General features: G+C 45.5%; 3 protein-coding genes across 3 annotated transcripts; 1 reads left to right on the top strand and 2 right to left on the bottom strand.

Annotated features, from left to right (window-relative positions):
• Positions 1–2,134: 2,134 nt before the first annotated feature.
• TMEM186 (transmembrane protein 186) lies at positions 2,135–5,485 on the bottom strand. The gene is made up of 2 exons (XM_068246834.1): positions 5,329–5,485; positions 2,135–2,924 (listed from the first exon to the last, which is right to left on the bottom strand). Exon 2 carries the CDS (start codon positions 2,911–2,913, stop codon positions 2,191–2,193), a length of 723 nt encoding a protein of 240 aa, XP_068102935.1. The 5' UTR covers positions 2,914–2,924; positions 5,329–5,485; the 3' UTR covers positions 2,135–2,190.
• Positions 5,486–5,564: 79 nt separating this feature from the next.
• Positions 5,565–40,267, top strand: PMM2 (phosphomannomutase 2). The gene is made up of 8 exons (XM_068244654.1): positions 5,565–5,724; positions 12,137–12,248; positions 14,158–14,234; positions 18,213–18,304; positions 20,744–20,843; positions 27,549–27,624; positions 35,295–35,410; positions 40,150–40,267. The coding sequence occupies exons 1-8, from the start codon at positions 5,659–5,661 to the stop codon at positions 40,252–40,254; spliced, it is 744 nt and encodes a 247-aa protein (XP_068100755.1). The 5' UTR covers positions 5,565–5,658; the 3' UTR covers positions 40,255–40,267.
• Positions 40,268–49,767: 9,500 nt separating this feature from the next.
• On the bottom strand, positions 49,768–115,639 carry CARHSP1 (calcium regulated heat stable protein 1). The gene is made up of 4 exons (XM_068244655.1): positions 115,351–115,639; positions 65,091–65,294; positions 53,952–54,074; positions 49,768–51,063 (listed from the first exon to the last, which is right to left on the bottom strand). Exons 2-4 carry the CDS (start codon positions 65,279–65,281, stop codon positions 50,901–50,903), a joined length of 477 nt encoding a protein of 158 aa, XP_068100756.1. The 5' UTR covers positions 65,282–65,294; positions 115,351–115,639; the 3' UTR covers positions 49,768–50,900.
• Between the last annotated feature and the right edge of the window lie 28,540 nt (positions 115,640–144,179).

Genomic DNA, 144,179 nt, shown 5'->3' on the forward strand with positions numbered 1-144,179 from the left:
AAAATCAATTTCGGCTAACTTGTGACAAAAATGAAAATCTATGAACTTATCATGCTCCTAACGGAATACCTTGGGGTGTCTTCTTTCTAAAATGGGGTCACTTGTGGGCTTCCTAAACTGCCCTGGCATTTTAGGGGCCCTAAACCGTGAGGAGTAGTCTGGAAACCAAATGCCTCAAAATGACCTGTGAAATCCTAAAGGGCCCCTTAGTGCACCTAGGCTGCAAAAAAGTGTCACACATGTGGTATCGCCGTACTTAGGAGAAGTAGTATAATGTGTTTTGGGGTGTATTTTTACACATATCCATGCTAGGTGGGAGAAATATCTCTGTAAACGGACAATTGTGTGTAAAAAAATTCAAAAAAATGGTCATTTACAGAGATATTTCTCCCACCCAGCATGAGTATGTGTAAAAATACACCACAAAACACATTATACTACTTCTCCGGATTACGGCGGAAGATGTACTGAACTAAAGTCATGTGACGTCTGACGTCACATGACTTCAGCCCCGATCCTCCACATACCGGAAGATATGAGGAGCTGTGCAGACCGGCTGGGGCGCTCGCTGGAACGAGGCTCGGTATGTATCTAGTAGGCAGCGGCTGCATCAGTGGGGTATTAGAGGGGGATCGTGGGGGGGGGGGGGGGGGAGAAACTATGCCATACATTCCTAATGCGGCAGATAGTGTACAGGATCCCCTGCAGCTAGCTAACTTATAATGTGGGGCTCCTGTACCTAGCTATCGTATACTGGGGGGCACCTATCTACCCTATACTGGGGGCACCTATCTAGCCTATACTGGGGGGCACCTATCTAGCCTATACTGGGGGCACCCATCTACCCTAAACTGGGGGGCACCTATCTACCCTATACTGGGGGACACCTATCTACCCTACACTGGGGGGGCACATAACCAGCCGATCCTTGGGGGCACCTAACTAGCCGATCCTGGGGGACACCTGCAGCTACCTAACCTATCCCGGGGGTCACCTGCACCTATCTAGCATATACTTTGGGACACCTGCATTTACCGAGCCTATCCTGGGGGACCTGCACCTACCTAGCCTATCCTAGGGGATACCTGTACCTACCTAGCCTATACTGATCGACACCTGTACCTACGTAGCCTATAGTGGGGACACCTTACCTACCTAGCCTATACTGGGGGCACCTAGCCCTGGCTACTTACCTACAATACTACAATAATCTGTGGGGGATTCCGAAGACAGATGGGCACCACGCGGTGGGCGACTTAGGACAGGTAGTGTATAAATGCACACACAGGAGTACATTTTTACATGGGGGGGGGGCAGCGACAAGGCAACGGGCGTGGCCGATTCCCGAGCGATTTCATGTTGAAATTTATCGGGAATCAACCTGCGAAGCATGGGCAGCTGACCAATCTCTCTCTACTCAGATTTCATTAGATAAAGGTCTGTCTCTTGGTCGAATCTGCCCATCATCTATATTGTATTAGTGCAGGATGAGCAGCTGCAGCTTGGAAGTATAAATGATCAGAGATTTTGGGGAGTAATTTTGAAATTTAGTTTAGATTTTGTGTTTCAGGGCCCGTTTCCACTCTCGCGGAAACGGCCGCGAATCCGCAGAGTTTCCCCGCAGGCAAATCGCGCGGGGAAACTCTGCCATAGGGGACAACGGCGCCGCCGGCCGAATCGCTTGCAGTAGCGATTCGGCCGGAAACCCCCACAGAATTCGCGGCGGAGGCTGCGATTCCCATAGCCGTGCATGGCACGGCTGATGGGAATCGCCTGCGATCCCGCCCACCCGCTCAGTGCCGGCGTGCGTCTACGAGACGCACGCCGCACTAGTGGAAACGAGCCCTCAAGCTTTTATTGGCCTCAAAATGTACACTAGACCATTGCTTGGCACATTTTGTTAAGTTACAGGAAAAAAAGGTTATGAAAATTAATTGGATCACTTTTTGCTCAGAAATCCAGCAGAAACTGAACCCCAGGGAGGTTGAACATTTCTGATTGGCTGGATCCAGAGATTCACTGGGAATTTGTTGGAGAGGCGAAATGGTAAGGGCTATGCAAATAACCACTCTCCTGAAGTTTATAAAACAACTCTAAAATAAGCCAAAAAAAATAATCGATAGTAGAAGGGATCTACAAAACAATATCAATTTATTCACACTTCTGGACGGTAAAACTAGCAGAGACTCACTACAGTTCTCCAAATATCTGTCTAAATTTTTCTTTATCCAGAATCTGAGCAAACCGTAGCGTAAAATATAGTACATGTGGACTACTGTATGTTTGAAGCTGAAGGATGATTTCCCTTTTAGAGTCACCAGTTTCTGATAGCTTTTTCACATCCTCAATCGGCAAATAAATGTCTTTTCTGCCACCCCAAAAGGTCAAGTGGGCAACTTTCAGAGTTGTTGCTTCTTGGTTGATGTAGATCATCCCTATAAATCTGCGGAGATAATAGGAGAGGCTGTACAGCATGCCACCGGCAAAGGCGGCAATGCCAGTGCAATAAACAACAGACACAAGCGTGACTTGCTCCTGCAAGTACGAGTAATAAATAGGTGGAAGGAGTACAACAGTTAATGCGGTCTGTAGGATCTTCAGCCTGGAAACAAACCTACAGAACCTGATGGCAGGGAACTTGTAGATCAGATGATAATCGTTAGGTGCATCGTTCTTGTCAGGATGTGCATCGTTCTTCATGTCAGGAGAAGATGAATAGAACATGTATGCGCTTTGTACTTGTGGGATCTCATATTTACAAAACAAATGGGAAGAAGCGGCTTGTGTCCTCCGGGAATACTTGTCGCTTTGAATGAAGCTTGCTCTGCTATGGAGTCTTGCGCTCCACGTCCGTGTAGATAACTGTCGACTGATAGGTCTGACCAATACAGACAAAGCTAAAATATGGGACATGTTTATGGTTCCTATTGGAAGAAAACAAAATATTATACAAATAAGCCTGTCTTCAAGAAATTTTCCTATAGCATTAGAAGTCAAACAAAACTTAAAGCAAACCCGAGCTAAAGCTTGGGTGAAAAATCCCATACTTACCGAAGGCTCTTAAGGGCATGCATGTAATTTAGGTGCCAGGAAATGTGGGTGTAGGGTAAAGCTGAAAAACAGCTCACCCTGCTATTGCAATAGTCCTGGCGGCATTATTTACTATTCCCCCTCCAGGCCGCCACGGACTCAAGGGTAAGATGCAATTTGGCTTCCAGCTATTTCTGGATGTAATTCATATCACGGCCTACAGTGGGGCATGGTGTGCCCAAATTTCCTGTGCTGTTTTTGCCTGTCTCGTCCAGAGGCTTCTCATGCTATCTTCCGATGTTTGCCGGGACCCTCCAGAACATCAGGGCCGCGCTCCTCTTATGGCACGACACACAGCAATGCATCACACGTGCATCAAAACACTCCCCGAAAACCTTCAATCAACTGAAAAATTTGATCAGGTTCATTGAATTGAAAATTTTAAAAAATTGTAATGTGTGGGGCCACGTTTAGAGTACACTGACCAGATAAGGGCACACAGGAACAACCAATCATTACACTCACCATGTATGGTGGCACGGAAACAGCCAATCATTAAGCCCTATCTACACCATACAATTTTTTGTCCAATTCGATTAATTCCAACATGTCCGATCGGGATTCAATTTGCCATTGCATTGCATAGGCCCATAGGGGGGCACAGGGGTGCATATTATTTCAGCGCGGTGAGAGCCGAATGACGGTGCGGCGAGAGCCGATAAACTCTGAGGCGGCATTAAATACTATTCTCCCTCCGAGTTGTCGCAACTCAGAGGGAGATGTAATTCGGGGTCTGGCAGCCGCCAGAGCCCCGAATTACCACTACGCGCCCCGCGCAGCATAGCATTGCTGCTATGGGGCACCCAGTTTCGGCGCTCGGCTCTGAAAGCCGCGCGCCGAAATCAGCTGATCCAGGACACAGTAAAAGACAATGGCTGTTCCTGTGTGTGTGTGTGTCCCCTCGGTGGTCAGTGTACTAAGTGACCCTGAACTTTGCCGAGATTATAATGAGGCTCAGGATGCTATTGCGGACAGGAACGCGTAGGAGAAGCGTGGCCAGGCCTGTCAGCAAAGTGAAAGTAGCTGGCGGTAAGGGACAGGAGGATCCGATCGTGACTGCGAGGGCATGGGACAGCTGCAGGGGGCTGGTAGAAGCCCCAGATTAAACTGTTTTTTTTTTGTAGGTTTAAAGAGAACCAGAGATCAGTGTTGCCAACTCATCCCTTTAATTACTGACACATCTAAGTTATACAGGTTCTGGGGTTATTTTCACATAATCAGTGCCTTAACTGCATCTATCTAGCCACAAAACCTGTATAATTCATATGTGTCAGTAATTAAAGGGATGAGTTGGCAACACTGCCAGAGATGTTCGGGGGTAAAGCTCTTATACATACCTGGGGCTTTCTCCAGCCCCATAAGCCTGGATCGCTCCCACGCCGCCGTCCTCCGCTGCCTGTATCCGCTGATACCGGGTCCTGTACTTTCAGCCAGTCGGCGGAAGCACGCGGCCAATTTTACGCATCACAGGGGCTCCCTCCATATCCTTACGCGTGCGGCTCCACACTACGCAGCCGCATGCGTAAGGGTATGGAGGGAGCCCCTGTGTATGCGGAAAAATGGTCGCGTCCGCCGGAAGTGACGGGACCCGGTACTGGCGACAGAGGAAGCGGAGGAAGGCGGCGTGGGAGCGATCCAGGCTTATGGGGCTGGAGGAAGCCCCAGGTATGTATAAAAGCTTTTTCATTTTTTGTACTCTGTTCGTCTCTGGTTCCCTTTACATGTCTCTTTAAAGGGCAACTGAAGTGAGAGGGATATGAAGGCTGCCATATTTATTTCCTTTTAAGCAATACCAGTTGCCTGTCTGTCTTTTTGATCCTCTGCCTCTAATACCTTTAGCCATAGACCCTGAACAAGCATGCAGCAGATCAGCTGTTTGACTTTATTCTCAGATCTGACACGATTATCTGCATGCTCCTTTCAAGTGTGATTCAGTCACTACTACAGCCAAATATAACAGGAGCACTGCCAGGCAACTGGTATTGTTTAAACGGAAAAAAATATGGCAGCCTCCATTTACCTCACTTCAGTTGCCCTGTAAGTGTCCCTCTTTCTGATCTGAAAAGGTTGGAAGGTATGACAGTAGGTGGAGTAGTAACTTTTCTTTGCAAAACAAATGTTTGCCTAATAGAAGTTCTGGTTCACTATGAGCGTGCTGGGCATGTAGAGAATCACGTGTCCTCTGTACAAATGTAATCCAGCAATCACATGCAACGCCACTGCTGTAACATGGCCTACCTGCAAAATTGCTCACCAGCCACAATGCCCCTCCTAGCGTGCGGAGCGTATTAACTCAGATTTGCGCAGCAGTTTCTAAGCGAGAACGGTCTGACAGTCAAAGGCACTTTTGGTGCGTCCATGGACGCACAGTACGTTCGGTTCTCCCATAGGTCACGCGTACGCCTGCGTTCCAATACGGATAACGTGATACGTGCGCTCCTGCGTTCCATTACAGGTCACGTGACACACTCAGATCATGTGACAGGGAAGTAGTGATGTGGCCGATAGAAGAGTGGAGGTCGGAAGTTTCATTCATCATCAGGAAGCAGGCGTGCGTGCAGAGTAGTCATGGCGGAGCAGGGGACCGTGTTGTGTCTGTTTGACGTGGATGGCACACTGACAGCTGCAAGGCAGGTACTTGTATTCCTCTCAGCTTGCTGTTCAGGAGTGCTCTGTCTATACTGCTTGTCTGTGTAATGACTAACCAGCTTTCTGCACTTCCAAGTGGAGAGTTGTTTTTTGGGGGGTAACCTATATGGCCTCTCAAACCAGGGTGTGATGGTTGTTCTGTGAGAAAGGAAATGGTCTTTAAGATTAAGCTGTTAAAGAACCACTCCAGCGATAAAAGTAAGCAGTTAGTTTCCTGGCAAAACCGATAGGTTTTGGACTAGTCCATCTCCTCATAGGGGATTCTTTGGGTTTTCTTTGTTTCTCATAAGTATTTCCTGAACTACAGTTGCTAAGTGACAAGATAGTGTGCAAGTGAGTAGGTAGGCTAGCACGTATCTCTCTATTTTGATAGTTAAACTGCTGTTCAGGAAATGCCTTTAAAAACAAAGAAAACCCAGAGAATCCCCTGTGAGGAGATGGACTAGTCCAAAACCTGTCGATTCTGTCAGATTTTAACTGCCTACTTTTTTTGTGATAGTGATCCTTTAAGTTAATACGATCCAAATGCTTGTATGCCTGCTTATGGAATGCAACCGAGTCTGTGACTTGGTTTAAAGTGGAACTCTGTCTAAATGTTTAGGGTGTTAAATTCAAGGCTGTGGCATAAATTGTGCCTCCCGGCCTCACATGACTGCTCCCACTTGGCAATGTCGCTATCTCCAGTCATGTTTGTGACAGGAATAATGGGCACTAGCCTAGTTACAGTGAGCCAGTGGGAGCAGCTTAGAAAGAAATGAAAAAAATGAATTATTATTTAGGATTCATATAGCACCAACATCTTCTGCAGAGCTGTACAGAGTAATTAGTCTTGTCATTTAATTGTCCCTCAGAGGGGCTGACAATCTAATCTCTACCATAATCCTATCTATGTATGTATCGTAGTCTAGGACCAATTCAGGGGTAAGCCAATTAACTCATCTGTATGGTTTTGGGTTGTGGGAGGAACCTGGAGTGCCCAGAGTAAACCCACGCAGACACCGGGAGAACATACAAACTCTGTGTAGATAGTGCCCTGGCTTGGATTTGAACCATGGACCCAGCACTGCATTGCTATCCACTATGCCACCGTGCATGGCAAAATTTCTGACTCCAGTGCATGTCTTATTCTATAGACTGTTGAATGCATGGGCACCAGTATGGTTGAGGTGACCCAGCTGAAAACCTCATAGGGAACAGTTCTCCAATCACAGCACTCTCTACTACTTGAAATGTTCTAATTGGCTAAAAATGATATCGCATGATATTGAGAGTTGCTGTGCCCTAAGTTTTATTACTATTTGTGTTCTTGGTGTGCACATTTCTTCTTGTGACCTCTCTTGTTGCTAGACAAGCACGCTGTGAGCTCAACTCCCAGTATCTCTGTGTGTAATGCATTCTCTAAATGCACTCAGTAGCCAGATTATTAGAGATGCCGTACCGTAGTATTTGTTGTAGGTAAGGGAAGCCTGTCGGCACCTACTCTGCGAATAGAGCTTTTTAATTTTTGCAATGTTTGTAGGGCCTGTGTTGTCATAGGTCTGTGCATGTGGTGGTGGGGTAGCGTTGCCTTAGCCATGTGCACTTGTGGGGAGGACGGTCCTTTGTTCATCTTTGGTATGCAGAGAGGTCCATTAAAGGGGAACTGAAGAGAGGTATATGGAGGCTGCCATGTTTGTTTCCTTTTAAGCAATACCAGTTGCCTGGCAGCCCTGCTGATCCTCTGCCTCTAATACTATTAGCCATAGCCCCTATACAAGCATGCAGCAGATCAGGTGTTTCAGACTTTAAAGTCAGATCTGACAAGACTAGCTTCATGCTTCAGTGTTCTCCCCAGAAATTTTTTTCCAGCCGGGTGGCATGAAATAGTAGCCGGGTGGCATGAAATAGTAGCCGGGTGGCATGAGAAAGTAGCTGGGTGGGTGAGATGAGAGAATGCAGGGCCAGGGCTTCTGTGAGCAATTATGCTTACAGAATAGGAGGAGGTGAGCGAATGACAGCCGGGTGCTCATCAAAACTAGCTGGGTGAAGCACCCGGCTAAAAGATCCTGGGGAGAACACTGTGCTTGTTTCTGGTGTTATTCAGATATTACTGCAGAGAAATAGACCAGCAGGGCTGCCAGGCAACTGGTATTGATAAAAAGGAAATAAATATGGCAGCCTCTATACCTCTTACTTAATTTCCCCTTTTAAAGGAGAACTGTAGTGAGAGGGATATGGAGGCTGCCATATTTATTTCCTTTTATACCAGTTGCCTGGCAGCCCTGATGGTCTATTTGCCTAAAGAAGTGTCTGAATCACACCAGAAACCAGCATGCAGCTAATCTTGTCATATCTGTCTAAATTTGTCAGAAACACCTGATCTGCTGCATGCTTGTTCAGGGCCTATGGCTGAAAGTATTAGAGGCAGAGGATTAGCTGAATAGCCAGGCAACTGGTATTGCTTAAAGGAAATAAATATGGCAGCCTCCATATACCTCTCACTACAGTTCTCCTTTAAAGCCGATATCGCTTCCATTTAGGAGTGGGCGTTGCGGAAGTGATGTGTGATGTCCTTCATCTTGGGGGCGTCTGGTTGAAGCTGGAATGTTTATTCACAAAGTGAAAGTAAAAACACATTACCTCTTGTGTACTGTTCACAGTACACAGGGTTAAAGTGTGGTGACATCTAGGGGGCAAAAACTATAAAAGTACATTTACAAACATAAGCTATATATAATAAATTATTAAACTAACCTTTTCACACCTCTCCCCCATAGTTACCACCATAAAGCACAAAAAAAAACAAAGTGACAGCATTTAAAAAACAAAACCCAAACCATATAGTTAGCTTAGGGACTCAGCTTTTTTTTTAAAAAAAAAATGTATGTCAGGGGGGTATATTACTGTTATTTTTGCAAATAAGGACTTGTGATTATTGATATAGTATACAGAAACACAAAATGGAAAAATACACCTTTTATTGCAAATTAAAATATTGTCAGCAAACATTGTGCTAGTGGTATAATTTTAAATGTTATAATAAAATGTATGGGTTTTATTTACGGTAGAACATTTTTATTTAACAGAGATTTTTATTGGTTTTTAAAGGCCAATGGCCAACTAACAAGTAACCCAGAGTGCATTCGGGTATAAAATGGTTACAGCCTTTACATCATAGTATATCATGACATTGCAGGATCTTGCCAAATATAGATAATAGCCCATCAGCTAGGTATGTAAGTTAGTAAAGTGATATACCGGTAGTTGAAGTGAACCTCCGGACTAAAAATCAACTCAGCAGCACTGAAAAGGCTTGGTGTTTCTTTAACAGTTTCACAGCATCAGAACATTGTTTCTCTTATACAAGCCTCATTTTTAGCTGCACAGAAGAAAACTACCCGGGCATTTTTCCCCTGATGCTGTGCAAAGCATGATGGGATTTCTGATGTTGTTGTTCTCGTTCCGCAGTTTTGGTGGAATTTTTTTTTTTTTTTTTTTTTTTTACATTTTTAATTTGACATTTCAAGCCTAGTGTGTGTAGCTGGGAGGGGTTATCAGGACACAGGACAGTTGGAACTGTGTCTCATGCTCACTGTCACCTCCTTTCAACCAAAAAGATGGCTGCCCCCATGCCAAAATGGCAGCCCCCATGAATCACAAACATTTGCCTGTTCTTTTAAAACAGGGTGGGTAAACTAATATATTACCTATCTATTCTAATTAACATAACTAATGTAACTTAATAACAGTATGTTTCTTAAGGCTGAAGTTCCCCTTTGAGTTTACCAGGGATTTCCAGTCAGTCAATGTAGGTAATACTTGTAGTTTCCATTTTAATAAAAAAACATTCCCTTCCATAGAAGAGTAATATTCTGATCGCTTTTTATATTTATTACAACTGAAATCAGATAAAATTCCCAATAAACATTGATAGGCTGAAAGAACCCTTCTATCTGTCATTTATCACATGTAGATTGAACGTTTCCCTTCTGTGAATATTATAAAAAAAAAAAAAATGTGGCAAATGGTCCCTGCATCTTATGTCGAATACAGGATGTCCCCGATTTCCGAACGCCTGCCGATACGAACCACCACAATGTCTCACACTCCCTGTACTTTCTCCCGTGTAGCCTGCTCTGCCCCCTATGTAAGTAGAAGCGGCTGTGCGGGTTACATCATCAATGGCTCCAGCGGGAAACACAGACCTTTATTCTCCTGCGCGGCTCTCCCAAGTGACTGCTTCTGCTGATGACTTGATCAGCAGAAGCCGTCACTAGGCGGAGCAGTGAAGGAGACGAGAGGACGGTGTTCACCTCTAGAGCCATTGATGAGGTGAGACACACTGCCGCTTCTCCTACTTACACACGGGGACACAGGAGGCAAAACAGGGGGACTGAGGTGGCCACACTGGGAAGCGGGGACGCAGGAGGACACAATTAGAGAACATGATGCTCCCGGACCACGGACGCACCAGGTTTAGTATATAATTCCCTCCCCCCCCCCCCCCCCCCCCCTGGTTTTTGCCCTCTAAACCTGAATGCATCCTATATTGTACTTATAAAATAATTCTAAGCAAAAAATACCACCTCCCAAAAATGGATTTGTGCTTTCTCAGTTTTCAGGTCAGACCCTTCTTACTTGCTGAGGTGGCTGCTACCTTGCACAGAACTTAAGAGATCATCCTGCCCTCCTTATCTGTAAATCTGCAAAATGATAAAGAGAGAAGGTTAATGAGACTAGATGTAAGGAGGCCAGTACCAACTTACCAAGACAAAGCAATGGAGGAAATCTAGCCATCTGTTTGTATCTTTTGGAGGAGCTAGGAAGGGTGCTCAGGCCTCAAGATATCCAGATGGATAAGAGAATTGCTTGCCTGGGCATATAGTAATTTACAAATGGAACTTCCTTCACACATAAAGGCTCACTCACTTGTTTTGTTTTGTTTGTTTTTTTTAACTTGTAGAAAAATGCCCACCTTGGGTTCACAAAAAAAAAATAAAGTCTACCTGATTCGGGGGACTAGCTGGATCAGGTAGCTTCAATTACCGCCGCTCCTATGGCCAGAAATCCTCTGCTTTCACTTTGCGTGACCCCTGGGTCATGCAGGGAGAGGTGGGGAAGGTGTTAGGATTGCCCCCAGCCGGCATTTTGAAGTACTGCTTCTACTGCAAGGGGTAAACCTGATTCCCGCCCCCCCAGCGCATGGGGGGGGGGGGGGGGGGGGGGGCAGAGAGCAGTGCATAAGGGATAGGGGGACACAGAGGGATGTCATGACCCAGGGAACACGCCTCCTTGTCCCATCTTCCCCCATGCTGCGCCGCCTCGGGTACACTTTAAAGAACTGCAGGTTGAAGGTGGAACACAGCATTTTATATAAGTGATTCATTTAATCTTGTCAGGTGTTTCTGATTTTTGGGGTGGGGACCAGCACAATTTCAGCAGGAGCCGTCCTGGAGGACTCACCAGAACACTGCTACCAGTAAGCAGCCGTCACTTTCTTGGTTCCACAATTCTGCCTCCTTCAAAGTCATTTAACTAATTTGTTATGATACCAAGCATGCCATTATACGCAACTTATTGCAGTTGTGCCACGCTGCCACTATCGGTACCATCTATGTTAGAGTGGGGGGATGTCTGCAATAATTAGCCATACAGTGTACTACTAAGGAGAGTCTGTGGGGAACTAGTGACCCTTCCACAGTCTCCAGTTCCAGTCTGTAATGGATTTGTGTTATGTATTAATTTCAGGGACAAGAAATGGGTTGTACCAAGTCTCTGGGGGATTGAGAACAGTTGGAGCATGCCTCCTCACCTCAGACAGTAATAAATGTGAGGGTGTGGGGAGGAGACTTATTACCATTTTTTTCGTGTAAGTAAAAAGAAAAAAAATGGACTAAGATTGCAGACCATTATTAAAGAGGAACTACTGTATAGTGAAAGTAACACGATAATCTTTAGTTCTGCCAGGTGATCAGTACTGAATGTTTCTGAGAGTTCTGTGCACAGAGGGAGATATTGCTTTCTTGGCAGTTGGAAAAAGACGTTATTTCCCACAATGCAATGAGGTACACAGACAGCAAACTGTCAGGACCAAGGTCATGACATCACACTGTGGGAGGGGCTTCACCTTAATATCAGCCATACAGACAGCACCCCCCACCCAAAAGATCTGTTTGAGAAAAGGTAAAGATTTCTAGTGGGAAAGGGGGTATCGGCTACTGAGGGAATAAGGTTCAATCCTTGGTTTGTCCCAATGTAAAGCTGAACCATTGCAAAGTTAGCTGTTACATATGTAGCAACAGATTTGTGCAGATTTTTTACAATGCAGTCAGAAAAGAGCCACATACATTTCAGTTTTGTGTTAATTTTTATTAAGTAGCTATAATGTTCCATAACTTCCTTTTGTGTTTCTTTTCAGAAAGTCACTAGTGACATGGCAGAGTTTCTGCAGCGCTTGAGAAAACAAGTGAAGCTTGGAGTTGTTGGTGGTTCTGACTTTGAGAAAATCAAAGAACAGCTAGGAGATGATGGTAAGAAGAGGGAGAATTTGTTTTATGCATCTCAAGCAGTGGATCAATCTCGTTACTGCACAGCAGGGGTCCCCAAGCTTTTTCAGTCAATGGCCGGGTCAACATATTTCAGACTGCTTGGTGGCCGGAACATAGATAAAATGCTGTTGAAAAACATTACATTGAGGCTACTTACACACTAAGACGTTGCGTTAGGTGCAACGTTAAGGTCGCATAATGTGCACCTAACGCAACGCATGGTGGTGGTGGCAGAGGACGTTGGCAAAGAGCCGCGTTAAGCGGCTCTTTGATGCGTACTATAGTACGCATGCGCTGGTGGAGACCACGTGAGTGGAACACTCCGCATCACGTGGTCCCGCCAGTAACGTCAGCACAGTGCAGTGAATATTAATTAACCATGTGGCTAATCACTGCACCTGTGCAAGCAGGCTAACGCGGCAAAGCCGCTCTAACGCTATAGCATGCTGCACTCTAGATTGACGTGCAGCGTTACAATGTAACGCAACGTGGGCACTGTGAACAGCCCAATGCAGTTACATTGCTGTGCGTTGGGGGAGTGTTACAGGCTGCACTAACGTGCGCCTGTAACGTCTTACTGTGAAAGCAGCCTGAATCTAGGTATGGATGTACCCCAATCAAGCCCCGAGGAGACCTCCCAGCAGCAGCCATTCAGTCATGCGGCGCCCGAAGAACATCTTTGTGCACCAGACAGTGAAGCATATCCTGACGAGATGTCACCTGATGCAGAATTGGAAGCCAGCAAATTACTGCTTGTTGGCTTCTACAGTATATGGATGGGTGGGGCCAGCACTGTTATTCTATATGTGGGCTGCCGATATTTAAAGGTGCAGTTAGCCACATTTATAAGTTATACCTTTTGTGTTTGGGGGACAGTGAAAAAGCCTTGGGGGGCCACATTTGGCCCTCAGGCCATAGTTTGAGGACCACTGCTGTACAGCATAGATACTTTACTGAATGTTATTGCTAAACCTGTTTACTGAGCACAAGAGGAAGAATGCCTGACTCACTGCTTGTAGCAGAAAAGTGTGCTAACCATACTGTGCATACACAGCATGGGTTAATACTACCTCATGCACGTAGCACATGATCCTGTAAGTGCCACGTGATGAGTTTGTAGCGTGGCCATGATACACCACTAGTGCAGACCTTGCTATGACTCGTAGGGGGGGGGGGGGGGGGGATAGTAATTAACACTTGCCCGTTGAGTGCCAATATATGTTGGGGAGGGGGATTGCTGAGAACAATTTATATCAACCTTCGTGACACTGAACAATAAGAAATGGAATCTGATAAGGTACTAGTATGTTATGATTGAGACACAATAAATACAGTATCTAAATTAAATGGATACATCCTTGTTTCAACACACTCTCTCACTCTCACACTCACTCACTCACTCACTCACTCACTCACTCACTCACTCACTCACTCACTCTCTCACTCCCTCCTATACAAATAGTCAGGGTTGAAGTGTAAAAGCATGACTTGCATTTTGTGGCTCAGCAAACAGAAGGCCGGTTACATGTGAGGCTGAATCTCGTGGACATATATGAAGGAGCCCTGACTTGTTTAAGAATGTAATGTTAATGCCTACAAAGCAAGAGAAACGGCAAGCATATGACCAAATAATGATCTATATCACTCAGGATAACACATGGCAGGTGTAACTACAAAGTTGAGTATAAAAACAAAACAAAACTGCCACCTTTCAGTGTAGACTGTAAAAGGCATATGTGGTAAAAACAAAACGAAAGTATTTCCCATCCTCTCTGCAACACTTTTGCCCTTTTTTAGGTAGCATCTTGTGTGTCAGCACTCTCCATCCTCATCATCCCTTCTCATCAACCTTGTTTTTAAACTTTTTTTTTTTTTATTTATTTTTTTTCAGTGGTTGAAAAGTTTGATTACGTGTTTGCGGAAAATGGTCTCGTGGCATACAAGAATGGACAGTTTCTATGCAAAGAGGTCAGTGCTTTCATCCAGATGGTTTTTTGTTTTTTTTATATATTATTCAAGGTATATGAACTAAAATCTAATAAAAATATAGTCAGTAGCCTTAATAGTTATGCCTATGCTAACATTTTTAAGATTCTTTATCATCACATTAATAAGAAAATGCATAAATACACTAGTTTTATAAAATACAAAGAGCTGTGTAACAATGAGAGAGATATCAACAAAAGCAAATGTGTAATACATGCATATAATGGTTCTTTGATGGTAAATTCCAACTAGTTTCCACACAATGGGAGTATTTTCCTCCAACAACTAAGCTTATACATTAACTCTAATTAAATATTCATGTGTACATTCCTCTATACACAGAGCGAACAGACCCCAACCATTCTCCATATGCCAACTGCTAGTTCTAGTTTGGTCTGCTCTACTTCCATATCCATTAACCTCCTACTCCCATATAACCATGTAACATGTAGATTATATATTATCTGAGTTTGCTGGGCCATTCAAAAGAAAAGGGTAAAAACGAAAAAATAAATAAAAGGAAATAGATGGGGAAAGTAAAAGGGTGTAGATGAAGAAAGTGAAAAAGAAGAAATGGGTGGGAGAGATAGGAGGAGGAGGAGGGGATCTTCTCCAGGATCAGTGATGGCCAGAGATGCTGGAGGTGGGGGGAGAGAGGGTAATAAAGGGAGAAGACTGAGAAAGGGAATCAGCCAAGGACCATCTGTGGCCATTTATCCACCTGCATAAGCAGGTGGACCCTTCTCAAAGCCCAGGGCATTGCTACTTAACCACTTAAAGTGATCCTTAAGTAAAAAAAAAAAAGACTTTTACTCACCCGGGGCTTCCAATAGCCCCCTACAGCTGTCCGGTGCCCTCGCCGTGTCCCTCCGATCCTCGTGAACCTTTCGCCATCAGGAGCCGACAGGCTGGGAACGCGAGTGATTCTTCGCGTTCCCAGCCACAATTGCGCCCTCTATGCTGCTATATGCTTCATGCTACATGCTATAGCAGCACTCTGCTCCTAACGGCGAAACCGGAAGTGGCTGCCGGTGGGGACACGAGGATCGGAGGGACACGGCGAGGGCACCGGACAGCTGCAGGGGGCTATTGGAAGCCCCAGGTGAGTAAAAGTCGTTTTTTTTTTTTTTTTTTTTTTCCATTCAGACCACTGCAGCTTTAACGGTTTATTGCTCGGTCATACAACCTACCACCTAAATGAATTTTACCTCCTTTTCTTGTCCCTAATGTAGCTTTCTTTTGGTGCTATTTTTTCACTTTCTGTGATAACATTTGTCAAAGTAAAATTTCTGTATACATTTTTGTCCAAATTATGCTGTCTTTGATTAAAAAAAAAAAAAAAAAAAAAAAAAATACCCATTCAGTGTATATTTATTGGTTTGGGTAAAAGTTATAGCGTTTACAAAGTATGGTGCAAAAAGTGAATTTTCCCATTTTGAAGCATCTCCGACTTTTCTGACCACCTGTCAGGTTTCATGAGGTGCTAGAATTCCAGGATAGTATAAATACCCCCCAAATGACCTTATTTTGGAAAGAAGACATCCCAAAGCATTCACTGAGAGGCATGGTGAGTTCATAGATTTTATTTTTTTGTCACAAGTTAGCGGAAAATGACACTTTGTGACCAAAAAAAAAAAATCCATTTCTGCTAACTTGTGATAAAAAAAAAAATTAAATCTGCCACGGACTCACCATGCCCCTCTCTGAATACTTTGGGATGTCTACTTTCCAAAATGGGGTCATTTGTGGGGTGTGTATACTGTCCTGGCATTTTGTGGGGTGCTAAATTGTAAGCACCCCTGTAAAGCCTAAAGGTGCTCATAGGACTTTGGGCCCCTTAGCGCACCTAGGCTGCAATAAAGTGTCACACATGTGGTATCGCCGTCCTCAGGAGAAATAGTATAATGTGTTTTGGGGTGTATTTTTACACATGCCCATGCTGGGTGGGAGAAAGATCTCTGTAAATGAGTTTTGTTTTTGTTTTTTTACACAAACTCATTTACAGAGATATTTCTCCCACCCAGCATGGGTATGTGTAAAAATACACCCCAAAACACATTATACTATTTCTCCTGAGTACGGCAATACCACATGTGACTTTTTTTTTTTTTTTTTTTTTTTTTTTTTGCAACCTAGGTGCGCTAAGGGGCCCAACGTCCTATTCACAGGTCATTTTGAGGCACTTGGTATCAAGACTACTCCTCACGGTTTAGGGCCCCTAAAATGCCAGGGCAGTATAGGAACCCCACAAGTGACCCCATTTTAGAAAGCAGACACCCCAAGGTATTCCGCTAGGTGAATGGGGAGTTCATAGAAGATTTTATTTTTTGTCCGTGCAAGCAATGCACTGGCGAGTTGATCAGAGCGGGTCTGGGGAGCTATTTGAGGGTGTGGCGGGTGATTGGGTGCCTGCAAGGGGCAGATTAGGGTCTGATCTGATGGGTAGCAGTGACAGGTGGTGACGGGGTGTTTTGATGGCTGATTAGAGGGGAGAGCAGATGTAAACAATGCACTTTCAGAGGTGATTTGGGGGTGGGTCTGTGGGCAATCTGAGGGTGTAGTCCAATCACAGCAGCGCGTCCAGGAATCACAAATTACTGCCTGCTTCTTCAACCTAGGTTTAAGAGAGAAAGTTGCATAGCGTGTATCCTTTAGCACTAGTACACCCTGTGTTAACACACACACTGTGCAAAGGGAGTTCAAACACCGCATGCAGGTAGGGGGTCAGACTCCCCCCCCCCCCCCCCCCCCGTTTTCCCCTGCTCACCAAAAAGACACTTTAAACCAGGCACATCAAATGAGCAGCAGCAGTAGATTCTAAAAAACATGAACAGAACCGCCTCACATGGCATAAAATCTTCTTTAATAATGGTCTAAAACCGCTAAGATACATGCGTACCAGAGATAAAGGTAAAAAAGGCGTATCTCACAAAGACGTAGGCCGCCCTCCAGGCTTCCCCGCCGCAACGCCAACTGTGTCCGTCCGTGATGTGGTTGAAAGGAGCGTGCGTATCCAGATGCTCCGCCCTACGCGTTTCGTCACTCAAAGGGGCGTGACTCGTCAGGGGACGAGTCACGCCCCTTTGAGTGACGAAACGCGTAGGGCGGAGCATCTGGATACGCACGCTCCTTTCAACCACATCACGGACGGACACAGTTGGCGTTGCGGCGGGGAAGCCTGGAGGGCGGCCTACGTCTTTGTGAGATACGCCTTTTTTACCTTTATCTCTGGTACGCATGTATCTTAGCGGTTTTAGACCATTATTAAAGAAGATTTTATGCCATGTGAGGCGGTTCTGTTCATGTTTTTTAGAATCTACTGCTGCTGCTCATTTGATGTGCCTGGTTTAAAGTGTCTTTTTGGTGAGCAGGGGAAAACGGGGGGGAGTCTGACCCCCTACCTGCATGCGGTGTTTGAACTCCCTTTGCACAGTGTGTGTGTTAACACAGGGTGTACTAGTGCTAAAGGATACACGCTATGCAACTTTCTCTCTTAAACCTAGGTTGAAGAAGCAGGCAGTAATTTGTGATTCCTGGACGCGCTGCTGTGATTGGACTACTACTGTGAAGGGGACTTTGTGTTTTCACTTCTTGACAGTGAGCTGCAAGCCGGGCAATTGTATAGGGTGGTGAGCGCTGTATCTGATTGCAATACAATCTGAGGGTGTAGGCGGGTGATCAGGTGCCCACAAGGGGCAGGTTAGGATCTGAGCTGATGGGTGGCAGTGACAGGGGTTGATTGACAGGTGAGATGCAGAGAGCCAGCTACTGCTGCCACTTGTGCTTGAGAAGAAGCAGGAACAGTGAGGTAAAGCTGAGAGTTTACCATTTGCCTACCACATCTCTTCCCTCCAGCTAGGTGTAGGTGCAACATGTGATTTATTTTTTTTATTTATTTATTTTGCCTGGACTTTTACTTTTCTCTTAAATATAACAAATGTAACACTGCTGTTTTTGCAGAGCATCCAGGCACACTTGGGGGAGGACTTGCTACAAGACATTATCAACTACTGCCTAGAATACATTGCCAAGCTGAGGCTGCCAAAGAAAAGGTGTGCAGATACTATACTTTTTTTTTTTTTTTTTTTTATAACAGACTTTGGATACTGGTGAAAATCTAGGACTTTGGCTATAAATGGGAAGACTTATTGCATTTAAATCTTCACTGCTGAATCACAATATAATGCTGAGCAGAATGTAAGTGGACCTTTAGGCATAAAAACCCAACAACTTGATTTGAAGTTTGTGTTCAGCTCCTGACTGGTAGTATTCCTGCAAAAAGGCTCTCCATTATCTTCCTCCAGCACAGATCAGGCAGATTGTCCGCAATGTGACCCTACATAGATTGTGGCCGCTGTCTTTGCTTCCAGTTTCTGGCATATTTTCTCTAATGCACAATGAATTGGTTAGAACTCAGAAGTAAAGTCTGCAGTTCTGATCTTCAAATAGGATATTTGTATGCAGACAAAGAGTCGGGGTGAGAAGTGTTGGGAAAAAGCACTGGCCGAACTTGTGGGACCCAGTGCAGAAGACTGAGGTCAACGGGGTGGGAGCGATCCGTGCGGATGGGGCTGAAAGAAGCCCCAGGTATGTATAAAACTTTCAAGACTCGTCATCTCTGGTAGGTTACTAGTGCAAAATAAAATGATCAGGCACAATTTTTTTAAGGCTGGTTTAAAACACTGAGTTGACTACAGGCTTGACATGGCCTATTTATGATGTGCAGGCGTGATGCTGATCTATGGGCATACGACTAGGTGAAAGGTGAGGATTATCACTTATACACTCCTGGTGCTTACTGTGCTGGAACTTGCCTAAACCTACTGTAACTACAATTACTCCAGTAATCATCCTTCAGGGAATTGAATGCACTGTTTCCAGTTATTAGAATTTTACACTAAGCTATGAAATTTGATGCACAAATTACTGTATGACTGCCCCCCGTCCTTCTGTCTGATCACCCTCTTAACATACACCCTTTTTTAGATCAAGTCACAGGAATACATTTCCAGCTTGACCTGAGTGTTATAAATCCTTGGCATTATTTAGTTGTGAATAGGGCTTTGTGAACAGCCTGGGGAATTGGAGAGAGCTCAGAACACGCCTACCTTTTTGTTTTAGCTGAATTGTGCTGGATTCTGGTGAGATCATGAAATGTTATTTAGTGACCACAAACTGTATTTAGATCAGAGAGCATAGTTGACAAAACAGTTTGCTTTTTATGGAGTGGAAGGGAAACGGAAAGGTAGAAAAAAAACTGAGACACTGTCTCTTCATTTTAAGCAAAGCGGGAGTAGAATTCTGAATAAATAAAACACTTCTAGGATAAAGGGACAGCATTTAAGTTTGCATGTCAGAGATGCAGCTTAATGCCCTACACGGTAATGCAAAGCAGCAGACATCGCCTCATTTCACCTTCACTGTTAAGGATCTGTCATCACCAGACTTTGCAGATCAGTAGGCCAAACTTGGCATGTGGAAATGTGCCTACTTGTGCTGCATGTAAATGAAGGCTCCAGAATTTAGGTGTAGCAAATAAACAAAGGGTACCCTTGTGAATTATAGGTTCATATTGAAGCTCCATTCACCATTGAAGCTGTACTGAATATTTAGATTTTTCTTAAAGGGAACTGATTATGCAAGATCCCTTTTACAGCCCTCCCACCGTTCTTTAACAGAGGGGTGTAGCTGCCACTTTTCTTATTGCAAGGTTAGCAGAGAAAATTATTTTAGGACCTGAGCACACTTGCATGTGTCTGTGCATTTTTCAGCAAAATGTATCGTCTGTAACATTGAGTTGCTGAAAAATGCACAGAAGCAGGCATGTTCCCATTATTTAAAGTGTGTGTGTGTGTGTGTATACAGTGCCAAACCTAATAATAGCCAGGCTGTTTTACTTGATTTATTTTGTTGCCTGAAAGAGTTATTTTCTAGGCAAGGAAGTGACAGCTTCTGTCTTGTCTGTCTTGTTGGAAAATATAGTAAACATCACTGATAAGCAGATTACAGCCATAAAAGTTTTCCTGGCCAAATACAACTCCTAGAGCAGGGAGAGATAAAACACATGAACTGTTGACCTTCTTCTAACTCTGGGACACTTAATAGGCTGCCACTAAATGGATACCGTAAAATATTAAACCTCCTTTGTAAATGTTTAAATATAAAAGAAACCCATGGGATACTTAGTCATTTTTAGGAGTAGGAGGATAAACATAATTGTTTCTCATCAGATTTTTCACCACAGGTTCACTTTAAAATAGATGGAATCACACTGCATTGCACACAAAAAGTAAATGCATGCAGCCATGTGTTGCGAGTCCACATGGAACATAACGAGCTGTGTACAGGGGCCATAGGACCTAATGTAGTAACAGCCTATAAGGATAGACTTCTAGTTTCTTGGAAATGTGCAAGCGTTCAGGTTCTCATGTCTGCATATCACATGCCAGCAGCTTTGCTTTAAAAATGTTTTCCTTTTCTTACCATTTCAGGGGCACCTTTATTGAGTTTAGAAATGGGATGCTTAATGTCTCTCCCATTGGAAGAAATTGTACCCAGGAAGAACGGATTGAATTCTATGAACTGGATAAAGTAAGTGAAGTTTTCTGTCATAGTTACATTGCTTAATACCAGCTATTATACAGTATGAAAACATTTTTAAATCCTCTTGTATGAATTGACAAAACTATAGTTTTATCTACCTGGGGCTTCTTCGAGCCCTCCATTGTCTTTCAGGTCCATCAATGTCCCCTGGGTCTCCTCTGCTGTGTCGGTGACTGGAGCTCCAGTTGCAGCTACTGCACATGTGTGGTACAAATTATTTTGAGAGCTGTGCATGTGCAGAATGCTCCCGGCAACAAGTGCGCTCCAGGCAGAGTGCGCATGCACAGGACACCACGGGACATGATGACTGTGGGGGTTGGTTGGGCTGGGTGAGGGCTCAGGTAAGTAAATAAAAGTTTTTGTTGTTTTTTTTGGGGGGGGGGGTTCGGGAGAGGCAAAGAGATCTGCGCGGCCCATCAGTACAAAAGGTATATTGTCTTGCTTAATTGCTTCATTCACACCTAATGTATCAAAAATATGTTTGTTAGGAGTGCAAACGAAACTAAAGATGGGAGAACTTTTCACGGGTGAAGCTGACATAATAAAATTATAACAGATCAAGATGTCAGAAGAAAGATCTATAGACAAAAAACACATTATTATTTTCTTTCACCTTTTCTAAATAGGCAGGTATTAAAAAAATGACCCTCTTTACTTTTCCTGGGGGTCCCCTTATTGTTAAAGGAGGATCTCAGGAGTAAAAGGAGGCCTCAGATTTCACCATAAATTGTCATTTTTCTGTACTAATAATCTGAATTGGGCCCCAGGGAGAGCAGAAATAGCAGGGGAACACCTGGCAGAGTGGCAGTAATTTTATGTTTAATAGATTTCTTGTGGGTGGTTAATCTACTACCAGCCAGCTGCTCTGCTGCACCGGCCAGGTGTTGGGAAGCACTCTGTACTTGCAGTTTGAAGGCGCCCATCTCACAAAGCCACATTAAGGCCTGGTGCACACCGAGCGTTTTTTAAGCGTTTTGCAAACTGCTTCCGCCTGTGAAAACGCTTGGCTAATGTATCTTAACCTCCTTAGCGATCTGGACGAGCTCAGCTCGTCCATTACCGCCGGAGGGTGCCGCTCAGGCCCTGCTGGGCCGATTTGTTTAAAGTTATTATTATTTTTATTATTTATTAGATTTATATAGCGCCAACATATTACGCAGCGCTGTACAATAAATAGGCTTACAGACAATAACAGGGTTGACAGAACAATACAGGTAACGGACCAAAGATACAACAATACAGGTAATAGCAATAAGATACACAACACAATGCAGATAATAGTACAATGCCAGATCATAAACTGGAATGGTAGTGGTAAAAAATTACCAGTTCCAAATTCTGGGTAAAGTGCATACAGTCAAGTATGATACACAAGGGAAGAGGGCCCTGCCAAAGGCTTACAATCTAGAGGGAGGGGCTGGTGACACAAAAGGAGGGGGTGCATCAAGAAGTTATTGGCAGAAAGGATTAGGGTAGTGTCGAGTTGATGTAGGCCTCCTTGAAGAAGTGAGTTTTGAGTGCTTTTTTGAAGGTGGGAGCGAGCCTGATGGGCAGCGGGAGAGAGTTCCACAGGATAGGGGCAGCTCTAGTGAAGTCCTGCAGTCTGGCATGGGAGTGCGAGATGCGTGGGGTGGTTAAGAGGAGGTCGTTGGAGGAGCGAAGTGGGCGGCCAGGTGTATATCTGCTGACCAGGTCAGAGATGTAGGTTGGGCAGGACTGGTGTAAGGATTTGTATGCCAAACATAGGATCTTGAAGTTGATTCTGAAGTGAATTGGAAGCCAATGAAGGGATTTGCGTAGGGGAGTTGTGGAGACAGAGCGGTGGGAGGAGTAGATGAGTCTGGCTGCTGCGTTCATGATGGATTTTAGGGGGGCGATGCGGTTTTGAGGAAGGCCTGACAAGAGGGAGTTGCAGTAGTCCAGGCGGGAGATGAGGGCATGGACAAGGAGTTTGGTAGTGTCTGGGGTCAGGAAAGGCCGGATCTTGGAGATGTTGCGTAAGTGGAAATAGCAGGCTCTAGCTACGGTTTGGATGTGGGAGGTGAAGGAGAGGGCCGAGTCTAGGGTGACACCCAGGCAGCGGGCTTGTGTGGTTGGATGAATGATTGTGCCATTGACAGTGACATAGAGGTCAGTGGGGGGTGAAGCAGCACGGGGCGGGAAGATTAGGAGCTCAGTCTTATCCAGGTTTAATTTTAGGAACCTGGCACACATCCATGATGAAATAGCTGAGAGACCAGAGGATACCTTCTCCATGGTGGTGGTGGAGAGGTCAGTGGTATGGAGGTAAATCTGGGTGTCATCTGCATATAGGTGATAGTTGAAACCCAGAGAGGAGATGAGTTTTCCTATGGAGGCGGTGTAAATGGAGAACAGCAGGGGACCAAGAACAGAGCCTTGGGGGACCCCAACTGAAAGTGGGAAGGAGGTTGAGGAGGAACCATTGAAGGAGGTCTTGAAGGAGCGATTTGAGAGGTAGGAGGAAAACCATGCTAGGGCACGGTCTTGGATACCCACAGATTGCAGTGACTGGAGTAGCAGGGAGTGATCAACAGTGTCGAATGCTGATGAGAGGTCTAGGAGGAGAAGGATAGTGTATTTTCCTTCGGCCTTGGCAAGCGTGAGGTCATTGACGACCTTGGTGAGGGCAGTCTCGGTGGAGTGACCTGGCCGAAATCCTGATTGTAGGGGATCAAATAGGGAGTTGGAGTCAAGGTAATGGGTCATGCGTTGGTGGACTAAACGCTCTAGGAGTTTAGATGCAAAAGGGAGTAAGGAGATAGGACGGTAGCTGGATGGAAGTGAGGGGTCTAGTGAGGGTTTTTTAAGTAGGGGAAGTACAGTGGCCTGTTTGAAGTCAGAGGGGAAGGTACCCGTAGAGAGGGAGAGGTTAAACAGAGTGGTGAGGACAGGAGCCAGAACAGGGAAGTGAGGACGGAGGCATTTGGATGGCACAGGGTCTAGGGGGCTGGAGGTGGCAGGAGAAGTGGCTAGGAGACGGCTGACTTGGTCCTCTGTGATAGGAGTAAAGGCAGTGAGTGGAGGGTGGGGTGGGGAATAGGTATTGGTGGGGGAGGAAGAGGTGGTGGAGTGGAGGCATGAGATTTCCCGTCGGATGCTGGCCATTTTGTCGGTAAAGTGGGTGGACAGATCAGTGGCTGAGAGGGCGGAGGTGGGGGGAGGAGTGGTGGGGTTAAGGAGGGAGTTGAAGAGGCGCCGAGGGTTGGAGGCTTGGGATCCGATCAAGGCAGCAAAGTATTTTTGTTTAGCATCAGTTAATGCGGTATAGAACAGCTGCAGGTTGGCCTTGTACGCCAAGAAGTCGGAGTTGCTGCGGGATTTCCTCCATTTGCGTTCGTAGCTGCGTGTCTGTTTTTGGAGGTTGCGAGTGTGTGCATTGTGCCAGGGCTGGGGGTTGATGGGACGGCTGGGGCGGAATGTGGGGGGTGCAGCAATGTCTAGGGCTGCTGAAAGGGCCTGGTTGTATTTGGCCACAGCTTGGTTTGGGCAGGTAACGTTAGGGAGGGTGGATGAGAGGGAGTGGAGGGGGTTGGCTAGTGCAGTTGGGTCTAGGTTATGCAAAGCTCTCTGCCAACGACCTGAGGGTGGAGGAGGGTTGGGGGAGGATGATGGGGAGATGGAGAAAGTGAGAAGGTGATGGTCGGAGAGGGGGAAGGGTGTGATGTCCAGGTTGGGGAGGGTGGCTGATTTTGAGAGAATCAGGTCGAGAGTGTGGCCAGCGCGGTGGGTGGGGGAATTGGTGTGTTGGGAGAGGCCAAGGGAAGTAGTGAGGGAGAGCAGTTGAGAGGCTTCAGGGGAGTAAGGACTGTCCATGGGTATGTTGAAGTCCCCAAGTATGATTGTGGGGAGGTCAGAGGAGAGGATGTGTGGGAGCCAAGAGGCCAGGTTGTCCAGGAATTGTTTAATGGAGGTGGATGGGGGGCGGTAAAGGACTGCGATGACTGCTGGAAGGGGATGGTAGAGGCGGATAACATGTGTCTCAAAGGATGTAAAGTTTAAAGAAGGAGGTGGCGTGAGGACACGGAAAGTGCAGGACGGGGAGAGGAGCAGACCCACCCCTCCCCCAGACCTGTTTTCTGGTCTGGGGGTGTGACTGAGGTGAAGTCCCCCATAGGAGAGGGCCGCTGCTGCAGCAGAGTCAGAGGGGGTGAGCCATGTCTCTGTGAGGGCAAGGAGGGTGAGGGAGTTGGAGAGGAAAAGGTCATGGATTTCAGTGAGTTTGTTGCGGACTGATCTAGCATTCCAGAGGGCGCAGGAGAGAGGGGTGGTGTGCTTGTGAGAGGTCTGGATGGGAATGAGGGAGGAGAGGGAGTGAGTGTGGGTGCGGGAAGGAACTGTGAGGGGGGTGGAGACATGTTTAGAGTGGGGTGTGCATGGAGTCAGTGATGGAGTGGTATGGGAGTTGCGTGGGGTTGGAGGGTAAAATGGGAGGGTAGAGTTACATAAGGTGACCTTATTGAGGACTAGGTGGTGAAGGAGCAGGTGGAGGAAGAGCATATTGTGATATGTAGATAGTGGAGGAAGAGGTGTGCAGAAAGGTGGAGGAGTCATGGAGTTTGAGAGTAGGGAGAGATGGTTTGTGTAGGCCGAGATGTTTGGCAGTGTTTAAAGTTGTAAATAATGCAAATACCTTAGTGACTGCTTAATGCTGCTGGATTGCTGGTGAATTATGGTAAATTCAATTAGTAAGATCCTTAAAGCGATCCTTAAAATGCGAGCCGACAATCGTCAAAGCCGATTACACAGCATCCTTATGAACATCCACACAGCCCTAATGTTTGAATAAGATTGGTCTAGAGACCATTAGCCTCCACTACAATCAGCTGTGAGCTGGACAGGAAGTTGACCAGCATGGGGGTGGACTATGCAAATACTTAGAGCTGGGTGGATAAAGAGGTGTGAATCAAGCAGACAGTAAGATAACAATAGCTGGGGGGGGGGGGGGGGGGGATACAGGTAAATGCAAGCAATTTAGATATTAGAGTAAGGGCAGATCAGAAAAAATAATAAAAAGGAGCACACGCAGCCGGCACTTTGCCAGCCGCGTGTGCTACCTGATCGCTGCCGCAGTGCGGCGATCCGGCACGTGCAGCGGCGAAAGAGGGTCCCCTTAGCCGCCCGAGCCCAGCGCAGCCGGAACAAACAGTTCCGGCCAGCGCTAAGGGCTGGATCGGAGGCGGCAGACGAAAGCGAAACAAGGAAGGCTGCTCATTGCGGCCTTCCTTGTTACTTCTGATCGCTGGAGCCGCCCTGGCGATCTTAATAGAACACCAGGGAGGTTAATGGGATGGTGCACACCATCGGTTTGAGGTTTTTAGCAAATGTGTGTCCTGCAGCAATTTTGCGGTTTGCAGAAGCATTTCTGCCTCAATGTAAAGTATAGGAAAAGCTCAAACCGCTCTGAAAAAACGGTAGATCAGATCGGTTTTCCAGGTGTTTTTGCTACAGAAGCTGTTCAGTAACAGCTTTACTGTAACAATATATGAAATAGGCTACACAAAAACGCTCCACAAAACGCTAGGCATGTTTAGAAAACCTATTTATACATGCCTAGAATTAGCTCTGAAATTCTGCTTCAAAAACCTCTAGCGTCTTGCGGATCTGCTAGAGGTTTTTGGTGTGCACTCGGCCTTAGACACAATGTGAGCAGTTTTCTGCTTCTGTATAACTGCACCAAATGTCAAATGCTTACACACGAGGGGTGCAAATGATGAAAGCACTAAAAATGGTGCTTTGGTCCACTCAGTGGACCAATGAGAATTCTCCAGGTGTGAGGCTCAGCAGTATGTGCAAGGGCTCCCATTGGTATTGCGACGCTTGTCCTCAGTGGCAAGAGAAGCGGCGACTGCGCGTGAAAGTGACAGAAGCAGGTGAAGAATGCAAGAAGTATATGGCAAACGGCCTTCTGAGAATACACTGTCTGTTCCATTAGGCTTTCATTGATTCCAACAGCTTCTGCGGTGACCGAAATTGTTGTGTACCACACTGTCCAGCGGTCCACTCATCAGAACTGAAGCAAAGGATCTGTTGGCAACGGACATATCTAAATGGATCCTATGCTGTTGATGTGTTGGCTTTCAATTCAATTAATGGTCCATTTTCACTGTCAGTGTTAGCCCAGCCTAAGGCCAGTTTCAGACTGCAAATAGGCGGTAGCGGTGCAGGCCAGGGGCCTTTGGAGATTACCTCATTAGTACGTTATATTCCCTGTCAGGCAGCTGGCGAAGCAGGAAGTGATGCCCACTTCCTGTGGCCGAAGCGATCGCGTACGTGGAAACATAGAGCTAAAATATGTTTTTGCACATGTGCGACACGTAAAACTTGTGGTGGGCGTTTTAACAAACCCGCGTCGCCATAGACTTACATGACTTCCAGTGAGCCACAGGGTAACGCGGGTTTGACCTCGCATCGAAAACGCGGCAAAAGCATTTCCATCACGCTGCACCGCCTCAGTATGAAAGGCCCCATAGACTAACATTGCCTTGTGGTGGGGTGCAGTAAAAATGCTGCACCGCCCCAGTGTGAAAGGGCCCTAAAGGTAGAGTGAAAGCAGTTCACTTACTTGGGAACGTTGTGCTTCCTGTAATCTCTGGTAACCTATCATATTTACAATTTTTTGCATGTGTTAATATAATTGCTAACACTGCTGTATTTTAAATTTCTTCATTACAGAAGGAGCATTATAGAGACAAGTTTGTGGCTGAGTTACGGAAAGCATTTGAAGGAAAGGACCTGACATTTTCAATAGGTAAGCTATCAAACAAACCTTTTCTAAAATGTTTGAGGAGCAATTTCGATAGTTAGCAAAGTCATACATATCAGTGTAATATCATTGTGTATCTGGTATCATGATCCAAACTGGTCATCACAGAAGTTCCTATTAAACAAGTCTGGATGTCATGCACAAAAAAATGCCCTGTTTTCACCATCTGCCCCTTCAGAGTGCCCTGAAGCCGCGTACATTCAAAAAATGGCGCAGGGTGAAGCCAAAAGACAGCTCACCATGCTGTATCCAAACTCCTGCCCGCGTTAAACACTATTCCCAACTTGGTAGACACGTATTTTGGGTGCCGTTTGTTGCAGGTGGCAGAATTACCTCCTGTTTTTGCTAATGTGAGCTCCAGCTATTACCAGCATTACAGCCTATAGCGGGGCCAAAATTAGCTGTCTCGCACTAAAGGTCTTCTGAAATGTAATTGTAGTTACATCCCTGGGAAAAACCTATATGGCCCACTGAGGTCTTACAGTGCAGAGGTTGGTGCCTAAGCAGCCTATTAGCAGTCCAAGGATTGCCAAATTGACAGTGTGATCACTGACAGGTTTGGAGGCTCGCTGATATGCCGGTCATTGAAGCAAAATGGTTACATATTTCTATGTAAAATGTAGTTTGGTTTAAAGTGTACTTAAACTGAAAGAAAAAATGTCATTTACTTGGGGCTTCTAACGCTCTCCTTGAAGCCGTCCCCACCTCCCCTTGCAGCCGCCCTGTGTCTGCGCCATCATTAAATGATTCTCCGCAGCACGGCCCTGGTCTGTGCGCCTCCTGATCACACTGCTGTGCATGGGAGCGCTCTGCACATGCACAGTATGAAAAAAACTCTACTGTGCCTAAGCAGAACCCTCCCGGCAATGGGAGCGTAGTTAAGGACATGCGCTTGCTCAGTGACCCATCGACTCACCAGTCGGCTAGCTGGTAGATAGTTGCTGCTGGAGTCCGGAGGAACACTTAGTGACAGGGTGGGCACAGGGAGGCTGCAGGAGGCTGGTAGACGCCCTAGGTAAGTTAGTCTATTTATTTTTATTTATTTCTACGGTTAAGGTTTCCTAATCTGTCCTGAATGCTAATGGAAGATGGCTATATAGCACAGCGTCCTACAGTTGGATCCTATCAAATACTAAAACATAATCTTCAGTAGATTAACATTTTGGACAACATAGAAAATAAGCTAAGATACCAGTAAGTATAGTACCAGTATATACCGTACACACAAACTAGGCCAGAACACAGGGATATCAGTGAACACTCAATTTACAGGCCGTTTGTAACGATCGGTGTCAGCACACAGAGAGAATCTGATTATTGGTGATCTGCAGTATCACCAAGAATACAGATTATACCTGATTATTGATGATCTGCAGAATCACCAATAATCCAAGTATAACTAACCTCTGGACACCTTTATAGTGAGTGTTTGGTGCAACAGTAATGACTTTGAGTAAGACCACCCGAGGAGCAGGTGGTCTTTGGCAGTATGGGCGGGACTGCCTTTTGGCAGGAACAGAGACCTTCCAGTAGCCTAAGAACTCCAAAGGGGTGGAGTTTCAGGGTAAGGTAGGCTGAACCTGTGAGTGACACCTGAGGGTGATAGTCACTACCAGGTCTGGAGACTATCTCTAACGAGAGAGATAGCTCTCGAGGTCGGGCAAGCCAGGTCGGCAACACACAGACAGATAAGGTACAAAGACAGAAGACTGATTCGGTATCCTAAGCGAGCAGGGTTTGGCAACAGGTAATCAGATATGCGAGGTACCGAATCAGAAAGCAGAGGGAAAGTCAGAAATGCAATAGGTCATAACAGATATCAAACAATGCCTAGTCTTGGGTGTGAGGTCCGTGGTCTCTACACCCTGGAACTAGTCTGAAGTATAACAGAATGATAACACAAGTTCCCTAGTCTTGGGTGTGAGGTCCGTGGTCTCTACACCCTGGAACTGGTCTAAGCAATAACACAGATAATAATACAGTGAACTGGCTAAGTTTTTAGATTCCCAGGTCCACCTGGTTCCACCACACTGAAGGATCTGACTAAGGTCTGAGTGCTAACACATAGGTATTCGCAATGGCAGACAACCAGCAACTGACAAGCAACCTGAATATATAGTTGCAGGACTCTGCCGCCCCGCCCGAGCCACTCAGCCAATCAGGAGTCCAGCAGGAATCAGCTGATCGTCCTGATCAGCTGATGCATCTCCTGCTGGTATAAAAGGTCTGACTTCTGGCGCGCGTGCAGCTCCTCAACCTGTGTGAACTAACAGAACCAGCCACACCAGACGCACGCTGCTGCGAACAAACCGCAGCGCTAAACGCGGAATCAGCCGCCTTGCCGCCAGTACACGCGACGGCTTTTCCGTGTTTTCTCAGTGTTACACCAGGATAAACCATGTACTCTGCTGCACCAGTCTGGTCATTTGTCTAATGCATGATGCATATGCTGATGAGTCTAGAGTACCATCAGTCCTTGTATCCATTATCTGTGCTGTAGAGCTGGAATACTCTGCACTGTGTGCAGTATATGAAATCTGGCAGCATTGTTCTTCCTAATGGCACCCATACATGGTACAATTTTTTTTTTTAATTTTGTTTTTTCAATTACAGTAGATAATTTTTGTTTGATAAATCTGTTAGATCGAGTATAAAGGGTTTTTCCAACCTGTCCTTTTTTTTTTTTTTTTTTCCCCCTTGACTGAAAAAAACATTATTTTTGACTTTCATTTGATTGTTTTGGGAAAATTGAACATTTTTATAGTACAGTGTATGGGCACCATAAGGCATTTTCTCCCCACTCTAGCCCTGCACCTCTAAGATCTGATAAGTATTTTGCTGTTGGCATGAAGTGCAGAGACAGAGCTTTATATTGCCAGAGTTGGAAGGCTAATCCGGAAAGGACTAGAGTAGAGCAGTTATTTAGCATGTGTTATGTATAATGTATTACCAGGTCAAGGAGTCTGCTGATGGCAAAAGAAGAATTGCTAAAAGCATTACACTGAAAAATGTAACCCCTTTATGATGTGGGATCCTTTAGATTTATGGTAAATGAATAGGGACAATTCGTTACCGAAAAGAAACTTTCCCTATTGATCAGCATTATTGACTGGTGGTGGTTATATGGACACGTGCCACATTAATGTACAATCCCTATCTTGGTAACGATACGGCAAAGTCCTCAATATGCATTGAGACAGATGATGGCACGGGAGCACCCAGGAACATTTAGTGGCTTCAGTAAATGGACTTAACCAGCATGGGGGAAGTTCAGTGGGGACATTACGGTTTACTATGCAGTGACAAGAAGAGGTTAAACTGCTTAAAATCTTTTAAAGGTACTACTTGCCAAGTTGCTGTCTTGCGATAAATGCATACTCTGCATCCCAAAGGACCACTGGCTGCAGGAATATATGGGATTCATTGACTCGCTAAGTAATAAAGACTGACTGGTCCAAAGCTTGTACCTAGAAAACACATTTAACAAGACAATTCTATTAGAGAGGTGTGTGTGTGTGTGTGTGTGTGTGTACAATATGAATGTATACATTATTTAGTCAGGGTTTGTCAATCTCCTCACCCTGATTTAAATTCTAGAATGGTATCACAGATGACCACTTTAGACCTGTCAGGTGTAGCTCTGCGGAATGTTTGTTTACTGATCATACCAAAGCCAGTGAAAATAATGTCTGCTCTTCCAGAATGCACTGGAAGGAGAATTCTGCATAGCTTAACAGTCTATACTTGAGGTTCTTTCACACTAAGAGCTGATCCTTGCATTTTGATGGATCGTGCCTCCTAGGATGCAGTTAGTGGGTTAACATGAAAGTCTATGGGCTTTCATGTTGCCTTTCACATTAGACAAAGCGTTCCAGAGCGTCACGTCGTAACTCATCTGGGAGCTTTCAGTCGTCCAGTGCCAGTGTTTTCTCGTCGGGTGAATGAGAACTAGTGCTGCTGATCAGCGTTGAACCACAACTTCCTGATGTTCCGCTGTAGGACATAACGCGTGCATGAAATCTGGTTCATGCATGTGTGATGTCATGTAAAAGAGGCCTAAGCATCACTTGATCCGCCAATTGCATTTGCGCTTTTTATGAATAAATACATTGATTCTAGATGTAAACAAAGCCTACTCTCCTCTGCCTGATTCTTTATGCATTGCCCACCCTCCTCCCAGTCTTCAGGCACTCCCACCCAGCTCTGCACTAGAAAGTGCATTGTCTCAGCATGAGAAATATTGGCCAATCAGACAGGAACAGAGGTGTGTGAGGGGAAAACAGGAGGGAAAAAGGCTTCAGCCAATCAGGCTGCATAGAGGAAAGTAAAGACGCAAAAAAGACAACCCAGCATGACCTGCAACTTCCTTAGGGCTGCAATGTACCAAATAAGAGTTAGGTAAACTGGGGAATTTATCAACAAGAAAAGTAATAGTGATTTTTAACTTTTGGATTGCCTGGTTAGCATCCTTATTTGTTTACCAGATAAAATAAAGAATTGATGTTATACCAGACAGTTACACTTTAAAGAGGAACTCCAGTGAAAACAATATATTAAAAAAAAAAAAAAAAAAAAAAAAAGCTTCATTTTTTTTTTACAATAATTATGTATAAATGATTTAGTCAGTGTTTGCCCATTGTAAAAGCTTTTAAATCCCTGATTTACATTCTGACATTTATCACATGGTGACATTTTACTGCTGGCAGGTGATGTAGCTGCTCCTTGCTTTTTTTTGGTAGTTGGAAACAGCTGTAAACAGCTCTTTCCCACAATGCAACAGGGTTCACAGACCGGAAACTGCCAGGACCATGGTCCTCACAGTTTCTTGTGGGAGGGGGTTCACCACAAGCTGTCGTACAGCGCCCCCTGATGATCCGTTTGGGAAAAGGAATAGATTTCTCATGTAAAAGGGGGTATCAGCTACTGATTGGGATGAAGTTCAATTCTTGGTCACGGTTTCTCTTTAAAGCGGTATCGTCACCATAAAAATCAACTTTCAACAGCAACTGGTCTGAATGTATTAAGTGATAAAGATGCTAATCCTGCATTCGAAACTTTCAAAACTTTTTCTGCTGTTATGATTTGGAGTTATCACATACTTAAGGAACACTGGCCCTTTAGTAGTCATGCCAAAGAATTGCATGCTGGGGGTTCTTTTTATCTATAATCTATTCCTCTTCCCTTTTATTTCCCTGCCAGCTTCTTATCTGAAACCTAATCCCCTACTCACTTGTGTTTACAAGCAAGGCTGAGGCGACTCAGCGATTGGAGGAGACAAGAAAAAAAGTGAAGGGCAGAAATGACATCACAAGTTAGCCTTAACTGTGGGCAAAAGACATGGCCCCCACCAGGAACAGAATTCTCGTAATTTACTATATAACATTCACTGAAATCAAAACGTGGACAGTATAATACATGTGTTATGTAAGTAGGTCAAGTATTTATGTACTTATGTGTTTTCCCTGGCATAGTATGGCTGATCCTACTGCTTTAAGTAGTGATACATGTTCTCTTACTGACCTAGCCTACTGAGTGAATATTTAGTGTCGCTATACTGGTGTCACTCTTAAGCTCTCTCCTCATGAGACTGCTCCCTGGGCCTAAAGTACTGAGGCACCTGCAGAGACATGCAAGCACCTCCACCGGGCATGTCATATAAGGTATCCAGCATCTGGGACTGGACACATTAAGAATTATTTGCTTAGGATATACTACCTGGGTCACTCAGGATGGTCTTCTGGTGTAGATCTGAGCCTAGGGCTCTACTGTTGCAAGTAAAAGTGTGCTAATCACTTACCTACCATGTTGCTGTCACAAGTGCCAAATTAATAACATTTCACCAGCTCAGCCATGCTTCTTTAAAGAGGCACTCCAAATAATGTAATAAAAAAATGCTTAATTTTTACAATAATTATGTATAAATGATTTAGTCAGTGTTTGCCCATTGTAAATCTTTTAAATCCCTAATTTACATTCTGACATTCATTACATGGTGCCATTTTTACTGTTGGCAGGTGATGTAGCTGCTGCTTGCTTTTTTGGCAATTGGAAACAATGCAGCAAGGTTCACAGACAGGAAACTGCCAAGAGTACATACTCAGAATTTCTTTGTGGGAGGGGTTTCACCACAATATCAGTCATACAGCGCCCCCTGATGGACTGTTTGTGAAAAGGGATTAGAATGTGAGCTCCTTGAGGGACAGTTAGTGACAAGATATATATATATATACTGTACAGCGCTGCGTAATATGTCGGCGCTATATAAATACTTAATAATAATAATAATAATTTCTCATGTAAAAGGGGGTATCAGCTACTGATTGGGATAAAGTTCAATTCTTGGTCTGAGTTTCTCTTTAATGCTGGCTCGATGCCGGCACGTCCCTGCTAATCCGTGCGGGCGCGTGGATCGATTCCCGCTCGTCCCCGTGGGAACTTCCTTATCAACCGCTCGTTTCTTCCATTTTTCGCCCACGGGGATCAAGCGCAGAATCGATCCGGCGCGGTAATCGGACAGGTTGGATATTACCAATCGAGCCATTAGCGAGTCGATTGATGAGAACAATCTAGCCATCTATGCCCAGCATAAGACCCAGGTAAGAGATGCACTTTTTTACGATGGACCATGTTTCAAAATCCAGAGATGCTTGGAGATATCTGAAGTGTGTAAAATAGGCGGTGCCAGAATATGTGTGCAAAAGATGGCTAGTAGTAGAATAGCTGTATATTACCAATATTCTACTATGAATCACTGGGTAATTCTGATAGAATATCAGTAATCTTCACTGCTATTTATACTGTTGCCTAACATTTATTCTCACATCCCTAACTGCCCCCCCACCGCGATCCCCAACCGAACCCCTGCAGCAAACCGCACCTATATAACCACCTCCTTTGCTGCTGTATACATCCTCACACTATTTAACGGGTGCTGGCAGCCTAATCCTGAAACATAAGAGACCCCGAAATTACCCCTTGGTTGCCGCGATAGCCGTAATTGACATTGCGATATATGCGGCGTGCATTTTAACATAGTACCGCTGGTGCCCACATTCACTGCTTCGATCTGGAGATGCCTTTAATAAATGGTAGTACTTTCTGTTAGAGCTCTGTGTAGTAGAACCTGATCTTCTTTTAGTAGTAGCTGCCCCTCTCAATGAGAATTCTGTTGTGCAGAAGACTTATGGGAATTTAATACAGTTTTTTTTTTTTTTTTTTTTTTTTTTAAATAATGTGAAGTCGTTTTTCTCTACCTGTACTAAGGGTTGAAAATCTGACCCTCCCATGATGCTTTGTGGAATCTGTTAATGAGAAATATAAGCAGGTTATACTTGTCTCACACAAACCATATATAGAACGCTTACGTTTTTCGTTTACTTTGTAATCAGTAGATACAGTTTCAGTGCCTTTTTTATATTTGCCTGGAATTCAGGTTTTGTTTTTTTTTGAGTGTCAAGCAACTGCTGAAAGCTGATTGGGTTTCATTGCTCTATCACAGTCATTGGTGTTTGCCTTATGTCACAAATACAAGAGTTAAATTCGATTTAAACTAGCAACTTGCATTCACATTGTATCATTTGTGGGTTAAAGGAGTGCAAAAGAATTCCCTATTTTACATTGTATTTGTGCTCTTAAATGTATTATGTCATCAACAGGTGGTCAGATCAGCTTTGACGTGTTCCCAACTGGATGGGACAAGACATACTGCTTACAAATCCTTGAAAAGGAAGGATTATCCAAAATCTACTTCTTTGGGGACAAAACCATGCCTGTGAGTTTTCACCATCGTTTTTTCAAATGCTGAACTTTGTGCTTCATGTGTGACTTTTCTCATGTCTGTCTTCTTAACATGATCATTTTATATTTTTAGCCTAACCTTAAAGGATACATGACCTTATGAATCCGCCTCAAACTGCTCCCCGATTACTAATGAATTTATTTGTATTACATTCCTCATTTTGCACCAATCTAGAGAAGTTTATAAATTCCCTGGCAACCTGTTTACAGACATTTCATCTAACAGCAGCATTTCACGGTATACACCAGTCTAGCTATATTACTGACCCTGCACTCTGCAGGTCTGACAGCTGTCCCATGCCTCTCTGCGCCACATCAACCCCTCACTAATACCAATGTGTGTGACAGCATTATTTTTTTTCTGTGGTGTGTACTGTAAAAATGCAACCACCGTGCTTGTATGTAACGTTCATTCTTCCTGCGAACAGATGGGAACAAAGATGCATATTCAGAGACCAATAATCAGATATTTGCAGATCAGAGGTGTGAGTAAAGCAGCCACACAGTAATGTCAACAAGTTTAAGTTTCCATTTCATATACGGTAATTTATTGTACTTACTGTATATATTTGAAATGATTTTAAGCATCACTGTACTGAGAAAGATATGAAAGCTGACATTTATTTTCTTAATTTTGTGTGTGTGTGTGTGTGTGTGTGTGTGTGTATATAATATTTGTCAACGTGTGACCATTTTTCCCTTTTGTCTGTATAGTCTATTACTACTATATTGAGAGTTGTTTCTTAAAGGAACATTATCAAACCAAGTGTTCTAAAATGACAATGTACAAATAATGTCTAAGTAGCTGTGTAAACATTTTCCTACTTTTTCATGTTAATTATCAGAGGTAAAGGCTGTAATTCATTGTCTGTAGATTTTGGAATGTTTCATTTGCAGAGGTGAATCTCTGTTTCAATTTTACACCGTTTTTTGCATGTCAGACTGCAGAAAAGCTGTGGAGTCAGTTTTCACACACTATTACAATTGTTTATCTCTGCAGACAGTTCAGTCAGAGACACGGGCAGCTGCTAAGAGGTTTCTCACACACAGGGTTAACAGATGTAGTGTGAGGGAATCCCCCCTCCCCTCATGGTTCACTCAGCCAGCAGTTTTGGCGACAGTAAAGTGTTAAAGGAAGTTGATAACCGTAAACAAAGAGATAAGCATTCAAATGTATACACCAGTACTTAGCTGCACTTCCCAAACAATTCCTATCTCAATTGAAAAAAACATGTTAATCGATAGTGTTCCTTTAAGGGAACAAAATATTTTAGATGTATTAGCATTAGATTGCAACTTGCTTAAAGAGGAACTATTGCAAAAATCTTAAAATTTAAAACACCTACAAATTAGAAGTACTTTTCTTCCTGAGTAAAATGAGCCATAAATTACCTTTCTCCTATGTTGCTGTCACTTACAGTAGGTAGTAGAAATTTGACATTACCGACAGGTTGTGGGCTAGTCCATCTCTCCATAGGAGATTCTCAGCAGGGCCTTTATTCTTTATAAATACATACCCTGAAAAATCTTTATACAAATATGCTGGACAGCCTCCCTGCTCGCTGCACACTATTTTGGCAGTTGGACGGAGCAACTGCCATTCACTAACTGCTTTTAAAAATAAAGAAAACCCTGAGACCCCCCCCCCCCCCCCCCCCCCCCCTATGAGAAGATGGACTAGTCCAAAATCTGTTGGTAATGTCAGATTTCTACTACCTACTGTAAGTGACAGCAACATAGGAGAAAAGTAATTTTTGGCTCATTTTACTCAGGAAGAAATGTACTTCTTATTTATGTGTTTTTAATTTTTAAGATTTTCACGACCGTTCCTCTTTAAAGAGTAGCCAAGCCGAAGTTCGGGTGCACAACATCAGATACTTATCTAAAGAGAGGGAAGCCTAAGGATCCTATTGAGGCTTCCCTCGCTATTACATTGTCCCTCGTCACTGAGCGCGGCACCCTAAATTAGCGACTATGCATCATCGCTAATCCCAACGGGCCCGGCGCAAGCTCTTCCCGCGCAATAGCCAACCCAGCCCACCTGCGTTGTAAGCCAGAGCCATGAGCTCCATGGTATTGCGCATGCGAGCTCACGCGGCCCTGCATCAGAAGAGCTGCACGGCCTCGATGTGCAGGGGGGCCACGCTCAACAACGGGGGGGGGGGGTGGTTTGATCAGCGAGGAACGTCTCAGTAGGATCCTGAGGCTTCCCTCTCAGGGTATGTATGCAATTTTGATCCCAAGCTTTGGCTCGGGATCACTTTAAAAGTGAGGAGGTCAAAATATGAATGTATGTATTGAATGAATATGCTGGGCTGTAGGTAAAATAGAGAGATGTGTGCCAAGCTAGATCAGGGCCTAAATATAAATGTTAGTGTGGCAGATGTGTTTTGTGGGGTGATGGGGGTTAGGGGGTTGTTTGAATACATATGAGGTGAAAGGTTAGTTGGCTTCTAGAGGAGTGCAACCTGAAGATCTACTATTGACTTTAAGAATTGCACTCTCAAAAAGTGATTCCATATTGTCTACTATAAGTCAGATTTATGTTCTCCATATCTTGTACAATTATCTAATTTTAGAAAGCTTTGTATGTTCAATCTTCGATCTATTTATAGACATGTACATGTGCAGGAGGTGCCCAATAAAGCAAAAATGTATTAATAAAGGGTAAGGAAATCTTGAAGGTAAAAATGTTTAAAATTTTATTTGTTCAGTGAGACAACGCGTTTCACGCCTACAGCTGCTTCCTCAGGTCAAATATGTGCCTTCAAAATAAAATGGGAGTTGACGTTCAGAAAAAGACCTCAAGTACCATATAATAGAATAATACAGTATAATGGTATAGACAAGGCTAAATAGCATAAAATCATAATCCATATAACATCTATTTAGTCTTTTGTCTATACCGTTTAATATCTTTTTATGGTACATGATGTCTGTTTTTGAGCGCCTCCTCCTGTTTTGTTTTTAAGGCACAATTTGACTTTAGGAAGCAGCTTACACCGTTAAACCGTTTGTCTTAGTGCACAAATACAATTTGAAACCTTTTTTTACCTTACTCCATGTGAGCCTCTTTTTAAGGTAGGACCACTATTTCCTTACCCTTTGATACATTTTTGTTTATTGGGTGCCTTCTGCACGTGTACCTGTCTATCTTCTGCACCCTACATTGATGGGGTACTAACCCTCACAACTTGGTTGTGGACTGAACTTTTTTGGAGTAGCGACCGAGACCGCCTCCTTCTGAAAGGCTGGGTGGGAACGGTACTTCCCCACATGCCCACACATGTCCTGTAGTAACCCATATTTGTGAGTATACTTCTATCACCACACAATTTTACCCGTTACCAAGCGATATTACGCCCGAGTGGGCTCCTGGTGTCTGTGTACTTTTGTCTTCACTTCACATCTTCATCTATTTATGTATCTTATGATCTTGTTAACATAAGGTCCAGATAAATCCTTGCATTGTCAGCTTGCATAACATGCTATTGCCAGTGGTTAAAAGGAACCCGAGGTGTGAGACCCATGGAAGCTGCCATATTTATTTCCTTTTAAACCATACCAGTTGCCTGACAGCCTTGTTGATCTTTCTGGTCAGTAGGGTCTATATCACACACCTGAAACAAGCATGCAGGTAGTCTAGTCAGACTTTAGTCAGGACCTGATATGAAAGCTTGTTCAGGGTCTATGGCTTAAAGTATTAGAGGCAGAGGGTCAGCGGGACAGCCAGGCAATGTGCATTATTTAAAAGGAAATGGATGTTAGCCTCAATATCCCACTCACCTCGGGGTCCCTTTTAAGTCCTGGCTGTTGCAGAGTAGCATTACTCAACATGCTATGAGTTCCCACGCTCCCAAGAAATAATGGTGGAAAACCTTGAGCCTTTGAGAATGTTTTCTGTAGCGTTGTAAACACTCTGGTGGGCTTCTGAGGAACATTGTGAGAAGCAGTGAGCTCTTGCCCATGCAGTCCTTTCCGGAGGTCTTGGCATAACTAAGGTTTACTGTGTGTTGTGACTGGCTGTGTGTGAAAGAATGTCAGCAGCCTTGGAAAACCTGTCGTCGTACTAGAACATTTCTGTATTTTACTGCGACTTTCAATGCTTCAAGCAAATGATTTGCAGAGATGTCTTGGCTAAGAACTATCAGAGTTCTCCACATACTCTAACCAACTTATGGCCAGCAGGAGGCAACACAGGATCATAAACATTGCTCTTGCATGTCGTAATAATGCATGAATATGTATGATGATCTGCATTACAAACTAAACAACTCAATCAGTGTAAAATGGTATTTTTTAAATTTATTTGTCCAGAGAAAATAAGTAGAAATGAAAAAAATAAAATGCACAGCACACAGGTTTCGGTTTTCTGGTACAGACTGGGCTCGTTTGATGCTGGATAGATGGGCTTTCTGGTTGCTTGTCTACTACTGTTTTTTAGTTTTGCAAACTCCTAGTGTGTAGGGGGGGGGGGGGGGGGGGGGGATGGGTTTGATATTGACCATGAAATATGTAGTGTGGACTGTAAGTTAATAATTCTGTGGATGTCTTTAATGAGCAGGCCCTCCCATTGTATAGTGTAGGTTGTATACCTGAGACTGCATGAGTTAATAGTCGAGGAGGAGCTTATAGAGCTCAACCATCCTCGGTGTAAAACATTATTTGTGCTATAAATAACATTTAGTATCAATTTCTGTCTTTTGTCTACAGGGTGGAAACGACTATGAAATCTACTCTGACTCCAGAACAATTGGTCATACAGTGACATCTCCCGAGGACACAAGGAAAATCTGTGAAGATCTATTTTTCAAATAGACTCTGTTCCTTACAGGAAGGCTGATGGCAATTACTACTTGACTTAGGCATTTTTTGCAGTAGCTTTCTGATGTTTTTATAGGCTGGCAATGAGTAAATGAAAGGGTAGTGGGTTCATAGAACGACTTATTTATGCAGAACAAATCTGCATTTTAGCGTAGGTAAGAACCACTTTCATGTTTGGTAAATTCCATAGAAGGGCACAGATTTTTGCCTTTCATGCAGTGAGGCTGACTTATGAATGTTGGTGTCAGTGCTTTGTCTACTGTAAATGGGAAGTCTACACAAATCTGATATGTTGGTCTTGTATAGGTGCTGGCTTGCCGAAGAGCACACAGTCTCCACTGTCCCCTGACTATCAGATTCAAAGTGATCCAGCAAACCTGGATTTCCGGGAACTAGGGATGACTGTAGTAACAGATGACTGAACTCCAATGGCAAAACAAGGCCTAAAGCTATGTACACACTTGAAAGATCACAGACCAATTTTACCCCCTTCCTTGTAGTATGAGAGCATACCTACACAATCTATTCTATTGAGCTGAACTCCCCATCAGATAAAATCTTTGCAAGATGCTGCACACATGCAAAAGATCAGTTCCTGCAATATTCATAGTCTATGATATATGCAGATCTTATACACACCTTGTTTTATGCTGGGTACACATGTTAAGTTTTTCCGCTCCATTTTCCCACCTGATAGTTTTTTTTTTGTTTGTTTGTTTTTTCTGCTCTGTTCTCTTATCTTTCCTCGTTTTTCTTATCTATTTCCATTCACTTCTATGAGAAATCGAGCGCAGAATCGATTGGAAGGAATATCGGACATGATCCATCTATCGAGCGGAAAATTGTTCTGTATGTACCAAGCATAACAGACATTTATCTGCAGATCTGACAATTAACTGCAGATCTGAAGATTTATCCTGGTGGATCTCATCTGCAGATACTGAATGTCAAAGTGTGTATGAGATCTGCAGATATCATAGACTATGAATGCATTTTGCAGGCACTGATCTTTTGCATGTGTACAACATCTTTGTGTACATCATTTTACAAAGATCTCTATCTGATGGGGGAGTTCAGCTCCATAGAATGGACTGTGTAGGAATGTTCTCATACTACATGGAAGGTGGTAAAATTGGTCTAAGATCTTTCATTAACCTCCTTGGTAGCCGCGCAGGAGGTTTTCTCTGGCCCTGCTGGGCCGATTTGTCAAATTTTCTTTTTGTTTTGTTTTGTTTGCTGAACGCAGCTAGCACTTTGCTAGCTGCGTCAGCACACCGATCGCCGCCGCCCCGAGCTCGATCGCTATCCGTCGCGCCGTGCGCCCCCCCCCTCCAGACCCCGTGCGCTGCCTGGCCAATCAGTGCCAGGCAGCGCTGAGGGTTGGCCCGGGACTCCCAATGACGTCCCGGCGTCGGTGACGTCATTCCGCCCCCATGGCGACGGGGGAAGCCCTCCCTGGGCTCGCTACATGTTATAATAATAAAGAAAAAAAAACTGCTGCGCTCCCTCCTGGCGGATTTTTTTCATACCGCCAGGAGGGTTAATCTTTCAAGTGTGTACACAGCTTTACTGCGGCATCTTTATGGTACCAAAGACTATTCATTGCTATTTAATTTATGAGGACGGGTGAGAAAACACTTGTAGAGTACTGCCCCAAACGCTGCAGAGACCTGACTTGTTCATTCATTCCCATAGCACCCCCTTCATCCTCTTAAAGGGACTCCGAGCAGTGCAGAAACTATGGAAAGATGCATACCATTTTGAAGCGCTCTTTCCAACGATCTATAAACCGCCGCCCTACGCCTTTTAGTTTTAGCTATCGAAATCGTGGCTGCCACGATTTCGATCGCAAAAATATCAAACTAAAGGGCGTAGGGCGGCGGTTTACATGTCGTTGGAAAGAGAGCTTCAAAATGGTATGCATCTTTCCATAGTTGCTTGTATTACACAGGACGACTTCCCCAAAGTCGGCAGTTCCATTCAGCTGCTGACTTTGGGGAAAAGTCGACCTGTGTAATACAAGCAACTATGGAAAGATGCATACCATTTTGAAGCTTTTTTCCTCTTTCCAACGACACAAACTGCCGCCCTACGCCTTTTTAGTTTTTGATATTTTTGCGATCAAAATTGCGGCGGCTGCAATTTTGATTGCAAAAATAGCGAAAACTAAAAGGTGTAGGGCGGCGACTTATATATCGCTGGAAAGAGAGCTTCAAAATGAATGCATCTTTCCATAGTTTCTGCACTACTCGGAGTCCTTTTAATGCAAATCGGTGCAGTGGTGGTGCTGTTAATTTACCATCATCATCCTCCTCTGCAGCAGCTGTCCACTCTATTTCCCTCTGCCCTGGTCTCCTGCAAGACAAGGATAAAGGCAGACTGAGAAAGGCAGCTGTAGCATTGGAGGATGGATTTGGCATAATGCTGGAGGAGGGAAGGCTCCTTTCACACTGAAGCATAATCTCATCACGTTTCAGAAAAGTCACATAGCACATTAACATTGCAGCGTGACCATATTGTGAGGCATGCAGTACAATGAAAGTATGTGCTACTGCCAATGTAAACGCATTGCATCTACTCATTATCCTGGCGGAACCGGTCATATTGCCCTGTGATCAATATCTATCCTTGCATGTGCATTGCAGTAATTTTGTCCATTGCAACATGTGAAATGACCCTAAGCTACCAGCACCACTGCTCACTTGCTGTGCTTCCTTGTATGGGGTGGAGGGAGGACATCAAGCGAGTCCTCTTGGGGGGAGTGATCCTAAGGAGGAGAATAATTGCTACATATGTATATAAGGGAGAGGTGATGGCACATGGGTGGTTATCCATCAATATTGCTACATCACATCTCTTTTCAGAGGAAACTTTAGCTTAATAAACAGGCCTTCAAGTAGGTGATTTAGCCTACCAGGCCTCCTCTATAACCACAATATCAATTTTGGGTGAGTACATACCTTAAATAAATATTGTAATGATTTATTCCTCAAATTGTTGATTCATTATATGTATGGTACTGTTAGCAAAAGTTCAACCAAATCAATTATTTAATATGATGATCATGTCAGCATCGGGCTATGGTACTTTCTCTGTTTCCAGATTTACATGGAATTCTGTATGGTATGCTTCCTTCACTTGTCTGCAATCATTATTCCTGTTCCACAATAGGTCATACAAGTATCAGTACAAACTGTTATTATTAACAAAGATTCCATTGCAGTAGGTCAGCTTTGGTTCTACAATGTGTATATATTACATATAAAGGAAATCAGTGTGATTAGATGAGATGTTGCAATAAAATGCTTTCATACTTTGTAATTCAGGTCTTGTTCAGCCTGTCTTGCGATGGGTAATGATAGGTGGTTTCCTATAGCATCCTCTTCATTTCATGGTCACAGTGAACAGCTAATATGATTTCTTGGTGATGATGGTTGCAGCACAGCAGGTCTGCTATCAGTTTTTATGAATCACAGCCACCCTGCTGTTCTGCATCCTTCAGTGATTCCTCTTGTAATTTATAAAATGCATAATTCATGTGGGTTTTGGCTTCAGTTCCTTTCATCTGCAGGAAAGAAAATCCAGATGGGTTTTGTAAAGTTGATCTTAAATGACACCAATGATACTGCTGTGTTGGCGGCATCGAATAGGTGAAATGTGTAAGAATACTTGTGTTTCTGGAATACACACCCTGGCCCACTGTCTGTGTGTTTTGCTTGGCGTACCATGGCAAACCTGTCTGTGAGTGTGGCAGAGCTCTTGCTGTTTGGTCTTGCTAGTCACACCTCTCCTCCAGTTGCAGTGATCTGTGAAGTGGCAACACATGCCAATTTTTATAGATTAGTTCATTTTGTTAATTGGAAGCCATCTGAAGTGTCAGTTTTCATCATTCTACACAGCCAATTTTCAGAACATTTTTGAAAATGGATGCATGTTCTGTGGTATCCAGTAAGTTGTGAAGACCTGGAACCAATAGTATTTTTTGTAAATGGTCAAAAACTCTCCCCTGCTGGAAAATAAGCTATACCAAATACAAATCTCCTGCTTTTTAAATGGTAGTTACAGCAAAGTCCCCATTATCTGGAAGTCCCGACTTAGTGGCCTGCGTGAGGGGATAACTGGGACAGGATTTGGAATGATTTATAGGGCACAAAATACTTACCGAGTCTCCATCTTCTAACCTTCCTGTAGTGCCTAGTGGCTTTCTAGCATCTGTGCACAGCTCCAGGGATGTCACGTCACCTGACACTAGTCAGGTAACACACCGGGAGATGTACACTTAGGATGCTGGAAAGCTTCTAGGAGCTGCAGAATGGGAAGAAGACACCACCTGGAGGCTCAGTAAGGGCTTGTTCACACCTAGGGCATTTTGCTGTTTGTCTTTTAGCGCCTGTGATTTTTTTGAAGATGCCCTGAAATCGTTAGGGAAATTAATTCTTATGGGACAGTTTATATCATTGCGTTTCATCCAATTTCTGCTCAGCAAAGTGCTGCATGTACCATTTTTGGGGCAATTTTGCTACAATGGAAGGTATAGGAAAAAAAACGCTCAAATTGCTTTTTTCATTGACTGCGTTGGCGTTTAAGAATACATCATAAATACATTGTATTTCTTTCCTTGCGTCAAGTGAAAAAAACAAATCACTCTGCAAAAGCGCTTAACACAAAATCGCAGCACGCAGTGGAGTGTCGGGAGGTGGAAAAAAAACCACAATTTTTTTTTAAATCGCTGATGTCAGCGATTTTGATTTTAGATGTGAACAAAGCCTCAGTATGTTGTGCTGCACAGGTAGGGATTTGGTTTGTGCTTTTTTGGCTGGTTGGTCGAGCAACTGGCAAGCACATGTATCGGGCTATCCCCACCGGTTCTGGATACTTTGCTGTATTTGAAAGTAGATTGTGTTTAAGTAAATTTGACCACTTGTTGACCAGTGGATTTTTCTATGATCTGTGCTGCGTGGGCTCTCCAGCCTGCAGCACAGATCGAGATAGAGCCAGGGCGATCAGACTTACCCCCTTTTTTCCCCACTAGGGGATGTTCTCTTGGGGGGGGGGGGGGGGGTCTGATCGCCGCCGGCTTGCTGCGCTTTGTGGGGGGCTCTTCAAAGCCCCCCCTCCGCAGCGTTCTCGGTGCTCCGTCCCTCTCCCTTCCCCTCTGAGCTGCGCAGGACGGATATCCGTCCTGCGCATTGTAGTATAGGTTTCAGCCTATCATATGCCGGCGATGCCCAGCCAATCAGAGGCTGGGGCTTGCAGATCTGCCTTACGGCACTGCTGCGCAGTAGCGCCGTATAATGTACACAGCGGGGATTTCTTCCCCGCGTGTTTACATTGTGCCGGCGAGCCGCGATCGGCGGCTCTCCGGCTGTTCACGGAGATACCCTCCGTGAACTGACATGGAAAGGCCGCTCGATCAAGCGGCCGTTTCCATGGTAACCCGCAGACGACCAGTTTACGTCAAGAGGTTAAAGTGGTTTACAAAAAAAAAAAAATTAGATACTTTAAATACTAACCTGGTGTCTTCATTTCTTTCTACCATCTGTAGCTCTGCCCCCAAAGGAAGAGGTTACTTTGCAATCGCCCTAAGAATCATTGCACACAGGCCTGGAACACACTCGGAATTGCCACAGCGCTAACAGTGGTTTAGAAGAATAAGGCAACAAAAAAACAGGAATTGGATTTTTGTAAAAAAAAAAAATAAATAAATAAAATTATGTGCATATGAAGTTTTGAGCTTTTTCTTTTATCTACCTTACTTAGTGAGGGAGAGTATATGTGAGATAGAAAACTGAGAATTATGTTAAATGGGTTTCGTCCCCCCCCCAAAAAAAACAAAAACAAAAAAAACAAACAAAAAAAAACACATACTTGGGCTAATGACAGTTCAGAAACAGGTGGGAGAGGAAGGAATATTCCCACTCAGACTGTTCCCTGCTGAAAGGTCTTGGGCCTCTTTACAGATAGGAGGCTGAACTGTGGGTTTCCAGCTGCAATTTCATGGATTACTCTTGTATGATCTCCTAATTCTCCCACTGTTCCAGGACAGGGTCCCTCTATACCTAGATGACACATTTATCAAATAGGTTTCTTCTGGTGCATCGGGACTGAGTGTGTTACTGCGTTCTGCATGTGCCCCTCAGAGAGACATACCTGTGCATAGAGATAAACACCAAGACGAATGACTTTATTCTACTGGGCATGTGCAGTCCACACACGCTTGTCCAAGGCAGGGAGCATGGCCAGAAGATGAACAGACACTAAGCTGGAATGGTGGGCTCTACAAAAGTCCCAGAAAACTTCTGAACAAGTTTCTACTCTTTCCCCCCTCAAGGTTTGCTTTATCATTAAAGGACAACTGCAGAGAGAAGAATATGGAGGTTGTCATATTTATTTCCTTTTTTTTTTTTTTTTAACATTACCAGTTGCTTGGCAGCCCTGCTGATCTATTTTGCTGCAGTGGTGTCTGATTAACTCCAGAAACAAGCATGCAGCTAATCTTGTCAGATCTGACATTGTCAGAAACACTTCATCTAATGCATGCTTGTACAGGGGCTATGGCTAAAAGTATTAAATGCAGTGCATCAGCAGGACAGCCAGGCCACTTGTATTGGTTAAAAGGCAATACATATGGTAGCCTCCATCTCCTGTGCTTCAGTTGTCTTTTAAATGCATGCTCAGCACAAGAAATTGAAACTCTATAGAGGTGGTCAGTGAGGTGGAAATTGAAGCTTGCACGCAGCTTGGAAATGTGCAAGCCAAAATCAGCGTGAAAGCTTTTTCATTTTAAGCTGTGTACAATTTACATGCATGGTATTATTAGCACCCTATTGACCATCTGTTCATTAGTATATAATGAAGCTTAATTCCAGGCACATAAAAAAAACCCCACCATTTTGCCCACAGTTAGACTGCAGCCGAACTTACTAAACAAGAAGCCTCCTACTGAGTTGTTATACAAGACCACAGGATTGACTCAGTATGCACACCATCCCCACAAATAAGCAATATCCTAACTTTTGGGATAGGTTCACAGTTGGCGTTACATTCCCTGTAACAGTAGGAATGCAACGGATGAGGGAAGTGCTGCAAATTAAAGCGTAGCAGAGAATGTACACTAGCCCTTATACTTAGCTGGGGCCTTCTCCAGTCCCAAGAGCACCATGGCTTCCCTCGCCATCTGCTGTAGCCCCTCAGTGCAGGCTCTATGACTGACTCCCAGTAATCTGGTCAGTTGCTGCCAGTCGTTGGTTTCTGTGTATGCTCAGCCACGCGCTCCCTGGAGCATTCTGCACTTACTGCAGGCACAGAACACTCCAGGGGACGAGCACGATAAGGGGTGCACGTGCGGCTGAGCTGCAACTACCCAGATTACCGGAAGTCATAACGGCAGAACAGAGAGGCCGAAGAGGATGGATAGAGAGGACATGGTGCAAAGCCCCAGGTAAGTATAAATAAGAACCACTTACCTATGTCAGGTTTCCTTTAACATGTATGTATTGTGTTACAATGCTGCCCTCTGTTATATTGCAACCCACCCACTGCACTGTTAATGTTATACTGCAACGCACCAGCCACACAGAACATCGCATTGCGATGTGGAAAGCCATGTTACAAAATGGCCATTATACACACTCTGCAATGCACCACTGTGAATGTAGCCTCGCAGAGTATTGCAATTTTCCCTGTAATTGTATGGGTCTTTACCAAACCAATTTGTAGATTAATAGTTTAGGCACAATTTTGGGAAGATGACAATTTTCAAAAAGCATGTATTGAATGGCAGTTGTTCCATCCAACTGCCAAAATGGTGTATGGTGAGCAGGGAGGCTGGCCAGCATCTTTATAAAGACACTCCTTGAAAAGGATAAAGAAGGCAATTCTGAGAATCCCTTATAATGAAATGTACTAGCACAAAACTTTTCAGTAATGTCAGATTTCTCCAATGTTGCTGTCACTGTAAGTAGTAGAGAAGTAAACTATGGCAAATTTTACTCAGGAAGAAACTTACTTATTTGTATGCTTACACATACATTTTCAGATTTTCGCAACAGTTGTCCTTTAAGGCTCTTTTCCACTTTGGGCTAAAGTCAATGAGAGGGCACAAATTTGCATATTAAGGACCATTGCAGAAATAAAGCAGCATGCACTGGATTTGGGGAAATATAAAATTGCCTCAGTGGATAGATACTTTCCCACTGAAATGTTGAGTTGGGCAATATGATCGCATCACACATTGACATTAGCAGTGTGGTGAAATCTGTCATAATAATGCGCGACATGCTGCGTGTTATTGGATGACAAGCACATTTACAGTGGTGATGTATACTTTACGTTCCACATGTAATGTGACTTTCTCTCCACTGCAGTCTTATTAGAAAATATGCAATGCAACATCCCAGTGTGAAACCAGCCAGAAACAGGAACTGTGATTTTCATTATCTGGGTGGTGTCCTTGTGAGAGCTTTTCTAAGCACTTTGTAATTTTAAAAGCTCTTGCTAATGTTATCCTATATAGTGAGTGTTCACACTGGCGCAATGTGATTTTGTATAAATCCCCCATAGAATTGCATTAGCAAGAGCTTTTAAAAAACTTTTGTAGTGTGAATCAGCCCTTAGAAACACACAACTGTTCAATGTACTGCAAAAGGCATGTGAAAAAAATGCATACTGTAATATTGGTGGATCATTTCTTTGACATGTTTGCACTTTCTGTAAGATCCATTAGAAGAGCCTGGACAGTTTCTCTAACCAGGGGTTGACTGGAACCATCCGAATTACAGGACTGGCAGCTGCATGGTTTGCTTTTTTTATTTTTTTAGGTAATATGTTTAACATATCCTTTATTTCATTTGTATATTTAGTGCATGTAGCTGTGCCTTACATATATACACCGTATTTTTCGGCACATAGGTTTCGGGTAAAAGCCAGGGAAAGAAAAAAATATATATACTAAACCCGGTTTGTTCATATTCCAGGAGCAACTTACAGCTATTCTCCCCCAATTATTGTGTCCCCTGTCTCCTATTTGCCCTCCACTTCCTTTCCCCCCACCCCAACCATGTATATAACTACAACTCAACTCATCCAGTGGCGATCACAAATCTCTTCTTTCCATCTTTGCGCCAGCTTCTGCTGATTGAGTCATCAGCAACAGCCGGCACTTGAGGCACAGTGAAGGAGAGGTCTCTGATCGCCACTGATTAGGTGACCCAAGCTGTTGTTTCTCATATAGTTATACACGGGGAGAGTGGGCGAAACTGGGGGGAGGGGGACAGATAATGCAAGGAGTCCCTGACATCACAATGGGTTAGCGGTTCGTATCAGCGAGCATTCATAAGTCAGGGACTTCCTGTATTCGGCATATAAGCAGCACAGACCTTTTCTCCCCAGTTTTGGGGGTGAAAGTGCGTCTTATATGCCAAAAAATATGGTAATGATTTGTATGGTAAAGCCTATACAACATAATCTACAACACAGCTTTTATTTTCAACAACAACAACAAACGAATTGTGAATAAGGCATTTTATTGATATACTCTTCATTTACATAAAATCCTTTCACTTTTCATTGGAGATAAAGCATGGTTTATAGCTATGCCTAGCAGATGTCCTGTAGAATGTGAAACCAGAACCATATTATTATGATAGTAAACTCAAGTCATTTGCAAAGATACACACAGATCATTAGAAGTAGCATTATGTGCCAGCGCAGGGCTTTGATGACCATGTGCCTGACCCCACTGCCACAGAACTGTAGGTGAATTAGAAAACGTTATTCTACATTGTCAGTGCAGACTCTTAGGGCAAGCTACTGTGCTACATAAGCCCCGGTCTTTGTGAAGGCACAGTATCAGCAGTGTTAAGGAATGATAAGATTCAGGGTAAGACCTGGTTCACATTGGACCAAAAAAATGGTTAGTTTAGTGGACCATAACAGACCGGACCCTACCGAAGGTGAATGGATCCTTAGTTAATTAATAGACTCAGTTTACATTACTCCGTTCTGCCAAACAGACCACAAGTTTAGCTCTGCAGGGATTTTTCCAGATCGACGGATGTGTAGCAATGACCGCGCAGCACGGTGGCTAACAGATGGAAAGCCGATGCCTTTAAAATCTGATCTGTTCCATGAGTCAGTTTTTACAAGGATCAGTTTTCCATCCACGCCAGTGGGAATAATACAGTAGCAGCTGCTTATTGTTATGGTGCCTACTAATGAGATCATTTGTTTTTTGTACAATTGTATCAAATCTATGTAGTGGAAGAGTAAACTGAGTGAATATATTGTGAATGGATATCTTCAGGAGCGAGTCAGTGATAAAATGTTCTGATATCCAAAAGAACTTAATTGGACCCTAAAAACACATGTAATAACATGCATGTAATTTTTCATAGCATGAGCATTGCTATGTAACATACAGATTATCACACACATTATCCAGAAACACTGTAGAAAGTGTACGTGGATAATGTTGTCTGTTCCAACGCAGAGATGTGATTGTGTCCGTACAATTGTATGGGCAGTATGTTCACACTCTAATGCATTTAAACATAACTGCATTTGTGAGGATAAACAATGTTAGCAAAAACGTAAAGAAAACCCAAAAGCACAATAGAAGATGAGGATGGTGGTGTGAGTAGTTAAGAATTAATGATATGCCCAGACCACGTCTCATGTTTTGATCCTGGAGCTAAATGGGTGATCACAACTTCTACAGCTTGTATTTTCTCATTTTTAGGAGGAATGGTGCAAAGTTTGTACGTTACTTCATCTCCTTCTACAGGGACATATTCTCCTTCAATACTGTTGCAAGAAAAGAGAAAAAAAGTTAGACATTAATAAATTCTTGACAAACTTCTACAAAACTTGCTGTACATGTGGGGGACCCCTTTCCTTTACAGAGGCCTGCATTGGCACCTGGTTGTAATAGCCAGGACAAGATTTATAAACCGTGCCTATATCAGCACTACATGCGACTGGGAGTCATGAGTATACAGTTGCATCCAACTATGTTGTGCTTTGTCGGCTGATGGACTTGCCATTCTGCTTTAGCATTCTCTTCCTCTATGCATATGGAACTTTGCTGTTTCTGCCTTTGCTTTGCTATAAGCTGGCGCTACCAGGCAGCCTATTTAAGAGTTGGGGTACCCCATTATATTGTAGTTTAAGTCTGTGGTCTTCATCAATGTTCACCAACCCTGTCCTCAAGGCCCACCAACAGTGCAGGTTTTGTGGAAATTCAGAGGTAGTTAATCAGCTCTGCTGAGACACTAATTACCTCACCTGTGCATGTTTGTGGTTTTCTGCAAAACATGTACTGTTGGTGAGCCTTGAGGACAGGGTTGGCTGTGTTGATTTTTAAGTGACAACAGCGCTGTTGCTTTTAAAGAGACACTGAAGTCTCTTTTTTTACCTTAATTTCTTATCCAGTCCAGCGCTGCGTAGTATGTTGGCGCTTTATAAATACAATAAATACATCCAATCCGATTCAGCATTAAATCCTAAGCAGATTTGCCACTTCCCCACAGCAAAAGGAGTGATTTATGGCTTAGAAATAGCCCTGCAAAGTTCCAGTTCTCGCATCAGTCTCCTTCCTGTAAGAGGCAGAGCTGTGTGCAGTAACTCTGCCTCCTCTACAGTCAATCTCCACCTCTCCCCGCCCCTCTATCTTCTTTCACTAAATTCACTATTTCTAAGCCATAAATCACTAGTTTTTCAGCGGGGATGCTGCGAATCTGCTTAGGATTTAATGCTGGATCGGACTGGATAAGAAGTTAAGGTAAAAAAAAAAAATTCAGTGTCTCTAAGCTTCACTGTGTTTAACCACTTCTCTAGCACAGGGGTTTTCCCCTAAAAACCACAGCAATTTTAACATTTTAGGGAGGCAAGGGTTAATGGGGGTAAAATTTATTTAAAAAAAAACCTAACTGATGCTGATCACTCACTAATGCTGTATTAGTTATCTGAGATCCTCTCACGAGTGATCTCAGTAACTGTAACAGCATAGTGACTAATTCAGTGTTTACACACATTCTGAATGAATGAGCACTGCCATTGGCTTTGGCAGTGCTCATTCAAACTTGTAAGCACTTTGATTGGCTGACCAGCGGGTGCCGATCGCGACCGCAAATCCGCGTGCACGCGAACGCTCACAGCGGGAAAACAAACAGGAGATGCCTATCTACGCCCCTGTGCCCCAGGTGAATTTTAAAGGGGCGTAGATAAGCGTGGCAAGGGTTGCTAAGTGGTTAATACACAATAATGCATCTGATATTTTTTGTCAAAAAATGTCTACTTCTAATTTGTACCCTACTCTTGCCTTAAACCTTTTTTGTTAGTCCTTTAGACTTTAGGCTCAGGGCAGGTACCCTATTGGGTTTAGTAACTTGGAGAGTCCTGTCCTATTTTTCCCTCCCTTAGATGCAAGGGTGGGATAGGTATCAAAAAGGGGTTAACATTTGTGGGAGAAGTAGGGGTTAGGTTATTGAAAAGGTTTGACATTGGACGGAGATTAGAGTAAGGCATCAGGATGGACCCAACACAGGGGAGGTGTTAGGAGGATGGCATGGGGGGGGGGGGGTGCCTTTGGTATATTAAGAAGGGGTTCATGTTGATGGAAGGAGCTACAAGGTTTGGATTTAGTAATGGTTTGACTTTAGGCTGCTTTCACATTAGGATGTTACAGGCGTACGTTAGAGCAGCCTGTAACGCAGCCCAACTGACAGCAATGATAAATGAATGGGCTGTTCACAGTGCCCACGTTGCGTTGGAGTATAACACAGCGCAGTAAATGAAAGTGCAGCGTGCTGTGCTTTATACTCATATGTGGCTGCGTTCGGATGTTTGCACATGCTCAGTACTATTTTTGTTTTTTTTAAATTTCGTTTTCGTACGATAGTATGCGTCAAAAAGTATGCATCACGTACCCATGAAGAGACGCATAACGCGGCTCTATATAACGTCCAACTTCAAAGCTAACATGCATTGCGTTAGGGGCACGTTATGCGACCTTAACGTCGCATCTAACGTAACATCTTGGTGTGAAAGAGCCCTTAGATTTTGGATCAAACCTGCGGCAGGAAATTAAGAAAGATTCCTTCACTTTAAAAATAAAACCTTATTTGGTAATAATTGAATACACAATGATATCATCTAAGCATGAAGAATACATTTATTGAATATAACAGAACAGATTTATAATATGTGAGATCAAAAGGCTTTATGATCTGATGCATTTATGATATATACTCAGAGAAATCTGCACCAGCCCATAGGAAAGTGCCTGTGGAGGGAAGTGGAGTCTCCTTCAGTATATACTCATGCAATTATTGCATTGTTATGACCAATAAAACACAAATAATGCTCACCACTAAATAAATAATAAAGATCCACAACCGGACATGTGAAATGGAGTTACACATCAGTAGCATGTGATTTATAGTGAGGTCATTCTAACGTGAGGCAAGCTTTCCTGGCCTGCCTCTCCTTCCATAAACCGTAATTCCATAGCCATTATGGAACAGGAAGAGCCAGGAAATTAGATTTCCCATAATACCCTTGGGACAGGGAAGATAAACCATGATCTTACAATGGTCAAAACATCGTATTTCATCATTGTGGATACAGCTTAGTGCTGTGGTGCATTTGGATAATGCATGTCGCAGCTGCTTTAGCAATGTCACAGCACTTACTCAGAGATATGCAGGAAAATATCAGGTCCTCCATCTTCAGGTATAATGAAGCCATGTCCCTTAGAGCGTGAGAAGCATTTACAGACTCCTTTGTAGACAGGTCCTTCAGATGCCCTCACCGTACTGTGCACAGAAAGAAGCAGCATACATGTTAGAGGTAAATAGAACACACCACAGTCTGATACCTTCTTAATGGTTTCCTCCATTTATCTGAAGGCTTATTTACTGCTTTAATAAATTGCTATTTATTACAAGTGCCTCCTAAAGCAATTATAACCTCAGTAAGTTGTGTGAATACCATCCCCAGTGCATGAAGCTACGAACTGTCATATATGACGTCAATTTGCATAAAGAGGGACAGGTTACAACCAGGGCTGTGCAGACAGAACAATTATCGAGTAGTTGGAGTCCTTTAACCTCCTGGGTGGTATGCCCGACACTGTTGGGCAAGAAAATTTTGATAAAAGCGGTATGCCGACACAGTGTCGGGCATGTCCCTCAGGAGGATTTCCGCTGCATTCCCCAGGCTATAGCTGCCCAAGAACAGGTGCCCCAACCCCCTTGCAATCCCCGGTGCTGTCATTTACTTAACGTAACTGTAGCCAGCACCGATCCCATCACCTCTGCCACACAGCTCCAGTCCTGTATGTCGGGAGCATCGGTACTCGGCGACGTGAAATCCGAACGTCAATGATGTCATGACCAAGCCCCAATGCTCCCGACATACAAAACAGGAGCTGTGCGGAGGTGGTGATCGGACTAGAGGTGATGCAATCGGCGCTGGCTAGAGGCATGTGAGTTACTGACAGCACCTTGGGCGCCTGTACTGGCGCAGCTGTCGCTGGCTACACTGGAGGCATCTATACCTGGCTAGCTATACTGGGGCACCTATACCTGAATAGCTGTACTTGTATACTGGGGACACCTATACCTGGCTACTTATACTGGGGACACCTATACCTGGCTACTTATACTGGAGGCACCTATACCTGGATATCTATTGCGGGCACCTATACCTGGATACCTATACAGGTGCCCCAGGTGCTGTGTCAGTAAGTCGCATGCCTCTAGCCAGCACCGATCACATCCCCTCCGCCAAACAGCTGCAGTCCTGTATGTCAGGAGCATCGGTACTTGGAGACATGACATTGCAACGTCGATTATGTCATGACAAAGCCCCAATGCTCCCAACATACAAGACAGCAGCTGTGCGGAGGTGGTGATCGGACCAGAGGTGATGCAATTGGCGCTGGCTAGAGGCATTAGAGTTACTGACACAGCACCTAGTGCGCCTGTACTGGGGCAGCTATAGCTGGCTATACTGGAGGCACCTATACCTGGCTACCTATACAGCGGACACCTATACCTGGCTATCTATACAGCGGACACCTATACCTGGCTATCTATACAGCGGACACCTATACCTGGCTAGCTATGCAGCAGGTACCTATACTTTCCTAGCTATACAGCAGACACATATGTGGCTATCTATGCAGTGGGCACCTATCCCGGGCTAGCTATACTGGAGGCACCTATACCTGGATATCTAATATTGCGGGCACCTATACCTCGATACCTATACTGGGGTGCTAAATACCACATCGCAAATAACATTCTGAATATGGATGGGCATCACACGGTGGACGACACAGGACAGGTAATGTATAAATGCACACATGGGCATACATTTATACACTGAAATCGATCAGGAATTGGCCTGTATGGGCAGCAGACAGATCTCTCTGTCTAATCAGATTAGATCAGAGAGATTTGTCTTTGTAGAATCTGCCCATCATGATGTATGGCTACCTTTACGGTTGTATTAGTTCAGGTTGAGCAACTGCATCTTGGAAATATAAATAATCAGATTTTGGGGAGTTATTTTGAAATTTAGTTTAGATTTTGTGTGTCAAGCTTTTATTAAACTCAAAATGTACACTAGACCATTGCTTGGCACATTTTGGTAAGTTACAGAAAAAATGGTTATGAAAATTAACTGCATCACTTAGGGCTGGTTCACACGGACGGCAGGTGGCATTGGGGCGGCCGGAAGCTGCGTCGTCCTGTGACGTCTCGTTCAGGCAGGGCTGTGGAGTCGGTCCAAAAATCCACCGACTCCGACTCCTCAGTTTAGGATTCCACCAACTCCGACGCCTCTAATTTGCATATTACAATTTTGTTGATTAAAAGTATGTAACATGAAATTTGTCTCTTAACTGCCAACGCTTAGGAATTTTACAAGACAACTGAAATGAGAAGGATATGTAGACTACTATATTTATTCCCTTTAGACTAAAACTAGTCCTTGGTAAGAGTACTTGTAAAAGGTACAAACCGGAACAAAGAACATCTATCTGGCCCTAGGCAATGTAAGTGTGGGTACATGTAAGAATGATGTGCAGGTACTCTGCAGGGGAATGAGGAGATTGTAAACAGACAACACCTCTGTGTTCAATGTGCACAGCATTCTCAGTGGATTCCCTGCAGCTCTGTGGGGAGTGCATATGTAGAGTATAGTACTACTGTGTAACAAAGTAAACCTGAGACAGATGAAATTAAAGTTTTATACATACCTGGGGCTTCCTCCAGCCACCTTCAGGATAATCAGTCCCTCGTTGTCCTCCTCCACCACCTGGATCTTCTGCTATGAGTCCAGGTACTTGAGCCAGTCGGGCGTAGTGCGCATGCACACACTCCGCCGCCAGGAGCATACTACATCTGTGCAGCACTATTGCGCAGGTGCAGAATGTTCCTGGCTGTGGGAGCGGCATGCGGCCGAACAGCGCTGACTGGCTGAATTACCAGGACTCATAGCAGAAGATTAGGGTGGTAGAGGACAGCGAGGGACTGATTAGCCTAAAGGGGGCTGGAGGAAGCCCCAGGTATGTATAAAACTTTACTTTTCATCCGTCTCAGTTAGCCTTTAATTTGTAGTCACCAAACCAAGTTTTAACAACATATCAAATTATTTGATTTCATCAGCAAAGGGAGTGCATACATTTGCATAAATCAGCATCAATGCAGAATTATTTCCATCTCGTTGACCATCTCTTAGTGACACAGCTACACATCAGGCTTTATTCTTACAGCATAGATGTTATTTAGTATATATAAGAGATTCCTGTGTACACATCATATATACAGTCACAATCAGATATGTTTATCTGACCTTAAAAATACGGGGACTGCTTTATTGAAGCAGCACAAGTAACTAATTTTGATTGGTTTATTTCATTTTTGTGGACTAAGCACAGCTATTACTGTATATATATTGTATATATACATTATTTTTAATGACTATTATCTGAGAAATTGAACATTTTATCATATTTTCTATTTTAATTACAGTTACAAATTCATTAGGAGTCTGAGCATTTTTTCCCAACTCCAGGCACCCAAAATCGCCCGACTCCACGACTCCGATTCCACAGCCCTGCGTTCAGGGGTGACGGTACGGCAATTGTCAGCTTCCCGTCATGATCGGCGTTTCTTGTCCCATGAAGCCGCGGCGGCTAGGCGACCCTGGACGTCGCATGCGGCTTCTAGGGCCGGTGGAAACAACGCGTTAAATCTGGATAGGAACGCCGCATTTGCACAAGCGACAGTATTCGCGCGATGCTAAACACTCCCATTCACTTGACAGTAAATGCCGCCAAGCATCCGTGTGAAAATTAACTGGATGCACAGAAATCCAGCAGAAACTGAATGCCAGGAAAGTTAAAATGTACCAACTCCATCCACTCCTAATACATTTAAACTGTAATAAAATTAAAGATACAGTGTTTTGTTTCTCATATAATAAAACAACGTGTATATACTGTATAGTTCAAACTAAAATATAAATAAAAAGGTATCCCCTGAGGACGGTAAGAGCCAAAACTAGTCGGGACGAGAGTGGGCAGCGTGATTGCAGCAGTGTGTGGGTCCAAAGTACCACTGGTGAGGGAAGCCAATACAGCTGAATGAGGTCCTAGATGGAATAGGACCCTCTCTAGGTGAGTGACCCCATATGTTTATTTATGTCTACTATTTTTATTAAAGATTTGTGGATATTACATTGAGAGGATCCCTCCCCTTTTTTCTGTTTATGCACGTGAGTGCAAACACAGGTGAATTACACCACAGCAAAGGGGAGTGTGGACCCACAGGAGAGTTACTGAAGAGGGCTACCTTGGTTTACACAGCGCTACAATATAAACTACATATGCTCTGGGAAAAAGGAATTGTTCCTATTGTGGCAGCAGTGTGACAGAACATATAATCTATGTACTGGATATGCCTCTGATTTGCAATATAAACCCATCAATAAACAGTTACATGTGCTGCTGCAATAAAGTAGTCACCAAATGTGGATTCCAGGCTTTACTTAGGTAGAGAGAGGAAAGTAAGATTCATTTATTTTATTGGACACTTAAAGGATGACTCGTTTTGCAGGCCCTACACGCTTCTTCAGGTAAAAATACAGTGTCTGTAACTTAACACCTCAGACTTGGAGCACCGGATTGTGACTGTAAAACTGATGTGTATGTCACGATTGATAGTTAAATAGATTTTGGGCAGAAACATGGCTTGTGGGTAGTTAAATAGAGGTTATCCCAAAATCACTTGAACATTTCCCTTTACTTCCAGTTACTGATGAAACTGCGTGTCTACTAGCAGCACAGGCAAAAATAAATAAATAAATTTGTTTTTTAATTAGTGCTGGGAATAAGGGTTTTCTTTTTTTTTTTGGGAGGGGGGGGGGGGTAAATAATGGGGAGAAATAGTTACCCTGCAAGTGACATGCTCTGCTCAGTGGCAGTTGCATGCTTACCCTCTGGAGAAAAAGGGGACAGGGGTCTGTGATAAAGTTCACAGACTACACAGAGAAATATGTTACACAAGGTTTCAGATGAACTTGGTGGAACATAACATACAGTTAAGAAAAATGCATTCCCTTTAATAACAGCTGCTTGTAAGAATGATATGTGGTTCCAGAGATAAAGATTGCTGAATAGCTATGCAGTATTTCAGCACTTCTTGTCTTGTAATGGTCAGGCTTAACCAGGGCAGGATTTGTACTTTTTACCGCCCAAGGCCCACTACCTTCAGCCGCCCCATGACAATCAGCGGAATTAGGATCTGATAGGTCAGGATATTAGGGTTAGGCATTTACAAAAAAAAAAAGTGGTTAGTGGAGATTAAAGGCTAGGCCTTTTGGCAATTTATGTGTCCTTGAGATGGTACACTGGGCTTTATTTATATTTACCGGGGGCTTCCTACAGCCCCATGAGCACTGTGTCCTCTTGCGGTATGCTTCCCGGTAATCCGGCTGGAAGTGCTCTTCTGCGCATGCGCAGTTCGTCCAGACGTGCACCCCTCATTGCGCTACTGTGTCCAAGAGCGTTTTGTGCCTGCGCAGCAGTATTGCACAGGACGCTCCCGGGGACAAGAGCGTGGCAGAGGGTGCCCACATCGCAGGGGATTACCGGGAGTCATAGTGCCAGAACAGAGGGGGCAAAGAGGCCAGGGAGGGAGGCCACAGGGCTCATGGGGCTGGAGGAAGTCCCAGGTGAGTATATATAAAGTCCAGTGTACCATCTCAGGTTAGAGAGTCTGATCATAAGATTATGGTGATTAAATTGACTCAGGATAGCGACTATGCATTCTGTACAGTGCCGCAGAAGGTATAAGTGCTAGATAAATACATAATAGTATGGTAGGACAATACACTATAGGTAGCCATACACTGGTCGATTTGCCATCAGATTCAACCAGCAGATAGATCCCTCTCTGAGAGGGATCGTATGGCTGCCTTACTGCAAACAGATTGTGAACAGATTTCAGCCTGAAACCGTTCACAATCTGTGGTGGTGGTGCTGCCGCCGCTCCCCCCCCCCCCGCATACATTACTTGCCCCGCCGGCGCGACTCCCCAGGTCTCTGCTGTCTTCTCAGCTCTGGTCTGGTCTCCGGCATGCTTCACTTCTTCCTGCCCGGCAGGAAGTATTAAACAGTAGAGGGCCCTCTACTGTTTAAACTTCCTGCCGGGCAGGAAGAAGTGAAGCATGCCGGAGACCAGACCAGAGCGGAGAAGACCGCGGAGACCTGGGGACTGGAGTGGCGCCGGCGGAGCAGGTAATGTATACCCGCTGTATTGTGTATTGCGTCGGTCGTCGGGCATTCGAACGCCGCTATCGACGCACTTCCGACCCGCCGGCTATCGAGAAAAATCTTCCGCACGCACGGATCGACGGGAACGATCGATTTCGAACGGAAAACGATCGTTCTGTCAGCGGTGTGCGCGACGATTTCACAGCCGATTCGATCACTGTGATAGAATCAGCCGTATATTGGCGGGAAAATCGTTAGGTGTATGGGCCCCTTATGACTATGGTAGGGATTAGATTGTGAGCCCCTCTGAGGACAGACAGTGACATGACTATGTACTCCGTAAAGTGCTGCAGAAGATGTCAGTGCTATATAAATACATAATAATAATATGGTAGGACAAAAGACTATGACTATGGTAGGGTTAGATTGTGGGCTGCCCAGAGCACAGTCAGTGACATGACCATGTTCTCTGTACAGTGCTGCTGAAGGTATCAGCGCTGGATAAATACAGAATGATAGGACATTAGACTATGGTTATGGTAGGATTAGAGTGTGAGCTCCTGACAGTCAGTGGCATGACTCTGTAAAGTGCTGCAGAAGATGTCAGTGCTATATAAATACATAATAATAATATGGTAGTGCATTAGATTGTGACTATAGTAAGAATAACAAAAAGGAACACTGCATATATGAATAGCCTTGTTCCTGTGACATGGAAAGGACTGTGGGAGGAGGAGAACAGCTGCCTGATTAACAACATGAAAAGAGAGAGGAGGCTGTATGGAGATAAGAGTGAGAGAAGCCAGCTAACACAGGACAGTAGGGGAGTGTCAGGCAGCCCTGTTAAAGCAGCTTTAGAAGTCACAAAGTGACAGGCTCCGGGGGAGAGGAGGAAGGAGACAGCTGGTCACTCAGGACTCCACAGCAGCTTAGGACGAAGTGTTTAAAATGCCTGCAGTTCTGCACACACACTTCTCCCTCCTTGCCCCTCACAGCGCTGACACCAGTTGCCTACCCGTCTGCTGACTTCCTCCTCCTGGGCTCAAATCTCCCAGCTTGTCTCTTCTCAGCCCCGCCCCATAGTGTGACAGAGCGGAAAGAAGGGAAGGGGAATGGCGCTCTGCTCTGTGCTATGCACGCAGGGGAGACTGGGGACAGCGCAGATTACGGAAAACAGCTGTTGTGCTGCCGGTGTGTGACACCCGCCCCAGCTCTCCTGTCGGCAGGTTTCCGCCCCAGGAACCAGCCTAGGTTGGCCTGTGCGGAAATCCGGCCATGGGCTTAACCCTACCCCTTCCAAAGCTTAAACCTCTATTTTTGAATAGTTCTATTGAAACACAAACGTACTATAAGAGATTGGATCATGCAATTTAACCACTTGAGGACCCAGCCTTTACCCCCCCCCCCCCTTAAGGACCAGCGTGTTTTTTTGTGATCTGTGCTGGGTGGGCTCTGCAGCCCCCAGCACAGATCAGGTGGCATGCTGAGCGATCAGATGTGCAGGGGGGGTCTGATCGCTCTGGTGGGCAGGCATGTTGCGGGGGGGGGCACCTCAAAGCCCCCCTCCGCGGCAAAATTCCCCCCTCCCTCTCCCCACTTGTTATCTGCGCTGCACAGGACGCTATCCGTCCTGTGCAGCCTGTGACAGGATGTCCCCTGTCACATGGCGGCGATCCCCAGCCGCTGATTGGCCGGGGATCGCCGATCTGCCTTACGGCGCCGTTCAATGCAAACAAAGGAGACATACGTCTCCTGCATTTACATTTAGTCTGCGAGACGCGATCAGCGGCTCGCAGGCTATTCACGGAGACCCGCTCCGTGATCTAACAGGAAACGGCCGCTCCCGCGAGCGGCCTTTCCTGATTAATTAGGGAGGCACCTGGCGACGCAAATCTGCGTCGCTGGTCCTCCAGCTACCACTTTGCCGCCGCACGGTATGAGTGTGCGGTCGGCAAGTGGTTAAAATGATTTATATTTAGCTTGTATGGAATGAATTGGTACACAAACATACATGGTCGGACAAAGGCGAGAGAGGCTTCAGCCTCAGGGCGCAGTGTAAGAGGGGGTGCACGACTCACTCAGCTATGATTCCCCTATTGTGTTTGAAGCAGAGAGAAATAAGAAAAGGGGATACATGGCCGTGACTGCAAGCCAGATAACTAGAGATTAAGGGGTTGGGGGCCCTGGGGCGCTTCTTGGTCTAATAGCAATCAGTGTGTGACAGCTGGGGTGGGAGGGATGGAGGGGCGCACTTTGGTGTCTCAGCCTTGGGTGCTGGAGGACCTTGTCCTGGCTCTGCACACGCACACACACACTGTATTGTGTGGCCAGTCTCCCCAATATCAAAGAAATACAAAACAAAAATATTGGGGTCTGCAGTGCACCAATACCACTCAGGAGGAAGGTCTGAATTGTAGCAATACCATTACAGCTAGCTATACATAGGTAGTGCAACCACATAATTTGGTTCAGCTGAGGCAGGCAGCTAAAGGGCAGTAATGATCATGCAATTACTGCTTGGATGATACAGCTGCATATTAAATGTGCTCTGTTGTGGGGTAAAATCCAGTGACTTGTAAATAAAAACTGTTGTAGTTGCCATCTGGTTGTCGACTACTTCCAGTTTGGCACCATACACCGCCAACCCAGACGCATAACAACACTCGGGTATCCCACTGGAGTGGTAAGCAGGTGAAACACTGCTTCAGCCATCTGCGTGAAAGCATAACAAGGTTTTTAAGCACTAAATTTAATAAATGCTACAAAAAAAGTATAATGTTCCTCCTTGCACCAATATCACTTACACGTTTTGCATTAAATCAACAAATACCACTAAAGAGAGAATGAAGCTCTGCATTGCACCAATACCACTAAAGAGAATGAAGCTCTGCATGCACCAATATCACTAAAGAGAATGACGTTCTGCATTGCACCAATACCACTAAAGAGAATGAAGCTCTGCATGCACCAATATCACTAAAGAGAATGACGTTCTGCATTACACCAATATCACTAAAGAGAATGAAGCTCTGCATTGCACCAATGCCACTAAAGAGAATGAAGCTCTGCATGCACCAATATCACTAAAGAGAATGACGTTCTGCATTGCACCAATATCACTAAAGAGAATGAAGTTCTGCATTGCATCAATACCACTATAGAGAATGACGCTCCGCATTGCAACAATACCACTATAGAGAATGACGCTCCGCATTGCACCAATATCACTAAAGAGAATGAAGCTCTGCATTACACCAATGCCACTAAAGAGAATGAAGCTCCGCATTACACCAATATCACTAAAGAGAATGAAGTTCTGCATGCACCAATATCACTAAAGAGAATGAAGTTCTGCATGCACCAATATCACTAAAGAGAATGAAGCTCTGCATTACACCAATACCACTAAAGAGAATGAAGCTCTGCATTACACCAATATCACTAAAGAGAATGAAGTTCTGCATTACACCAATATCACTAAAGAGAATGAAGCTCTGCATTACACCAATACCACTAAAGAGAATGAAGCTCTGCATTACACCAATATCACTAAAGAGAATGAAGCTCCGCATTGCACCAATATCACTAAAGAGAATGAAGCTCTGCATTACACCAATACCACTAAAGAGAATGAAGCTCTGCATTACACCAATATCACTAAAGAGAATGAAGTTCTGCATGCACCAATATCACTAAAGAGAATGAAGTTCTGCATTGCACCAATACCACTAAAGAGAATGAAGCTCTGCATTACACCAATACCACTAAAGAGAATGAAGCTCTGCATTACACCAATACCACTAAAGAGAATGAAGTTCTGCATTGCACCAATACCACTAAAGAGAATGAAGCTCTGCATTACACCAATACCACTAAAGAGAATGAAGCTCTGCATTACACCAATACCACTAAAGAGAATGAAGTTCTGCATGCACCAATACCACTAAAGAGAATGAAGCTCTGCATTGCACCGATATCACTAAAGAGAATGAAGCTCTGCATTACACCAATATCACTAAAGAGAATGAAGTTCTGCATTACACCAATATCACTAAAGAGAATGAAGTTCTGCATTGCACCAATATCACTAAAGAGAATGAAGTTCTGCATGCACCAATACCACTAAAGAGAATGAAGTTCTGCATTGCACCAATACTACTAAAGAGAATGAAGTTCTGCATTACAGCAATATCACTAAAGAGAATGAAGTTCTGCATTGCACCAATATCACTAAAGAGAATGAAGCTCTGCATGCACCAATACCACTAAAGAGAATGAAGTTCTGCATTGCACCAATACCACTAAAGAGAATGAAGTCCTGCATGCACCAATACCACTCAGGAGCATAAAGGTCTACAACAGTTTTACCGATTTCAAACAAAACAGAAGGATGCCAAGGATAAATCGTGATGGGGCAAAACTTGGTACATTGAAGACTGCAGACACCCAGTTGCCAGTGTGGGTAACAAACTAGGCCCACTAATTATGATGTGTGAGGTTTTGCCTATAGTGTAATAAAAGATTTGTAGCAGTGGCTCTGCCTGTAGCTCTCCTGTGACTTATGTCTGGTACACACGAACAAGACATGTCAACCAGTGGTGATCAAGCAACATTGCAAGGCAGAGGCTGTTCAGACGCATCGTTAGCCTGCAGGCTAGCAATGTGTTTTGTTGCTCTGTGAAGGGGGGAGGGGAGATTTGACAACAACGGAGTGGTGTGGGAGGTACATCACATGGCAGCCATGTTGAGTGGGGAGGACAAAGCTCTTGGCTGAAGCAATCCACCGGGCTGATCACTGGCCAAGGCGTCAGGTGGCATTGGGGGCCGCTGTATACACACTAGATTCTCATTATCGGCTTCTAAGGTTGAGTTTCATCTAGCATGTGTACAAGACTTTAGTGAATCAGTTCCATACTTGTGTCAGTAGCAGTTAGGAATCATAATGATTCATAATGTCCTGCTATAATTGTGTTGATAATTTATTATACTAATAATGTGCTTCAACACCATGCTATAAAACCAAAAGAAATGTAATGTTATTACTCACGCAGAGAAGGTTCTTGTACGTCTAGTTGGGACGGGGCTGGGAATAAAGTGTCCTCTCATGGGAGATGGAGAACGATCTCTAGTTCGGCGAGAGTCTGGTAAATGGAGGCTCTTGGGAGGTGGGAAACATTCAGAAGGAGCTGGAGTGTCACTGGATGAGGCGGTGACAGGTGAGCTTGAATCAGATGACATTTCTTCTGCTTATCTGAAACACACAGAAAACAATACAGATACTATGAGCCTTTTACAAATGTCATGTAGAAAGGTTACCAATGTTATGGAGCCAACAAGCACCACCCAAATACAGCAAGCCTAATGTAAAATATATTGAACATAAACAATGATGTCACATGCCTATTTTCTGCACTAAATACAAATGATGCAAACAATGTATATGTCAATCTGTATTTATTTTTGAATGGAAAGAATCACCTCAGTGTCAGTAGTGAGACAACAGGAAGCAAGAGAAAACCCTCATAATGACCAGCACAGGTAGCAATACAAACCATGACTGACTGGCGGACAAGAAAAAAAAAAAAACTAGACAGCACAAACTGCCACTATCTATAACCACACTCACTAATAATGTGATAGGCTAAAAGGTTGTTTTTTTTATATAGATATATATGCACAGAGGGAGATTCTGCTTGATTGGGGTGGGAAAAAAATTAGGTGTGTGTGTGTGTGCGTGTGTTTTTTATTGTATTTATGAAGTGCTAACATATTACGCAGCGTGTACACACAGAGTGAGAGAGAGTGTTTATTTGTTAACACACAAATCTTTTTGCAGTTTTATGTGTTTCAAATGAACTTTCCACTCAAACTTTAGCCAGATCTGACATTTTAATCCTCGTACATAGATGATTCATATGCAATTGGACAATTTGACCACTTCCAAGTAGTATGAGGGATTATCTACACAATATATTCATGATATTCAAAATCTGTTGGCCCTCTTAAACTACATGGAAGTGGTAAATTTGGTCCGTTATTAGCCAATCAATATTGGATGTGTGTATGTACCCTTAAATGTGCTTGATTATGCTTCTTTGCAGCCATGAAGACAACTGAATTGTTGGACATGAGGTTTTCAAATTGGCGTTTCCATCAGTGTGTAAATCTCAGTTAAAGTAGGCATACACTTATGGATTGCCACCCTTTGGAAATTTTCCATTCAGTCTGATTGAGAATTTTCAATCTGCATTTTATGATATATTTACAGGATATTCAGTATGCTAAATGTATGCTCACAGCCCATGTTACATGTGACCACACCCAGTTACACCTTTTTTCAATAACTAGATGAGCCAGCTAACTCCTCTTTCAGATAGACCACTGAACTGCACGCTTGCTGAGCAGTTCAACGTCCCATCTGATGTTCACTAGTGCAATTTGGGTGCAATTTAAATGCAGCCAGAGGGCAGCAGTTACAACTTGACACGCTGTGGCGTTACCTTACAGCAGAGGAACATGTCATGTCTAAGCATGGCTGCAGCCATGCTCAGATGTGACTCCATCATGGGGGGGGGGGGGGGGGGCCCTGTCTAGCACCATAACCTAGTGCTAGCAAGCACCTGTCCTGTGCAGGGGAGCAGCTGACGGGCAGTGAATTCTCCACCTGTCAGCTGCCTGTCTCAGAGAGGACTAAGAGAGAGAGCAAAGGATAGGAGGTAAGCAAATAAAGTCTGCTGTCGTTTTTGCAATGCACATAGTTGTATAGGAGGAAATGGCTTTATTTTTGAATGACAACAGAATTACACTTTAAGATGTACTCATTTAAAAAACAGAGCATGTAGAAATCTAGTTGCATAAGCCTGGAATGCCATTATTCAGCTTGGGTCATATTCCTGTATTTTCTCTTCATTTTCTGAGCTACATTATCCTACAAACAAAGGTTGTCATGGTAACATTTGGAAAATAGCAAAACTAAATGCGGTACGTGTTCAAAAGACCATTTGAGATTCGTATCACTCTGACTGACTTGATAATTAAATCTATAGGTCTCATTTTACTCATCTTTGATACATGAAGAGCTAGAAAAACAGAGTGTCATTTTGAAAAGGAACACTATAGAAGAAGTAGCTTGTCATTTTGAAGTGTGATCGAACAAACTCAACTTATTAATTAACTGCTTCAGGAATAACATACACCTACTTGACATCCCACTTGCTCAGTGACTGTACTCCAGAGCCTCCAATATTTGCACACAACCAGATTGCTGCAGGCACCCAAACACCGCAAGATGTAGGAGCACAGTGCTGCCTGAGGATATATGGAGAAGGCTAATGTCAAGGCAGTTTATTTGGGCGCCCTCATAGACCACATAAAAGTGCCCCAAATGAGTATTTGCCTCAGTAGTGGGAAGCCTCTGGATAATCCAGAGGCTTTCATCTTACACTTCACTTCCATTGATCCAGGGCTCTGTCCAGCAAACCACTTGGCCTCGCCCCAGTTTGTGAACCAGCACGGCCACACTGCGCAGGACACTTTGCACCTGCACAGTAGCACCGAGCCGATCAACCTCTGTTTTTTTTCCGCCAAGCCCAAGTGGGCTCCATGCTACTGCGAAGGTGCATTCCACTGTACAGCCACACTTGTTCACGGATGGTAACACCACTGTGAACTTCCTTCCAGAGTATCCGGTGCTGGATAGGTGGTCTTGACCAGGGCATGGGGATCCTGTTCACATGTATGTGGCCAGCGTGTGTCTCTCTAAACAGAAGCCCAAATAGGGATCCATTCAGGTGATCCAGGGTGCCTCAATTGCAGCTGGACAGGAAATGCCAAAATAACGGTTCCATTATTAGTAATCATCTACCAAAATTAAGGGGGGGGGGATCAAACCTTTCACCTCTCCCAAAGATCCCTTTACATTTTGGAGTATGTCTTGGACTGAATTCAGGAGATTCTATTCCGGCCCACTGGAGAAGGTGTCAAAGATAGTAAACAGCATAGCTCTGAGTTTATTTTATGTGTTTAAGTATTTATATAGCGCCGACATATTACACAGCGCTGTACAGAGTATATTGTCTTGTCACTAACTGTCCCTCAGAGTCACAATCCCATCCCTACCATAAGTCATCTATCTATCTATCTATCTACTGTGTGCGTTTTACCAAAAGTAGGACATCCCCTTAAAGACCTATCACATATTTCGAGCATGCTCGAAATATAAGCCCTACCTTTAAAATAAGCCCTGGTGGCTTTGAAAGTCCCGTCCGTCTGCCCCCCCCCCCCCCCCCTTTTCCCCACTGCCACTTTACCTCCTCATGACCGCATCCTACAGAAAGATGCATCCCCGCTCTCCACTGCCCGACATACCGGTAATTCAAGCCGCAGATCAGTGGTGAACTTCTGATTCCCTCACCGCTGCTCTATCCTCTGCTGGCCCCGTCTTCCATTGCCCGCCGGCATAATTCAAACCGCTGATCAGTGGTAAACTGTGATGAAAGCAGCTAGTTACACTGTAACAGCGCTTCTGTGTACAGGAAGTGACATCTCTGTTTACTTCCTGTACACGGAAGCGCTGTTACAGTGCAACTAGCTGCCTTCACCGCAGTTTACCGGTGATCTGTGGTTTGAATCATACCAGCGTGCAATGGAAAACGGGGCCAGCAGAGGATAAGCAGCGCTGGGGGAATCAGAAGTTTACCGCTGATCTGCAGTTTTAATTACCGGTATGTCGGGCAGTGTAAAACAGGGATGCGTTTTTATGGAGGAGGGGGTCATCAGGAGGTAAAGTGGCGGTGGGGAAAAGGGGATCTTAGTGCCCTAAAATAAGACCTAGCACATCTTTTGAAGGACAAACTAATATAAGACAGTGTCTTATTTTCAGTGAAACACAGTATGTATGTATGTGTGTATGTATGTATGTATGTATATATAGTGTAGTGCATGTATCATAGTCTAGGGCCAATATTTTTTTTGAGGAAGCCAGTTAACTAATCTGTATGTTTTTGGGATGTGGGAGAAAACCACACAGACCAATGATGTTGTGAAAAAAAACACACAGACACATAGAGAACAAACAAACTCCTTGCAGATGTTGACCTGGCTGGGATTCGAACCAGGGACCTAGTACTGCAAGGCCAGAGTGCTAACCACTACACCACAGTGCTGCACAGCCTCTTCCATTCCTGACAGTGATAGAATGTCAGCTCTAGTCCAATTATGTTGTGAAACGCTGTGATGGAATGTACTCAACTTCATCTTCAAAAATGGTTTCTGAGTGTTTTGAACAGATACCAGGACTTTCTGGAGACTTAAAAGTCTTATACACATGCTAGAAAAACTTGTTAGAGACGATCGTTCAGTAAGGTCTTCGCAAGAACCTAGCAAGTGTATGGATGCCTAATGGCACAGTTAAGCGATACGGCATGCCAAAGGGAGGAAACGTCTGGCATCTGGATTTGTAGTCACATTAGATTCTCAGGCAATATGGGCACAAACAGCCATCTCAGTCTGGTTCCATCTAGCATAAGTACGAGGCTTTTGTGCGATTTTAGTAAATACATTGTAAAGAGCTTTAACAACTGATGTGCAGCACAGGTGGAGGAAAGTTTACATTAAGGCATTTTAGCTGAAAGCTTTTTCATACTGCACTGCTGCATGCATTTCTTGTGCATTCTGAGCCCAATACATAAAAAGTGCAGAAGGGATTGCCTCTCACCTCAATAATACACTCGCCACAAGTGAAATTGTAACACCATGCAGAAATGTGCATAGCCATATACAAATCACAACACCAATAGAAGAGAGAGCCATGTATAAATGATTATGTTTTTGTATGCATCGGGTCAAATAACACTCCGTTTTAGGCAGGGCTGTGGAGTCGGAGTTGGAGTCGAGGAGTCGGAGTAATTTTAGGCACCTGGAGTCAGAGTCGTTGATTTCATAAACTGAGGAATCAGAGTCGGGAGTCGGATGATTTTTGTACAAAATCCACAGCACTGGTAATTATTAGACTAAGGAGTCGGAGTCGAGGAGTCGGAGCCGGAGTTGGAGTCGTGGTTTCATAAACTGAGGAGTCGGAGTTGGAGTCGGAAGATTTTTGTACCAACTCCACAGCCCTGGTTTTAGGTGATAAAGACCTGCAGACAGATCATACCATAAATGCCATCAGTGTTGAACTTTTAAAAAAGTAAAGAATGCCTCAAAGATGTCAGTAAGCTGTAAAAAGCTGGGGGAAGAGACTATCCTGTAGCTGCTTGACCTGAATTTGTCAATGCATGCAATTGCCGCATGTGCTGTGCACAACACGAGTACCATCCTGTTATGTGTGACACAATGGATGCAGGAACATCAGAGAACACCTCGAAGTGGAATGAACATTCTCATGACAGAGTGCACACACCATCAGATTCCCAAAACAGCTTGTCCAGACCAATTTGCAATGACAAGAGACATCAGAAACAGCCTGCAACCATCTACAGTAGTACCTGTGTGCAACCAAACCATTTGCAACAAGCTGCATGAAGTGCAGCTGCACACACAGCAGCCAGTAAAGAGGATGTCATTGAGCCCTTGACACAGGACTATATGTAACTGCTAATTTCGCTGAGAGCTGCGATGACTATTTAGGGGTCGCCATAGGCGGAATTACGGCTATAGCGGCGCTCAGTGACGTATTGTCGGTGCTCATCTTAGAAGCGCGGCAATAACGACCACCATGGGGGCTCTTTAAGATCCTTGACGACTTTGTGAAAAGTACCACGATCACTTGACTTCCCATTCGTGTCCGTTGTGCATCATTGCATGTACCCGCCCTTCATATTTCATGGAACGCCCTTCATCTTTCTCCGTCGGGTGGCGAGTATTTAGCTTTAGAAACACAATGGCCTCAATTCACTAAGGGCAGTTTGGTAAAATACTGCATTCGGTATTTTACACTTGTTTTCCCAAATTCACTAAGATTTCCCGCATGCGGTAGAAGTTCTGTAATATACAGAAAAAAACATGCTTCAATTCACTAAGCCTTGTTTGGTAGTCTCACCAACTATGGAGCAGGCAGCAGCAAGCTATCAGTCTTCTCTTACAAGTCTGTGCATTAGCTGTTCTATTTTCTGTCCAGTGCATCCCTGGCATCCCTTTAGATGTGCAGCTCTTCTGTATATCAGTATACAGATAAGCACATCTAAAAGGGATACAGAAAAGCCTTTTTAACCTCTTGAACGTTACGTCGCTCAGGAGGTTTTGCTAGTTTGTGTCCCCAGCTTAATTTATTTGATCAAATGGCTGCAAAACCTTTAGCTAGCATTAGGCTAGCTAGTACAGGTGTCCAGCACCCCCCGATCGCCCCCGCTTATACATTACCCAGCCTGGCTCCAGCGACAGGCGCAGTCTCCTCGCACAGCTCCGGTCTTCACTATGGGGAGAATCACACATGACGTCATGCGCAGACCCGATCTTCCGCATAAAGAAACCGGAGCTGTGCGGGGAGGCTGCGCCAATCGCTGGAGCCAGGCTGAGTAATTATTAACTGGCTGAATCGGGGGATTGCGGGCGATCGGAGGGTGCCGGCTACCTATACTAGCTAGCCTAGTGCTAGCTAAAGGTTTTGCAGCCATTTGATCAAATAAATTAAGCGTGGGGGACTCCTGAGGCCAGAGAGCGGTATGATGGACACAGTGGCTGGCATACAGCTAGAGAGGTTAAAGGTCTCTTTGTCCTGCTCCGCCATTCTGAAGTCCCGCCCACCAGAGTATCCGATCAAACGAGGTGAGAAGCAGAGCTGTGTGGCTCTCCCTATTGGGGGTCTACCACATCTGTCAACATTTACCGCATGGAGATTGTGAGTTACCGGCTGGAAAGAGTTGGAGATAAATATTGAACCCTTTTACTTGATTTACCGAATGCTTTATACTTTGTGAGTTGCAATTTCTTGAGGTATTTACCACACAAGTCGGTAATTTACCTCACTAGTCGCTAATTTTACTTTTCAGTGCGGTAATAGGTTTAGTGAATTGGCATTTGGCAAGGTGATCTGTAAAACCAGCTGTCTTCTGCATTACTAAATGTGGTAATGCTTAGTGAATTGAGGCCAAAGTATCCAGCCACCTCTTGGCTTGTTAGGCACTTATCTCTACAGCTGACAATAAGGCAAACGGTTGTCCACATGGCTAAATTGTGTGAACGCAAAGGTATTGGTTTCTGAATGTCTCCTACTCCGATATAATGTGTAGGCTTAGGTGGAATATGACATCTCTCCTAGCAAACTTTTATATCCAAGAGCTCTTTGTCTTATATTAACTACTTCCCGACCGCCGTATAGACAAATGGCGGCCGGGAAGCTGACGCCGCAAGGACCGCCGTATAGACAAAATGCGGCGGTCCTTGTATGGGCGTGGGCGGAGCGATCGCGTCATCCGTGACGCGATCCTCCGCCGGGAGTCGGAAGCCTGGCATTTTGCCTCTGCTCGCCGGCCACTTAGCAGAGCCGGCGAGCGGAGGAATCCGTAACAATGGCCAATCAGAATGTATAAGGCACTTTGTTAAGTAAACAAAGTGCCTTATACGTGCTTCCTCCTCGCCTCGTGGTCTCATTGTTGCAGAGACCACTAGCGAGGAGGAAGCACTTTGTGAGTATTACAGCACACACTTTTTTTTTGCCTACAGCCCCCCTGATCTCCCACCCCAGGCCTCATACCCCCCCTGATCACCCCAGCAGACCCCTGCCAGCACCCTTGCACCCCTTTAAAAACCCCAACCCCCCCACCTATCACTAACTTTAAACGCTATCCCCTGCGTTAGGTCCCTAACTGCCTCCTAGTCACCCCTGATCCCCCCCCCCTACCTTTAGATCACCCCCAGACTCCATCCCAGACTACCCCCCTGTATACTGTATACATCTGTATACAGCTACCTTACCCTCTGATCCCCCTCTGATCCCCCTCTGATCACCTGTCTATCACCTGTCCATCACCCCTTGGCACCCCCACCCATCAGAGCAGACCCTAACTGCCCCGCGGGGGTAACCGATCACCTGCCCAGGCCCTCGATTGCCCTCATACCCCCCTTCTGATTACATCCCCTGCTCTTTGTTTACATCTGTCCTCCCCAGCAATCACTAACTGATCTGCGATCAGTAACCCCCTGTGTCTGCCTCTCATCAGATCAGGACTCAGTTTGCCCCGTGCAGGCTCCTGATCAACCCCCCACTCCCTCAAATCGCCCTCAGACCCCCCCCCTAATCACCGTCCAAGTGCATTGTTTTTGACTGTGCTGCGCTTGTATTCGATTGTGCTGCGCTTGTATTTGATTGGGCTGCGATTGTATTTGATTGTCCCGTGATCTGCTTCGATTGTCCCGTGATTGTTTGATTGCCTGAGACCCCACTTCCCACCACACCCAACCCCACCCTCCCCCCCCCCCCCCACCACACCCAACCCCACCCTCCCCCCACCACCTCCAACCACCACCTTCCGAGTGCATCAGATTTGCTTGTGCTGTGATTGGAGTCGATTGTGCTGTAATTGTATTTGATTGTCCCGTGATCGGCTTCGATTGCCCCGTGATTGTTTGATTGCCTGAGACCCCACTTCCCGCCACACCCAATCCCACCCTCCCCCCATCACCTTCTGAGTGCATCAGATTTGATTGGGCTGTGATTGGAGTCGATTGTGCTGTAATTGTATTTGATTGTCCCGTGATCGGCTTCGATTGCCCCGTGATTGTTTGATTGCCTGAGACCCCACTTCCCGCCACACCCAATCCCACCCTCCCCCCATCACCTTCCGAGTGCATCAGATCTGCTTGTGCTGTGATTGGAGTCGATTGTGCTGTAATTGGATTTGATTGTCCCGTGATTGTTTGATTGCCTCTGAGACCCCACTTCCCACCAACCCCAATACCTCTCAAATACTCCCTTTTTGCTAGGTAGGTGCTCTTTTTTTCTGGGTAGTCTCGGAGGAAAACCCCATAAATTTAGCAATCCAAAATGGCAAGAAGGGGGCTTTCCGATGACGAGGTATACAGGTATATGGACCAGTCGGATGAGTTCTTTTGGGAAGAATCATCCGTCGAATCTTCCGGGTCCAATTTTGAACCTGTAGAAAGCAGTGGTTCCCTGACCGATACTGATGACGAGGCTATGGTCCCGGCTACAGCCAGGCGTACCAGACCCCAAGTCGTTAGACCGCAGGTGGCGCAGGATCCGCCTCAAGGGCAGCAGGGTGGTGCTAGCGCTGTTGATAGTTTTCTTGGTGAGGCAGGCACCAGCAGCGCAGCATCTCCTGGACTTAGTGCCAGTGCTTCCGTAGACCCTGACGAAGTGGTGAGCGTCAGCATGGAAGTGGAAACTGGTACGGTGGCAAGTGCAGTAGTACCCCCGTCGCAGCCACCAAGAAGAAGACGGGCCCGTAGTACCCATAGACTCCCAGAGGTGCTGGCACAACCAGATTGGCAATCCCCTGATTCCGCCGCACCCGTAGTGCCCCCTTTCACCGCCCAGTCTGGAGTCCAGGTGGCGACAGCTCATCTAGGAACGGCCCTAGACTTTTTGCAGCTGTTCATCACCCAGGTTCTCCTGGACTTAATTGTGGTTGAGACCAATCGTAAAGCCACACAATTCATCACCGAGCACCCGGAGAGCATGTATGCCCAGCCTTTCGGGTGGAAACCAGTCCAAGTTTCCGACATTAAAATCTTTTTGGCCCTTATCCTTCACTTGGGACTAATGAAACAAAATGTATTGCGGTCGTATTGGTCTACGAACCCAGTACATCATGTTCCCTTGTACCCTGCTGCCATGTCCAGGACACGATTTGAGTCCATCCTGCGCTTCCTGCACTTCAACGACGACGAAACCTGTCTTGAAAGGGGAGACCCTGCTTATGACCGGCTCCACAAAATTCGGCCCCTCATAGACCACCTGTCCTCAACATTTGCAGATGCTTATATCCCTGAACAGAACATCTGCGTAGACGAGTCCCTCTTACGCTTTACCGGGCGCCTTGGCATCAAACAGTACATCCCAAGCAAGCGCGCCCGGTATGGGGTGAAACTGTATAAGCTCTGTGAAAGGGCCACAGGCTATACATGTCGTTTTAGGGTCTATGAGGGAAAAGACTCAAAATTGGAGCCGGTCGGATGCCCTGACTACCTGGGGAGCAGTGGAAAGGTTGTGTGGGACTTGGTGTCACCCTTGTTCCGGAAGGGGTACCATCTTTTTGTGGACAATTATTACACAAGTGTGGCCCTCTTTCAGCACTTAAAGTTAGAAGGAATCCGATGCTGTGGCACTGCGCGGCCTAGTCGCCAGGGCTTCCCCCAACGGCTCGTTACCACCAGACTTCAACGGGGGCAGAGGGCCGCCTTGCGTACTGAAGACCTGCTCGCGGTGAAATGGAAGGACAAGAGGGACGTTTACTTTCTGTCCACCATTCACACAGACACGACTGTCCAAATTCAACGGGCAACTAAGGTCATTGAAAAGCCCCTTGTCGTCCACGAATATAATGTCAACATGGGAGGGGTGGACTTCAATTACCAGAGGTTAGCGCCCTATTTAGTTACCCGGAAAACAAGACGCTGGTATAAGAAAGTGTCTTTTTATCTGATTCAATTGGCAGTTTACAACAGCTTTGTTCTCTACAGTAAGGCTGGGAGAACTGGATCTTTCCTCCAATTTCAGGAACAGATCATTCTGGACATCCTGTATCCAGGAGGTGCCAGGCCCCCCCCCCCAGATGCAACTAGCCGACTGCATGGTAGGCATTACGCCTATCAGATTCCGTGTGCCCCAGGTCAACGCATCCGAAGAAAACGTTGTCGTGTCTGCAGCAGGACTGGAAGAAGGAATGACACCAGTTTTTATTGTCCCCGCTGTCCTGACCAGCCTGGCCTATGCGTAGGGCCGTGTTTTGAGAGGTACCACGAGCAGGTACACTATTAGAACCTAGGGAACTCCAGACACAGGAGTAGGCACACACTCAGTGGTCTTTTGCACATTGTCGCAGGGAGAGGAGAGGTAAGCTTGAAGACCAAACGGGTAAGCATAAAAGTGGGAAGAAGGATCGGTTTCCATGCTTGATATTGCTGATCTGTCCTGGATTGGCGATATAAGACGGCATGTTTGAATTTCCCTTGAGTGTGGACACCCCCGGTTTATATGTGATTTGGGCCGATGATGATGCTTTAATGCCACACAGAGTCATCTCTATTGGCAGGCATATTGCTGTATCCTACAGGCATAATGCTGTATACTAAAGTTCTGAGGCCCAGTCACATAAGTTGGTGGCTCACCCTGAGTGCAGGGTGGCACGGGGTGTCTCTCTCCTGAGGTTATCACTGCCATTGATGTGGAGGAAGATCTGCCAGTGATGGGGAGCAAGGTATGTTTGCCGTTCATTTTTCCTTTCAGCCCAGAGTGCATTACTTGTATACCCAATATAAGGAGTATAGCAGAAACTCCTAATACTGGCCATACATGTAATGATTGCAGAGACCCTAAAATGCCAGGACAGACTCCACAAATGACCCCATTTTGGAAAGAGGACACCCTAAAGTATTATGTGAGGTGCACAGTGAGTTCATAAAAGATTTTAATTTTTGTCACAAGTTAGCAGAATTTTTTTTTTTATTTTTTTTTAACAAAGTGTCATTTTCCGTTAACTTGTGACAAAAAATAAAATTTTCAATGACCTCACCATTACCCTCATGGAATACCTTGTTGTGTATTCTTTCCAAAATGGGGTCATTTGTGGGGTTTGTTAACTGTCCTGGCAAGTGGGCGGGGTGCTAAATTGTGAGCACCCCTGTAAAGCCTAAAGGTACTCATTGGACTCTGGGCCCCTTAGAGCAGTTAGGGTGCAAAAAAGTGCCACACGTGGTATTGCCGTACTCGGGAGAAGTAGTACAATGTGTTTTGGGGTGTATTTTTACACATACCCATGCTAGGTGGGAGAAATACCTCTGTAAATGACAATCTTTTGATTTTTTTACGCACAATTGTCCATTTACAGAGTTATTTCTCCCACCCAGCATGGGTATGTGTAAAAATACACCCCAAAACACATTGTACTACTTCTCCCGAGTACGGCGATACCACATGTGTGGCACTTTTTTGCACCCTAACTGCGCTAAAGGGCCCAAAGTCCAATGAGCACCTTTAGGATTTCACAGGTCATTTTGCGGAATTTGATTTCCAGACTCCTCCTCACGGCTTAGGGCCCCTAAAATGCCAGGGCAGTATAGGAACCCCACAAATGACCCCATTTTAGAAAGAAGACACCCCAAGGTATTCCGTTAGGAGTATGGTGAGTTCATAGAAGATTTTATTTTTTGTCGAAAGTTAGCGGAAAATAGATTTTTAATGTTTTTTTCACAAAGTGTCATTTTCCACTAACTTGTGACAAAAAATAAAATCTTCTATGAACTCACCATACTCCTAACGGAATACCTTGGGGTGTCTTCTTTCTAAAATGGGGTCATTTGTGGGGTTCCTATACTGCCCTGGCATTTTAGGGGCCCTAAACCGTGAGGAGGAGTCTGGAAATCAAATTCCGCAAAATGACCTGTGAAAGCCTAAAGGTGCTCATTGGACTTTGGGCCCTTTAGCGCAGTTAGGGTGCAAAAAAGTGCCACACATGTGGTATCGCCGTACTCGGGAGAAGTAGTACAATGTGTTTTGGGGTGAATTTTTACACATACCCATGCTGGGTGGGAGAAATATCTCTGTAAATGGACAATTGTGTGTAAAAAAATCAAAAGATTGTCATTTACAGAGGTATTTCTCCCACCCAGCATGGGTATGTGTAAAAATACACCCCAAAACACATTGTACTACTTCTCCCGAGTACGGCGATACCACATGTGTGGCACTTTTTTGCACCCTAACTGCGCTAAAGGGCCCAAAGTCCAATGAGCACCTTTAGGATTTCACAGGTCATTTTGCGGAATTTGATTTCCAGACTCCTCCTCACGGCTTAGGGCCCCTAAAATGCCAGGGCAGTATAGGAACCCCACAAATGACCCCATTTTAGAAAGAAGACACCCCAAGGTATTCCGTTAGGAGTATGGTGAGTTCATAGAAGATTTTATTTTTTGTCGAAAGTTAGCGGAAAATAGATTTTTAATGTTTTTTTCACAAAGTGTCATTTTCCACTAACTTGTGACAAAAAATAAAATCTTCTATGAACTCACCATACTCCTAACGGAATACCTTGGGGTGTCTTCTTTCTAAAATGGGGTCATTTGTGGGGTTCCTATACTGCCCTGGCATTTTAGGGGCCCTAAACCGTGAGGAGTAGTCTGGAAATCAAATTCCGCAAAATGACCTGTGAAATCCTAAAGGTACTCATTGGACTTTGGGCCCCTTAGCGTACTTGGGGTGCAAAAAAGTGCCACACATGTGGTACCGCCGTACTCGGGAGAAGTAGTATAATGTGTTTTGGGGTGTATTTTTACACATACCCATGCTGGGTGGGAGAAATAACTCTGTAAATGGACAATTGTGTGTAAAAAAAAATCAAAACATTGTCATTTACAGAGATATTTCTCCCACCCAGCATGGGTATGTGTAAAAATACACCCCAAAACACATTATACTAATTCTCCTGAGTACGGCAATACCACATGTGTGGCACTTTTTTGCAGCCTAACTGCGCTAAGGGGCCCAAAGTCCAATGAGCACCTTTAGGCTTTACAGGGGTGCTTACAATTTAGCACCCCCCAAAATGTCAGGACAGTAAACACACCCCACAAATGACCCCATTTTGGAAAGTAGACCCTTCAAGGTATTCAGAGAGGGGCATGGTGAGTCCGTGGCAGATTTCATTTTTTTTTGTCGCAAGTTAGAAGAAATGGAAACTTTTTTTTTTTTTTTTGTCACAAAGTGTCATTTTCCGCTTACTTGTGACAAAAAATAATATCTTCTATGAACTCACTATGCCTCTCAGTGAATACTTTGGGATGTCTTCTTTCCAAAATGGGGTCATTTGGGGGGTATTTATACTATCCTGGAATTCTAGCCCCTCATGAAACATGACAGGGGGTCAGAAAAGTCATAGATGCTTGAAAATGGGAAAATTCACTTTTGGCACCATAGTTTGTAAACGCTATAACTTTTACCCAAACCAATAAATATACGCTGAATGGGTTTTTTTTTATCAAAAACATGTTTGTCCACATTTTTCGCGCTGCATGTATACAGAAATTTTACTTTATTTGAAAACTGTCAGCACAGAAAGTTAAAAAAATCATTTTTTTGCCAAAATTCATGTCTTTTTTGCTGAATATAATAAAAAGTAAAAATCGCAGGAGCAATCAAATCGCACCAAAAGAAAGCTTTATTAGTGACAAGAAAAGGAGCCAAAATTCATTTAGGTGGTAGGTTGTATGAGCGAGCAATAAACCGTGAAAGCTGCAGTGGTCTGAATGGAAAAAAAGTGGCCGGTCCTTAAGGGGTAGAAAGCCCTAGGTCCTCAAGTGGTTAATAAATGCTGCAGTGTAGTGCCCCTCTGAAAGCTGCTAATAAACCGTACAATATAATTAAAGTGCGGAATGTTCTGCTTCCCTTTATCTCGGTTTCTCATCCACATATCTGAACCTCTGCCAATACAACACAGCGCACTGCCTTGTTTATTTTGCATGGAAAAGCAAAGCCATAAAGAAATGTTAATGCAAGGGAACAAATGCAGCAAAAAAATAGCGTGGATGGTGGGAACAGGAGATATTCACAACAAATGAATATTTAATACTTGACTTTTCTATGAAGTCCCGGAAGCTAGTCCAGAATGAAAACTGAGACAATCTGTGACAAATGCTGATTGTCAGATTCCACTGAGATGGTCACAGTTCACCAGCCAAACTAATGACTGTGGATTATTGGATCCAAGTACAAAAAGTAAAAAATGCCTGATGTGGAAGTACTGTGTAGTGTTGGCAAAATGTGCTGATTGCGGGGAAACAAAAATACACCCAAGCGCTAGGAAGCACCCGGCCCTTGCAGAAGAGCTGCGGACAGGCAGTGAATTCACCGCCTGTCAGTTGCCCGTGTGAGAGGGGCCTAATCACGACATAGCTAATGTCAGTACTATTCTGGTCCAACAAAGTTCAAACATCTAGATGCAAATTGGTTAGATCCTGTTGCCTACGAACAACAAAACACAAACAACCTTGGTCAGTACAGTGCAAGGGTTGGTTTACACTGTGGGGCAATAGTACTGCTCTAATTCAGCGTCTCCCAATGGGAGCACGCACACTGCAGCATTGCAACACACATCAACACCCCGAATGAGAATTACAAAGCACACATTGAAAGAAAATCGCAATCGCTGAGCACTTAATTTTTTTTCAGTGTGATCCAAGCCAAAAGAAAGACCAATAACACAGCGTGGAAATGTAGCATACTGAAGAACTGCAAACTCTACTATAAACGTAATTTTAGGAAGCGTTTCATTTTAAATGGTCACAGCTAAAGAAAAAAGTCAAATCATGGCATCTGATTTTCCTCTGCATTATTCACAGCCTTTCAGGATTCTTCTGCTTCCAATGTGAAAACCCCTTTGTGTTTCTATACACAGATATCCACTGTACCAGAAAGGTATCAGGTGCCCTAATGAAATATTTGTTCAGAGGGCAGAATATACAAGACCTCAGTGCTGTGTGGAACAGACTATCCTCTTATGCAGCAGGTTTCCTCATGGGTATCCATAGAGAAGAGAAGACTGATGACATTCACTGAATTTTAACGTTGCAAAATAAACAGGGCAGTGATCTGTCTTCAAGCATAACCTTGCCAGACAATCTGTTGCATGGACAGGATAAAATTGCATAGCAACCCCTATTGAGGATACAGAGTTGATCTTCACAGTGGTCTATGACCACTTCCTACAAGTGTGAATATCAGCCATTTGTGCGAAAAGACATAAAATAACCAACAGAGGAAAGAAGTCATAGCAAAAAAGAGAACACACAAAAGTAACCCTGAAATATTTTTTCTAGGAACTGAATCTGACAAAAAAAAAAAAGTTAAATGTTGCACTTTAGGGATTAGGGCTCTTTCACATTAGGGCAGATTTTCTGCGTTTCAACGCAAAGGGTAAAGTTTGCGTTACCCAAGGTGAAATGAAAGTCCATAGACTTTCATTTTAGCTTTCACATATAACGCAGCCTTTTTGTGCGTTGCGTTACACTGCACCCAGGCGCAGTTTTTCAGCCAACGCTAGCTTTATGCGTTACAATGTTAGTCAATGTAAAACGCACACTATGCGCGTTTTCAATCCGTTAACGCAGGCAATCAGTCCCAGAATGCAACAGAGGAACAATGTAGAAAGTTGAAAACTAAAAGAAAAAAAAATTACCTGCGTTTTTCTATGTGCAGTAACGGATTGAAAACGGATTAAAAACGCACACTCACTGCAGTGCAACGCATATCAAAACGCATTAAAAGGCATACAACAAAACGCATGCTTTGAGCGTTCTCCAACGCAAGCTCTGATGTGAAAGAGCCCTAAGGACATAAGCAACTGCAGCATTCAACATTTATATTTTTCATTTTTATGCCTTTGTATAAAAAACAAAACAAAACAAAAAACACAAGTACATGTTTGCTTCTACAGTAGAATGTTGCTATAATAAACTCTGACCTGGTAAACCTCTGGATATTGTAAACTCTGTCCTCAGGTCTCAGCAAATGCGTCTGTATAAATATACAATGTATGACCAATTCTGATATTGTAAGCTTCTTATATAGTAAACTATTCTTTCTGGTCGCTTGGGAGTTTAGTAAAGTAGAGTCTTGGTTATCCGCCACTTACGGGGATCAGCTGTTATCGGATAAGGGTGCTTTCTGGTTGCTAGAAACTCAATGTTAAACTCAATGCCTAGCTAGTAAAGTACTGTGCCCCACTGCATATACTGTACATACCATGAGCTCTGAATTCAACGTTCAAGGAAAGGTTCAGGGTGGGCTAAAAAAAAAAAAAAAATCCATATCCACTTACCTGGGGCTTCCTCCAGCCCGTGGAAGGCAGGAGGTGCCCTTGCCGCCGCTCCGCCAGCTGCCAGGTCAGGCTCTTCTGCGCGCCAACGACAGGCTCTTCTGCGTTCCATGCGGGCGCGCTGACGTCATCGGACGTCCTCCGGGCTGTACTGCGCAGGTGCAGAACTACTGCGCCTGCGCAGTACAGCCCGGAGGACGTCCGATGACGTCAGCGTGCCCCTGTGAGGCGCAGATTGGAGCGCAGAAGAGCCCGACCTGGCAGCCGGGCATGGCCAGGTCAGGTCAGGTACCGGAGATGACCGGGAGCCTCCGGAGCGGCGGCGAGGGCACCTCCTGCCTTCCACAGGCTGGAGGAAGCCCCAGGTAAGTGGATATGGATTTTTATTTTTTTTCTCTCCCTCCCTGAACCTTCCCTTTAAAATACAGTAATTGAAAGTATATTTACCTTGGGTGAACTGTGGATCCCCGTTTTTAAAGAGACTCCGTAACAAAAATTGCATCCTGTTTTTTATCATCCTACAAGTTCAAAAAGCTATTCTAATGTGTTCTGGCTTACTGCAGCACTTTATACTATCACTGTCTCTGTAATAAATCAATGTATCTTTCCCCTGTCAGACTTGTCAGCCTGTGTCTGGAAGGCTGCCAAGTTCTTCAGTGTTGTGGTTCTGCTATGAACTCCCCCTTCCAGGCCCCTCTATGCACACTGCATGTGTGTTATTTAGGATTAGAGCAGCTTCTCTCTTCTCTCTTATCTTTTACAAGCTGGATAAATCGTCCTCTGAGCTGGCTGGGCTTTCACATACTGAAGAATTACAGACAAGGGCAAAGCTGTTTGCAGGAAGAAACAAGCAGCCTGAAACTTCAGTGCATGAGAACAGGGGGAAAGAAACACACAAATGATCTCTTGAGATTCAAAAGGAAGGCTGTATACAGCCTGCTTGTGTATGGATGTATTTTCTATGTGTGGACATACTGTACATCAACCTACTTCCTGTTTTGGTGGCCATTTTGTTTGTTTATAAACAAACTTTTAAAAACTGTTTTTAACCACTTTTAATGCGGCGAGGAGCGCCGAAATTGTGTCAGAGGGTAATAGGAGATGTCCCCTAACGCACTGGTATGTTTACTTTTGTGCGATTTAAAACAATACAGATTCTCTTTAAGCACATCAAAGCCCACAAACCGAAAATGGCCTTTACCACTGTGAGTATGGTCAAGATTTGTGCTGGTTAGTTGACTCTACAGGACTCTACTGTATAAAGGGATTCTACTGTAACTATTTCTGCGTATAACGTGCACATTAGACAACTTGTCTATAAAAAAACTCTAAAAACACACTCCAGATTTGACTAAAGATGTAACACTGGTTACCATACCATAAGGCCTGGTTCAAATTAAAGTGAACCGAGCATCATTTTTAACACCCAGGGCAGCTCTATAGCAAATTAAAAATGCATTCTAAAAACGTGGTTTATTATTTAAAAAAAAAAAACTTTCAATTTACCTCATTTTTTTTACATCTAAGGGTTAAAATAGCCACTTTGTCAGTCCGTGAAGGACCTGAGGTCACTGAGCAGGAGATTGTGAGACACAGATAACAAATCACCTCATTAGACTTAACTGACCACAAACAAACCCCCATTGTACTTCAAACAGAAAACATAAGTTACAGTTGAAGAACTTCACACCTAGCCTGGACAATGCTTCTGAACAATGGCAGCCCTTGCAGCTATTTGAAGCCAGGAGCTGCTTAATTCACTTTAACGCTAAAAAAAAAAAAAAATATGGTCCGTTCCCTGATCGGAAGGGAAAAGAATGGCTTGAATGTTAAAGTGAACCTCCGGACTAAAAATCGACTCATCAGCACTGAAAAGGCTTGGTGTTTCTTTAACAGTTTCACAGCATCAGAACTTTGTTTCTCTTATACAAGCCTCATTTTTAGCTGCACAGAAGAAAACTGCCCGGGCTTTTTTCCCCTGATGCTATGCAAAGCATGATGGGATTTCTGATTTTGTTGTTCTCGTTCTGCTGTTTTGGTGCAATTTTTTTTTTTACATTTTGAATTTGACATTTGAAGCCTAGCGTGTGCAGCTGGGAGGGGTGATCAGGACACAGGACAGTTGGAACTGTGTCTCCTGCTCCCTGTCACCTCCTTTCAACCAAAAAGATGGCTGCCCCATGACAAAGATGGCAGCCCCCATGAATCACAAACATTTGCCTGTTCTTTTAAAACAGGGTGGGTAAGAGATTGTATTACCTATCTATTCTAATTAACATAACTAATGTAACTTGATGACAGTATGTTTGTTTAGGCTGAAGTTCCCCTTTAACATATGGATCCATTTACTTTAGTCTATTCAAACGGATCCGTTCTGCATAATTTGCTGAACGGATCGCAGGTTTCCTCCTACAGCAATTTTTCCGGACCGCTGAGCCCAGTGGAATGGAAACAGATCCTCAAGCACTTCATTGGGGGGTGCATTTTAAAAGCAAAGAAATCATGGCTTATACTCATAAGGTACACAGTAATACAGCTGAACAAATAAAATTACACCTCATCACATGGATATTAAATTTGCCAATGGCCTGCTGGTTTCACCAATCCTTAAACGACAACTGAAGTGAGAAGGATATTGAGGCTGCCATATTTATTTCCTTTTAAGCAATACTAGTTGCCTGGCAGCTCTGCTGATCTATTTTGCTGCAGTAGAGTCTGAATAACACCAGAAACAAGCATGCAGCTATCTTGACAGATCTGACAATGTCAAACACCTGAACAAGCATGCTTGTTCAGGGTCTATGGCTAAAAGTATTAGAGACAAAAGATCAGCAGGGTTGCCAGGCAACAGGTATTGCTTAAAAGCAAATATGGCAGCCTCCGTATCCCTCTCACTTCAGTTGTCCTTTAAACAAGTCCTTCAAAGTCATACTGCATACTTGACCTTTCCTCTGCCTTTGACACTGTTGAACACTCTCTGCTTCTCCAGACCCTCTAATCACTATGAATCAAGAGATTAGCACATTCTCAGATGTCTTCTTACGGTCTTCTACTCCAACACTAACTCCTACCCATGCGCATGGTCTGTTGGTGTACCACAAGGTTCTGTTCTTGGACCTATTCTCTTCTCCATCTAATGGCCAGGACAATTAGTATGTTTTCAGTATCACCTTCAGGTGAATTAAACCCAAACCGGTCTCTCACTTCTCTACACTATTAACAAGTCTCTGACTGTCTATCCGCTGTTTCTGCACTCGTGTCATACCGTTTCTTCAATCTTAAATACAATGGAAACTGATCTTTCCAAAGTCTCATTCTGTGCCAGCTACAAAGAGTTAGTAATTACTGTGCAATTGCATATGGTTTCAGAATTAGTAAACACTGTGCCAGCTGAATACACCTCTAGAGTTTGTTACCACTGTGCCAGCTCCATACAGCCTGGTTAGCAAACACTGCATTGGCTACAGACAGCACTAGAATTTATACTGTACTAAGTAATCACTTTACTGCTATAATGAAAAGGGTACCACATTATGAAAGCCCATAGGTACCTTGCCTTTTCACGTTACATTGCTGTTACTCTATGTGCACCCTCCGAATTACCATACATTGTGATCGTTTGCATTATATAAGTAGATTTCTATAAAAAAACAACATTTTAGGTTTAGAGACCTTTAAATAAGTGTCCTATATGCATGCCAAGTGGAGCAACTGATAAGGTTGGAAGCTACTGTGTGAAGCTGTTTACGTAATGGAGAGAGAGGAAAAATGTCTCGATATTAGCTGCAAATCATTTGTGGATGTGGCCATTACCAGAATAGGAAATGCTGTGGCAAGAGGGAAAGAGCTTCTGCAAGTCTTTGTACATGCCATTATCCTTACAGCCTGCTGAAATGAAGAGCCTTGGAAATGGACAGTCAGTTTATTTTGTAGGGTTTCTCTAGATTGCTAACAAACTAATGGCTGTCTGCCAACATCTGGACCTAATGGAGCCCGATATCAGAACAAGACAACCCGATGGCAACATCGCCAGTTTACTCCGGCATAAACCACTTATAAGAAGAGATTACAGAATATAAAAAAAAATTACAGAAAAAAAAGGTCTATTCAGAGGAGACAGGAAATTCAGGGTGGAGGAGGAAAAGCTGGGTGGGATTTTTAGTTTATGAATGTTAAAGTTTGTAAAAGCTAAGTCGAGAACAAAACAACAACTGGGTCCTCCTGTGATAAAGCACTTAGCAAAACCACGAGTACACAACAATCAAATATTCTGCTGATTATCTCAGACATTTCAACTTCTACTTTAGATTTCAGACTTCAGAATGCCATCTGATGCTTAGTGCAGAGTACCCAAATCATGTTCACCTCGTGTCATGCGACACTTCAGCAACTAAAATCCTGTGTACACTTGAGCAAAGCAATTTTCACATTTCAGCACTCCTCCCATTCATTTGCTAATAACTTAATCACTACTTCTCACACCAAAATGATCTAGATCTATTTTTGTCACCACCACTTCTGCTTTCCTTGGGTGGTAATTTTTGCTAAGAACTATATTAATCTACAGGTAGTCCTCGCGTTACGGACGCCCGCTTTACGAACGCCCCGCCGATAGCTCCGCCCCGTCGATGACGTCACCCGAGCGCGGAATTGCGGCGATTTAAATGTTTTTAAGTACAGGTGAGGAGATACATACCGCATACCTCCCATGTCCTGGTGTCACCCACAAAACACCTCCGCCTCTACAAAACACCTCTGGGTCATTAAACAGATCCATGCCCTATGACGCAGGCCAGGAGGCGACCTGGCATACTGCGCATGCGCAGCACGGTATCCGGGTCAGAGGGCGCGGATCTGTTTAGAGACATGGAGGTGTTTTGCAGAGGCAGAGGGTGACGCCAGGACATGGGAGGTGTGCGGTATGTATCTGCTCACCTCCCCACATCCACATGGCGTCTTTAGATCAATATAAATGTACTTTAAAACATTTAAATCGCCGCAATCCGACGCTCCCTGTGCACTGTTTTGACTTAAAGGGAACCTTAACTGTGGGCCCAAAAAAAAAATTCACTTACCTGGGGCTTTCCCAAGCCTCCTGCAGCCGTCCTGTGCCCGCGCCAGTCCATCGGTGCCCTCCGGTCTCCCTCCGCGGCTAAGTTTCGCTTTCGGCCGACTGCCAGTCGTCCTCCGGCAAAGCGTCCTCTTCTTCCGCATTCCCCGTCGTAAAGAGCCGTAAAGCGCGTCCGGATTTATTTTATTTATATTTAATGCATGTAGGTGTCCGTTTACTTTTTGGCCACTAGCTATTCACCCACTTTATTCCTGTGTACTGTGAACAGTACACATGAAGTGTTGTGTGCATGTTTTTACTTTCACTTTGTCAATGACCACCGGCATCTCACTGATGCCAGGGATCATTGATTACAGGCACTTTGATTGGTGACAGGGAATATGTGTTCCCATTCACCGATTCACTCTTGTCGCAGCTTCTGGCTGTTGCATTCCACGTTGCGTTCCAATACTCAGATACTTCCTCCAAGGCCGGAAGGAGAAAGCATCGGAGTGATGTGGAAAGCAAACTATTTTTACTTTGACATTCATGCGTTTGCACAGAACACTCCCTGCAATTGGAATGCGACAGGGCCACCCGTTTGGCCAGCCTACGCATGCGCAGTGCAGCCTGGCTGGCATGACTGAAGACTTCCTAACGTAGAAGGTTGAAGATGAACAGAGCTGCCTGAGAGGACAGCGAGGGGAGCCCACCAAGTTCACATGGTTAGAGGAAGCCCCAGGTAAGTACAAGTACTTCTGGTTAACTAGTCCCAGGTTTCCTTTAAACTTGGACCAATTTGAAGATTTACATAGTAAATTTAAATATTCCTGCTTCAACTTGGAATTATTTGTATCTTATTGGCCATCCCTAATGCTGTATACTTCCACATTATGCTGGCTAAAGAGTAAAGGTGCGTACACACATGCGACTATAGTCGTTTGTAACGATCGTTCCCCGATCTTTACTAACGACGATCGTTACAAAAAACGAACCACCGACTATTAAGGCAAACGACGAACGAGCCAAATCGCTACAAAAGAAAGTTCTGTCTCGGCGGATTTTAACCAGCGACGATCGTTTGCAAAAGTAGTACATCGTTGGAAACGGTCATTCGTACTAGGCTTGACATGCGCATTTCACTATTTCTCCCTGAAACTTCTCATTTTTATGCGCAGGCGCAATAGTTGCTTTACGTGATGTAACGTTCATTCTAACGATCAGATCGTTACACACATTTAAAAACTAACTTTACTCAGGTCGTTCTTTCATCAATTAAAAGCTCGTTCGTCGTTCTCAACGAACGATCGTTGTCGCATGTGTGTACGTAGCATAAGGATAGTCAATGATATGAAAATAATTCTGTGTTGAAGCAGGATTATGCAAATGTTTTATGTAAATTTTTGTAGCTTATAAAAGGACCAAGCAAATGAAGCTAAGGTGGGATTCAACTGGTCTATTTTGAAGCTGCATGCATTTGCATGATCTTACATGAGCTCAGAATTATTTGCATCCCATTGACCATGCCTACAAAAGAGCTTTCACCCATTGATGCTTGGAACCCACATGACCTCTGAAGGTGCCCTGTGGTATTTTACTCCAACACATTAGCAGATACTTTAAGCTGTGAGGTCGTGCCTTCATGGATCTGATTTGTTTTACCAGCACATTCCACAGATGCTGGATCAGACTGAGATCTGGGGAAGACAAAGAAAATATGATTCAACAAACCAGGCCACCTTCCTCCAAGTCTAAGCGGTCCAGGTCTATCCTCACAAGGTGTTGGAGCCCATGACGCAGAGGTTCCTGGGTCAACAGTACTGCAAGGAATCAAAGTCTTAAAGAATAACTGTTAGCCCCAAAAATGAAATTTAAATCTCTATTGCAATGTTTTATTTACTTTTTAAGGGAGCCAAAAAGGCAATGCAGAAGTTAAAAATCAATTTAATTTTTTTTACTATGTAGCCTTTTCCCCAGGACGCAAAGCCCCAGGACCAGGTGCCGATATATTCTCACCCCAAACAGCTGACCGCTCTGACACGGAGAGAGAGTGGGAGCACTTCCAGCGCCGCCACCGCAGAGCAGCAGCCGCCGTGCATCTCTCTCCTGCTCGTGATTCTCTCACATGTGACTCGGCGGCGGCTGCTCTGCGGTGGCGGCGCTGGAAGTGCTCCCGCTCTCTCTCCATGTCAGAGCGGTCAGCTGTTTGGGGTGAGGATATATCGGCACCTGGTCCTGGGGGGGAGAGGGGGTCGGGCAGACATGGGCATGCTCTGCATGCTCAGCAGTATCTGTTATGCGGCTTTGCGTCCTGGGGAAAAGGCTACATAGTAAAAAAATTAGATTTATTTTTAACTTCTGCATTGCCTTTTTGGCTCCCTTAAAAAGTAAATAAAACATTGCAATAGAGATTTAAATTTCATTTTTGGGGCTAACAGTTACTCTTTAATATGGAGTGAGGCCTGGAACCCATTAGGAATCGATATAGCACTGTGTGCAGTGATTCCTAGTGCAATTGTGATTCCCCGATGCTTGGAAGCGCTGTACAGTAAACTGCACAGCGTTTCTGATAAGCGATTCATGTGGATTTTTTTTAAAGAAAAAAACAACTATTATACTTACCAGATGCCCAACTTTCATCCGTAGCCCCACTCACTACAGGAAGAGGTTTTTCTCTATGACCAATCAGAAAAACGCCAGTGACCTTTTCCTTTAGGGGGCAGGGCTACGGACAGAAGCAGGAAATCCGGACTTCTGGTGAGTAGAATAAAAAAAAACATAATAATTCGGTCTCCAGCAATCGCTGGAAGACGAATTATATCATTCCCCCACTATCCATGGCGGCCTGGAGGTAGAATAGTAATTAACGCGGCCCGGACTTGTGCAGAAGCAGGATCAGCCATATACCGGCTGTATCCTGCGCCCAAGTCTACCGGCGCCGATTTCACATGTATGCATCCCACTCCTTGGCAGCTGTCACTGTAATGAGTAATTGCACATGTGCACGCACCTTTATAGATCAATTTGCGCTCATCCTTTTAGGCCCCGCATTCCCTATGCATGCTGTACTTCAGTTAAATGCTAAAAAATAAAACAAAAATCTTTCCAATTCAGTTTGCAGCCAGTTGAACGTTTTCAAAACATTGTACTTCTTTTTATTTCCTTTTAAGCAATACCAGTTGCCTGGCTGCCCTGCTGATCCTCTGCCTCTAATGCTAGGCATACACGGCTCGTTTTTGAGCCATTTAGACGGCTTGATAGATAATTACCAACATGTCTGATCTCCCGCTCGATTCTTGATAACAGTGAATGGAAAATGATAAGAAAAATGAGCGGAAGATGAGAACCGACTGCAGAATCAATTGGCGAAAACAATCAAACGGGAGAATGGAGCGGCAAAAACGAGCCGTGAATGCCCAGCAATACACTTTTAGCCAAAGACCCTGAACAAGCACATGCAGATTAGTGGTTTCTGACATGGTCAGATCTGACAAGGTTAGCTGCATGCTTGTTACTGGTGTTATTCATACAATACTGCAGTCAAATAGCTCAGCAAGGCTGCCAGGCAACTAGTATTGTTTATAAGGAAATACATATGGCAGCCTCCATATCCCTCTCACTTCAGTTTTAAGTACACACTGATCCTAAATTCCAACCTTGTTGCATGATGAATTATTCACACAGAGCAGGGGGTATTGCTTTTCATTTCAACCTCCATTTAATAAACTGGAAGAAACACGCCTGCCAGTTTTCAATTAGAAACACAATGGAATGCCTGTGTAATATAAATGCATAAAAAAGGACTAAATTTTATGCAACAAAAGTGGAATTTCCCTATGAAGACCTCATGCTCTAAATTAAAACACAGCTTGTTTAAATTAAATCCTTTGCCTAATGAATGAAGCAAGAACATAATGTATTGTGGAGCAGCTTTTGTTGGCATTATTGCTATATCCCTAGGATGTTACCATTGAACCCCTGCCAAGTCTAACAATGTGTAATGATTACAACAACATATTAGTAGAGGACATATAGTATTCGGAGAAGAACACTCTGCCCCTCACATCCCCCAGCACTGGTCCTGCCTCCATTCTGGACCCCTCACATCCCCCAGCACTGGTCCTGCCTCCACTCTGCCCCCTCACATCCCCCAGCACTGGTCCTGCCTCCATTCTGGACCCCTCACATGACATCCCCCAGCACTGGTCCTGCCTCCACTCTGCCCCCTCACATCCCCCAGCACTGGTCCTGCCTCCATTCTGGACCCTCACATCCCCCAGCACTGGTCCTGCCTCCACTCTGCCCCCTCACATCCCCCAGCACTGGTCCTGCCACCACTCTGCCCCCTCTCATCCCCCAGCAATGGTTCTGCCACCACTCTGCCCCCTCACATTCCCCAGCACTGGTTCTGCCACCACTCTGGCCCCTCACACCACCCAAAACTAGTTCTGCCTCCACTCTGCCCCCTCACATCCCCCAGCACTGGTCCTGCCACCACTCTGCCCCCTCACATCCCCCAGCACTGGTTCTACCTCCATTCTGCCCTCTCACATCCCCCAGCGCAGGTCCTGCCTGCCACTCTGCCCCCTCACATCCCCCAGCAATGGTCCTGCCACCACTCTGCCCCCTCACATCCCCCAGCAATGGTCCTGCCACCACTCTGCCCCCTCACATCCCCCAGCAATGGTCCTGCCACCACTCTGCCCCCTCACATCCCCCAGCACAGGTCCTGCCACCACTCTGCCCCCTCACATCCCCCAGCACTGGTCCTGCCACCACTCTGCCCCCTCTCATCCCCCAGCAATGGTCCTGCCACCACTCTGCCCCCTCACATCCCCCAGCACTGGTCCTGCCACCACTGTGGCTCCCTCACATCCCCAGCACAGGTCCTGCCACCACTCTGCCCCCTCACATCCCCCAGCACTGGTCCTGCCACCACTGTGGCTCCCTCACATCCCCCAGCACTGGTCCTGCCTCCACTCTGGCCCCTCACATCCCCTAGCACTGGTCCTGCCACCACTCTGCCCCCTCACATCCCCCAGCACTGGTCCTGCCTCCACTCTGGCCCCTCACATCCCCCAGCACAGGTCAGGAGTATCCTTCTTCGCATTGCCGTCCACAATAGCGCCCTGTGAAGCTGCAGGACGCTATTGCAGACGGGAAGGATACGCGTGGCCAGAGCTGTGCCAACTCCCAGTTGGCGAAAACTAAACTAACACACGGCAGGAGGGCGGAGCATCTGTGAGTGGCGGCGTGGGCACAGGACAGCTCCAGGGAGCTAGTAGAAACCTCAGATAAACTTTTTTTTTTAGGCGGCTTAAGTATCCCTTCACCCCTTCGGGGTCAAGTATTGGACACTAACCCAAGGAGCGACTGACCAGAACCTGCACAGTAGACCTGGGATACCGAACGGGAATGGTTAATTTCCCGTAGACTGTCGGGGGTGCAACCCAAACCACCCTTGTGAGTAGAATACATTACTCTATCTTTAGTTATACACTAACGATACAGCGCCATTGGGCTCCTGGTCTCTCTCATTGCAGAATCTTGGCGGTTGGAAGAACCACCACCAGGAGTCATCCCTAATCTTTATTTATATTGACACTATAAATACAGTTTCCTGTTTGCAGCTAATTACATAGGAATTCCTCCGGCATTTGCAGGGAAGCCTATGCTGTATAGACAGTACAGATTTCACGCTTGGTAAATATTGCCACTTGCATGTCCACCCCCTTTAACGCATTCACATAAGGCTGCAAAATTACTTGGAATGATTATTAATATTATTAAATTACTAAAATGACTAATGTACAAGTCATAGCAACAAAGCTGGAATTGTACTTTAACCACCAATTTAACTGCTACTGTAATACTTTTTAACTGCTTTGTGTATCAATGCAAACATTGCTCACTCAACCTCCTGACATGCTGAGCTGGCCACATGGTTTTGGCAGTCAATCAGCCCAGAAACGAGATAATTGGGCAGGGAACAAAGAGAAGCAGGGAGGGGGGGATATACATTCCTGCACAGGAGTTTGTGCTGCAGAAATGTTGCAGAGGTAAGAACAATTTAATCACTGTAAAGGTCCATACCCACGCCAAGACTTCACCTGTCAAAATGACAAATGAACGATCATTATAAACGACGTCGTGTAACGAACGGTTACAGATGTACGACGATACCTGTGCGTTTTGAAAGACCATTTTGACCAATTAAGTTAGTTCAACATCCCCCATGTGTACAGCTCAATAAACAAGCTTTCTGCTAAAGTCTATGGAACAAGCCCCTGCATCCTCCTCGTTGGTAATCTTCTTGCAGTCTATTGCTGTTGTCCACAACCCATCGGTAAAAATCTTTAATGTAAAGATCATGGAAACTTTCTTCATCTGCAGTTTCCAGCGATTCAATCTTGCAGTGGGTAGCGACCTACTGGGGATCACCGCTGTGGTTTGCAATTCCGCAAGTGCGTTGCCTCGCGATGCCTGGGGCGATTTGCAGTAAGATTCGTTGGCATTTGGAAGAGCTGTTTAATAAACTGTACAGCGCTTCCAATTTGTGGTTAAAATAAAAATCACAAGGAAAAAAAAAATATTGCATGCTAAAAAAACAAACACAAATCAGAGTTTGCCGTGTGATTACATTTTGCAATTTTCTTATCTCCTCTGGTTGTTATCTCTTCATCGCCTCAGACATGATATCCCCTCTAGGCATTCTAGTGTATTGCTAGAAATTCTTTGGCAAGTCAGGCCTTGTCTGTGCCTGTTAAAGTGTTTGGACAGTGTCACCTCTCCTTTCCTCCACTGCTGGCTACTGGGGCCCTAGGCATGGTGCCTTCATAGGCTTCTTCTGCATACAGCTGACCAAAGCTGTGTAGTCAGAGTTGGATTCAGAGAAATTTTGGGTACCTGGAGTCGTAATGTAAGTTGGTGGTTTTATAAACTGAAAAGTCGGATGATTTTTGTACCAAATCCACAGATCTGGTAAGTATTAGACTAAGGAGTCTGAGTCATTTTGGGTATCTGGAGTCGGAATCGATGGTTTCATAAACTGAGGAGTGGGAGACCGAAGATTTTTGTACTGACTCCACAGCCTTGACGTTTTTGGCAAGGGTAGAAAAGGCAAGGTGCATCAGAGGAGATGGGTGACCATGGGCCTGGATGCCAACAGTCCCTCCCTAGGCATCTGCCCAAGTTGCCTTGCAAATCATCTGGTGCTGTATAAACTAAATCGTTTGAGACGTCTGACATTTTACTTCCACAAAATCTCATGTGTGTGGTCACAGCACAATGCATAAAAACACTCAGTGGTGATGTTCTATTGACACAAGGTATAAAAAGGACGAGAGAGAAATTGGTGAGAAGTCAGACACATGGTCCAGTTATGCAGAAAGCAGTTAAGAGAGAAAGGTCAAGGTATAATGAAACCAGTGTCTAATGATTTTCAGTGTACATATAAAAATGTTGGAGGTTCACTTTAAAATCACTCTACTGTACAATCTCCTCATGCTTGTTTACAGGTATTGTGCTGGACTGAAGGTAGACTTATATGTCACTGGCACAGCCCTGCTAGATCAGGTGATGATGAACTCACGCCTGTTGGAAGATTTACATCTGTTTAGTCTGGAACATTAAGTAACCCTAGGGATGTATCCACAAGTAAACCTGCATCCCCTGGGCTGTTCTACTATCAGTTAGCATAATATTACATCAGACAGAGACAAAAATACAGCACAGCTGCCAAGATACAAAGGCCAGTGGGGCTATGAGAACTGATTTAAGAAGGTAAAACAGAGGCGTAAACATTACATGTGAAAGAATAGGTCAGTGGCTTCTCAGCCATACACACTGGGGCGATTCACCAAGTCTGGGGAAAGAGGTGTGGAATTGGGAGGCAAGTAAAATCCCTAAGGCTAGGATCACACTTGAGGCCTGCGGAAAACGCCCAGAATAACCACTAGGACGGAGTTATCAGTGAGCAGCATTATGGCAATCTATGCAATGGTGGGTGACTGGGGAAGGCAGGTTACGATTTTAAACTAATTCCAGGTTTACATTAAATGGCCATATTTTAATAAGTACAGAGCTGAACCACTTGCCAGGAGTGACAGGCAGCGCAGACAAGCTGAACCATTTGCCAGGAGTGACAGGCAGCGCAGACAAGCTGAACCATTTGCCAAGAGTGACAGGCAGTGGAAATAAGCTGAATTATTTGCCAGGAGTGACAGGCAGTGGAAATAAGCTGAACCATTTGCCAGGAGTGACATGCAGCGGAGACAAGCTGAACTATTTGCCAGGAATGACAGGCAGTGCAGACAAGCTGAACTATTTGCCAGGAGTAACAGACAGTGCAGACAAGCTGAACTGTATGCAAGGAGTGACAGGCAGAGCAGACAAGCTGAACCACGTGCCAGGAGTGACGGGCAGCGCAGAAAAGCTGAACTATTTGCCAAGGGTGACAGGCAGCTTATTTGCTGAACCATTTGCCAAGAGTGACAGGCAGTGCAAATAAGCTGAACCATTTGCCAGGAGTGACAGGCAGCACAGACAAGCTGAACTATTTGCCAAGAGTGACGTGCAGCGCAGACAAGTTGAACTATTTGCCAAGAGTGACAGGCAGAGCAGACAAGCTGAACCACTTGCCAGGAGTGAAAGCCCCGCAGACAAGCTGAACTATTTGCCAGGAGTGACAGGCTGTGCAGATATGCTAGTTCGTGCACTCTCTCTCAGAAGTCACTGCCAATACCTCTGAGGTAAATGTGATGCCTAACAGTAAACATGCAAGGTCAGGCATTTCACAGAATCATTTCCTCTCCCCAGAAGTGCTTAGCAGACTCTGAATCGCATGCATCTGCAACTCTTCCTGTGACTGCTTGAAGTATACAGTTACACATGAATGATCATGTATATGCCAACTGGTCTATTGAAGATGTCAAGAGAAAACCATCATCTGTGAATAGCAACAATGACAAGACTTGCGTCACCAATTGATGGCACGTCATTCCAAGGACCTGCTCTCTTCCACACAACTTTGCAGCCAATGCCGGGATGTCATCAAGTCTCTTGTAAACAGCTGTCTTCAGCGAGTCACAGCAGCTAGCACAGATAAACCACAAACATGGCAGGTGCGTTTTCACAGAGGCTGAGCACGGCAAAATACAATGTGCTGAATCCATATTCTTTCTGCATTGTGACTCACAAGACTTAACCCTTTCAAATATACACAGAATTTCCCAGTTTGCTGCCACTTACACAGAATGCTAAAATTACTGCTGGTCAACAGAAAATTTACCAATTTTGCTATATGAGTGTAAGCTCCTGGTCTATCATCCTAATACTCGCTGACGTAGTGAGTAGGGATGATTATTATTATTATTATTATTATTATTGAGTTATATAGCCTCCCATAAGTTCAATGGTTTCCCCCTAAATTGCACACACACAAGATTGGATCATTAGTGGCCACCCTAATACTTATATTCAAAGACCCTGAACAAGCATGCAGGCCAGAGGTTTCTGCCAAAAATCTGACGATTAGCCACACGCTGGTTTCAGGTGTGTGATTCAGACACTGCTGGTGTCAGAATGATCTGCAGGATGCCAGGCAGCTGGCATTGCTTGAAAGGAAATAAATATGGCAGCCACCATGTGTGTCTGGCTTCATGTAAAAATGTATTTATTTATGGTAGTAATGCCATTTTGAAGTGTGGCAGTGTGACAGAGATATAAATATATGATTGTGAATGAATTCAGGTACTTTACAATTAAAAGAACGGGTGGATTATGTTCCCTTTTTTCATTCCACAATATTATTATTAATATAACAGCTGTTGACAGATTACAACTTGGGCAAAGCAAACTAAACACATCAAAGAGGGAGTAAAGCTGGCCATACACTGGCCCGATTTGCCGCCGTTTCGACAGCAGATTCGATCACTGGGATCGAATCTGCTGCCAATCGTTCACGCTACACGCCGAATTTCGATCCATTCCGTCCGATCCCGTCGATCGCGCCGTGCGGAAAATAACCGTCGGTCGCCCGCGGGTAAAGAGCGCATCGCTAATGGCGTTCGATTGCCCGACGACCGACGCAATAGAGCTGCAATACATTACCTGCTCCGCCGGCGCGACTCCCGGGTCTCCGCTCTTCTTCTCCGCTCTGGTTTGGTCTGGTCTCCGGCATGCTTTCCTTCTTCCTGTCCCGGCAGGAAGTTTAAACAGTAGAGGGCGCTCTACTGTTTAAACTTCCCCCAGACAGGAAGAAGGGAAGCATGCCGGAGACCAGACCAGACCAGAGCGGAGAAGAAGAGCGGAGACCCGGGAGTCGCGCCGGTGGAGCAGGTAATGTATGCAAAATGGGGGGGGAAGCGGCGGCAGCACCACCACCACAGATTGTGAACGGTTTCAGGCTGAAATCGGTTCACAATCTGTTTGCAGTAAAGGTAGCCATACGATCCCTCTCTGATCAGATTTGATCAGATAGGGATCTGTCTGTTGGTCGAATCTGATGGCAAATCGACCAGTGTATGGCTACCTTAATTCTACCTCATTAGCAAGTCAGTGATAACAGGCTGCACTGTATAAAGGTCATCTATAAAGCCAGTGTACTGAAGGTCACTTGTAGCAAAGCCTATCAATGGAAAGGGCCAGTTCTGTCTCCAGGCAATGCAGGAAATGCACACACCAACATTTTACAGTGCATACATTGGCTATCATTCATGAAAGTGCTGTCGGTATGGAGACTCAGTGCGGGCACTGAATCTGGCTGCTGATTCATAAAAAAGTATTCAGGTGAGGTAGCAGTGCGGAGATCCCCCGAACTAGGCTGGCGGTAGGCTTGCGGAGCCACGGAAGCTGCCGAGTTGATACATTTCTCCGAGTTCCGATCTACTGCAGCTGTCTGGGAGGTCTGTGTCTCCATTCACTTACATTGTTATCGCCACATGTACTTCCCGACCTCACACCGCTTGCGGTGATCGTTATGAATTAACATTTTGCTACATTTTTTACAATAATCACCGCACAAGGCGGTGATTTATCGCTCTGCTCGGTAGTGTCGGCTATTCATGCGGAAAGAGACTTTATGAATGCCGAACTTGCTAAGTGTTCGGTAAAGTCAGCTGTTTTAAGCATTTCCGCATGCGGAAATGCTTTATGAATGATAGCCAATGTAACAAGATTACATGTAAGCCAAAGTGCAGGGACGTTTTCTGCTGAATGCAGTTACTAGCAATGTGTTGTATTTTTAAAGTGGACCAGAACTCAGAACTTTCTCTCTGATCTAAAAAGGTAAGCAACAGCATAATAACCTTTAAAATAAACATTTCTTAGTTACAGTTTACAGAACTCTTGCAATAAATCTGCAGTGTGTTTACTTCCTGCTTTCATGGAAGCAGACAAAGGGGTGACATCCTGTGTTTACATACTAGCGGTGTCTGATGCCAGAGAGATCAAATACACATACATAATAAATTAAAAAATATAATATAATATACACACACATACATATATACATACATACACATACATATATACATACATACATACATACACACATACACATACACAACATGATACATATATAGACAGAAGACTATGGTAGGGATTAGAATGTGAGCCCCTCTGAGGGATAGTTAGTGAAAAGATTATATACTCTCATGATTAAGTAGTTGAAATTTGACAGTTAGAAAATGGCAGTTGAAATGTGGCTGCTGAAAAATGACAGTTGAACTGCCATTTTCCAAATTTTAACTGCCATTTTCCAAATGGCAAATTTTCAACTGCCAAATTTCCACTGTTTTTTTAACTGTCAAATTTCCAACTGTCAAATTTTCACTGTTTTTTAACTGCCATTTTCCAACTGCCAAATTTCCAACTGTCAAATTTCCAGTTTTTTAACTGCTGTTTTCAACTTTCAACTGCCATTTTCCAACTGTTTTTTAACTGTCAAATTTCCAACTGTCAAATTTCCAACTGTCAAATTTTCAAATTTCCAACTGTCAAATTTCCAACTGTCAAATTTCCAACTGTCAAATTTCAAACTGTCAAATTTCCAACTGTCAAATTTCAAACTGTCAAATTTCCAACTGTCAAATTTCAAACTGTCAAATTTCAAACTGTCAAATTTCAAACTGTCAAATTTCAAACTGTCAAATTTCAAACTGTCAAATTTCAAACTGTCAAATTTCAAACGGTTTTTTAACTGCCATTTTACAACTGTCAAATTTTAACTGCAGTTTTCCAACTGCCATAGCCCAACTGCCATTTTTCCCACTGTCATTTTAACTGCCATTTTTCAACTGTCATTTTTCAAAAATCAGACCTCAACAGCAGGGCTTGATTTCTACAAAGGACAGGCTGCAGAATACATAAAAGTCTGAACATGGGGTGGGGTGGCATTTGGGAAAGGGCCAACAAAGTGATGGAATGGGCCATAGAAAGTGGTCTTCAAATGGGCACAATTACATCGAGGAGGGGTTCTACCCATTGAGGCTGTATATACAAGTGAACAGCTGCTCTTCATGTAAAAAAGGAAGGTGAAGAAGTCATGAGCCTGTAAAACCCCATCTACACGATACAATGTTTTGTGCTATTAGATCAGATGATTAAATCAGACATGTCCTATCAGGATTCGATTGTGTGGTCGAATGTCATTGCAAAACAGTGGCAAATCGACCACACTACCAATCAAATCCCGATTGGACATGCCGGATTTAATCGATCAATCGAATTCGATCTGATCGAACAGCACAAAAAATTGTATCGTGTAGATGGGGCTTAAGAGCATGTGCTACACTGCACCCCCTCCCCCCGGGAATCACTGTGCCCCCCCCCCTAAGTAACATACAGTTAACTGTTCCCAGGCTGCAGCAGTATACACTGAATAGGATAGGGTCTTCTAAATTCTTCATGTCAACCTGAGTCTATGTAGGCATTATGTACCAGAGCTCAAGCTATAAGACAAACCGATACTTACCCGCTGCTTCCTCCTGCAGCATAAACACGTGCGAGTCCCTCACTGTCCTCCCGCGGTCTACCCTTCAGCCGCGATCAGCACCAATAATAGGCTCAGTCGGGATCAGTCTGGGTCTTCTGCGCATAAACAGTAGACCCGGACTGACGCAACTGAGCCAATTAAGTAAATCAAGGATCTTATCTATTTGCCATAAATACCTCATAATCCTCGCAAAAAAATTAAGAAACTCTCTCTACCTCCTGATTGTCAATCAACAGGAATAGAGTCTGAAGAAGGCTTACTAGCTGAAAGCTTACTGTTTATCTTTTAAATTAGCCAATAAACTAGAATTTGTATTTTACAGACAGGGAGTTGTGAATCAGGAAAATAATCCGGATTCAAAACTTCCTGTCTGTAAAATACAAGCTCTAATCTGCAGCAATGCTTAGCTACTAAGATAAGGAATTACACATGTAGTGTTTCACCCCTTCCTTCCTCTTCCCCCTCCACTTGCTTGTAGAGTCGTCAGATACTGGCTGGGGACTGGAATGATGTCTGTGATTTGTTCACACAGGAGCAGCTTTCTAGCAAGAAAGGATTAAAGCATGCCAGCAAACTAGCCAAGTACATCTGTAGGTAACTTTTCTTCAATAATAGCACCATCATTTGGACAATCTGCTCTGCTTAAAAGCCTCTGAGTTCTGTTTGTGATGTTGACATTTGGTTCCCATTATTGCTGAACTAGTAAGCCTTAATTTTATCACCTGAGTTAGGCGAAAAAAAATCTAAAGCTTGCCATACAAAATATCAATTTTGATCACTCAATTGGGCCCTGCCAGCCAGCAATTGGGCCCCCTTTGTGCCTTCCCCAAAGATTTGGAGCTGTCACTGCTGCTCAGTGGCATCGCAATAGGTGATAGGAGGTTTCAACCATATCAGGGGCCCCTAGACCAAAGGGTCCCACTTGGGGCACTCCTTCAGCTGATACACTAGGCCTTCATTGTTGCCATAATGTTAATGATTACTTCTATATGTGTTTTATCTTAAGGTTAACATTAACAAACTGTTCCCCTCCCCTTGCTTAAACCGTTCTCATACTTCAGCTGCAATTGGCAATTGTTTCTTGGGGCCTCTGCATCATGCGACTGCCTCTGTACAAGTCTGTGGGGGCCGCTACGTAAAATTTATACCAAGGCTCATAGCTCTGTAGCTGTGGCACTGGTCCCGCTATTCACCAGTTAGGCAGGTACGGCACTTAAACATCTATAGTCAAATATTAAGCCAGCTGTAGTAACATTTTAAAGAAAAACAGCGGACATCGCTCATTTGGTTAACATAGTCATATGGAATGACCTTTATACAAGTTGTACACATGGTTTCAAAGCCAGGTGTCCGACATGCAAAGCTTGATTGCCAGTCTCAGGGGGTTATCGCTTTACCTCCTTTGACACAGACTTCTGCACGTTGCAAAATTACACTATACTTTATTTATAAAGCATCAGTTTTGTTTGCCAATACATTCAAGTTGATGGTAATGTGCAGTTATCCAGCAACAGTTAAAAAGGTTGCAGCACAATTTTGTTAACGTGACCCTGGAATGAGAGGGCTATGGAGGCGGATATATTTATTTACCGTATTTTTCAGCATATAAGACGCACTTTTTCTCCCTTAAAAATGGGGAGAAAAAGTCATTGTGTCTTATATGCTGAATACAGGGAGTCCCCGACTTACGGACACCTGCCAATACGAACCGATGGCCCGCCGCGATGTCGGGGACTCCCCTTATTGTCCCTGTGTTCTCCCCTCCCTGCCCCCCGCCCCATCTCCTCTGCACCCTGTGCATACACGTATGTAGCGGCGATCAGAGACCTCTCCTTCATTGTTCCCCTAAGGCCAGCTTCTGCTGATAATGCAATCAGCAGAAGTCGGCACTAGGGGAGCCATGAAGGAGAGGTCTCTGATCGCAGAAGGCTCCGATTAGGCGAGCCGTGCTGCCACTACTTACATTTTTGCTCAGGTAACGAAGGAGAAATGGAGGGGGGGGGGGGGGGGGGAAATCGGAGAAGGACAAAGGGTGACAGAAGGGGAAACATGAGGGAGCAAATGAGGACATACGGGAACGCACAAAGAGCAAAGAAGGAAACGTGGGGATAGAAAGGGAAACGTGAGGAACAAAGGAGGACATACAGGGACAGAAGGGGACACACAGAGCAAAGGAGGAAACATGGGGATAGAAAGGGACACGTGAGGGAACAAAGGAGGACATATGGGGACACACAAAGAGCAAAGGAGGAAACATGGGGATAGAAAGGGACACATGGAAACACATGAGGTACAAGGGGACACAATAATTGGGGGAGAACATCTACAAGACGCTCCTGGACGATGGACGCTCCAGATTTAGTATATTTTTTTCACCTGGTTTTTGCCCTCTAAACCTAGGTGCGTCTTATAGTCCCGAGCGTCTTATATGCCAAAATATAAAACAATACCCGTTGCCTGACTCTCCTGCTGAACCTCTGCCTCTTATGGTGGCCACTAATGAGCCAATCTTACCATTTCCATGTAATAGAAGGGAACTGCCTAAATAATCCAGTCAATATATTCACCCAATGTACCCTTATACATACTGTAGATTTGGTAAAATTGGATGAAAAAGATTGGATCATTAGTGGCCACCCTAATACTTATATTCATAGACCCTGAACAAGCATGCAGGCCAGATGTTTCTGCCAAAAATCTGACTGAATTAGCCACACGCTGGTTTCAGGTGTTGCGATTCAGACACTGCAAAATTGCACAGAATGATCTGCAGGATGCCAGGCAGCTGGTATTGCTTGAAAGGAAATAAACATGGCAGCCTCCATATGTGTCTGGCTTCATGTAAAAGTGTATTTATTTATGGTAGTAATGCCATTTTGAAGTGTGGCAGTGTGACAGAGATATAAATATACGATTGTGAATGAATTCAGGTACTTTACAATTACAAGAACGGGTGGATTATGTTCCCTTTTTTCATTCCACAATATTATTATTAATATAACAGCTGTTGACAGATTACAACTTTGGCAAAGCTAACTAAACACATCAAAGAGGGAGTAATTCTACCTCATTAGCAAGTCAGTGATAACAGGCTGCACTGTATAAAGGTCATCTATAAAGCCAGTGTACTGAAGGTCACTTGTAGCAAAGCCTATCAATGGAAAGGGCCAGTTCTGTCTCCAGGCAATGCAGGAAATGCACACAGACATTTTACAGTGCATACAATGCCACAAGATTACATGTAAGCCAAAGTGCAGGGACGTTTTCTGCTGAATGCAGTTACTAGCAATTTGTGTTGTATTTTTAAAGTGGACCAGAACTCAGAACTTCCTCTCTGATCTAAAAAGGTAAGCAACAGCATAATAACCTTTAAAATAAACATTTGTTAGTTACAGTTTACAGAACTCTTGCAATAAATCTGCAGTGTGTTTACTTCCTGCTTTCATGGAAGCAGACAAAGGGGTGACATCCTGTGCTTACATACTAGCGGTGTCTGATGACAGATGAATTTTTGAGCGGACACAGCCGAGAGATTATCTATCTATCTATCTATCTATCTATCTATCTATCTATCTATCTATCTATCTATCTATCTATCTATCTATCTATCTATCTACATACATACATACATACATACATATACATACATGAATGACACTGAATAGGAAAGCACTACATTGTAAACAACAATGCATGCAATAGTGCATAGTGAATTATTTGCCTCTCACTGACTATCCCTATTGCACACTATATGCATTGATGCAAAAGGGTCAGTGACGTATATCAGCCCCATTTCTAGGGGCGGGCCAGATGGGTGTTTACCCGGGGCGCTGTGAGGGAGGGAGGAGCCGTGGCCACACTGGACTCAGATATGGGGAGGGGGCGCCCGACTTCTCCCTTCCTCTCCCCGGTACGCCCCTCATTGCTCCACGGCAGTGTAAGAGCAGAGGAGGCCTTGTAGGAACAGCTCACCTCCCACCTCTCTCCAAGCGCTGATCAATTGCCACAGGTCTCCTCTGTCTGCACTGCCGCTTATAATCTCACTACTTCCTGATAATCAGGTAGTATAGAGAGTAAGCGGCTATGCAGACAGAGGAGACTAGCGGCAAGGAATCAGCGCATGGGGAGGGAGGTGAGCTGTTCCTACAAGGCCTTCTCTGCACTTACTCTGCCGTGGAGGGGGGGGGGGGGGAGGAGCACTGAGGGGGGCCCTGGGGATAGGGAGGGAGAAGTCGGGCCCCCCTCCCCACGACTGAGTCCCAGTGTGGCCGCGGCTCCCCCCTCCATCACCTATATGGGGGGCAAGGATACTTCGCTATCCTATACTGGGGGCACCTATAGCTAGCTACCTATACTCGGGGCACCTATAGCTGGCTTCCTATACTAGTGACACTTATGCCTGGGTAACCTATACTGGGGGAACCCATACCTGTCTACCTATACTGGGCGCAATTTATACATCCTCGGCCTGGGTGCAACTTAGCCTAGAAACTGCCCTGGCGTATATAGTGGGGATGTGGCCTTAAACGACCTGCAAGCGCAATCAGTTTTTTCTAATCTGTACATTTTTTTTTTCGCTTTCTAAAGTGCTTCCTGCTGAACAAAATCGATGCAATTCCCATGTGAGTAATAAGCTGCACAGAGGAAAAAGCATTGCAACAGTACTATACTCACCGCTTTTTACTACTACTGTTCAGAAATCAACGTAAAAACCTTTAAATGTGTCTAAATGCTTCATCTTAAGATATACACATCTTTGGGGGGTGGAGGAGGGAGGAGTCAATGAGACGCAAATAATTCCATGCTGATGCAATTTTTATGCTAACTTATGCAGCCTGACAAAATGGAAACCACACTGCAGAATTTGATTGGTCCATTTTCAAGCTGCATACATTTCCGTTTACAAGTTAGCACACAACGTGCACCACCTCAAATTTATTTGCGTCTCACTGACCATCCCTGCTTATAGCAAAAGTGCAATTTCAGAGCACAGTGCAGGAGTGCATTCTCAAAAACACATTAGTGCACAGCAAGTGGGGCCAGCAGAAATGGCTGTCTATGCATTCTCTGATGTCCTTGTATAGTATAAAGGTGCCCATACACTCGTCAGATTGGCAGCAGATAGATAAGAAATGCATCTGATGATCTATCTGATGCGTTTTTAGAACATTTTTTACCAGGATAGAATTCCAATAGATTTCAGTTTGAAATCTATTGAAATTCGATCTGATGGCATTTTTTTGCCATCAGATTTCCATTAAGGCCAATGCAAACTGATAAGCAATCTCATCAGATCGACCTAAATTTTCCACCCTGCAAGTTCAATGGAAATCCATCAAAATCGATCGAAATCGGCCGTCGATCGGTCAATTGGCCAACCGATTTGCAATCGATTGATCGATCGGGATCGATCGGTCGGCCAGAAAATCGGCTGAGTGTATGGGCTGCTTTAGGCCCAGGCCACACTGGCACGTATGGAAAACTGATCCATGTAAAAACTGATCCATGGAACAGATCTGCTGCCACACATATTCAGGGGTGTTAAATACTATTCCCCCTCAGAGTCGTCGCAACTCAGAGGGATAAGTAATTTGGGGTCTGGCAATCGCCGGATCCCCGAGTTACCCGCGCTGGTTGTTGTATACTGGGTACCACATACTGTACAGCACCAGTATCTGTACCTGTTTATACAGGATAGCACCAGTACATACAGTACAGTATACAAGCTTCCAACAGTCAAGAGGGGTAGTCTTATAGAGCAAGTATATCCCAAAATGTATATTTTAACTGGAAGAGTTTGGGGTCGTCTTACACGCCGGAATATACGCTAAACTTGTGATTACTTACAAATGAGGGGAAATTAAACAGGCTAAACTCTCTAAATACATACAGGGTGCATTTCTCTGTTTTCCTGTGTCCTGTGCAAGAGTTCAGGTCCACTTTAATATTTGGTCTCCTGAGATTCCTGATCTTCACCAAGCGCCCCCCCCCCCCAGATGCGTTACAACATAACACTGTCTAATGTGAACGGTAACATGAAAGTCAATAGACTTGCTTACCCCATCCTAGGTGTGCTCCGTCAAAACGGACAGAACAGCTCCTAGTGTGAAAGAGCCCTTAACTCAAATTGCAACATCTGGTGGTGGCCAGTCCGTGGCCGCTACAAAAGCAATGGGAAATTTGACAAGGCAGTTCCTCCTTCCCTACACTGAGCAGAAACTCACCTGGGCCTAGCAGAACTTTTGCAGAAGACTTATTAAAATTCGGACTGTTTGATACCGGCAGGAGCCGCAGCCAAATCGGAAATGGCCGTGACTCCGAAGCCCTTAGAAATTCATGCTGCAAATCTCTGAGTGGTACATAAATGAAGACACAATAATTCCCCTTCCTGTGATACAAGAATACAACAAATCTAAAGTGAATATTTAGTGTGTCTCTTTCTAAAGCTGAGCTAGACTTGCAGCATTCCTTGCAGTCTCCTTGCTGGGAGTGGGACGCCTATCAGCCGCAGGGGAAGCACCATGGCTAGTAGATCAGCATTTGTTCCACCACCTGTGTGACCTTAGACTACTTTATTTAACAGATTGGGTGAGGCTATGTTCACAGTGGTCCGCGGCATATAATTAGTGTGAACCGCAATGGAGACTAATACAAAGCCCGCATGCAGCGAGTTAGAATAACATGATCAGTTACAACGCAGTACTGTGAACAGACCCAGAGAATTGTGTCGACAGTGAAGCGACACGTCAATTACTCTGCAACACAAATGAGCACTGTGAACTGACCCTAATAATAGAGACAGCTCTGGCCTAATCTCAGAGAGGGGTTAATTAGTGATATCAGGTTTTTCTGGTCAAATGATTTGTACAGTAATGCTGGGCAGGTCGTTGCTAGCCCCAAATACAAGTGGCATGTGCCCCGGATCTATTCTGGGGTGCCCCGGACGTCCCCCAGGCAGAGTAGAGCCACCACAGCGCTCAGCAGGGCACCACACAACGAACACGGTGATTCCAGCGCTGGAGATTTGGGCGCAGCCAGCGCCACCATATTCCGTAATAGGAATTACAGCTATAACAGCGCACAGGGAGTAACTTCAGTGCTGTCAGAAGACGGAGCTGAATTTACTTTTAAAACACAATTATTTCAATCCCCGCCATCCATGGCGGCCTGGAGGGGGAATAGTATTTACCGGCTGTATCCTGCGCCCAAGTCTCCCGCGCCGATATCTCTCGTACGCACCACACAATGCCCAGCATAGAGGCATCACAGCACCCAGCATGGCATTACAACATCCAGCATGCCCCAAAGAGGCACCATAGCACCCAGCATGGCACCACAGCACACAACAATGTGGAGTATGCTGGGTGCTGTGGTGCTTCTATGTGGGCATACTAGGTCCTGTGGTGCCATGCTGGGCACGGTGATGCCTTTATGGGGGCATGCAGGGAGCTGTGGTTCTTCTATGTGGGCATGCTAGGAGTTGTTGAGCCTCAATGAGAGGCCCATGGGAGCATGGGAGTGGGTCCACTAGAAGGCCAGGGAATGCTATGAGGGAACGGTCAGAAAACCTGGCAGAAAAGCCAGCCCGCCCCGCAGAAAGCCAGATCAGGCAGCACAGAAGCCAGGTCACTTTGCCTAGTTATGTCTATGTGACACTGCCTATTTATGTGATATGCTATATTTAAATTTTTTTTGTTTTGTTTGTATCACTGGAGAGAAGGTGTTCATCCAACATTTTACTGGGCAGGCCTACTTAGACCGCTGTTAAGTTCATGTAAATTGGGCTCCACCCATGACCACACCCTGGTGTGTGGCCACACCCATCTTCCAGCTGGAGAGCCTAAAAGTGCCCCCGATCTCTTAGGATCCTAGGAACACCCCTGATGCTGGGTATACACCATGAGTTTTTGTAAAACGATTTAAAGTCTGATCTGAAAAAAAGATCTCATTTTAAAATCGTAATTTTAGTAATCTGAAAGCGATTTTCAGTACCCTCGGACGCGTTTTCTTGTTTGTACCCAATGGCTTCTTGATCGGAAGCATAATCGAGTGTTTAGAAAAAGCACACGATTCTATTTGCGATCGTGAAAAGGGCGGTTATGGAGAAGGAAGCAAACTAGTGTGGAGTCGTACTTCTGGCTGGAATTCTTCTGACCGGAAGTCTATTCTCAACAAAAGGACAATCATAAATCTGAGCGGGTCATTCTCCATTTTGTCAGCGTTCTGGAAGCATGGCTATGTCTGAGGACGACTGGGAATACACCACGAGATGCTGGGAATACACCATGAGATACTTTGGCAGAGAGATGGTTCAATAGATAATTTCCGACAGGTCTGATCTTATTTTCAATCATTTTTCTGATCAATTTCTCATAGTGGTGAATAGGAATAAGAAAAAACGATAGGAAAATCGGTCGGACAGTAAATCGACTGAAAAATGTCATTGTGTATTCCCAGCATTAGTAATCCTCCACAACCTAGAGCAGCGCTTCCCAACCCTGCAACTTAAACCTAAAGTTTAAGGGCTCGTTTCCACTATTGCGGTGCAGAATCGCCTGGATTCCACCGCTGTTGAAATTCCATGAATTAGCATGCGGATGCGAATTTTTGCGCGTTTTTTGCCGCGAATTCGCATGCGAATTCGCATAGGTGAGGGTATATGCGAAATTAACCATGTCACTGCCTGTTTGAAATACATTGGTACCTATGCGAATTCGCATGCGAATTCGCATGCGAATTCGCATGCGAATTCGCATGAAAATTCGCATACCATAGCCGCATGCGAATTTCCTATTAAATACATTAGCGGCGATTCGCATGCATTCCACTCGCAGGCGAATTCGTTGGCTCTTTTGTGCGTTTTTTTACCGCTGAAAAAAACGCACCTCAACAACGCTACAGTGGAAACAGGCCCATCCACTTGCATTACATGTGCGAATCTGCATGCGTTGGACGCATGCAGATTCGCGATAGTGGAAACGAGCCCTTAAGAGAACCCGAGGTGGGGTTCTGACAATGCTATCCGCATACAGAGGCTGGGTCTGCCTATACAGCCCAGCCTCTGTTGCTATCCAGATCCCCCTAATGGTGGCCATACATGGTTTTTTTTTCGATTAGATAATTTTTTTTTAAAAGTATAATTTTTATTAGTTTTTAATCATAGAAAACAACAGCAGTGCCAAATGAAAACCTCATTGGCACTGTAACAGAACAAAACAAACATTTCGTTACATCAACATGGTTCACAATTTTTCATCATTGAATGCATCACTTCCAGATATCTAAAATGACAGTCAGGATTATTTCCATAGGTAAAATTCAAGCTAAGGTACTTATATTAGTCCTGGAATGGGTGAGGCTCCTCGCAAGATCCCAAGGAGGTGAGCATAGGTGTAGCTATTAATCTTCAAACTCTAGCTTATAGTAAGCAATCCACTTTGACCATGTTTTTCTGAATTTTTTGGGACATTTCCTTTTCAGGTAGACTTGTCTGATATAAACCAGTTCTTTATGTACATATGAGGTCCAATCTTTTTTTGTTGGACTTAGAGGCTGCTTCCACTGCAAAATTATAATTTTCCGAGCATATGCTGTGAGTGATCTATATGCCTGCATTTTGTGAATAGAAAGGGTGTCATCTGCTAAGAGTCCCAACAGCAATTGCTCTGGCTTTAACTCTAATGCTATCCCAAACACTTTTTGTAACTCCAGGCTTACCTGGGACCAATATGGTAAAATATGTGGGCAGAGCCATACTGTATGGAAAAAACCAACCCCTGGTTGTTGACATCTGTCACATCTACCTGTTGCTGCCGGATCGATTTTGCGTAATCTATCAGGTGAGAGATAGCTTCTATGTAGGAATTTCAGGGCTATCAGTCGGTCGCGTGCTGCTACATTAGCTGTTATAAAGTATCCTAAGATACTCTTCCAGGTATCTAGAGTCAATTCAGGTATATCTATTCGCCATGCTAAGTATAATTTATCGATTAGATAATTTAATTCGATTATTCCGTTAGATCGAATATAAAGATTTTTCCAGCATGTCCGATCTGATTTTTCTCGAAAAAAAAACGGGATAATCGTTCGAATTTCTTGATCGATTTTTTTTTTTAACTTTCATTCGATTCGATCATTTAGATCGAAAAAAACGGGATAATCGAACGTTTTTATTGTACCATGTATGGCCACCATAAGTTCCCCCTGCGCTCTGCTATGCCCCATAAATCACAGCCGCGCTGTGCGGGCTGTGTTTATCAATGCACTGTCGGCTGCTCCCTCGCCTCCTGCATAGCTCCAGTCCCCGCCCGCATCCCTTATCTCCAATCAGCGGGAAGGGTAGGGACGCGGGCGGGGAACGGAGCTATGCAGGAGGCGGGGGCAGCAGACTGACAGTACAGAGGTAAACCCAGCCAGCTGCGACACACTGCGTGTCGACAGCACAGCCATGATTTATGGGGGATAGCAGAGCGCAGGTGGGGCTTAGGGGGGATCTGGATAGCAACAGAGGCTGGGTAGTATAGGCAGACCCAGCCTCTCTATGCGGATAGCATTGTCAGAACCCCACCTCAGGTTCTCTTTAAAGAAAAAAAAAATGATTATTTATTTACCTGGGGCTTCTTCCAGCCCCCTGAAGTCCTTCTGGTCCTCGCCACCATCCCACACTCCGCCATTCCTCTGGTGTCCCCTCCAATGCTGGATGTGTGGGCCCCGTGCCCTCCCGAGGCCAGAAGCACTCTGCGCTTGTGCAGTAAGCAAAAATTGCTACTGGAGGTTTGATCAACTAGAAACAGTGTACAGCTGTAGAGGATATCGCTGTTTGTTTAGCATGCAGTTAGATATTCCAGTATGCAGCAAGATGACAAATAAAATGTTCAGCACTGAATTCACAAGTTCTGCCAGCCAATAGGTGTTTCACTTCCATCAGATAAGCAATCTACACAACTGATCAACAGCTACAAGGCTTGTCTGGAACGCAATGCTGATGATTCACCGCATGGTCTGGTCACATCTTAGGGCCTGTTTCTACTCTATACAGATTTGCAGCATTTCCCTGCATGTGAGCTGCACAGGGAAATGCTGCCAAATCTGCAACATGGCTCGCCATCCAGATCACACTTCAGTGCAAATCTGGGCGGCATGCTGCAGAGTTATGCAACACGCAGCCATATTCATGTGCATGGCATGGCTAGCACAGCCAAATTGGAAATGGCCACATGGCATGGCTAACCGCAGCCAAATCGGCAATGGCCACATGGCATGGCTAACCGCAGCCAAATCGGGAATGGCCACATGGCATGGCTCGCACAGCCAAATCGGGAATGGCCACATGGCATGGCTAGAACAGCCAAATCGGGAATGGCCACATGGCATGGCTAGCCGCAGCCAAATCGGAAATGGCCACATGGCATGGCTAGCACAGCCAAATCGGGAATGGCCACATGGCATGGCTAACCGCAGCCAAATCGGGAATGGCCACATGGCATGGCTAGCACAGCCAAATCGGGAATGGCCACATGGCATGGCTAGAACAGCCAAATCGGAAATGGCCACATGGCATGGCTAGCCACAGCCAAATCGGAAATGGCCACATGGCATGGCTAGCCACAGCCAAATCGGAAATGGCCACATGGCATGGCTAGCCACAGCCAAATCGGAAATGGCCACATGGCATGGCTAGGACAGCCAAATTGGAAATGGCCACATGGCATGGCTAGGTCAGCCAAATTGGAAATGGCCACATGGCATGGCTAGGACAGCCAAATCGGAAATGGCCACATGGCATGGCTAGCCGCAGCCAAATCGGAAATTGCCACATGGCATGGCTAGCCGCAGCCAAATCGGAAATTGCCACATGGCATGGCTAGCCGCAGCCAAATTGGAAATGGCCACATGGCATGGCTAGGTCAGCCAAATCGGAAATGGCCACATGGCATGGCTAGCCGCAGCCAAATCGGAAATTGCCACATGGCATGGCTAGCCGCAGCCAAATCGGAAATTGCCACATGGCATGGCTAGCCGCAGCCAAATTGGAAATGGCCACATGGCATGGCTAGCCGCAGCCAAATCGGAAATGGCCACATGGCATGGCTAGGACAGCCAAATCGGAAATTGCCACATGGCATGGCTAGCCGCAGCCAAATCGGAAATTGCCACATGGCATGGCTAGCCGCAGCCAAATTGGAAATGGCCACATGGCATGGCTAGCCGCAGCCAAATCGGAAATGGCCACATGGCATGGCTAGGACAGCCAAATTGGAAATGGCCACATGGCATGGCTAGCCGCAGCCAAATTGGAAATGGCCACATGGCATGGCTAGAACAGCCAAATCGGAAATGGCCACATGGCATGGCTAGAACAGCCAAATTGGAAATGGCTACATGGCATGGCTAGCCGCAGCCAAATCGGAAATGGCCATGGCTCCCAGCGGAAATAAGTTCTAAGGGCCGGTTCACACAATCACAATTACCGAACACACATTACAATTTTGCCACGATTTTTGTTTTGATTCCCGTTCAACAGAAGAAAAATCACAACAAAATTGCCCCCAAAGCACTGCATGCAGCACGTTTGCTATTTATACAAAATTACAAATGCTACAGTGATAATGATCCCATAGGGATACATTAGCTGCAGTGCTTTGCTGATCACTAGCGATCAGCAAAACGCTGAAAAGCACTCAAGTGTGAAGCAGCCCTTAGAACTTCATGCAGCAAATCGGTGAGCGGTTCTGGGCCACCATGAGCTATCGGGGTATTCTGCAAGTCTCTGATAAAAGTAAGTGTCCCCCCCACCCCCGGAAAAAAAAATCACCATCATTTTTAAGCTACTAAAATGCAAACATTGCCATTGTCACATACTTTGGAACTTTTCTCTTCCCCCACACAAAGAAATACATACATGAAGACAATACTTGCAAATCATTCCTTATTAATTGGCTAAGCAATTTTGCAATCACTTGTTTTGAAAAACTCTTGGATAAAAAGGTGACACTGAAATAATTTGTAAAAAAATAAAAAAATAAAAAAAGTGCACTGCTGCATGTTCCATTTCTGAAGTGATTGCAATTCTGTAAATAGTCAGGAAAGCAATGGTACAGGAAAGCAAAAGCAATCGCACGGAAATCGCTTCCTACAAATCATCACTCCAAAAGTGCTATAAATTAAATCACAATTTAATTTCCTGTCTAAACGACGTGTAATCTGACAGGAAGTTGTATTCTGCCGCAGAGCTGTGAAGTCGGTACAAAAATCATCCGACTCCTGTTTATGAAACCACCGACTCCAACTCCAGGCACCCAAAATTGCTCAAACTCCTGCAAGGCTATGAAGCGGCTACAAAAATCATCCAACTCCTCAGTTTATGAAACCGCCGACTCCAGGTCTCCAAAAATTGCTCTTAAACTGCCCACTAACTATACAATGTTTTTCATCCAATCTTACCACTTCTATGTAATATAAGGTAACTGACTAAATTATCCATTCAATACACTCAGTTTACCTTTATACTACTTAAGGTAGCCATACACTGGTCGATTTGCCATCAGATTCGACCAACAGATAGATCCCTCTCTGATCGAATCTGATCAGAGAGGGATCGTATGGCTGCCTTTACTGCAAACAGATTGTGAATCGATTGCAGTAAAGGCGAAACCGATCACAATCTGTGAAGCTGCCGCCGCTGCCCCTCCCCCGCATACATTACCTGCTCCAGCCGGCGCGAGACCCCCGGTCTTTGCTGTCTTCTTTTCCGCGCTGGTCTCCGGGTCCGGCTGCAGCTTCATTGAACTGCCTGCCTGGGGAAGCTTAAACAGTAGAGGGCGCTCTACTGTTTAACCACTTGCCGACCGCACGCTCATACCGTGCGGCAGCAAAGTGGTAGCTGGAGGACCAGCGACACAGATCTGCGTCGCCAGGTGCCTCCCTGATTAATCAGGAAAGGCCGCTTGCGCGAGCGGCCGTTTCCTGTTAGATCACGGAGCGGGTTCTTCATGAATAGCCTGCGAGCCGCTGATTGCGGCTCGCAGACTAAATGTAAATGTAGGAGACATTTGTCTCCTTTGTTTACATTGTACGGCGCTGCTGCGCAGCAGCGCCGTAAGGCAGATCGACGATCCTCGGCCAATCAGCGGCCGGGGATCGCCGCCATGTGACAGGGGACAGCCTGTCACTGGCTGCACAGGATGGATAGCGTCCTGTGCAGCCCGGATCACCAGGGGTGAGAGGGAGGAGAGGGAAGGGGGGAATTTTGCCGCGGTGGGGGGCTTTGAGGTGCCCCCCCCACGCCAGCCAGGAGGAGCGATCAGACCCCCCCTGCACATCATCCCCATAGAGGGGAAAAAAGGGGGGCAATCTGATCGCTCTGCGTGCCAGCTGATCTGTGCTGGGGGCTGCAGAGCCCACCCAGCACAGATCACAAAAAAATAGCGCTGGTCCTTAAGGGGGGGGGGGGGGGGGGGGGGGGTAAAGGCTGGGTCATCAAGTGGTTAAACTTCCTGCTGGGACAGGAAGTTCAATGAAGCTGCAGCCGGTCCGGAACCCGGCACGGAGAAGAAGCCGCGGGGACAGAGGGGGACTCGTGCCGGCAGCCATATGATCTCTCTCTGATCAGAGTCGATCAGAGAGGGATCTATCTGTTGGTCGAATCTGATGGCAAATCGACCAGTGTATGGCTACCTTAAGTTGTATAAAGGTAAACTGAGTGTATTGAATGGATAATTTGGGCAGTTACCTTATGTTGCCGCTAGCGTCGGTCGGGCATTCGAACGCCGCTATCGACGCACTCCCGACCCGATGGCGATCGACCAAAATCTTCTGCACGGACGGATCGACGGGAACGATTGATTTCGGCCAGAAATCCATCGTTCTGTCAGCGTTTGCGCAACAATTTCACAGCAGATTCGATCATAGTGATCGAATCTGCTGTATATCGGCGGGAAAATAGTTAGGTGTATGGGCCCCTATAGATTTAGTAAAATTGGATGAAAAAGATTGTATCATTAGTGGCCACCTTTACTCCGACTCCTCAACCCTGATCGATTGTGCATGTCCAAACTGCTCCCAATCGATTTACCTATAACTTTGCAAATATCTATCCCGTTATCAATCAGGAGCAGATGTTAGAAATAATCAGACAATTCCCAGCAATCGGACGAGAATCTGCATTGTGTGTACTGAATTGCAGGGATGCAGACATCAAACCATCACAAAAGTATGCACAATCCACAGAAAGCATCAAGCATCCTCTACAACTGTTTTCAACTTGAATATCACTTACCTAAAAGGCCAGAAAGACTCAGAAAGCTGAGCTACGAGGGAATGCTCTTCCTGCTTCTCCTCCTCTCTCGGATGAACTTTACTCAGAGTCGGTAGAGAGAGATCCACCGCAATCCTCGCTGAATATTGCGCAGCGGCTTCAGATTATTGGCTGACTTTCAACTGCAGATAGAAGGTTTCCAGAACTCAGCGGATGCACATCACGTTCACACACACTGATCATCTATTATTCTACTACTAGGGGGAAAACTGTCCCTCCGGGCTTTCCCTTTCCTCCTCCCCCTGTGACATCAGCTCCGCCACCTCCTAATTCACCGTGCCAGGCCCTCCCCCGGCCAGTGACCGTCTGTGCGCTCCCCTCCTCCCTGCATGGCTGCTGTATCCCAGCATCACTAGCATACATCTCAGCCAGCTGAGTACACACCTACTGAACGCAAATATATTACAGAGACATAAGAGGCTTGAAAGTGACTAATGAGGTGGCTAAGTCAGCCTCACGCATAAATGTAAATATCAATTTATCACGGTATGGTAAAGCACTGACATAAAACTTACTTGGCTGGATTTGAAAGTAATTTTCAAGGACGCTGCTTCAGAAGCAATGGCACATATGTCAAGGACTTCTGTGACACGTATATTATCTTTATTCTAATGTTGAGTTTAAAATTGACTTTTTCCTTACCTTTAAAGGGGTTGTGTGGGGGGTTGGTTCTGTTGATAAAAACCACCACTTACCTGGGGCTCCTATCTGCCCCATGTAGCAGTAATGTCCCACGCCGTCCTTCTCCGATCCGCTGGCCCCGGTGTAGCGCGTCACGCCGTCCAACTTCGGCTGCGTGGCCGTGGCCTGCTCGCTCCTGCTCGCGTCATCGGAAGCTTACTGCGCAGGCGCAGTACAAGAAAACTTCCTACTGCTCCTGCGCAGTAAGCTTCCAAGGATGCGAACGGCAGCGCGCATTATTCGGCTATGTAAGGCGAATAATTGCCCGGTGCCAGCGGCAGGGAACGGCTAATCGGAGGAGGATGGCGTGGGACATTACTGCTACATGGGGCAGATAGAAGCCCCAGGTAAGTGGTGGTTTTTATCCTCAGACCCCCCCCACACACACACACACACACACACACACACACAGATCCCCTGTAAAGGAAACATCTGAGGTTGCAAAAAAATGAGATCTACTTACCTGTGACTTCCTCCAGCCCCTGGCAGCCAACATGTCCCTCACCGCAGCTCTGGTGTCCTGGGATCTCCTTTGTTTCAGATGGCGACCTCGCCAGGTCGGCCACTACTGCGCCTGCGTGAGCGCCGCTGTCAATCACGCTTACATGAGCTGGAGCGTTCTGCACAGTAGAGGCCGACCTGGCGAGTTTGTCATCTGAAACAGAGGAGATCCCGGGACACCGGAGCTGCGGCTAGGGACATGACGGCTGCCAGGGGCTGGAGCTTCCTCCAGGTAAGTAGATCTCATTTTTTTGCGACCTCAGATGTTTCCTTTAAAGATACATGAGACAAAAAAATGAAGTGCTGATTTTCTTACCTGGAGCTTCCTCCAGCCCCTAGAAGCCTCAGTGTCCCTCGCCTGCAGTTCCACCGTCAGCCACTCTTCTGGGGTCCCCTCCATAGGCTACGTCACTGCAAGACTTCACTGTTAACATATAGGTATGGTGGGTGATCAAAGAGCACCCTGGAAAGAAAAAGCACAGAGACTACAGGATGGTGCAATACGTCACAACAATTAATAAATGTGATGAATGTGAAGAATGGTACTCACAATGGAGGGTTGCAGGCAGGCAACCGATGACTTAGGGCAGGTGGAGATGTACAAACCCGACTCCACTCGGGTGTCCAGCCCAGCTGAACGTGGACGCTCTCTCGGAACAAAAACACTAAGTGGTTATGGTGGGGATGAGTCTACAGCAGACCAAATAGAATACCTCTTCAAATGCAAGGTAGATACACAGGGGTGGGAGGCACCTAGGGTATAATAAAACTGTAAAAAACAGCTAACATGAAAAGAATGAGGTGGCTTACCTCAAATAATTTGCACTAAACTGCGTTTAGCTGTTTTTAACATAGTTTTATTATATCCTGCGTTCCTCCTCCGCCCACTGTTAACATAGCCTTAAAGGACACCTGAGTCTGGGGCGTATTGTGCAGGTGCAGAACGCTCCTGGTGAAGGGAGCATGATGGGGAGAAGCATGTAGCTGGACTGTGCATGCTCCAACTGGCCCCAACTGAAAGACTTTACGGGCCAAATAGTGGAGGATCCAGGTAGCACAGGAGGACAGCAAGAGAGCAATCAGCCTGAGGCCTAGAACCCACTAGAGAGTTGTTGTTTTTTAGCGTTTAGGGAGCACTTTCAATCACTAGCGATTTCCCTAAGTGCTCTGCCAATGTAAATGGAAGGGACAGATTCCACTAGAGCGATTGCGATTAAGGAAATCGCAATCGCAGGACATGCAGCATTTTAGGAGCGTTTCCATTCGAATGAATTGTATAGGAGAGGAGCAATCGCTCCCAAAATCGCTTGCAAAACACTATCACAAATCGCTAGAGATAGCAATAGCGTTTTGCGCTTTCTAGTGGGTTCCAGGCCTGGAGGGGGCTGGAGGAAGTCCGACGTATGTATAATTTTTTTATACCCCTGTCTCAGGTACACTTTAAAGACAACCTGTAACAAAAAAAGTTCCCCTGTGGGGTACTCACCTCGGGAGGGGGAAGCTTCAGGGTCCCAATGAGGCTTCCCCCTCCCCTATAGCTGCAGGCAGTCCAGCGCTGGCTCCCCCAAAGTGTCCCAGGATCCTCCCTTGACAAGCGCTGATTTATTTACCTTTCCTGGCTCCAGCAGGGGCGCTGTTGCAGCTCTCCACACGGAGATAGGCGAAAATACCCGATCTCTGTCAGGTTCGCTCTACTGCGCAGGCAGGAGACTTGCGCCTGTGCAGTAGAGCGGCCCGACAGCGATCGGCTATTTCCGCCCATCTCCGAGCAGAGATCCGATACTGCACCTACGCTGGAGCCGGGAAGGTAAATATTTACATCCCCGCTGTTCGGGGAGCTGTATTGCTGCCACCGTGGGACCGAGGAGTACGGGGGAAGCCTTAATATGATCCGGAGGCTTCCCCCACCCGAGGTGAGTACCTCCCAGGGGAGGTTTTTTTCGTTACAGGTTTTCTTTAAGAAACACACACTTTTTACACACTTTCAGAGCTCGTTCACACCTAGGGCGTTTTGCGTGTTTTTTTTTGAGATTTGCGATTTTAAAAAATGTCTTATCAATCGCTAGTGCAATGAATCCTTGTGGGATCGTTCATATTTGTGCATTTCGTCAGCTTTATGCTCAGCAAAGCGCTGCATGTACTATTTTTTTAGGGTCATTTTGCTGCAATGGAGGTATAGGAAAAACGCTCACAAAATTACAAAATTGCTCACAAAAAAAGCGGTGCAATGCAAAAAAATGTTAGCGTTGCACCGCCAACACTAAAAATTTTTTGCATTGCACTACTGACGCTAAAAAATGTATGTGTTAATGTTCCTGCACCAGCGGGAATGCATAAAAATGGACGCAATGCAGCCCACCGACCCAGAGGTCGGCAAAAACAAAACTAGCTGTCGGCAGGGGACTGGAGCAGCAGTGAGTGACTACGAGGACACAGGATGGCTGCATGGGGCTGGTAGAAGCCCCAGGTAAGTGAAATTCATTTCTTTTTTTGCCTGACAATTCCTTTAAGGGTGAATACACACATCCAATTTTGATTGGCCATTCACTGACCAATTTTACCAACTCTATTTAGTATGAAGGCCAACTGATTTTAAATACTATGAACATATTGTGTAGGTAAGCCCTCATACTACATGGAAATGGTAAAATTAGCCACTCTTTTGCCTATTAAAATTGGATGTGTGTACCAGGCTTTACCTTGAATAGGAGACATGCCTCCGGAGGGGTCTGATCGCTGTGGCAGTTTTTTGGGGGGAGGGGGTTCAGCCTCTGAGGCTGTTTCTCCCTCCTCCCTCCCCTTCCCTCCTCCCCTCGGTGCTCAGAATTGAACAGGACGGCGATCCGTCCTTTTCCGCCTCTCATAGGCATCAGCCTATAAGAGGACGGCGATCCCCGGCCAATCAGAGGCTGGGGATCGCAGATCTTGTACAACGCTGCCGGGGACCGCAGCGCTGTATGGATGTAAACAAAGGGGATTTCTTTCCCCTTTTGTTTACAAACAGCGTGCTAGCTGCGATCGGGGGCTAGCAGGCTAATCACGCATGCTTGACGCCAGTTGGCGTTAGGCGGTCCTGGGGCTGCCGCCGCGGCCACGCCCAGAGGCTTTAGGTGGTCCCCAGGTAGTTAAAATGTTAACCTCCAGATTCCTCTCACTCCAGGTATGCTTTAAAGATGGTGAGCATGGATATGCCGGACAGGGAAAGGGCGGTAAAGAGGTAAGGGCCAGGATGGGGACAGCTGAAAGGGGAGTTTAGGGTTCCAGAACTTCTATTCTTATAGGCTCCTGAGATGTAAATCTAACCATGCCCATAGCTATGAAGCTTGAAAGTTAAAAATCACTTTGTAACTTGCTACTTAGAATGATGTATGTATTTACAGCATAAACAAGGAAGGTTATTCAGAATTATGTTTACACCTCTGGTAAATCTGTCAGTGCATCTATATAGTGGTTATACTACTTCCTTTTTTCACATTTCCAGGACTGCCTAATTCCTCCTTCATCTTACCTGTGGAAGAGTGCATTTGGGTGATGTCACCCTCAGTGCCAATAGCCAATGACGTGCATCCTGGAACTGCCCCAGGGTAGTAACATTTTGCATATTCATGCCCCTATAAATGTAGAGAACACTTTTGTACTATACAGCATTTCGTATGGTGAAGTGCTCCAACAACTGCACTGGATGATAAATAAAAGTGCTTGTCACTTTAAAAGAGGTACGTCGTATAGTGTCCATCTTTGACTCTAATCCTTCAAGGCTTTGTGTCAGAGGCTTCCAACATATACCATACACCGTACCATTCCACCTGCATCTGATAGTACAGGGTGGGAAAAACTTGTTGACTCGGGAGCTAAAATTAGTTCTGAAGATCTGATGATAATGAGAATGAGGAAATTGTCATTCTGTGCCGAGTGTCACACCTCACATGGAAAACCTGAGAAACCACAAGGTCTTGGCCAAGCTCATTGCCAGTCCTGTACTGTGCTGCTCCCACTGACATATTCATTATTTGTCTTCCAATTAGTGTTGGGCGAACAGTGTTCGCCACTGTTCGGGTTCTGCAGAACATCACCCTGTTCGGGTGATGTTTGAGTTCGGCCGAACACCTGATGGTGCTCGGCCAAACCGTTCGGTCACATGGCCGAACTAAGAGCGCATGGCCGAACGTTCCACGAACGTTCGGCTAGCGCTGTGATTGGCCGAACGGGTCACGTGATTCGGACCCGAACGCGCTCTGATTGGCCGAACGGTCACGTGGTTCGGGTAAATAAATACCCGAACCACGTCATATCTCCGCCATTTCTCTGTGGGTTTAGCTTTGGGTAGGCAGGCAGGGTAGTTCGCTCTCCAGCCACACTAGCCAGGGTCCCCCCCAGTCATTGTGTGTCGCTGCTGGGAACAGTAGTACACCGCTCGCTCAGCCACACTATATATAGCATTGGTTACTGCCACTGTGTACCTCGCTCAGCCACACTATATATAGCATTGTGTTTACTGCCACTCTGTGTACACGGCTCAGCCAGACTATATAGCATTGTGTGTACTGCCACTGTGTACCTCGCTCAGCCACGCTATATATAGCATTGTGTTTACTGCCACTCTGTGTACACCGCTCAGCCAGACTATATAGCATTGTGTGTACTGCCACTGTGTACCTCGCTCAGCCATGCTATATATAGCATTGTGTTTACTGCCACTCTGTGTACACCGCTCAGCCAGACTATATAGCATTGTGTGTACTGCCACTGTGTACCTCGCTCAGCCACGCTATATATAGCATTGTGTTTACTGCCACTCTGTGTACACCGCTCAGCCAGACTATATAGCATTGTGTGTACTGCCACTGTGTACCTCGCTCAGCCACGCTATATATAGCATTGTGTTTACTGCCACTCTGTGTACACCGCTCAGCCAGACTATATAGCATTGTGTGTACTGCCACTCTGTGTACACCGCTCAGCCAGACTATATAGCATTGTTTACTGCCACTCTGTGTACAACGCTCAGCCACACTATATAGCATTGTTTACTGCCACTCTGTGTACAACGCTCAGCCAGACTATATAGCATTGTTTACTGCCACTCTGTGTACACCGCTCAGCCAGACTATATAGCATTGTGTGTACTGCCACTCTGTGTACACCGCTCAGCCAGACTATATAGCATTGTTTACTGCCACTCTGTGTACAACGCTCAGCCACACTATATAGCATTGTTTACTGCCACTCTGTGTACAACGCTCAGCCAGACTATATAGCATTGTTTACTGCCACTCTGTGTACACCGCTCAGCCAGACTATATAGCATTGTTTACTGCCACTCTGTGTACACCGCTCAGCCAGACTATATAGCATTGTGTGTACTGCCACTCTGTGTACACCGCTCAGCCAGACTATATAGCATTGTTTACTGCCACTCTGTGTACAACGCTCAGCCACACTATATAGCATTGTTTACTGCCACTCTGTGTACAACGCTCAGCCAGACTATATAGCATTGTTTACTGCCACTCTGTGTACACCGCTCAGCCAGACTATATAGCATTGTTTACTGCCACTCTGTGTACACCGCTCAGCCAGACTATATAGCATTGTGTGTACTGCCACTCTGTGTACACCGCTCAGCCAGACTATATAGCATTGCGTACTCTGCCAGTCAGTGTGTATATTGCTGGGATCAGTAATACTCCACTCACCGCCAACCACTATATGAGCTCACCATGAGTTCCTCAGAGACCTCCGCTGTGAGCAGCACTCCCAACAACAGCAACAGCCAACGCCCCACGCAAGCTATAACATCCACCCCAGCAGCCAGTGGTCAGCAGCAGCCCTCCCCGGAGGAGAACGTTGTGTCCATCGGTCCGTCGCCAGAGCGATTAATGAGGGCTGCCATTGAGGAGATGATGGGGCCTGATGTGGAGGAGGAGGTCTGGCTCAGGCCAGCATCCCAGTTAATGTTGAGGACGATGAGGGGTCTGTGTCTGGGGATGTTGGGGTGGCAGAGGTGGTGGGTGGGTCAGACTCAGGAGAAGAGTTGTATGATGAGGATGATGATCGGGACCATCTGTATGTGCCTCAGAGTCCGACCCCGGAAAACATGTTGTATCGTGTGTTTAGGTACTAAAATCTGCGTTCCCACTTCCCAGTACTGCCCGCAGTGCCCGGGTCCACGGATCCATATAATTTTTTGGGCAGCACTATCAAACTGTGGTACTATGAGTGAGTTGCCATGGTCCTTCTGTGCTGCCTGTCACACTCACCGTCTGTCTGCAGATGGATTGTTCAACACAGCTACGCCATCTGACATGTAGTCCTGGACCTTGACCATCTTCTCCAGGCGATTGGTGTTGGAGGACGTGGAACTGCCCGATTGCTGTTCTGTGGGCTGCTGCATGGGTGTCAGAAAATGTTCCCACTCCAAGGACACTGCCAATACCATTCCCTTTTCAACACTAGCAGCAACTTGTGTTCTTTGCTGCCCTCCTGGTCCTCCTGGGTTTGCTGAAGTCAGTCTGTCGGCGTACAACTGGCTAGAGAAGGAGGAGGATGTCAATCTCCTCTCTAAAGTCTCCATCCTCAAGGGCCTGCTGGAATTGTTCCATTTTTGACCTGTCTGACACTTTCTTCAATCAGTTTTTTAACATTGTGTTTGTATAAACTGGGTATAAACCCAGTAATTGGTGTTGTCCAGATTCCAGAATAATGAATAATAATGAATAGTGAATAATGCGCGGGCCGCGTTCAATGCAGTCTAGCATGAATTGAGCCATGTGTGCCAGAGAGTCCTGCCAGACTCCTCTGTCTTCATGTTCTTGTGAGCGTTGTGATTGTTGTGATGCACCATATTCGTCACCAGCATCACTTTCTTCCTCTTCTGCTGTCCATTCCCGCTAAATTGTGGAAGTCCAACGTGCACCGCTCTGTCCCTCGGCAGTGGGGGCATCCAATTCCTGCTCCAACTCCAGCTGTTCCTCGTCCTGTTCTTTGTCATAGCTGGGACCAGCGTTTCCTGAGGCAGGTTGCCTCATGTTGGTATCATCACGCTGATCGTTTTCATCTTCAGAATCCCCCACTTGCATCATGCCAGCGGTTTTCCATCTTCAACATTGATTTCTTCAGTAAACACAGCAGTGGTATTGTAATGCTGACTGTAGAGTTGTCACTGCTCAGTCACGCAACGTGGATTGCTCAAAATTTTGGAGGACTTGGCAGAGACCCAACATGGTGGCCCAATCAGATCCACAGAAGCTTGGTAGCTAGCTGCTGGAATGCGCCTCGGCACTGCGCAAAAGCGTGCTAGCATGTGCAGCGTAGAATTCCAGCGCGTAGGGAGGGACATCACCCAGCGAGCGATGGTGCGCTAGATTGAAGCGCTCCTGCATCTCTTGGTGAGTCCTTCAGAAGCGGTACTGGACTTTTAACAATGGTTTTTTTTTTTCCCTTCAACAGAAGATCTGCCACGTTGGAGTGAGGAGGACGCCGCCGACCCCGACACCAAGCTGAACCCCGGCGAACTCCAAGCAGAGGATCTTCAGGAACCCTCAAGGCTTTGAGCAAGCTGAGGAGGATCAGCAGTCCCGACGAGACCTCTCCTCCTCATATGCGACTGAGTGCAGTGGAGCTCCCCAGAACAACCTCTCAGTTGTCACTTTGTCACTGGTCACTTTGTCACTTTGTCACTTTGTCATTTTGTCACTTTGTCACTTGTCACTTTGTCACTTGTCACTTTGTCATTTTGTCACTTTGTCACTTGTCACTTTGTCACTTGTCACTTTGTCACTTTTCACTTTGTCACTTTTCACTTTGTCACTTGGTCACTTGTCACTTGGTCACTTGGTCACTTGTCCAGATGATCTCGGTACACCTCCTGCGATTCAAATTCCTGCACACATTGCTCTGGGATTTGGGTGTGATGAATGATGCATCTAACTGGCCACCGGAGGCAATTAAGGCCTTCAAAACATTGAAAGCAGCTTTCTGTTCCGCCCCCATTTTGCATCATGTTGAGTTGTTGATGTCATGTTCATCCTCGGCCTCGCCTTGCATTTCAGTGCGAGGTGCATTTTCCACAGAAAAAGGTTGTGAATCCGGGCACAACATTTGTGGCTGTTCCATTGACCTTTCACAGGTAGAAGATTGTGGGGGTGGGAATAGCTCCTCCGAATAGCCCATTGTGTCCTGAAAACTACTCATTGCATTGCTTTGCGCACACATTTTTTTGTCCTCATGCAAGGCCTGAGTTGCACCTGAAAGCGTGGCCTTCTCCTCCTGCGCCTCCTCCTGTTCCATCACGTCTGCTGCTGCTGGGTTAGCGTTGACGCCCGGTCCCTGTTTATTGAACCTCTTATCTTTATTACATTTATGACTGCATGGCGGTAAAAAGCATGCTATCCGCACGCTTCTTGTCCTCATGCAAGGCCTGGGTTGTTGTGTCTCAAAAAGCATGGCCTTCTCCTCCTGCGCCTGCTCCTGTTCCATCACGTGTGCTGCTGCTGCTGGTGGGTTAGCGTTACCGGTACCTTTTCCTGGAACCTCTTCTCTGTATTACATTTATGACTGCATGGCGACAAAAAGCATGTTACCTGTGCAAAGAAACATGACATTTTCCACATTTAAAAGACAGTTTTTCCTTTGAAACTTTACAATCAATTTTCTCAAAAACTATAAGCTCTTTTTCAAATATTTTTTTTCCTCTTGTACCCACTCCCAAGGTGCACATACCCTGCTAATTTGGGGTATGTAGCATGTAAGGAAGCTTTACAAAGCACGAAAGTTCGGGTCCCCATTGACTTCCATTATGTTCGGAGTTCGGCGCGAACACCCGAACATCGCGGCGATGTTCGGCGAACGTTCGCGAACCCGAACATCTACTTCCAATCACTTCCAATCACTCAGGAGAAAACTGCCTATGGCTAACACTGAAATTAGCCCATAGTGGGAATGGAAGGGCGCAACCTCCAAATACTTTAGAAGAATGGAGTATCGCAATAGGTCAGCCTATAAATATCCCTGAAATAACGATTAGGCAGCTTATTTACCTACAAGATGGAACCATGCAACAGAATGTCCCCCAGACAAAAACTAGTATCTGTATAGAGAACACCAAGGATGCTATGGAGCAGCGCCTCCAGTACAAGGCGCCCATGGAAGATGCCATGCCTGCACCCCTGTAGATACGCCTCTTCTTCCAATTACCTGCACCTCCCTTTCAGAGCTGGAGATGATGGCGTGAACTCTGGCTTGCCCAGGAATTAGTTAGCCCTCAAAACCTGCACTTCAAGGCGCTGGCAGAGAAAGCAAATCAAGGCCTTGTCCCCAGCTATCATCTCATATTTACTGGACTACAGTGACAAACTGGCTGCAGAAACCTCCTGAATAGACAGGACTAACAGGGGGAGGAAACAGCAGTAATGGAATGGCTCAGCCGCGTGCCTCACCAGTCACCACTCAATGCTGATCTGTCCTCAGCCCTTGCAGTGGCTCCTCTCTATGACTCCCCCAGCATCGTCGCTCGAGCAGTCATCCTAAGTACACGATTTCAATTTTATCATCTCCATGTAGTATGAGGGTCACAGATTGAATACTATGAACAGATTGTGTAGGTAATCTCTCATATTACATGGAGGCATTGAAAATGGTCAGTCATTGGTGAATCATATTTGAAAGTGTGTACCAGGCTTTAGAAAAGAGCCGCTGTGATGGCTGAGGACAGATCGGCGCCGAAAGGTGATGCTGCAGCACACTCCGTGCACCTTATGCCTGGTACGCACCAAGCAATTTCCTGTAAAATAGGTCAAATAGATAATTTCCAACAGGTCCGATATGATTTCGGATCATTTTTTGATCGATTTTGTAGAGAAGTGATCGGGAAATCGATCTGAAAAATGATCGAAAATCAGATCCGACCTGTTGGAAATTATTGATTCAAACTCTGCTAATAGGCTGTAGTTTGCCCACCATTGTGCTAGTACTGCCCATACACTAATAGATTTTCCCTGGCAGATTTAATCAACATGGCCACCTGATCATAATTTTGATTGAATCCCAGCCGCTACCTAGCCGCATCACTTCCGCTGCTGGCAGCGTCACTTCCGCTTCTGGCCGCGTCACTTCCGCTGCTGGCCGCGTCACTTCCGCATCTCCCGATGCGTAAGTGAATTGAGGAGAAGGGACGCCAGTGGGGGCGGATGCGGCTGTGCGAGAATCTGCAGCATGCTGCAGATTCTCGGATCGCTCTGCACAACATGCATGCAATGGAAACTATTCCATTGCCATGCATGTATTTTAGGACACCTGTGGTGCGATGTGGCTATGTAGCCCCATCACACAGCGTCTAATGGAAGCGGGCCCTCAATAGTGCTCCCTCAGGGATGCAGAGTGCTCGCAGCAGAGCACACTCAGCTGTCCGCCAAGGATGCTTCCTCCTTAGTCCATGTCCTGTCTCCATCCCTGTGACCTGCCGGCATGTTACGTGATTACTTACATGCTGCAAGGTCATGGAGAACAGGCGCCCATGGGGTGGAGTTGGAAGGACACAAGGAGGAGCATGCCAGCTAGACAGGTGAATGTGCTCTGCTGCAAGCACTCTGCATCAAAATGAGGGCCTGGGAGGGGGTTGTCTGTCAGCCAGCATTGCTCTGCAGCGGTTCCATATATTTTGAATGGGTTTCAAGCTAAAGACCTATTAAAAACCTATTTGCAGTGTGTGGCAGATTTCGATCAGACAGCCATCTATCTTTTAGGAGCACATCAGATGGACATCTGCCAGTGTATGGCTACCTTTAGTTACGTACAAAACTTTAAAAAAAGAATGCATGGATAACTAAATAAAAATTATATATATCGTATATACTCGGCTAGAAGTCGCAAAATTTAGGACTGACCCAAAGTACAAAAGTGGGGGGTCGACCTATAGTCACATAGTCCTACATTTTGCGACTTACAGAGTGTGTGGGGTGGGGGGTATGGATGTGGGGTGTGTGTGTGTGGAGGGGATACTCACCATCCATTGCTGGAGCGCAGTGTCCTCTCTCTTCCTCTCTTCTACCTCACTTGCGTCTACCCCCTTCAGAGATGGTCCGGCTCCCGATGTCACATGACGTCGAGAGCGGAAGTTACAGAGCGAGTGGAGGAGAAGCGAGGAGAAGAGAGCAGACTGCGCCCAGCGGTGGATGTAGTAACGGACAGCTGCAGCTGCGGGGAGAGCGGGCAGCATGGAGGCAAACATCGCACCTTCCACAGCCTCTATCTTCCATCTAACACGCATCCCCTTGTGTTGATGTCATCACAGGAGACGCTGGTATCAGCGCATGGGATGCCTGGGAGAGGAAGTAAGATGGAAGATAGGTGAGATGTTTGCCTCCATGACCGCTCTCCCCACCACTGCAGCCTATACATGGGGGCAACTGTACTGGCTACCTTCCTATACTGGGGGCAACTATACCTGGCTGCCTATCAATGCTGGGGCATCTATACTGGCTACTTACGTATGCCAATGGCAACTATACTGGCTACCTTCCTATACTGGGGGCAACTATACCCGGCTCCTATCAATGCTGGGGCAACTATACTGGCTACCTACCTATTCCAGGGGCAACTATACTGGCTACCTACCTATGCTAGGGGCAACTTTACTGGCTGCCTACCTATGCTAGGGGCAACTATACTGGCTACCTACCTATGCTAGGGGCAACTATACTGTCTACCTTCCTATACTGAGGGCAAGTATACCTTGCTACATACACTGGATGCTCCTACCTGCCTAGCCTATACTGGGGGTAACAATACTGGCTACCTATACTGGAGGCACATACCTGGCTGGCTTACATATAATTACATATAGACTTATACTTGAATAATTGAAAAAATCCACCTTGTGAGGGTCAAATTTGGGGGGTCGACTTGTATCCGAGTATATACGGTATATATTTTGTTACACTGCCCATTCATGATGTTCCTAAGAATTGTTTGTTTGTTTGGTTTTTTGTTTTTGTTTTTTTTTTTCTACATTTTATTTCATCAGCTCTATCCCCAAATTATTACCTCCAAATTAGAACATTATAAAAAGAAAAGTTTATGTCTGTGTTGCCGGTAAAACACAGTCTTGTACTTTTGTCACACTGATTTAAAAACTACATGTAAAAGTTCCACAACCTATACTGTGGTGAGGAAGTAAATATGATGCTGGCCAGAGGAGGAATGGGAAGAGAGAGGGGGAGCAGATAAGATGGTGATAAAGGTGAAAGTAGTCATAAAAATGTCTGAAAGTCAAATATGTAAAAAGGTCAAATATATGAGCAAGTTTGTCTGGAATCTATCTATATAATAGAGTAAGTGCCTCAACCTTCAAGAAGAAGAAGTAGCGCCCTGCCCCCAGGGCCGGTCCAAGCAAGAAGAAGGGGCCGGTCCAAGCAAGAAGAAGAAGTAGCGCCCTGCCCCTAGGGGCAGTCCTAGACTTGCAGCCGAGCTGGAGGGGGTAGCGGGCAGGAAGGGGGTATTGGGCACAGCGGCGGGGAGGGGGGTCGGACACCCCCCCTCCCCCACCTGGGTCCCCATGTGCGCTCCCCCTCCAGCTTAAGCTCAGCAGATCCCGCACCCCCCCCCCCCCTCCCTCACCTGGGTCCCCCATGTGCACTCTCCCTGCAGCTTAAGCTGCAGGATGCCTAGAAGATGGCGTCTGGAGGATCGTAAGCAGTTTATGCCCTGCAAAGTTCTGTCCCCGTTATCCCCCTCAGGCTGGTTTTACTCTGCAAACTGACGGCAGCTATACGATACGTCGTGCCCGCCACACTGCATTGCACCGCCAGAAACAGGCCCTGACGCGGTGTTCCCTGTCTGGCTACCAGCCAAACAGGAAGTGACGCACACTTGCCGTCACTTCCTGCTTCAGGTATGCGGTATGTTAAAATTTTCTTCCCCGCATGCCCTCCACGACGTGAACAGTTTTAAAATCCGCACATCACCATAGACTAACACGACTTCCGGCCGGACACAGAGCGACACAAGTACGCACGTTAATGTAGTTTTGTCCTAGCATCGGGAATACGGTGATAATGTCACCTCCATCACGTTGCACCGTACCGAGGCAGTATGAAAGTCTCCTTAGACTTTCATTGCCCGGGAAGTGGGGTGAACAGGGGCGTAGCAATAGGGGGTGCAGAGGTAGCGACCACATCGGGGCCCTTGGGCCAGAGGGGCCCCGAAGGGCCCTCCCTCAACTACGGTATTAGCTTTCTATTGGTCCTGTGCTCATAATAATCACTTCTATAGATGCTTTGAATAGTGGTAATCATTAACAAACTGGTCCCCATCCCCTTCTTGCACCTCTGACACTGTAGTTGCCATTGTTAGGTTTTGGTGCGCTGTATCAATTGTTATGTATAGAGTGCTTAGGGGACCCCATTGTAAAACTTGCATCGGGGCCCACAGCTCCTTAGCTACGCCACTGGGGGTGAAGTAAAAATGCACAGCCCCAGTGTGAAAGGGCCCTCAGGCATGCCAGTTACCGTAGTTGAGACTTCCAGTTGCCTGAGTCCCAGACAACGGGGACCTCCAGTAACTTTCACGCTTATTGCAGCTATGTGGCTCAGATCTTATTGATGATAAAATACTATACAACTGCCATTTTTAGAAGGGTAGTATACACGTTATTCTCCACACTCCTCTCACCTCAGGTATTCTTTACACAACAATTATTGGATTATTACCCAACCAGCCCATTTGTCCTTTTGGATTGATTGAGATTTTGTCATTAAGGTCAATTTACACTATACAAACTGTCATGTGATGCAATGCATGGTATGTGAAGTGGGCAGTGTGCTGAAAAGTGTTTCTAGTGCTTCTAGCACTGTACTAAATATAGCAGGAGCTGTTTATTTTGTGCAGTCATCCCATTTCATTCAGAAATACATATAGGCCCCTAAAAAACCCAGGGAGGTTTAGAGCATACATTCAAAAATGGTGCAAGTAAATTTGACCGCAGGGCGCAGTGCTAAGTATTTTTACTTCCCACTTAATACAAGCTCCGGCTATTGCTGGTGGCCGTGGCCGAATTACCCCGTTTTTATTGTAATTTGGGTTCCTGCTATTGCTGCCCCCAAACTAGCTAGTGAACGCCCTATAGCCGCAATTCACATTACAGCCTATGGCGGAACCCAATTCCCAGTCGCTGGGCTGCTCCCAAATTAGTGATCTCGGGTTTAGATACCAAATTATATGGGGAAGTGAACTAAGGCATCCAATCTCGGATTCACAATGGGTGCAAATTTATAAAAACACTTTCCAAATGTTCCAAAAAAGCACCGCTCACTAAATCTTCATTGAGGGCCTGAGCCCACTAACGCAGTTATGTCCACTTTTCAGTTACACATCAATGTTACAGATATGGCTCCCAACTGTCCCTCTTTTGGAGGGACAGTACCTCTTTGGGGACCCGGTCATTCTGTCCCTCTTTCTTCCTTATTTATCCCTCTTTCAGGACACAGATGTACAGATCTAAAAAATCAGTTTCATTGACTCTAAACTTTATTCCCATGCCTTAAAAATTAATATATTTCTTATTTTTAAATGTTAATGAGAAGGAAAATGAACCAAGATAAAAAGGACCAGTGTAGTTTGAATTATAAAACACATATTTTTCTTATGGATTTTTTATGGTATGCATGACTAGGAGTTCCAGGGGTGTAATTAGGGGTGTGGCAGGGGTGTGGCTTAAGTGCCCCTCTTTCTTATCTCAAAAAGTTGGAAGGTATGCAGATACTGAAAAGTGAACAGAAGCGGACCCAACTGCGTTAGTGGGCTCAGGCCCTGAAAGTGCTATTTAGATCCCTGCAAGGACAAGTAGACCAGAGGTACAATGTGTGCATTGTATATGGGGTCCTGCACACCTGACTTGAATAGAAGCCAACCACTGAGTGCCCCCTTTAAAAAGTAAAGTAAAGTAAAAACTCCTTTCAGCACACTTTTTGGGTCCCAAAATTTGGATTTGATTGAAATATATAAAGTAGCTGTAATCACACACAGTAAAGTGGGTTTGAAATCTGCAATTCAACTCTCTCCTATCACAAGTTACATAACTGCACTTCACATTTGTATCCTGTAAGTTAAAATCTGTCAAGTGAGAAATATATATTCCCAGTGGTAAATAATACAGAAAAAAAAAAAAACAACCGGAGCTATATGAGACTCTTGCATAAGACCGAAGGGAAAGAGAATGGATATGATTACATGGGATAGCATTTACACTAATAATTCAATTAACATTTCTTTGTCATTTGCTATGATGTTTGCTATGAAGCTCTGCAATCATCCTTGGGGGATTCAAGTTCCTGAATTAAGCTTTCTCCTTGGAAAAAAGCCTAGATTTTCTGTAAGGAGTCCCCGGCAAGTCTGAAGTCAGTATAGTCAAAAGGCAAGCATGAGTATAAGGTTTACCAGTTTAGAGTGGAAACGGTACTGTAGCAAAAATGGCTTTCAATGAGGCCCGATCAATAATGCAATCTGCATGCATTATTGATATGGCCCTATCCATGTTACCAGCATAATGGCAAACTGTGTAAGCAATGCAGACTGGCTGCCTGGTTGACCATATCCATCTCCTTCTGATAAACTACGGACAAGTTGAGGTTGGCACATGGAAGATGGTTGCAAAGAAGGTTAGGTAGACTAGGAGATTGAGCTGGAGCAACAGGAACACACAATGGTGCTGTTTATAGATCTCACAGCACTGTGTGCCCACCACCAGTTAGTTTAAAGCATTTTCTAAGAGAGTCACTAGAGTATGCTGGCTTAGTAAACTGTGCCAACATAGTAGCAGACAGCTGCTACCAGGTACATACTAGCTTCTGTACACCTATTCCTAGAGACTCACATGACCACACAAACAGATCTGCAATGCTGGACTAATGAGCTTGGTGAGTACTGTACATTTACTAGACCAGCAGATGAACTATACAAATTATGCTAATAAGTACCCCAAACCTAATGTGCATAATAATGCCACATACACACAATAGACTGTACTGTTGTTGTTCTCACTGTTGTTGTTGGCACCAGTGTAAAACATGGAGGAAGCCTTGGGACCCCTCCCCCCCCCCCCCCCCCCCCCACACCACACACCCACACACACACACACTCACAGTAACATACAGTTAATTGTTAACAGGCTCCAGCAGCATACACTGAACAGGAAAGGGTCTGTAAGTCTGTAATAAACTCTCCATGTCAGCCTGTGTCTATGTAGGCATTAAAGGGACCCTGAGCAGTAAAAAAAAAGCCAGGAGGACGCCGATGGACCTCGTGGTCTACAGTGGCTGGAGGAAGCCCCAGGTAAGTACTACAGTAATTACTTAAAGGGAAGGTTCAGGGAGGGTGGGTAAAAAATAAAAATCAAATTCCACTTACCTGGGGCTTCCTCTAGCCCGTGGCAGGCAGGAGGTGCCCTCGCCGCCGCTCCGCAGGCTCCCGGTGGTCTCCGGTGGCGCGCCCGACCTGGCCAGGCCGGCTGCCAGGTCGGGCTCTTCTGCGCTCCAAGGCCCGGAACTTCTGCGTCCCACGCCGGCGCTCTGACGTCATCGGACGTCCTCTGGGCTCTACTGCGCATGCGCAGAACTACTGCGCATGCGCAGTAGAGCACGGAGGACGTCCGATGACGTCAGAGCGCCGGCGTGGGACGCAGAAGTACAAGGACTTGGAGCGCAGAAGAGCCCGACCTGGCAGCCGGCCTGGCCAGGTCGGGTCGGCCACCGGAGACCACCGGGAGCCTGCGGAGCGGCGGCGAGGGCACCTCCTGCCTGCCACGGGCTGGAGGAAGCCCCAGGTAAGTGGAATTTGATTTTTATTTTTTGCCCACCCTCCCTGAACCTTTCCTTTAAGAGACAGGTGCTGACAGACTCTGCTAGGGAAAGCTTAGTTAGGCTTGTTAGCTTGCTCCTAGGCTGATTTTTATTCCTTATATTGCTCCCTCCCTCTTCCCTGAGGGAGGAGGGTCTTGTCTTTCAGGGAATTGTAGGATTTCAAAAGCCAGCTTAAATACCATGGCCAGGAATTGAACCCAGGTCTGAGTGCTTCGTAGGTAGCTCTCTTCACCACTATACCACCACCAACACTACATGCTGAAGCCAGCCTAGCATGTACCATTATGATATATCCAAGAGAAAAATGAGCTTGCTTAAGGATTTGTAGGATGTCAAAAGCCAACTCACATTGGCCAGGAATTGAACCCAGGCCTACCGTTCTGTAGGCTGCTATCCTAACCATTATACTACCAACACAACACACTGCAATGCTACATGCTGAAGCCAGCCTAGCATGTACCATTGTGATATATCCAAGAGAAAAATAAGCTTGCTTAGGGAATTGTAGGATTTCAAAAGCCAACTCACATACATTGGCCAGGCATTGAACCCAGGCCTACCGCTCTGTAGGCTGCTATCCTAACCATTATTCCACCAACAAAACACACTACAATGATCCATGCTGAAGCCAGCCTAGCATGTACCATTGTGATGTACCCAAGGGAAAAATGAGCTCTCTCTCTCTCTCTCTCTAGGACTTGATGCCATTGAACTGAATTTTCAGCTTAAAACCATCAACGGATACCGGCAGAATTTCACAGGCAATTTCGGAATTCCGCCTGATTGAAAAAGCAATTCTGTTCCAACCAAACGGAATGGAATGACCAATTTCCGCCTAAATATGCGGAAAATACAATTCCGCGGAAAGCGGTGACCATCCCTGATTGAGAGAGAGAGAGATGAATCTACATGGCTATCTGGGGTTCTCGTCGGACAACTGTTGAACACAAAAAAGGCAAGGCCATGCCTGGGTGGGCTGGAACCACCAACCTTGCAGTTAACAGCCAAACACGCTAACCAATTGTGCCACAGAGACTGTGTACCACAAAGACTGTGCATGCAGTTGCTTTTGAATGATTTTATGGGGATGTATGTGTGTCTTTTGGAGGAAGAAAGTACGTCTGCTCCAAGAAGTTTCAGCATGTAGTGTTGGTGGTATAATGGTTAGGATAGCAGCCTACAGAGTGGTAGGCCTGGGTTCAATTCCTGGGCCTGGCCAATGTATGTGAGCTGGCTTTTGAAATCCTACAATTCCCTAAGCATGCTCATTTTTCCCTTGAATATATCACAATGGTACATGCTAGGCTGGCTTCAGCATGTAGCATTGTAGTGTGTTGTGTTGGTGGTATAATGGTTAGGATAGCAGCCTACAGAGCAGTAGGCCTGGGATCAATTCCTGGGCCTGGCCAATGTATGTGAGTTGGCTTTTGAAATCCTACAATTCCCTAAGCAAGCTCATTTTTTTCTTGGATATATCATAATGGTACGTGCTAGGCTGGCTGCAGCATGTAGTGTTGGCAGTGGCGTACCTAGGGTATTTGGCACCCGGTGCTGGTTATCCACAGTCACCCCCCCCCCCCCCCCGGGCTGTGGAGTCGGTACAAAAATCTTCCGACTCCTCAGTTTATGAAACCACGACTCCAACTCCGACTCCGGGTACCCAAAATAGCTTCAACTCCGACTCCTTAGTCTTAATACTTAACAGGGCTGTGGATTTTGTACCAAAATCACCCGACTCCTCAGTTTATGAAATCAACGACTCCGACTCCAACTCCAACTCCAGGTGCCCAAAATTGCCCAGACTCCGACTCTTCGACTCAGACTCCACAGCCCTGCCCCCCCGTAATTGGGGCTACGTTGCGCAAAAAATGTGTGTGGTCATATAACAAAATGTGGGTGTGGTCACGGGTGGAGACTAGTTTACATGAACTTAGCAATGGTGGGACATTAGATTAGGACAGTGGTGGCGAAAAGTCACTTATCTATCGCAAAGTGCCAACAGCAATTTAAACTAAATACAAACATTTTAACTCATACATGAACATTATGGAAAATCCAAGTTGAAAATAAACTGTGAAGATAAACAATTTCATCCATCCTACTCCTGAAAAATGTATTTTTTATTTTTTTTTAAACCCCCCCAGTTTTATTTTCTGTTTTAAAAAGCTAAAAAAAAAAAAAAAAAAAAAAAAAAAAGTAGGTTTAAAGGAGTTATCCGGGCAGTTTTAATAAAATGAATGCCCCAAGCTCCCAGGACCTCCCTCGCCGCATCTCTGCTCTCAGCCGTTCGCCGGAGGCTAAGAACTACTACCACCTGCGCAGTCCGCTCCGGCCCACGTGGCGGTGATTGACAGCGCCGATCGCGCAGGCGCAGTACAGAGCAACCTCCAGGTCGCTCTGACATCGCCGGGGACCGGGTCGGAGCTCCGGCGAACGGCTGAGAGCAGAGATGCGGCGAGGGAGGTCCTGGGAGCTTGGGGCTGGAGGAAGCCCCCGGTTAATTTTATTAAAACTGCCCGGATAACTCCTTTAGGGCTGGAACCCACAGGAGCGCTTTTGGCAGCGTTTTGGCAGCACTGCGATACGCTAGCAGTTTGCCAAAACGATGGGCTAATGTTAATGGATGGGGCAACTTCCACAGGAGCGTTTGCGTTTCTTAGAAACGCAAACGCAGGACATGCAGCATTTTGGGAGCGTTAGCGCTTCAATGTAAAGTATTGAACCGCTAGCGGAAACGCTCAGCAAAACCTAAACTGAGCGGTTTTGCTAGCGTTTTGCGGTTCAGCACACTAACAAAATGAAAAATAATTCACAGGACCAATCAGGATAAAAACGCAAAACGCAAAACGCTAGGCACCCGCTGGGGAAAAAAATACAATGTTGCAAAACACGACCAAAAACGCGCATGAATCCGCTTGCAAACCGCTCAGACAAAACGCTAGCGGTTGCGTTTTGCGTTTGCGGTTTTCAGTGGGTTCCAGGCCTCAATGCTATTGTCTCATATGAGGTTGATTCCGCTTTTCCCATAGTCTCTCAGTTAGCAATCATGAGGCCCCCAACAAGACAAATTCAGCAATCTTGAGGCCCCCAACAAATCATGAGGCCCCCAACAAGACAAATTCAGCAATCTTGAGGCCCCCAACAAGTCAAATTCAGCAATCATGAGGCCCCCAATAAATTATGAGTCCCCCAACAAGACAAATTCAGCAATCATGAGGCCCCCAGCAAGACAAATTCAGCAATCTTGAGGCCCACAACAAATCATGAGGCCCCCAAAAAGACAAATCCAGTAACCATGAGGCCACCAACAAGACAAATTCAGCAGTCATGAGGCACATAAATAGACAGCATTTCAAATAAATAGGCAAAATGCCCCATTAATATGGTAGACACCTCTCACCTGGCTTCTGAATTCTCCTCTACTGGCTGCTGTGCCTGGCTGGCAATACTATTTTTGTCTGGATTGGCGATGATGTGTGAGCTGAAAGGCCTGGCAGTGATGCTGTGGCCTGACTGGCGGTGATGCTGTGGCTGGGCTGGCTGGCGGTGATGCTGTGGCTGGACTGGCTGGTTGAAGTAAATGCTGGCCTGACTGGTGGTGATGTTGTGGCCTTTTTGCCAGTGATTCTGGGCTGGTTGGCTGGTGGTTATGTTGGGCTGGCTGGCCTAGATAGTTTAGGTAGTGAGAGGTGCCCCACAGTTTAGGTAGTGCCAGGAGCCCCCCAGTTTAAGTAGTTACAGGAGCCCCCCAGCTCAATTAGTGACTGGAGCCCCCCAGTTGTTAGTGACAGGTACCCCCCAGTTTAGGTAGTGACAGGTACCCCCCAGTTTAGGTAGTGACAGGTGCCCCCCAGTTCAGCTAGTGACAGGTGCCCCCCAGTTTAGCTAGTGACTGGTGCCCCCCAGTTCAGCTAGTGACTGGTGCCCCCCAGTTTGTGTAGTGACATGAACCCCCAGTTTAGATAGTGACAGGAACAGGAAAAGTTGTGACTGGGCACACCATCTTTGGTAGGGTGCTTGGTATTGTGGTATAGGCAAACCACCAAAGTATAAGTCCAGAATTCAAATATACCAGCACTCCAGCTTTCTCAAAGAATCACGCTCTTTTATTGAGCTAACATATCCACAGAAATGACCGACAATTGTTTCGGGGCCTCGCAGGGTCCCCCTTTCTCAAGGCGTGTGTGGTTACCAATATCAATAAAAGAGCGTGATTCTTTGAGAAAGCTGGAGTGCTGGTATATTTGAATTCTAGATAGTGACAGGGACCCCCAGTTTAGATAGCGACAGGGACCCCCAGTTTAGACAGCGACCCCCCAGGTTAGACAGCGACCCCCCAGGTTAGACAGCGACCCCCCAAGGTTAGACAGCGACCCCCCCAGGTTAGATAGTGACAGGGACCCCCCAGGTTAGATAGTGACAGGGACCCCCCAGGTTACATAGTGACAGTGACCCCCAGGTTAGATAGTGACAGTGACCCCCAGGTTAGATAGTGACAGCGACCCCCAGGTTAGATAGTGACAGGAAACCCCAGGTTAGGTAGTGACAGCGACCCCCCAGGTTAGATAGTGACAGCGACCCCCAGGTTAGATAGTGAAACGGACCCCCCAGGTTAGATAGTGACAGCGACCCCCAGTTAGATAGTGACAGGGATCCCCCAGGTTAGATAGTGACAGCGACCCCCAGGTTAGATAGTGACAGCGACCCCCCCAGGTTAGATAGTGACAGGGACCCCCCCGGTTAGATAGTGACAGGGACCCCCCAGGTTAGATAGTGACAGCGACCCCCGGTTAGATAGTGACAGGGACCCCCCAGGTTAGATAGTGACAGCGACCCCCCAGGTTAGATAGTGACAGGGACCCCCCAGGTTAGTGACAGCGACCCCCAGGTTAGTGACAGGGACCCCCCAGGTTAGATAGTGACAGGGACCCCCCAGGTTAGATAGTGACAGGGACCCCCCAGGTTAGATAGTGACAGGGACCCCCCAGGTTAGATAGTGACAGGGACCCCACAGGTTAGATAGTGACAGGGACCCCCCAGGTAGATAGTGACAGGGACCCCCAGGTTAGTGACAGCGACCCCAGGTTAGATAGTGACAGGGACCCCCCAGGTTAGATAGTGACAGCGACCCCCAGGTTAGTGACAGCAACCCCCGGTTAGGCAGTGACAGGGACCCCCCAGGTTAGGCAGTGACAGGGACCCCCCAGGTTAGGCAGTGACAGGGACCCCCCAGGTTAGGCAGTGACAGGGACCCCCCAGGTTAGTGACAGCGACCCCCAGGTTAGTGACAGCGACCCCCGTTTAGATAGTGACGGACCCCCCAGGTTAGATAGTGACAGCGATCCCCCAGGTTAGTGAAAGGGACCCCCCAGGTTAGATAGTGACAGGGACCCCCCAGGTTAGATAGTGACAGCGACCCCCCAGGTTAGATAGTGACAGCGACGGCAACCCCCCAGGTTAGATAGTGACAGCGACCCCCAGGTTAGTTAGTGACAGCGACCCCCAGTTAGATAGTGACAGGGACCCCCCAGGTTAGATAGTGACAGCGACCCCCAGGTTAGTTAGTGACTGCGACCCCCGGTTAGATAGTGACAGGGACCCCCCCAGGTTAGATAGTGACAGCGACCCCCAGGTTAGATAGTGACAGCGACCCCCAGGTTAGATAGTGACTGGGACCCCCCCAGGTTAGATAGTGACAGGGACCCCCCCAGGTTAGATAGTGACAGGGACCCCCCCAGGTTAGATAGTGACAGGGACCCCCCCCAGGTTAGATAGTGACAGGGACCCCCAGGTTAGTGACAGGGACCCCCCAGGTTAGATAGTGACAGGGACCCCCCGGTTAGATAGTGACAGGGACCCCCCACTGCCCCAGGTAAGATAGTGACAGCGACCCCCAGTTAGTGACAGGGACCCCCTAGGTTAGATAGTAATAGGGATCCCCCCCCAGGTTAGATAGTGACAGGTGCCCTTCACTCGTTGTGCAAATTTGGGATTTTACACCCCCCGTGGCCGTCCCCGCTGACAACCTACCTACCCCCCTCACCTCACAGGCCTTCCCCGGTGACAGGCAGGAGCAGCCCAGCTTCAGACCTCAGTATCAGCCGGCGACCAGTATGCGGGCGCACCGAACTCAGTGAACACCACGCCGTATATGCGGAAGTGATGTCACTTCCGCATATCAGTGCGGTGTCGCTGGGTCCTAGCGCCCGCATACTGGTCGCCGGCTGGTCGGAGGTCTGAAGCTGGGCTGCTCCTGAGTCCTGCCTGTCACCGGGGAAGGCCCCGGGGGGGGGGGGGGGGGGGGGGGGACACACACATAGGTTGTCAGCGGGGACGGCCACGGGGGGTGTAAAATCCCAAATTTGCACAACATGTGCACTGACTGCAGCGGCAGGGGCGGCAACACAGGACTCCCGGTGTCACCCCCTAAGCATCAAGACACCCGGTGCGGGCCGCCCCTGCCGCTTGACGGTAGGAACGCCACTGAGTGTTGGTGATGGTATAGTGGTGAAGAGAGCTGCCTACTGAGACCTGGGTTCAATTCCCGGCCAAGGTATGTAAGCTGGCTTTTGAACTCCTACAATTCCGTGAAAGATAAGACCCTCCTCCCTCAGGGAGGAGAGAGGAGGGAGGAATACACTGCCTGATGTTGTAAAGCAGTGTAGGCCTGCAATTGAACATTCAATGAGATTTCTGACCCTAAAACACTGCTTTGTGTGAAATCCAGATTTTTTTTCTGGTATTTTTGATGTGTATTCCACTCAACCACGTTTCCCTCCAGGTATTAGACCCCTTGAAACATCTTTTCCTTCATTTTTCTAGCCAGCAGAATTTTTTCTAAATTTTTAAGTTCGCCTCCCCATTGAAGTCTATTGCGGTTCGCGAAAGTTCGCGCGAACCGAACCTTCCGCGAAAATCTGAGGTTCGCGACATCTCTAGTATCAATACAGCAGATGTATTGGTTACCTCAGCAACAGCAATTTCCCTCAAACACTGCACTGTCTGAAAGACCTTCCTAGCTCCTCCTATTCACAACAGTTTAAGAAGGAATCTGCACTATCTAGTGATTTCTGAGACAGTTCTGCACCGATTTCTAAAAACCTATACATTTTTAGTCTCAGACACTGTTGATAAATTTTCCCCACAGTGTTTCTCTCCCTCCTGCCGCTTACCCCTCGCCTTGCTTGTAGAGTTGTTAGCCAAAGCCTGGGGGCTGGAATGATTTGTCTGTGATCTGTCCACACAGGATCAGCTTGCTAGCAAATAAAGATTAAAGCATGCCAGCAATCCAGCCAAGTACATCTGTAGACAACTTTTCTTTAATAATAGCACAATTGTTTGGATAATCTGCTCTGCTCAAAAGCCTCTGAGTTCTGTTTGTGATGTTAACATTTAGCTCCTTTCATTGCTGAACTAGTTAGCCTTAATTTTATCACCTGAGTTAGGCAAAAAATGTCTACTTGCCATACAAACATTGATTTTGATCATCCAAATGGGCCCTACCAGCCTGCCATTGTGATCTCTTTGTCCCGTCCCCCCCCCCTGAAGAAAAAAAAATTGAAGATAGGAGCCGCCACTGGTGGGTTACCCCCTGCCAGTGGCGGAAAGAACATGGGAGAGACTTTTCGGAACTATTGCATTGCAATGGTATTGCAACGCTAGGTGCACAGTGTGAAATGATCCTTAGAGACTATAGAAAACGACTAACCTTATTTACAAACTTTATTTAACTAAATTTAACTTCAGAGGACCCTTAGAGAATATAGATGACAATTAAATTTAAAGGGAATCGGACGTGAAAATAAACTTATGATACAATGAATTGTACGTATAATACTAAGAAGCTAAGAAATTGAACATTAGTACCAAAGATTAGTCTCGTATTGTTTCCAGTACAGGAAGAGTTATACTTCACTTGTTATCTATGCAAAAGAGCATCTCTGAGCTCTCCGACCAAACTAAAGGTGCTCATACACTCGTCAGATTGGCAGCAGATAGATAAGTAATGCATCCGATGATCTATCTGATGCGTTTTTAGAACATTTTTTACGAGGATAGAATTCCAATAGATTTCAGTTTGAAATCTATTGAAATTCGATCTGATGGCATTTTTTTGCCATCAGATTTCCATTAAGGCCAATGCAAAATGATAAGCAATCTCATCAGATCGACCTAAATTTTCCATCCTGCCAGTTCGACAGAAATCCATCGAAATCGATCGAAATCGGCCATCGATCGGTCGATTGGCCAACCGATTTTCAATCGATCAATCGATTGATCGATCTGGATCGATCGGTCGGCCAGAAAATCGGCTCAGTGTATGGGCCCCTTTAGTCAGCTACAGTGCTGTTTTGTGAAGCACTTATACATCAAAGAAACAATGAAAGACAACTTTAGATAAGATTTTACTGCAGGGGAGTTTAAAGGGTCATTAGCTCAGCTCTGTTTCATATTTTAAAATACAACTTGTACTTTGTAAACTGCAAATATTAGAGAATGATGCAATATTATAAAAAAGCTATATAGATGAAAATAAAAATATAAAAATATGAGACTCTGTGCTACTAATGTTCTAATTCTTAGTTGTATTTTTTTCTTTTGTTTTGTCTCTGGTACACTTTAAAGTGACATTGAAGAGAAAAAAAAAAAACTTATGATATAATGAAATGTATTATTATATCATAAGGTTTTTTTTTCACTTAAAGGGACACTGTAGGGGGGTCAGGGGAAAATGAGTTGAAGTTACCTGGGGCTTCTAATGGTCCCCCACAGACATACTGTGCTCGCGCAGCCACTCCCTAATGCTCCGGCCCCACCTCTGGTTCACTTTTGGAATTTCAGACTTTAAAGTCTGAAAACCACTGCGCCTGCGTTGCCGTGTCCTCGCTCCCGCTGATGGCACCAGGAGCATACTGCGCAGGCCCAGTATGGTCTGTGCCTGCGCCGTGCGCTCCTGGTGACATCAGGGGAAGCGAGGACACGGCAACGCAGGCGCAGTGGTTTTCAGCATCGGTGAGCGGCTGCGCGGGCACAGGATGTCTGTGGGGGACCATTAGAAGCCCCGGGTAAGTTCAACTCAAATTCCCCCGACCCCCCTACAGTATCCCTTTAAGTGTCACTTTAAAGTGTACCAGAGACAAGAAAAAAAGAAAAAAGTTTTATACATACATACTGGCTTCCTCCAGCCCCATGCGAGTGCATCGTGCCCACGCCGGCGTCCTCTGCTGCCTGCAGCTCCAGTATCGGGTCACGTTAGTTTAACCAGTCGCGGCCATCGATCGGTCGATTGGCCAACCGATTTTCAATCGATCAATCGATTGATCGATCTGGATCGATCGGTCGGCCAGAAAATCGGCTCAGTGTATGGGCCCCTTTAGTCAGCTACAGTGCTGTTTTGTGAAGCACTTATACATCAAAGAAACAATGAAAGACAACTTTAGATAAGATTTTACTGCAGGGGAGTTTAAAGGGTTATTAGCTCAGCTCTGTTTCATATTTTAAAATACAACTTGTACTTTGTAAACTGCAAATATTAGAGAATGATGCAATATTATAAAAAAGCTATCAGGGGAAGCGAGGACACGGCAACGAGGACACGGCAAGTCTGACGCAAGAGAAGCGTGCTCTCTATGTATCTATGTATCTCTCCGGCAGCCGCCTTTCAGGAATACCTCCCTTGAAAATCCTAGGTTTGCCCCTGCCCAGGCCCCCACAACTAGTCAAGGAGGCTATATTTACGCCCCTGTGGACATACGCGAGTAAGCATTGCGCATACCCAGCTGAACGAAGCCGCTTATGCATAGTTTATGCAATTGTTTTATGGCTGAGAGGGCAGCCAGTAGATAAAAAGGGACCATGTGCTGAAATGGTTTGCTCTGCAAAAATCTACTGAGGTAATGACTTTTGATTTTTAATCATTTTAGGTGTGCTTTAAAACAAACCTGTGATTTTAAAAAAAGAAATAGTTATATACTTACCTCAGTAGATCCTCCAGAGGTTTCTCCAATCCTTCTCGAGGCCAACGCTGGTTGCCGGGACCCAGAGGCGTAGCTAGGGCTTTCAGCGCCCGGGGACAAATACTATTACTGCGCCCTCTAAGCCAAAAAGAGGACATGGCCAGAATGTGGGAGTGGTAATGGGTGGGGCCAAATATACATGACCTTAACAGTGGTGTTAAAGGTCTGGCAGCGAAGTTTCAGCTCTACCATAGTGTTTCCCCCCATAATACATGTAATCTGACAGCATTTCACCAAAAATACACGTAATTTGGCAGAGGTTCCTCCAAAATACAGATAATATGGCAATGGTTCCACCAAAATAGACATAATCTGGCAGCAGTGGTTCCCCCAACATACATATAATCTAGCAGCTGTTCCCCAAAATACACTTAATCTGGCAGCAACGGTTCCCCAAAAATACAGTTAATCTGGCAGCAGTTCCCCCTAAACAGGTGCCCACAGTATAGGTAACCAGGTCTATAGGTGTCCCCAGTGGAAGTAACCAGGCCTATAGGTGTCCCCAGAATAGGTAGCCAGGTGTATAGATGTCCTCAGAATAGGTAGCCATGTCTATAGTAGTCCCCAGAATAGGTAGCCAGGTGTATAAGTGTCCCCAGTGGAAGTAACCAGGCCTTTAGGTGTCCCTAGAATAGGTAGCCAAGTGTATAGGTGTCCCCAGAATATGTAGCCAGGTGTATAGATATCCCCAGTATAGGTAAACCAGATGTATAGATGTCCCCAAAACAGGTAGTCAGGT

Source organism: Hyperolius riggenbachi, chromosome 7, assembly GCF_040937935.1.
Source record: "Hyperolius riggenbachi isolate aHypRig1 chromosome 7, aHypRig1.pri, whole genome shotgun sequence".
NCBI classification, from domain to species: Eukaryota; Metazoa; Chordata; class Amphibia; order Anura; family Hyperoliidae; genus Hyperolius; species Hyperolius riggenbachi.

What these genes read in the sequence shown, in the direction of transcription:
- TMEM186 (XM_068246834.1), bottom strand. Translation starts at nt 2,913, where the DNA reads ATGTCCCATATTTTAGCTTTGTCTGTATTGGTCAGACCTATCAGTCGA.
- PMM2 (XM_068244654.1), top strand. Translation starts at nt 5,659, where the DNA reads ATGGCGGAGCAGGGGACCGTGTTGTGTCTGTTTGACGTGGATGGCACA. An exon ending in CTGAGGCTGCCAAAGAAAAG is followed by an intron (nt 18,305 to 20,743) that starts GTGTGCAGATAC and finishes TTACCATTTCAG; the next exon opens with GGGCACCTTTATTGAGTTTA. An exon ending in AATTCTATGAACTGGATAAA is followed by an intron (nt 20,844 to 27,548) that starts GTAAGTGAAGTT and finishes TCTTCATTACAG; the next exon opens with AAGGAGCATTATAGAGACAA.
- CARHSP1 (XM_068244655.1), bottom strand. Translation starts at nt 65,281, where the DNA reads ATGTCATCTGATTCAAGCTCACCTGTCACCGCCTCATCCAGTGACACT. An exon ending in CGTACAAGAACCTTCTCTGC is followed by an intron (nt 54,075 to 65,090) that starts GTGAGTAATAAC and finishes TTCTGTGCACAG; the next exon opens with TACGGTGAGGGCATCTGAAG. An exon ending in ATTTTCCTGCATATCTCTGA is followed by an intron (nt 51,064 to 53,951) that starts GTAAGTGCTGTG and finishes TTCTTGCAACAG; the next exon opens with TATTGAAGGAGAATATGTCC.